The 144,179-nt window shown below is 36.4% G+C and overlaps 1 protein-coding gene and 1 long non-coding RNA gene across 2 annotated transcripts; one reads left to right on the plus strand and one right to left on the minus strand.

Annotated features, from left to right (window-relative positions):
* Positions 1-35,305: 35,305 nt before the first annotated feature.
* Positions 35,306-104,726, minus strand: LOC150020741 (uncharacterized). The gene is made up of 3 exons (XR_016509861.1): positions 104,439-104,726; positions 56,938-57,050; positions 35,306-35,522 (listed from the first exon to the last, which is right to left on the minus strand). It is a non-coding gene; the product is annotated as an uncharacterized LOC150020741 (long non-coding RNA).
* P2RY1 (purinergic receptor P2Y1) lies at positions 63,763-67,822 on the plus strand. Its single transcript, XM_090272970.1, has 2 exons — positions 63,763-65,539; positions 67,699-67,822. The coding sequence occupies exon 1, from the start codon at positions 64,381-64,383 to the stop codon at positions 65,500-65,502; it is 1,122 nt and encodes a 373-aa protein (XP_090129096.1). The 5' UTR covers positions 63,763-64,380; the 3' UTR covers positions 65,503-65,539; positions 67,699-67,822.
* Positions 104,727-144,179: the final 39,453 nt, after the last annotated feature.

Here is a 144,179-nt window from a genome sequence, read left to right on the forward strand (position 1 = left end):
TCTCTTTCTAAGGTAGGAAACTCAGCCTCCCATCAAATATTTGGGACTACTTCAAGACTCTAAGCTTTTGCTTTCACTGAATTCTATACTTCCACTTTATGTTTTATCAGCTTTTCCATGCTTAGTCACCGCACTGAAAAGTACCCCAATTCCTAATACTGCAGGATGCTACCAGGATAAGGCAGCAATATATTACATCACTCCACTTCATTTTGGGGTCAGTTGTTTGATTGTTTTCCTCGTGAGTTGTATTTTCATGCTTCCTTGCATGCCTTCTATTGTTTTGTCGGTGGCCAGACACTGTGAATTTAATCTTGTTGTGTCTGAATATTTTTATATTTCTATAAATATTCTTAGCTTTTGTTCTGCGTGGAGTTATTTGGAAACAGTTTGCTCTTTTAGGCCTTGCTTTTTTAAAGCTTTGTTGGACGGGATGAGGATGAAGGTTAATATTTTCCCCCAAAATGAGGCAAGGCATTTTTACAGCTCCAGCCATTGCCCCCTAATTATGAGTTTTTCTATTTTGGTGCTGAGTAGAGGCACCATTCCTGTGTCTATGTGGTCTGTGCACTGTTCTTTCTACCTCTTCAGTGTAGTTCTTTCCCACAACTACCATTCATGTGCTGATCACCATCTATTTTAGGGCTCACCTTGTTCATTTCCCAACTCTGAAGGATCACTGTCCTTTGTTGTCAAATCTTGTGTGTCATTGCTTCATGCAGTTTTTTTCACCTTTAGTTGCTTTAAGCAAGAAGGTCAATCCAATTTCCTTTATTCTATTTTGACTAGAAGCAAAAGTCCTCTGAGATTAGACTTTGAAATTAATCTTAGGGACCAACTACTAATTCCCCCATTCACACCCAGCTCAGTTGTCCCCTTTTCTAGTTAACTTTCCTAATCCTCCTTTTACCCCACCTCCTTCATGTCTGGTGAAATTTATTGTTCTTGTTCTACTTTGGCATTATTTTATGCTTGTGTCTATTTTAGCACTTTTCACATACCTGTGCATAATTTTTAAAGTATATTGCAAATGTACTCATCTTCAGTTGAATGCATTTTAAGTATATAAAATGCCACAGACCGGGTACCTAGAATTTATTTGTCACAGTTTTGGAGGCTGGAAATCCAGATGCCAGTGTAATAGAGTTCTAGTGAAGGCCCTCTTCTGGGTTGCAGACTGCCTTCTTTTCACTATGTTCCCACATGATGGAAGGGGGGCAGCCTCTTTATAAGGCCATTAGTTGCATTCATCATGATCTAACAACCACCCAAAGGCTCCTCTGCTTAATACCATCGTATTGGGCATTAGGATTTCAACACATACATTTTAGAGGACACAGAAACTCAGACAAGACTATGTTTATTAGGCTTTTGTTCTTATATGACTTTTTATATTAGTAATTATCATTTAATTATTTTTTAAACTGTTTACCTTTTTATATAGTTACCACTGATCTTTTTTTTAAAAAAAATAACATAAACCTGTAACAGATCTGTCAAACACCAGGTAATACTTTTCTAAAGGCTCAGATACTTCAAATCATCTATCAATTTCCTAAGGTTATATTTTTGCTTTGTTTGCTTGTTTTAAAAGATAATCTATTTCTGACAGATATTTACTTCTTGCTGCAACATAAATGAATAGCTTTTCAGGCTTAAGGCACATTAGTCATGCCAGAAGGGCTTTTTCTTTTCTTCTTGGTAAAGAAGACCTTGATTTCTGTCTTTCTTTTCCTGTTTTATTATCTCATTTTTCAAAAATTATAAACTTTGGTAGTTTCCTAAGAAAGGGTGTGTAAGAGATAAGTTTTTAAAATTATTCTCATGTGAAAATGTTTTTATTCAATCTACATACTTGATTGATACCTTGGCTAAGTATAAAATTATAGGCTGAAAGTAATTTTCATCAGACTTTTTAATGTTCTTGTTCTACTGTCTTTTCAGTTCTAATGTTTAGTCTAATTAATATTTATTCTGTGACAGATTTCTAAATCTTCCCTTAACCACAGCTGTTCTGAAACGTTATGATAATATGCCATTGTGTAACTATATTATGTCATTAACTTTATACAAGCCCTTCAATTTGGGAAATATTTTGTGTTTTATTTATTGAACTGTTTCCTCTCATGTTTTTTGCTTTTTTCTCTCTAGAATTTCTGCTAGTTGGATGTTGAGCCATCTACAGGAATTCTATAATTTTTTAATCTATTTATTATTATTTTCCATCTCTTTGGGTATTTTTTTTGTTATTTTATAGATTTTTTTTGACTTTTAATGATTTTTTTCTTTATGTTACTTTAATTTACAACATTATTTTCTGTTTGTGCTGATTCCTTTTAAAAATACTTTCCTGCTTTTATTTTCTAGACATATTACTTAATCTATTTGTTTTAACTGAGTCTCATTTTTATAAACATTTGTTTTGGTTTTTATCATGGAAAAATTTTTCCTCTCATGTATGTTGCTGCTTGGTAAACATTTATATGTGTGAGCAAGGTACAAAAATCTCATTACCAGCTCTGGGTGATAGAGGAGAGGCTCGGAGCAAGCTACGGGACTCAAATAGCTTACTTCACTTAGGATGAACTCCCGCAGGTCATTAGACAACTCCTAAACTTCTAGAGATATTTTATCTGAAGCTTTTCGATTTTTCTCACAGACTATCCTTCAGTTTTTTGCCAAGCAAAGATAAACATGGCAGTAAGTATTCTGGAAGCAGGGAAGAGGAAGGAGAGTTTCTTGGTGTCACTGTACTGAATCAACATCTCCAGAGACTAAACTACTTTTTTTCCTCTTGGTATTTTTTTCTCTCAGTATTTGTAGAGGAGTTAAGAGACTTCAATAAAAACTATGAGTATTCAGTCTTTAGACTGACTTTCACGTTTCTTGTTACCTGCTCCCATACATGGAGAGACTCACAGGGGTTTTGTGAGGTAAACAAGCTCATTTTCCATTAGAACCTCTTTGTGTGGTCAACTAGCTTTTGACATTCACTGCTTTGCTTTGTCAATTATCCCTCTTCTATCTTATTCTACCTTTGAAAATATTACTCTCATGATTTTTCTGATGTTCTAGTTTCTATTTTCCCTTTGTCCTCTTAGTTAAAATCTTTTTTTAACTTTTTAAGCCATTTTTTTTGTGTGGTGTTTGAGGTGAAGAGGAGATAATCACCTCTGGTCATGTCTTCACATTTAACCCAAAGTCAGAAAATGCACTTTTGAATGTTACTAGATGCATATTAACTTCTTATCATTCTGTGTTTTCTTAGCCACAGCTACTAAATGAACATTGGTGTAAACTAAAAGTCATATAGGTGTCTGAGGAAAATGTCTTCATGATGAAAATTTCAGAAATCCTTAGTCATGTGGATATTCTGGGTGAGGGGTTACTAGAAGGTAATACACACATCCTTAGTAGCATCTAGATTACTACGATGTCAATTTGGCCAATGACAGACTCCCACTATTGCAAAACCATTTTCAGTAGTTTTAGCTATAAGCTAGAACTTCACAGTGGGCATTATTCAGCCCCTCACTTGTATATTTATAATGGGTCTCACCTGCTGCACTGATGTCTTACTATAGTCCATCCTTCAAAAAGTACTTTTTTTTTTTTTTTACAATTTTTAAGTGTGTTTTATTGATTATGTTGTTACAGTAGTTCCATTTTTTTCCCCTTTGCTCCCCTCTGCCCAGTACCCCCCTTCCCTCCAGCAATCGCACCCCCGTTAGTTCATGTCCGTGGGTCATGCAAATAAGTTCTTTGACTTCCCCTTTCCTATATTATTCTTAACTTCCCCCTGTCCATTTTGTACCAATCAATTATGCTTCTTAATCCTGCACCATATCCTTATTTCTCACCCTCCCTACTCCCAGCTGATAACCCTTCAAGTGATCCCCATACCTATGATTCTGTTCCTATTCTGGTTTGCTTAGTTGGATTTTATTTTTATTTTTTAGATTCAGTTGTTGATAGTTGCGAGTTTGTTCTCATTTTAATGTTCATAATTTTGATCTTCTTTTTCTTAAGTAAGTCCCTTTGGCATTTCATATAATAATAGCTTGGTAATGATGAACTCTTTTAGCTTTACCTTGTCTGGGAAGCACTTCATCTGCCCTCCCATTCCAAATGATAGCCTTGCTGGATAGAGTAATCCTGGTTGCAGGTCGCCTTTCATCACATTGAATACTGCTTGCCAGTCCCTTCCTGCCTGCAAAGTGTCCTCTGAGAAATCAGCTGGTAGTCCTATAGGCAAACCCCCTGTAAGCAACTCTCTGCCTCTCTCTTGCTGCCCCCAAGACTCTGTCTTTATCTTTCACCTTTGGCATCTCAATCACGATGCATCCTGGTGTGGTACCCTCTGGGTCCAGCTCACCTGGGACCCTCTGTGTTTCCTAGACCTGCATGTCTATCTCCTTCACAAAATTTGGGAAGTTTTCCTCATTTTTTTTCAATTCTTGCTTTCTCATTCTGCACTGGTTGACTGTTTTTTTCTTCCTTATGTTCTAAATCATTGATTTGAACCCCAGTTTCCTTCCCTTCACCATTGGTTTTATGTGGATTTTCCTTCATTTCACTTAGCATAGCCTTTACTTCTTCTCTTATGCATTTGCCATACTCAAGCATATCTATCAAGCCTGTGAGCACATTTATCACCAGTGTTTTGAATTCTGCATCTGTTAGGTTGTCTATCTCCTCATCTGTTAGGTTGGCTATCTCCTTGTCATTTAGTTCTCCCACTGGAACCTTGATCCATTCCCCCTTTTGGGCCATACTTCTTTGGCTCCTCATTTTAACAGGCTCCTGTGTTTGTTTGCCTTCCTGTCCCAGGTAGAGCTGTCACTCCTGTTATGTTGTAAGGGAGGGGTGGAGCCTTAGGGATTTGTCAATACAGGGCGGCCTGTTTCACCACATTGTGGCACTTTATGTGGGGGAAGGGGTCCAAGAGGAAACAATGCTGCCTACCCAGAACTCTCCCCTTTTCCAGGCAGCTCTCCCACTTCTGCACTGGCCTGGCACCCCTCTAGCTGCTGCCCTGGCCATTGTTCCCAGAGTGGGTGGGTCTGAGGATGTTCTAGGGCCATGGGAGCCCTTTAAACAAGTGGACTCTGCCGAGAGTCTGGCAGTTTCTGCTTCCACCCCAACCCCCACTGGTTTGTACAGTCAGATGCAATGAGGCTTGATTTTCCCCGGTGCTGGGACCATGAGCTGCTAGGTCCAGTGAGGAGCTGAGAATGCTCCCCAGGTGTCCCTCCTGACTTTAAAACTCGTGACTTCACTTTCTGCCAGCCTGCCGCTGCCACCGCTGCTGCTGCCACCGCTGCTGCTGCCACCTCACCACATCCTCTCCACCCTGGCTCCACCCCTCCTACCTGTCTGGGTGAGTATTTCTTCTTTATATCTTTGTTTGCTGGACTTCCATGCAGTTTGATTTTCTGCAACTTCTGGTTGTTTCTAGTTTGGAGGTAGTTGTACATATTCCTTCTTAGTTGTGGACAGAGACGCAGTATGTCTGTCTACGCCTCCATCTCAGCTGGAAGTAAAAAAAAATGTACTATCTTAACTGCTATAAATAGTAAATGGACAATGCATTCAATTGTAGGTGGATCATCGTAATAAAAATTTACCACATTTTTTTCTTCCTTAGGCAGAAGAAGCAAACACCAGAATAAACTGCTGTAGTATAATTGAGAAACCTTTCTGATCAGACAGAAATTGATTTAGAGTCCTTAATTTAATGTAACATAAAAGAACAAAGCAAACAAAATGCAGGAAATGATTTTCATCATCAGTGAACTTGGTAGTCTTGTATCTTTACTTGGTTGAATGAGAAATGTAAATTATTAAGTATTTTGCATAGGAAAACAAAAAATATATATTAATCTTTATGTTTTCTAAGTTCTCTTATGAGAGCTATTTTCATTTTTCCTGAAAGAAAAATTAATATATGAGTGATTCTTTACATAATGATCAATAAGGTAGCGTAAATAATATATGTGTCTACATTTGTGACACATGAGAAAAATCTACTAGAAAACTGTATTGTAAACTGCTTAGAAAGAATTCTATTCTGTTAGATTTTATTTACTGGATTTGAATGTATTAGTTTAAAAACCAATAAAAGAATTAAGATAATACTTGTTTCATCCACAAAACCCCCTAGATAAAAAGAGGCCAATAGTAAGGAAAAAAATCAAAGCTATATACAAATGACAGGGAAAAAAAAGTGTTTCAAATGGGAAATATAAAGGAACAAAAAATACATGATGACTGTTAAACTACCATAAGCTGAGGTTTCAGCCAGGGGCCTGTTTTACACAAGAGAAAACCTATTGCTTAACACAAGGAAATTAAAGGCCCTCTATCATTAGCCCCTGCTCTGGCAGACTCTGTACCTGCCACTACAGTAGGTGTATCGCCTCTTCCTCTTCCTTGCTAAGAAAATCTTATTTTCTCAGACAGATCCTTTCATCTTAGGAAAACTGGATTTCTCATGTAAGGAGGGCATAATACACAATTATAAGAAAAAGTTTTCTGGAGAGTTAACTGAGGAAGAAATTTTTTCCATGATAAGAAAGAAGCATTGTAAGAGAAAAAGTTATTTTCTGTACCTTTCAGAGCCTCACTCCCTGCCTATAACATGGGGTAGGGATGACATGACCACAGCTGTAACATCCATGTTGAACCCATGAGGGGAAGACCTCAGACAGATCTTCAGCCCTGATATCATTAAGTTGCTGGATTTAAGTCACTAAGTTCTTACTACAGAAGTTATTGTTAGAAAACTAAATTCCTAACTATTCAAGCCACTGTTGTTTACATTCTCATTATTTGCGGCATTTGCAGCCCCGACATGCCTGCCTCCCCTTCTTTGCCATGTTGCCCTACACTTGGTGCCACTCTGCACTTTGCTGCATCCTGCTGTCTTGGGATTCTCTGCCTGTGCTCAGCATCACCTGTCTGAATGCCCTCTCCCTTCTGTCACCCCCGAACTCCTACTCAACTTTCATTTAATGAGGTTTCACTTCATGACATTTCTCATATGAAAGCTTCCCTGTACTTAGTATCCTCTCACATACCACTCTCATCTTTTGTGTGACCCACTACAATCTGAACAGAATTTATCTTTCTGATTGTTTTCTATGTCCAGCCCACACTGGTCTTCTTTCTGTGGTTCAAATACACTGCGCCAGTTCCTGCCTTGCAGCTACTCTAGAGGGTAACTGGATTCCAACCCTTACTCTTTGTTCCCTTGCTGACAATGTCCTCCCAACATCTTTGCACTGTTAGTCGATTTTTGTCCTTCAGGTCTTAGTATCATCCTCTACAGTGAACTTTAGGTTCATAGAAGGCAGGATGAGGGCCCTCTTCTTTGACATGGCATCTTTAACACATATGACATAGCCTTGAATTGAATAGGTTCACAATAAATACTTTAAAATAAATGAATGAATTGAATTTTATACTTTAAATGAGACTCTCTTCAATGTCATTTATGGCATACTACTTATTTATGTAGACGACATTTACACTCTTTGGGTGAAGAACACAAAGGTTCCACAAATGCTGAATGGATGGGTGACTGCTGTAACTGTTTTGCCAATTTTTTCTCTCTCTAGTGAAAAGCACATGCTTATTTACAGGAAAGAATGTGCTATGATTAGCAGGTGTGGCAATGCTTGTGAGGTCAACTCTTTGTTGATTGAAATCTCTGTAAACGTGGGACTTAACTTTTAACAATCCTAAGAGCTTACTTATTAAATTTAAGCATTCAGAAAGACTTTGTTCCAAGAGTCTACAAATTGAATACCTGAGAGGTCAAGCCATGGATTGTTATGTATTTTGATGGATCTGTGACAATATTGCTATCCCAAATATTTCTCTCCATGATGGATATGCCAATAAAAGGTAGATCATTTGGGATTTTGAGGTGAAAATGGGGAAATAATAAGTAGATGTTGGGTTTTAAGTTAAAACTAAATCCAACTCTTTTTACAAAGTTATCAATATAAATAATATTGAAGATCTCTACATGTTAAACAACAAAGCTTAAAATGAAACACCAAGAGCAAAGAAGGTAAACAAAATCCCTAAACATGTCCAGAGACAGACACTCTGCTTCTGTGAAACAAGCAGTGGTTCTGAGAATTCTTCAGCATTTTCCTCTTCATACAACTTCATCTAAACGCAGTGATACTCCATCCCATTAGTCAGCCAGGATCTATCTGATGGCAGATGCTTATACAGGAATTAGCATAAGAAGTCAATGGTCCTAAAACTTCCTCCAATATCTTCCATTTTAAAAAGTCTGTTTAAAACATTATGTTTTAACCACTAAAACAATCTACTTCAAAATCCATATTTATTTCAAAATACAACGTTGAACCAAAGGCAATTTCCATTTGTTGGCAAGCTAAGATTTATACTGGTGAAATGTTTAGACAAAAACACATCATATTTTAAGCACTGATGTATGTGTTACAGTAAATGTTCTAGAAGATTGAGAAATGGAAAGCTACTTCAGGATAGGGCAATCTTGTGAATAAGGTCAGATTTGTGAGGCTTTAGAATATTAAAAAGATGGAGTAATCAGAGAGGTGAGAGAAACGAGGTGAGTTCTCTGAGCAATATAAATGTTACGAGAGTCAAATGTTTACAGCCTGATAATAAAACCATATTACAAATCCAAATACGTCACTGCACAAGAGAAGGGGATCTTTTTTTACCGCTGGTGTTAGGAAATGGATATACTGTTCAGATTTCAATGTCACCTTTGCTGACAGTGGCGAAGCAAGCCATTAGAGGAGCATGTTCATGGCCTGTTTACTGGGGCTCCTGGGGTCTGGCTAGGGAGGCCAGATTGGAAGATGTAATAGAGTTTACTGGGTCATTTAGTATTTATTGCCCCTCTCTCTCTCACACACTTTAAATACACACATATTAAGCATTTTAAATATACACACATTAAACATCTTTTAGATTGTTTTCTTGGATAAGAGCACCTTTTGAGATTCATCTGATGATTAACTTTATGTGTCATTCTAACAAAAGAAAAGCAGACTGACCTCTTTATGTCCTTCCTATCCACCTGGGACTTCTTTGCTCTTTGAAGAGAAAGTGAAAAGTCTCTCATCTTAAACGTTCAGTGGTGTTACCTACTGTCCAAGCTGCTGGAGCAAAAGTGTGCAACAGGTAAACCCACATTGCTTCACATCAGCCAGGTCAAGAGCGTTATAGAGTAATTAACTCAGATCTGTTACTGTATTTAGGGCATGGATTCTTTCAGTTCGTTACTAAGTGTTACATTGTATTAAAACGGGGAGGGGAAAGTCCCAAATTCAAACAGCAGGAAAATATTAAAAATAAAACAGAAACATATGCAAGCAAATGAAAAGGGATTTGTAGTTGATGAAATTCTGGACTAATTTGCAGGCTTGCATGATGCTGTTTCTAGTTCTAAATATTTGTAACTTAGAAGCTATGACAGATCACTCAAGAAACATGAAACTAAGAAAAATAAGAGATTTATGAACCATATTTTCATTGGCATCCTAGATTAACCTTTCATGTTTTATTTATACTATATATAATACTCATATCTACTGTAATGCATTTAGTATATGAAATGCCGAGCAAAGAACTTCTTTTTCCAAGTACTTATAAATACATGATTATGTTCCATAAAGTTTGATCATTTAAAAAAATAAACAACACATTTTCTTGGAGGTTGTTTTATTAATTGAACATTCTTTATTTTTTCACTGGTCAAGCAAGATGAATTTAAAATGCTATGATGTAAATGTTATGTTAGAAACTTGAATTTATTAACATACATGGTTCATGAGGGTTTAGATTTAGTTTACTTTGATCACAAAAGACAGTGTTTTTTTTTAAACTTACAAGATCTGATGCATAATAATGAAATTTAAATGTTGAGAAGTTGAAAACTGTGCTAAAGTGTAGACTGATTTTTAAAATCCTGTATACACATTAAAATTACGTTAAAAATGAGTTGGTCTTCATTTTGTTGGGGTGCCCCTTTCCTTTCTTCAAATTAAATAAACCCAAAATATTATTTTTTCATGTTTAAGGTAGTCCTTGCTAAGATATTTAAAGTAAAATCATTGCTTATTTCTACAGAAGACATTATGCTTCATGTCAGGAGAGAGGTTGAAATTGGAATGGGAAAGCCAAAATTGTTCTATTTCTTGTCCTTCAGACCTAACCACAGTCCTACCACCTTCCTCTCTCTCTTTTTCCCATCCTTCTTTCCCTTTGATCATTAGAAGGAAGAAGCTAAAATGGAAAAGAAAGTGATAAAATAGAGGTGGATCCAGAGGTGAAAGGCTAGGAAAGAGCTTGAAGAAATTTTCACCATTTTAGAGGTAAAGGTGAAATAATTTAAAGCAACAAACATCTATTTAGTGACTCCCATACATAAAACAATGTAAAAAGGTCCCATGTGCCAAAATAGAACATCCATTCCTATTCTCTTCCCTCTTCTTTCCCACTCCCCCCTCAAGATATTTCACAAATAACATTCTACATTTCTAAATGCAGAAACAGAATTGAGCCTAAATTATATTCTACTGAAAGGCCAGGGACAGCCTCATGGAAAATGAACCAGTGAAGTCTGCTTTTGGCAGGCCCTGTCTCTTCCATGCGTGGTGTGCCCTCTCTTTTCCCTTGTTCTTTTTCAAGTGGCCTGAAAGTTCAAGAAGGGCCTAGATGCTCTTCAGCTGTCCTTTCTCTGCCCCACCCTACCAACAACTCCCCAAATAAAACTTATCGATAGCCATCAGCAAATGACCTCCCCGGTAAGAGTGAATAAATGAACGATTTACTGAGTATTCATCCATTCCTGTGTTTAAGAACAGTCTGTGGGAGTGTGTTAAACCAAAGAAATGGCTAAAATAATGAGACCAAAGGAGAACTTAGAGCACTAAGGTTGAATGAATGTAAAAAAATAAAATTTTGACTCTGAGGAACCTCTTAAATCCCATCATACTAGAAGTCACATGCTCTTCCAGATGCAGAGCTACAGAGTGAGGAGATTTTGTTCTGCACAACAGCAGTCAGAAAACTGTTACTCATGGGCCAGATCCAGCCCACTGCCTATTTTTGTAGATAACGTTGAAGAGAAATACTTTCATGTCCATTCTTTGGTGCACTGGCTGCTTTCATGCTACAGTGGCAGACCTGAGTAGGCGCAGCTAAAATACTTAATATCTGGCCCTTTTTAGAAAACGTTTGCTGATCCTTGATTTTATAGGAAAAAATGACATTAAAGAGTGTGGCAAATCTTGTATTTCTTCTTCTTCTTCTTTTCTCTTTTTTTTCAACTTGTTTTTCAAGTGTAAGACAGAGCAATTCAAGCATTTCTTTTGAATACTTAGCAAGGAAGTCTCAAAAAGCTAAAAGTAATATCATGGTTATATTGAAGAATCTTCAAGGCTTACTGCCTCTACACTATAGATATATTTGAATGAAAGTTTGTAGTGATTATCTCGCTTTGGTTATATAACACCAAATCAATTCTTATTTGGATTTCTTTAATCACTTCTAATGACTGGTGATTTAACATACTGGAAATTGACTACTAATGTAATCTAGAGAAATGCATGTTTTCTTCTTATCTTACACCACTAATGCATCATATGCATAAAGAAGGAGGCATAGATGTTTAGAATTTATAATTATTTTTATGATGATATATGGAACATAACAAAAACCTGGGCTATAACTCTTTTAATTGAACTTTAAAATGACAAAGTGGCCAATATTTTCTAAACATGAAATTTTATAGTGCATTAGTAGCCCATTCCCGAATTATGCATTCCTCAAGCATGCTTTCCAGAAAATGTTCTATGTAAATAGATTAAGAGAGAAAAGGAGAAGGTCAACTAAGGTTGGGAGTGGCAAAGTTAGGTGGGTGTATTTAATGCAGAACTTCTCAGAGCATTTAATGTGAAAATGCTCATTGTTAGTTGCAAAGAGAGGGTAGAGTATGCTTTGCTTTTTTATTCATTTATTCACTGATTTAATAAGCGTTTCTTAAGTGCTTGCTCTCTGGCAACCACTGTTCTAGATGCCGGCAAATAAAGCATTTCAAAAAGCTCAAATGTTATGGAGAATTGGAGGATATCACAGAGGTTTAGAAAGTTTGGGAAAGAGTTCATGAAGAAAAGGAACTCTGATGGTGAGTGGAATTATGATAAGCAGATTAGTCTAGGGGGGAAGCATACTAGTAACCAGAAATACATGACTAGCAGACGCACATATAGAGGAGTGAACCTGTCCTTCCTGAATTTAATGAAGTTACATGGAATGAGACGATCGGCAACAGCATGATGAATTCCTCTGCTTTGAGAATGGCACCTCCTATGGATTGCCAGTTTGTACATATATACATTCACACATGTGTGCAGACCATACAACAAATATTGAAATAGACTTTGTTTTAGTGTGTCGGTTAGTATTATTAATCTGCTAAATATTACTCAAACTATCACCTGAGTTTGCTTCTATTGGCTTTCTCAAATTTTAACTGGATTTAAGGGTTTTTCTTCAGCCTTTGACTGACTTGTCAGTGTCTTTAATATGTTGTTCTGAAGTCACACCCCGAGTGTCTTTTTCACTCATTCTAAAGCCTTCAAGCAAATGAAAACAAAACACGATAGTTTTATTCTCAAATATAGGTTTCATTTAAGACCTAAAATGACGATGCCCAGATGTTTCATGAGTTTTCTCTTGGTAGTCTCATTATTTATCTAAATTGGCTTCTTTTTAATTTACTGTTCTGTTTAAGGAAGTGCTGCTATGCTGTATATTAGTCTGACTGGGTAAGCAATTTGCACAGGATTAAAATGAAATACAGCCAGTATTTAGTTATATTTAACGCATTTATATCTCCATTGAGATTTTTCCTGACACTGATAAGCAACTGCCAAGTTGATATACTTTCTTGGATGTCTCAGTCACCTCAAACATAATGTGTCTGGAACTGAGATTTTGATCTTCTCCCCAAAACCTGCTCCTCCCAGTTTCCTCATCTCATATTTCACATCAGTCCATCAGTAAATTTTGTTGTCTCTGTTTCAAAAATACATCTGCCCTCTGAAGTCCTTTTCACAACCTTCACTGCTACCAAATGAGGATCAACTCCTCCACATCTGTCTTCTGGGTGATGGCAAAATTCTCCTACATATTCTTTCTATTTCTTTAAGACTCATCACAGTACTAGTACAGTTTTGTTAGATTATGTCGCTTCTCTATGCAGTGCCTGCTGTGGACATCCAACCAAAGTTGATTTAAAATCCTGAATCTTTACAATGACATTCAAGTGCTTGCTTCTACTGTTCTATCTTTGTCCTCATCTCCCACTGGTTCCTGTGATTGCTCTGTTCCAGCCCCTCTGGCCTCAGCCCTTTGCACTCTTGTGCCCAGAGGACCTTTCCCCCAGGTACTCACAAGTCTGTGCTTCTTCAACTTCAGGTCTTTGCTCAGATATCAATTTCTCAGTGAGACGTTTCCTAACCACTCTATTTAAAACATGAATAAGCCCAGCTCCTGACACAGCTCCTCTTCCCTGCTGTATTTTTCCAATGTGACTCATCACTGTCTAATATACTGTTTACTATTTCATTTATCTATTTTGTTTACAGGCTCACTTCCTCCTTTAGATTTTAAATTCCATGAGGGCAAGGAATTTTGGTTTATTGTTCAATGTTGTGCCTGGTACACAGTGACACTCAAAGTATGTTGACTACATGAATAAAATATGTATTGATGATACAAAATTTAATTTTAGGTTTTTTAATGCCTGGGAGGTTGCTATTATGAATATCCATGATATCTTGTTATATGCAGAAGATTTATAGTCTGGATTGATTCTAAAACATGTAATGGAATTATTAATTTATTTTTAAAAAACAAATTCCTGATATTAAATGATTAGTATGATTTAAAAGCACCATTATATAAAAAAACAATGAAAATGATAATCATTTATTTATATCATCTTTCAGTAATAACAGTAATTATAATAATGATAGTATCTGTAATTTTTATATATACAAGTCATAGTTTATATGTATATATATATATTTTAACTTCCCCAACCTAGCCTAGGATTTATTATCGCTACACTGGAAAAGAGACAGGCTAAGGAGTTTGTATCTAATTAGGCAACTAATAGTGGCAGAGCTAGCTCCAAATACAGTCCCATTTAACTGCAAAATCTGCCCTCTTTTTCATCGTCTCTCTCACAATGAAAACTCCAGTGCGTAGATTATCTGCAGTCAGCCAAGCACGAGGAGTGAAAGTGCGTGTTCCTCAAAACAATTCTCTACAATATAAGAATCGTTCATATGTCATAGTACCACATGTATCAGTTAGTGAATATTACCAGGTATCATGACTATCTCATTTAATCATCTGAACAATAATGAGTGTTATTAGCCCATTGCTACAGATGAAGAAATCAAGACAAGTAGTGGTTAATAAATTGTCCTAACTCGTCTAGCCTACAAATGGTGAAACCAGTGCCCAAAGCCAAAGAGTCTCATTATGGAGCACACAGTTGTAACCAATGCACAAATCACCATATCCTGTTACATTCTACTATTTTCTGGAAAGATACATTAACATCACAGGTAACCTAGGTCTCCTTATGTATTATATATAAAGATCTCTGTTCTCTGGTCGTCGTCGGCAGCCGTCCGTCTCGAGAGACGATGGTGTAGCTTCTTAAGAGTCTATCTGCACCGCCGAGAATGGCTGTGCAGTCCGACTCGGGAGTGACACGGTATCTGTCTCCTCCCGTGTTGAATCGACATCTTGCGATGACGCTGGAGTGTCCTCTCCAGTGAAGCTGAAGCTACAGAGCCTGGGCAGGGTGATATGGAGGGTCTGCTGTTGCCCATGCATCAGACCCCCCCTCTCTTCGCAGCTGAAGGATCCAAGGGAAAGACGGAGTCAATACAGCTTGGCTTCAGGTGCACCGCAGGAGTTGCCGGTGTTGACTACAACGTCGAACCGCCTTAGGGACTCCAGCTCCGGATTTTCTGTCGGGGTTTACTCCCTTAGCCTTTCCCCTGAAGAGGTATGCCGCAAGGCAGCGGAGGTTTTTTGGAGTCAGAGTTTTCCTTCTCTGATGTGCCCTGACTGGAAGATCGAACCAGCGACACTTAGCTCGCAGGCCGACACTCAATCCACTGTTCTCTGGTACAGTGATCCTATTCAGGTCCTGGAAGACAGTATCAAAAATTCAATTTGTAGTTATTATTTATCTTTAAAAACAAGAAGAAAAAGTGGATTTATTAATGGATACGTATTTCTATTTATTAGTTTTTATTTAATTACTACTATGGATGGACACTGGTATCCTTGCTAGGTGCTTATGTCATAAGGTGATTGTCATGTAACATGACATCCTAGGGGAAAAGAGGAGTGCCGCGATGCTAAGTGTTGGAAAGTGGAATTCTACACACACACACACACACCCTCTGCTTATGTAATGAACTTGTGTTTGTGTGCCTAGTAAATGGACTCGCAGATTGAATTATCTAGTTTAAATTAAACTCACCAAATGGGCTTGTGGTTTAAGAAGCTTCCCACAAGAAAGCTGCAGATAGAAGATAATACTAACACTGAATACAAAGACAAAGTACACAAAAATGACAAAACAAGCATTTCCTCTACTCTTTGTGTAAGTCTTCCTTAGCTATATCATGAAATAACAACAATGACCCAATGACATGTGCCAAGGTGTCAGCCACAAAGTTGAAATCATCAAGAACATTGAAATCAAAATTTTATCCACATTGTTAATAAAAAATCTCATCCTAAGTATATGCAGTGTCTTTTAATATCAATTAGTGATGTTAAGTAGGAGCTTGATTAGCAAACATTTTATTTATTTATTTTTTAAAAGAATTTTTAAGTTTATTTTTAGCGAGAGGGGAAGCGAAGGAGAAAAAGAGGGAGAGAAACACTAATCGGTTGCTTCTTAGACATCCCCAAACTGGGGACCTGGCCTGCAACTCAGGCATGTGCCCTGACTGGGAATCAAACCTGCAACTTTCCAGTACACAGGTCAGCACTCAATCCACTGAGACACTCTAGCCAGTGCTGGCAAACATTTTAAGCCTTAGCATCCAAGGTTAGTTTTAGTGACAAACAAAAGGCTTTTTGCTTTTGCACAATTAAAAGTAAAATATTCATTACAGTTTTATCTCATCCTTATAAGATTTTATATTTTGTATGTTTTATAAAAAAAGTTTCTATATGATTGGACATGTCTATAATTTATAAATAAACATGTAAATTATACATATTCTAAAATATATTTTATTGATTATACTGTTACAGTTGTGCCAATTTTTTTCCCCTTTGACTTCCTCTGCCCAGTACCTCCCTTCCCTCCAGTAATACCCCACGCCCCTTAGTTCATGTCTATGGGTCATGCATATAAGTTCTTTGGCTTCCCCATGTAGTTCACTATTCTTAACATTCCCCCTATCTATTTTGTACCTCTTTTTGATTCCCTGCACTTTACCCCCCACGCTCCTCCTTTTCCCTCCCCACTGATAACCCTCCATATGACCTCCATATCTATGGTTCTGTTCCTGTTCTAGTTGTTTACTTAGTTTCTTTTTTCTTTTAAATTAATTTGTTGATAGTTGCGAGTTTGCTGTCATTTTACTGTTCATAGTTTTGATGTTCTTCTTTTTCTTGAATGTGTCCCTTTAACATTTTATATTATAAGGGCTTGGTGATAATGAACTCCTTTAGCTTTACCTTATCTGAAAAGTATTTTATCTGCCCTTCCATTCTAAATGATAACTTTGCTGGATAGAGTAATCTTGGTTGTAGGTCCTTGCTTTTCATCACTTTGAATACTTGTTGCCAGTCCCTTCTCACCTGCAAAGTTTCTCTTGAGAAATCAGCTGACAGTCCTATGGGGACTCCCTTAAATGTAACTGTCTACTTTTGGCATTTTAATTATGATGTGTCTTGATTTGGTCTTCTTTGGGTCTAGTTTGTTTGAGACTCTCTATGCTTCCTGGGCTTATATGTCTATTTCCTTTGCCAAATTAGGGAAGATACCCTTCATTATTTTTACACATAGATTTTTAATTTCTTGCTCATTCTTTTGTCTTTCTGGTACTCCTATGATTCAGGTGTGGGTACATATAGAGTTGTCCCAGAAGTTCCTAAGCCTCTCCTCATTTTTTCAATTCTTGTTTCTTCATTCTGTACTGTTTGATTGCTTATTTCTTCCTTATGTTCCAAATTGTTGATTTGAACCCTGGTTTCCTTCCCTTCACCATTGTTTTCATGTGAATTTTTCTTCATTTCACTTAGTATAGCCTTCATTGCTTCCCTTAAGTGTTTGCCATGCTCAGTCATGTTTGCGAGCATCATTATCACGAGTGTTTTGAACTCTACATCTGTTAGGTTGCCTATCTCCTCATTGCTTAGTTTTCTCTCTGGAGCCTTGATCTGTTCTCTCTTTTGGGTCATACTTCTCTGTCTCTTCAACTTGACAGGCTCCTGTGCTTGCCTCTGTGTCTTAGATAGAGCTGTTGCACCTGTTACACCGTAAGGGGCAGAGCCTTAGGTATTCATCAGTGCTGGGTGACCTGGTTCACCACCTTGTGGCGCTGTATGTGGGGAAGGAGTCAGAAAGGGAACAATGCCACTTTCTTGGCACTTGATCTTTTTCCAGTCACTTCACCTGCTTTCCATATGCAACGGGTGCTCCTCTAGCTGTTGCCCTGGTGATGGTTCCCAGAGTGGGTGAGTTTGCTAGTGTTCTAGGATTATGGGGGCACTTTAAATGGGCTCTCCTGAGAGAGCAGCAGTTTCATCCGCCACCCCAGCCTCCACTGTTTTTCACAGTCAGAAGCAATGAGGCTTTATTTTTCCAGCGCTGGAACCATGAGCTGCATGGTCTGGCCTGGGATCGCCCTCCCAGGTGCCCTTCCTGACTTTTACAATGTGTGACTGCTCTTTCTGTTGGTTGGCCACAGCCACTGTCTTGTTGCTGCTGCTGCTGTTGTACTGCATCCTCTCTACTCTGGCAATGTCCTTCCTACCTGTCTGGATGAATATTACTCCTTTATATCTTTGTTTCTTGCACTTCCATGCAGTTCGATTTTATGGTAGTTCTGGTTGTTTTTTGTTTTGTGGTAGATGTAATCCTTATGGTTGTGGAAGGAGGCAAAGCGTGTCTACCTACCTTTCCATCTTGGCTGGAAAGTCATAAATTATTCATATTAAAGGGCAATGATAAAAATATGTTTGGAGGTGGGATGAGCAATTAACAAGTTTTAGAAACATTCGTTGGTAGATGGTAATTTTTGGCAAGTAATAGATATATTCTATATACATTTCTTGTTTTTATTGGTCATGAGTTGAACTGGTGAACCGAAGCATTGTTTGGCACATATTCTTTTCTAACTTTCTCCAGATGCTTCAAATAAGTTTTGAATGAGCCCAAGAAAATATAGTTATCTAGTTGGAGAACTATCAAGCATATAATAGTCTTTTTTTTAGAAGTCGGGTTCTTTTTAAAGACCCAAGCTAAAAAAAAGACCATTTTTTTTCTTTAAATGAAAATGAATGTAATTGTAGATTTTGTTAGAAAGAAAGCCATAAAGCACTTTTTTAGGCTGGGTTTTTTATTAGCAACTATCAAGTTCTCTGGGCCTTGCACAGAAATAAAATTTCATTATGTAAAAGGTGATTTACCACTAATCCACAGTCCCAATGCCAATGAAGAAGTGTTATAATGTTCTAAAAGTAGCTTAATTAAACTGCACTCTAAGATTTGCCATATGCTAATAAGGTTATTTTGATACATGTGTTGAACTACCAGGCTTCATTTATTGAAAATTAATTAGAACAATTTATATTATAGGATAAATGATCAGCCATTTACCAAAGCTATTGGAAGAATCTCTTTTTAGCATGGCCATTGCAAAGGTCAAGTTATGGTGAAATATATGAAAAATTTCCATGAAATTAGTAATTACATATCTTAAACTAATTTATCCCCCCTTAAGTGTAGTCTGTGGTCTGATAAAGCAGTGACTAAGCTTATTTTTGGTAAACTTTTTTAATAGATGTGTATCTGTAGCAATCAGAAGTACAATCTAAGCCTAATGGACTAGAGTTTATTGGTTGTGAGACCCTAGGTAACTTGCTTAAATTACCATGCTTCCATTTCCTTAATTTGAGATGGAGACAATAATACTACCTTTCTCAATTGGTAGTTGTGAAGATTATTAAATAAAATAATGCAATTAAAGGTCTTATCAAGTAGAGAGGTAGGCATATGGGCTTATATTCAATAATTATAGACTATTATTATAAATAATTTTTATGGTAAATATAACCTAATAGTTATAAAGTATGACTTTGTACTTAGTATCAGGGCTTAATTATGCATTATCAGAGATGCAGAAGCTTTCAGATGTGGTAACATCATATGAACATATGTCTTTTACCCTCTACCAGAGCTATTAGTTTAAATAAACAATGAATAATTTCAAAATAAAATTTCTTAGCAATCAGTGCACTAGTTCCCCCTGTGGTTGATACCTAGTGTCATGAGCATGGGTAGAAAAGAAAGAAAGAGAGAAAGAGAGAAAGAAAGAAAGAAAGAAAGAAAGAAAGAAAGAAAGAAAGAAAGAAAGAAAGAAAGAAGGGGAAAGAAAAGAAAGAAAAAATCTCTCTAATGGATAAAATTTAACATAATTATTCTAGATTTCCAAAACTGAAACTACCTTTGGAACCAGCTATGAAGTCTCACCTCTTCATTTTTGTGGGGGATGTTTGTGTCTTAAACTAGCATCCTAATTTAAAAAATGAAACTAAAGCAAAGGCCCGCATGTAGATGCTGGGCCACATTCTTGTTTCAATAGCATATGCTTATTCCTCTTGTACTCCTCTCCAGCTAAAATGAACTTCTTTCAATTCCTTCTTAAGTTATGTTTTCTCTGGCCTCTAGGCTTTTGTTTATCTGATCCTTATTTACTTACCTCCTCTGCCTTTATCCAGTTAACTTCCATCCACTGTTTAGGTCTCATTTTGTAGGTTGTTTCTTCTAATTCCAAAGTCTGAACTACATTTCCTCTCTGTTGTGCGGCACAGGTTCTGGTCTATGTGGATGGCGCCCCTGGAGTGGTGCAATGTGGGAGCCATGTCTATGTCTATCACAGTGCTGACCACACTGTAATATGATTGCATCCTGACTTGTCTTGCTCACTCTCTCACTAAGTATGCAAGGGACATCACACACTGAGATGAGAAGTCAGTACATAAAAAACTCCAACTCTTTACCTTTGTCATGAGGCTGTCCATATAAGCACATGCCTCTCCTTATACACCCGGATATCATCTTAGGGAAAGAGTTTCTATTGGGAGTACATTGAATTTATAAAGAAATGTAGGTAAGACTATATTATTATTTTTTCAATTAAAAAACATTTTAAAGAAATATACACTTGAAATTAAGAAGTGTTCTATGTTACTAGACTGTGCTGTCCTGGGGGACAGGACCAGATTCTCATTTACCTTTGACCCAATAGCATAGTAGCCAATAGATTCTGAATAGGTGTCTAAGCAAAGGAATGTAAGTTCCAGGATAGTTGGTTAATTTTTTGTTTGTTTTTTCCTGTTTGGTCCATTGTTGATTCCTCTTCCCCTAGAAGAGTGTTTCATATATAGTAGTCCCTGAAGAAAGGTTTTCTGAGTGAATGGAGTCAAGCTGTTTTCGTCGGCAGCCGTCCGTCTCGAGAGACGATGGTGTAGCTTCTTAAGAGTCTATCTGCACCGCCGAGAATGGCTGTGCAGTCCGACTCGGGAGTGACATGGTATCTGTCTCCTCCCGTGTTGAATCGACATCTTGTGATGACGCTGAAGCTACAGAGCCTGGGCAGGGTAATATGGAGGGTCTGCTGTTGCCCATGCAGCAGACCCCCCCTCTCTTCGCAGCTGAAGGGTCCAAGGGAAAGACGGAGTCAATACAGCTTGGGTTCAGGTGCGCCGCAGGAGTTGCCGGTGTTGACTACAACGTCAAACCGCCTTAGGGACTCCGGCTCCGGATTTTCTGTCGGGGTTTACTCCCTTAGCCTTTCCCCTGAAGAGGTATGCCGCAAGGCAGCGGAGGTTTTTTGGAGTCAGAGAAGGAAAACTCTGACTCCAAGCTGTTTTATGATCAAAGTATTGGACTATACTTAAACTGAACTGAGGGCCCATGACAGACTGGAATGGAGCTAGTGGTGTATCCATGTTGCCACAGTATGTTAAATTAGGGGCTCCTCTATGTGTACCAGGGAAACAAACTGCAATTACTTAGCATCAGGCAGCTTTGTGAGTTTTTAAATTTATTTGGGGACAAGGCAGGGGAAAGCAGAAAAAAAGTTTGGGGGTGAGGTACTAGAATTACACGAATGATAAATACACCCAGCGGATTGCTTGGCTTTTTTAACAAGTAAGATTAATAGTACTTCACAGACCCTCCCTTAGAGCTTTCTTTCCTTCACCTTATCTCCTCTGCTGCTCACAGAGAAGGTGGAGACCAAGCGGCCATTTCCTTCCTGTTAAGATAAGAAAGAATCTCTCTACCCTAAATAGAGTTCCTGTTAAAATTTCTTTTTACATCTTAAGGGTCATAAATTAAAAGTTAATAGTCAGGAGCTGTTTGTTATCTTTCAATTATGTTCATTTTAAGGAAGTTTTCTGTCTGTTAGGGTAGAAGAAAGGAAAATGGAAATAAAAAGAGAAACTTTTGTGAAACAGGGTTGTGAGGTTAAGGTTTCATAAACTTTTTTCCATATAAACCTTGGACCTCATGAAAATATGCTGAAATTCATGGATATATTAACCAAGAAGGTCTGCCTCTAGATATTTAGTTACATTATGATTTCTTTCATATTTTCTATTGAAAATATCACTGAATCCAGTCTTTTCCCATTTCCCATTCTACACTATGAATTTAAGGTCATTCTTCCCAAATGCAACTGGAATGTAAACCAGAGATTATAGAATAATGTAACTGCTTGGTCAAGTTTCTATTTTTAAACATATTTAAACTATGTGACTTTAAACATTGGAAAACTCCTGGGTTAGTTTTTTTTCTTTACTTCCACCCACATTAGTACGTGTCAGCTACTGTTTAAATAGAGTCCTTGTGAATGTGTAGATTTTGAAAAATGGATTTCTTTTAAGTGAATATGCTCTAACAGTTCAGTGATGGATTACGTGTTTGGGGAAATATGATCTTACTTGTTATACCATCATTTAGTTCATATTCGATAATATTTCACTCAGTTGATTTGATCTGGGCATAATTTGAAGACATAAATGAGATAACTATGTTTCAATGCCAGCTTAAACACATTCTATTGATACTTATCTGCTGCCTCTGGTAAAATGTATCTCGTGGCTGGATGATAGAATGACACAGTGTCAGACTAGTTTTTATTGACTTTTAAATTGTGCTTTTCCAGACCAACTGGTACCTTACATAAAAAACTATTTTTCAGAGAACCCATCATAGCACTTCCCTCCTCAGTGAGACTGGATGATGCAGCCATTCACTGTGACGTAGGGAGATCTAGTCTTCACTATTATTCATATCGTGAAAAACAAAAATGTTTATTTTTCCTAACCTTCACTCAAAAATTGTATAATACTGATGTAGACTCCCCTGTCTCCTTAATTCATTTACTTCTATGACATACCTTAATTAAATAATTTGTAAAGCTTTTGGCTAGCTGTAGCTCCAGCTGTTTTCACCTGACAGGGATTTTTATACTGACTCTGGTATCTGATCTTTAATTTCCACATTAGTTCATTTCCCTGAAAGGTTAATCTCTCTATCACTATAACTAAAATGCAGATAAACTGTCTTGCAGCTGAATGTTTTAGTTATTGAAAGCAGAGTGCAACTGCTGATAGTCAGTGGTCATCACAGCATAGCTATTCTTGATGACATTTGGAAGGATGACTAATTTGCTTCTAACTTAAAAGCTATTCTGGCACCAAAAAAAAAAGTTTCCCTCGCAGGTCCCCTCCTGAGTACTAATACCTGCAGAGAAGGGGGAAAGCCCAGGATCCAGCCCTTGGGGTTGTGGCTCAGGAGTTGTGGGAGGCACGGAGATCCCCCACGCCTCCACCTCTGGGAAGCAGCCAGGGAAAAGGAAAGGGAAAGATGAAAGAGAAAGCCTTAGGACTCTTTAACATTTCAACTGCCTTATGTCCCCACACCTATTACACCCCCACAGGCGGCATAATTCTATTATTATTGTTGATTGTTGCTTGTTTTGCACATCGCTCTTATTCTTTGTTGGGGAATAAAGAAAAGATAACTGGATAGATAAGCAATAGAGAAAATAAATTTCTTCAATTACCTACAATTTCAAAGTCAGTTGCATGAAAAAGCAATATTCATTCAACTAATTTCACAATGGACAGAATCAAAAGTGTGCGGATGACTCTTTTATAACTGTTGACAACCACTGGAAACCACTCGTACCATTGAAAAGATGTTGTCAACTATGACTGTGTTGGTATCTAATGTGGAGGAGTCCAGATATTTAAAAAAACTAAACCAGAATCTCATGACACTTTTGTTCAAAGACACAATATTTATGAAAGTTTTAAAATATAGGTATTTGGTGTTTTGATGTTTAAGCTCTTCGAAGAGCTCCTTGACATTTTATGAAACAGTTTTTAGAAACTGAACTCCAAAACAAATCACTTGTTTTTGCTTTTCTGAGTGAAATTGTAACAAAATCAAACGCCTACTTAAGTAGCTAAAAATTAATGTTTTAAGGAGGTTCTACCTGCTTAACTAGCTGCTGTCTAAAACCCCCAATAACTCCAGTAATTCTAAAGCTCCAACAGATAGGGGGAAATATTAGAACATCTAGAGGTTTCTGCAGAATCTCTTGAAATATTTTGGTAATATATTGCCCGGCATGATGAAGGGACATAAAAAGAAAATCCTCCTCTGTCTTAGTCTCTAGCCAGTACCTACTCTTAAAACATCTTGTTCTCTCTTAGGTTATCTTCTGAAAATAAAAACTCAAAATATAAATTATCTTTTCTACAAATCACCACAGTTGTTGATTAGGTTATTATTTAATTTGTAGGTTCAGGTTTGATTTGACTTGGTCACTACAGCATCATTTATTCATTCATTTGTTTATTCAGTAAGCATATTTTGAATTACTTGATGTTTAATTTGTTCCATGAACTTTAAAATGCTGAACGTAGAAAGTGAAACAAGAATGTTCCTTATTCTTTAGGCTGATAGATAAGTCAGGAAAGCAAAATACCTGCCAAAATTATTTTTCCAGATAGACAAAAGGTTGAGCAAATATACTGGACAAAGGAATGTATAAACAAACAGATTTATAAGTGAGCATGCACATTCTAATAATTGCAAGTCTTACCTCATGATTTCATAAAAAGGTTTTGAGGAGAGGTATGTTTTGTATGAGCCAAAGCTAAAAAAGAAAGCCAGGACCAGATGATATTTGGCCTTTAATGCAATGTTATGTACTTACCACTCTACTGTATAAGCCAATGCTTCTCAAAGTGGTGTCCACAAGCCACAAGCAACCAAGTTCTCCAGAAATGAATAAGTTATTGTAGAAAGCGAGGTAATGAATAATTTCATTTCAGAAATTTGTAATGTAAAAGTAATAATGACTTTTAAAGAAATCATATAGTCACTATGATCATTATAGTCTTTAAAAATATGCAGTTGTTATAGGGAATTAAAATAACAACTTCTACAAAGATGAGGCATGTTATGTGTATGAATGAAGCATGTTGTCTATAACTTCTTTTTCAGTGTTAAGGAGAAATAAGGAGGAGAGGGAACGGGAGAGACCTAGACAACACATTTTTGCTAAAGATGGTAGATATTAAGCCATCTGCCAAATGCTGCCATGTAGGAATTTTATACCATGTCACATCATATTATATCATATAATATCAATAATTTTTCATGGAAAAGGTATATTTGTATATATTATATGACATCAACAATTTTCAAAACATGCAATACCTGACTATTTCATCAGGGGCACTGACCTCTTTTTCCTTAGATTGTCAAATTAAAAAAAAAAAAAAAAGACAACAGCCAAAACCACAATAGCCATCTGATATGAATAAATCAAAATTATATCTATTTTTTGTCAGATTGGCAAAAAATATAATGTATTTTTTCAGTGTGCTGCAGAAGTTTAGTAATTAGTTTGATGTGATGAAAAAGTTTGAAAATCTCTGTGTTATATACGCATTTACATTATATATATATATATATATATATATATATATATATATATATATATAAAGAAGCCATAATCTGGATTTATAGACAATGTTTTTAAATATATATGTTGGCAAAATAATACCAGTTTAAAACATCAGGTAGGCCAATACTATGCAGGTCAAAGAGCACATCTTTGTGGACCAGGTTCAGATTCTTTATCTGCTTAGTTAGTAGAAGTTCTCATAATTTCATAACATTACTCATGGTGCTATATACTTAGGCAAAGCAGACTTTAATAGAATTTTTGTTGAATTCTAAACCCATGAAACTTCCATTTTATCTGCTACTTTTCTACTGTGCCAAGAGCATATTGAATTGCACATCAAAATAACATGATTATTTATAGATTGATTTTAAAACCAATCAGCTATCAGCAATACTTTTTGATTTCATCCTTTTCTCCTTTGTTTCTCTTCTCATTACTTTTTAATGAAAACATACTTTAACAAAGAAATCCACTAAACTTAAAGTAACCATAAGCTGTAAAAATATAGCAGACAATATTTTTAAAATTTCAGGCTTAATATTAACTATGTATATCTCTAGTGATACATTTCATAAGTTATTTTTCACTACTATTTCTCATGGAAGTGACTAGTGTACTTAAATTCATTCTGTATAAAATGTCAAATTTTATCAGCATAAGGAAATTTCCTTGGAAATAGAATTTTTTTGTGATGTTCAACTATTAGAAAACCTTTCTCACAATTTCAAAAATACTCATTGAATTTAATTGGGTTCTTCTTTAGAGAATACATTAATAAATTAGATCTTAGATGAATTTCTTATCATGATATGAGAAGCCAACCAAGATAATCTGGACAAACACATTCAAACTCAAGTAAATGGTCCTGGGAGACTGAGAGAAACAAGGGTGAGGTACTGACCTAAAATACACAAAGTATAGAAAAAATAAATGTAGTCATCCAGCATTTTCAGCAAAAGGCAAAAAACAAACAAAACACAAATGGTTTGCTCAATCATTCCATTGTTTTATGGTCATTATAAGAACTCGTACTGAAGGGAAAAAATCAATAGTAATTTTCATCACTATGAGATACAGAGTGATAATTCCTGTCATTTTCATTGTATTATTTCCAAAAGAAACTTTCTATAGCCATGGTAAGTAAAGTAAATTGCACAGTGTTTCACCATGACCTATATAATTAGCAGTTGCATTTTTAAATTAAAATATAAAACACTCAATTTGTCTAACTACAAACTCATCATTTTTCCTCCATGAAAAGAAAACTGAACTCTTTTCTAATTTTGCATTTTAAATAATGGCACCATTGTTAGTTCAAACTTTGTTATACCAGTAGTAGTTTTTATGTTTCTTTCTAGTGTGAGAAATACATTCCCAATTAGATTTTAATGTAATTTAATAATTATAACAACTGAACACTTATCTACTGAATTTAATTGGAAAACAAATTATAATTATTTAAAAAATAATTTTTACAGAAAAGCTCATTTTCTTTTTAGTATTTAAAATATCAAAGGAAGCAACTAACAAGCAGACAAGCATTTCTGAAAATCTATAGGACTACTTAAATATTGTTAACCTGCATAGATAAACATATATAAATATCAATTATAACTTTTGCCTACAAATTCTTTTTTTTTAATTATTTATTTATTTGTTTATTTGTTTGTTTTATTTTTAGAGAGGGGAAAGGAGAAAAAGAGGGAGATAAATATCACTGTGTGGTTACCCCTCACTCGCGCCCCCAGCTGGGGACCTGACGTGCAACATAGTCATGTGCCCTGACTGGGAATCGAACCAGCGACACTTGGCTCACAGGCCAACGCTCAATCCACTGGGCCACAGCAGCCAGGGATTGCCTATAGATTCTTAATAAACTCATTATAACATCTTATTGTTTCAGTGTTAGATTAATAAAAATTGAACAACACAGGGCAAATTTTTTTCAAGTTCCAAAAATATATGAGAAGAAAAAATTGGGTAAAAAATTAACAGTAAAATTCAGAACTCCTCACTTGGCCTCGATATCCATACCATTAAACCACCTAAAAGATGTTCAAGAAAGCAAATCATTGGCCCTACAAAGAAATCTGCAGAGTCTGAAGTCCTTCATTGCTTCTTTGAGATGAAAAATGAGAGCAAAAAAGCCAAATTAAATATGACAAAAAGTTGATAATGCGCTCATTACCATTTTTCTGACAGTAATTTATTCTTGAAACTGTAATGCAAAAGTATTGTGACATTTTTCCAGAATTAAAAGAAAAAGTCTTCTGAGACAGAAATACTTACATTCACTTTCTCTCTAACAAGAAAAAAATAAACATAGACCTGGAAGTGAGAATATTTAAACAACACTACTATCTAAATACTACTATTCAACCCATCTTTAAGTTCCAGGGCAGAATATTTTCAAATATTTTGGTGTTAATGGTCAAGTTGGAAATACGTGATATTGATTTAAAGAGGCACTATTTCTAAATACATTTTAAAGAAATGAAAGAAAAAGAAAGAAAAGAAACCACCTCTGGCTACATGCAAAATCATTTCTTCTAAACTCATTGCCTAAGAAAGTAGTTATTTGACCTTTGTCCCCACATACTTCACAAACAATAGTTAGATGGGGGAAGTTGTATATTATGGTATATTATCTAAGTGATTATATTAACATTTATGGCATAAGCAAAGAACAGTAGAAAAATATTATGTATGAAAAATGATGCAGAGACATTTAACAGTCTTTAAAATCCCAGAGCATTAGAATCTAAACATGCTCTTTATAATTACTTTTTCATAAATTTATACAGATACATGTATAATATTATGTTGTCACCTACTATGTGCATTTATTGAATGTGAAGCCAGTGTGTTACATGTACTATCACTAAGGCTTAAAACAACAATGAATACTAGGTATTTTTAACTCATTCTATAGATGAAGAAGCTAAATCCAGAGAGATAAAGTAATTTTCCAAGGTTATAATGCTGGTAAAAGGCAAAGCTAAGATTTTAAAAATATGTAGCTTTAAAATGTGTTGGGTTTTTTTTTCATGTTACTTTAAAGGCATTGTTAATTGAATTAATATGTACCAATTTTGAGACTTTCCATGTTGATTTCATCTAAGCCTCACAAAAACCCTCAATGATATATCATACTGTAAAACTTGTTTTACAGAAGTAGAAACCAAGGCAGAGAAAACCTAAATAAGTTATCCATATTCATATGCCGTTAAGCAATGGTATCTATAGAACAAAATTATAAGTTCATTTTTTTATATGAAATGTAGAACAGCATCTGCTTCCTGAATTAATTTAATTCAATATCATTATTGTTATCACAATGTGATATTTTAATGCTTTGGGATCTAAGTACAGTTATCATCATGCCCCCAGTAGGCTCTAAGTTTTCAGTGGATGTTTTTCTTTGCCTTTCATGCTTTATCTATTTTGAAAAATCCCTCTTAAGTCTATGGTTCACTCGAATAGACTCTAATGGGAAATAAAGCTTAGTAGAGGTCAATTATTAAACAAGGACAGGATAAATATAGTACAACATTAGTCTACCATTTGCTAATCTGCATGTGGCTTATGATGTCACATATTATAAACATTGATTTTCATTCATTTTAAAATATAAAATTACCTAATCTTCACTGATTGTATTTGAAAGAGATTGAATAAATCTGTCAATGTAAAAATGATTTATTTGGTTCGAAAACCATATAAGCTTAGCAATTACAAAGTTGTTGATTAGTTGTTACTTATAAGTCAGACATGTTGACTATTATCTCTCCCCCCTCCCACTATGTCTCATTGGAAAGGGAGGAAAATATGCTTGGATAAATTCTACTTTGTACTTTTCTTTAAAAAAAAAAACTTTATTGTATATTTTTTCCATTACCTTTTAGTCCCCTTATATCCCTTTCTCCCCAGCAATCACCATAGTGTTGAAATTAGAAGTTGTAAGCTAGATAATGAATTCATGTTTCCTTTATTATCTACATGCCAAGGACTTGCTTAGTTTGAAAAACTTACAGTACAATAGTTGGCTTTGCCAAAGACGGTGGTCAGCCTCGTGCCCAGCACAGCCACAGCAGAACTGCCTTCTGTCTGTGTGACTCCCCATCCAAGACCAGAAGTTTCCCAGAAAGAGAGCGTCTTGTTCCTGCCTGAGGGTGGTTAAGGTGTTGTCTGAGCTTGTCTCTCTCAGGAACAGATGTCTTCCTGGTGGAACCATACAACTTGATATCTTATCTACAAGGTAACCTTTGTTTTAAACAGTCTAAAACTGTTTCTAGACCCCAGGCCTGTTCCTAATTCTTTCCCCTTACATCATATAGAGAACAGATTTTCTTCAGTCCAATTGATGTTGCAATGCATCTTAAACTCTCAGCTGGCCCGTGAGAACCGGCAAAGCTTAGTCTGTGTGTATATAAAGGTAAGTCTTGCTGTGATTTTTACAAGACCGTAAAAGCTAGGCAATCACCCAAGAAATACCATTTTCATAAGTGGGTAATCAGAGAGTCTCAGATATTTAGAACCGTGAGACATCTTATCGCCCATATAGACCGACTCCTTCATTTCTCAGGGAGGGAAACGCAGTCCCAGACAAGGGGTGCGGCTTTGCTCACCCTCCGCAGTAAGTGAGGAGCAGAGTGAGGGTCGGAATTCGTGGTTGCTGACCTAGCATCGTTTTCTCCGCTTTGGCAGCCTCCCACTTTCTGCGTGATGTCACCAGGGAAGAATGCTTAGATCTGGCAGTCACCACTCCCTCCTCCTCCACAACGCGTTGTGACAGTTTTGGAAAAGTGGGGACCACGGAGAGGATGAGACTCATATGCTTCTGACTCCCCATTGTTGAGTCCTGTCAGTATAAGTCTTCTCCATTTGGGGGGCCCCCTCTGGCTCCCTGTTTAAGTCTGCCATTTAAACACAGGTGACATTGCTTTTCTCAGGTCAAGGAATGACTAAACAGCAACACAGGAGAGGGTTGGTATTTCCGCCTGTTTGTCCTTGCTCTAAAGTTTGGGCCACGTAGGGGTCATTCTGAATTTGAGCGGATATTAGAGTGGAATGTCAGAGCCAGAGAACACTTTGCCAGATGAATCTGTATTTAATTAGGCAGTCAAGCCAATCTAATTCTGACATTTGACAGCTTAACTTTCTGATACTAAAAGGCAATTTGTGAGGTAAAACATTGATTAAAAATAAACATAAAGGCCAGACTAAGATGTTAACTTTTAAGGTGATGTACAGTAATATCGTGGTATTTAACCCCAAAAGCATTATAATTATCATACTAATTATACCAAGTTTATCTCTTTAACTTTTCTGAATACATAAAATAATGTTACAATAGAAAATTCTATAGATAATTTTTAAATAAAAAGAAATTATACCCCCAAATACCATTTTAAGCTTGTCTAGAATATTGCATAGGAAAAAACTGTAATATAAAGATGAGTTCAAAACAAACAAAAAAATCTACGTATATATTTTTATAATATTTAGTCACCATATATATGGCTGTTTTAATATGCATTTAGTTTTGTTCAGTGTTTCATCTTTCTACATGAGAATTTTTATACCAATATTGATGATAAATATAAAAGGAAGCCATTACCACACAGTAGGAGATACTATTAGTTTATTTTTGTGTACATTTATCAAATAAATGAAAATTAAAACAATAGAGCATCTTTTTATAGCTATGAAATTTGTGTAAAATATTCTGATTCGTATATGTTGAAATTGTTATTCTTCAAAATAGTTGGTTTAATTGTAGTGTCAATAAGCCCTACAAAACTTTACACTGAGCCCTAACAATCTTTAGCTCTCTTTAATCCACAAATATCATTACATTCGGTTTTGATTCTAATTGCATTGATTGTATATATGAAGATTCTAATATAAGCAAACTAGATACTGCTAACTGGCAACTTTAGAACTAGTTAAATTATGACAAAGCAACTGCTGGCATATTATATAGCCATTAAAATGTAATTTTAAAGATCAGGTAGAAAAATGAAAGAGTATGTAACAATATTAGGTCAAAAATAGAATGCATGCTATTGTTAAAAGTATATCTACACAAGAAATTGAGGAACACTGAAGGGTAAGATGGAAAATAAGAACTATTGAGTTATGCTATGGGTATTCGTTGCTCTCATTATGCTGCTTAGTTCAGTTAAAAATGTGATTCACTTGTATCACAAACAACATGTAAAACATGAAATAAAAGTTAACATTTAAAAAATCAGGAATTTCTCTAAAATAAAACAGACTAAAGAAATTACTTCCAAAATCATGGAAGACAATGAATTCCTATAAAAAGAAATAACATAAGCAAAGTCATAAATTTAAAAAGTAAAAAAAATAGGCCATGGACTGTTTTGATTTTTTAAAATCAGAATTCCACTACCATTTTGTAAGTGGACAATGATATTTTTAAATGGTTTCTACACTGACTCTTACATATTCAGATTGTGTAGGAGATTAATTTCTCATTTCTCCATCCTGAAGTCATTTTAGAAAAATACTTTGAGCTAAACCAACTAATTAATTCTACATTTCTCCCCCCAGCATATAACTTTTTGTTGCCTTTAAACTATAATGAAATCATTGAAGTATTTAGACTGTAGCTTTAGAGAGTCTCTTTAACAAATTAGCAATTCATGTTCACATGGGAACAAATATTTAGTTGTCAAAAAATAAATACTTAAAAAGTGCTTGTTGCAATTAAGATTTAGGTAGAGAAAATTATGTCTATCACATATTACAAATAAGGATTAGTGCAATACATTGCATTTTATATATCAGCTAGGGAGCATTTGAAACTGATGTAAATGTAAAACCACACTCTAAGATAGTTTTTTAGTTAAAATCTCTGGTAATTATATGGAATTTAAGAAAAAGGGAATCTGTGCATTACTTCTGAGGTAGATATCCAAGAAGTAGGGGCAAGACTCCAGAGGAAATGACTATATGGTATGCAGGTATGCTGTCATATGGGACCTCAGAAAAATTCAGAGATTTCCTGGAACTGCAGAATTTCTGTGCCCTCAGGAGTGGCAGTGGAGAAATAAGGAACGCAGAAGTCAGCCATGAGGGAGCCATGATACCAAGAATTAATGACATCTTATTGTTAAAATCTGAGGACTGTGGACTGAGTCCCAAATAAGCCAAAAGGTGGCTCCAAAGATGTCTTTTAGAGCCAAGTGGATATCCATTCCCTAGTCCTCACAATACTCAACACTAAATGAGAACCTAGAAAAAATAAAGAGGATCCCCAAATTGAGTGAGATTAAGTTGCACAAGAAATGTTTTGAGTGAATAAAACCTATAGATGTCCTCTCCTGCTTTGACAAGTTAACTCAAAATTATTGTGATTTAGAGGGAAATTTCTGCCAAAAGTTTGCAGAAAATCTGTAACATGGTAGTTAAAAGAAAGATTGAAGCATCTTTTAAAAGAAAATTGTAAGAATAAATGATCAAATTTTAAAAGCAAAAGTGCAAGGAAAAAATTCTTTTAGCAGGAACAAAAAAGAAAGAAAAGAAAAAACTCAAAATTAAAACAATCTGTTATTTAGAAAAAGGAATGAAAAAATAAGACGTGGAGAAATTCAATAAAGTCCAATTTCTAACTATTCATTATTACAAAGTTACTTTTATATTTCATGGAAAACGCCAAATTCAACACCATTTTTATTTTAAAGAAAAATGTTTTTCTTCCTCCCAGCATCTCCACTCCAAACTCCATAGCTCCAGTTAAAATATTTTATCAAAGAAACAGTAAGAGGACTCTAGGATTCGAAGATCAGAATGACTATTACAGTTCAACTCATTGTTTCCCAAACTTCCAGTGATAAAAATCACCGGGAGGCCCAAACTCGTACAGACATAGCTTCCCCTGCCTGCTTCTGAGAATTCTGATTTAATGGTTTGGAATGAATCTGGGAATTTGTACTTCTGTAAGTGCAACTACCCCAGGTGATCCTTATCATAATGAGCTTTTGGGAAACATGAAACCTTTAGCCCAGCTTGTTTTCTTCAGAGAGGAAGAAAACGAATCAAAAGGTCATCTGGCCAGTAAATCAGCTCACCGTTGGGCCTGTGATTTCTCTCTTTTTTCCTAACTTCTTAGTGGCCTTCAACTGTGATCTGAGTAAGCATTCTGGATGATTTCAGCAAAAAGACCAGAAAAACATGATAAAAATAAGTGGAATAAATAATAAAAGACACATGGATTTTTATTTACAAAAATCTACCTTAAAATTTATGTTGACTACTTACTCATCATCATATAATACTAAAGTTTTCTAGTTAAAAAGTTATATATAGCCATATTTTCCACTACCAGGACATTTAGTTCAAGTCAGACATCTGAGACCTTTTTAGATCTCCAGAGTTTCCTGGGGGTGACTGTGTGAGAGATGGAGTGAGGAGTATGGAAAGGACAAGGTGACAAGTTGCAGAGTGGCGACCCCTGATATCCTTATTTCGACAGAGGGTTCCTACTTTATATTTTATATGCCAGTCTTCAGTACAGAAATTCTACATTAATAAAGAGTTTTATGGCCAAAACTTGTCAGGAACCCTTGTACTGCAGCAAGGTAAACCACACAAAGATAAAGATCTCAATCTTCAATAGCTGAATTCACAGAAATTTACCTTCCTCATAAGTGCAGCTAAGCAATAGACAGCGGAAATATAATTAGATTTTCCCCAAACCAGATTATAGTCATATAGGATTTCTATCTAAGGAGAATCCAAAATCAATTTCAAAAAATGATAAAAGCCAATCTAATAACCTAGGTTGCATACTCATCACTTTATCGTACCCTGTATATAGCCAATGACTATATTTTACTGCTTAGAATTAAGTTTTGTGGATTTGTTGGGTAGAGAAAAATGATGAAGCAAATTAGATTAAAGCTATTTTCTTTAATTTGCGAAGCTAGTAACTATAGTACTAATAGGTGCTATATGATAAAATTTTCTAAAGAAATTTCCTAACACTACTTTCCATCAGCACAGAATAGCTTAATGACCACCATCAGGGTGAAAGCTGATAGTTGGCACGATGAACTTACATAAAGCCATAAATTTGCTCTTTAACCAAATAGTTTTTATAACCAAAAACCAAGTTTCTAAGAGATTGCAGGTTTTGAATCTTAGCTATACCAAATATTTTTAAATGATAGCTTGTATTGGGATCATACTTCTTTTCAGTTTTCTTGTTCTATTATTACTTTTTATCTCCTTCTCCCCTTAAAGTCATCAAGCCTTGCTGTCAGTTACCTTCAAGGAGCATAACAAAAGTTCTATAAAAGAAGATATAAAATGCTAAGTATTAGCAATAGTTTTTGGGTTTCTAATTGTCTTGTGAGATCTAACAGTGCCATCTTAAATGACTATACCTATTTTCAGGTATATATACTGGTTTTGAAAGTCAAACTGGTTACTGTGGACTTGATTCTCTGTGCAAGACAAAGCCAGGTGGCTTTTGAATAGGACCTTGTGCAGAAACCAACCTCAGGCTTTCTAGTTGCAAACAACGGAAAATGACTGGTTAACTGAAGTCAAAAGAATTTATTGAAACTATCACAGGTGCTCATAGAATAGATTGACATTTCTCTATAGATTTTCTGAATGTGAGTGATCAGACGTAAGGTCAACAGCAATCTAGAAAGTATACCAACCTCTTCCAGAGTATTCATTGATTTTATTTTAAATAATCTCAGAAGAAAAAAAAAAAAGGTCTCATCTCTTTTTGCTACCTTGTCCAACAAACCTCAGGTGTAATGAATATTTACTATAAGTTACTTTTTACTTTATAAAATTAAAATTTGATACATTAAACATTATTTCGCAAATAATTCTTTACTCATCATTTTTCTAGAGAAGGATGGAATAATATTCATGGAATGAGTGCGTACTTGTTTCATAACTTTTGAATTGCTCCACCTTAAGTAAGTTGAAATATTACTCTGGAAAAAAAGGTTGACTATAGACTTCAAATCAACTGCAATATTATCAACTCCCATTGACAGGGGTCCAAGATGAAAGCTCTCTTCCATGACACTGTGCTGCCTTCCCATTAGAGAGGGAAAGTGATTCCAAGTTGGAGATGGCTGAATACTCCAGGGACTTGAAGAGTGGAAGAAATTTCAGGATGTAGCTCTGCAGAGGAAGAGAAAACAAACTATTTGTCATAAGAATGTTCTGGGAAGGTGGCAAGCAGTTTGACGGTAGTATGGTTTTTGTGGAGTGGTAAAATTAAAGATAGGCCTAGAAAGACATCTAGAAGCCAAATTCTAGTGGGTCACATTTAAGTCACAAAGGAATTTATTGAGAAAATGTCATGAATTCTCATAGAATAGACAATAATGTTGTAAATATGCTCAGAAATAATCTGGAACCAAGAAGGGCTGGATGAAAGGGATCACCAAGTAAATATCAAAAGCAAAAATGAAAACAATGCAGTGTCATTAGGAAGATGCTGGTACCCAGGATTGCTCCTGCTGGTTACTTGATGTTGGTCATTGGATTCCAATGCCCCCGTGCATAATTTCTAAACAGCCTCTGCTCTTTTATATCACTTGCTCAGATCCAAAGTAGTGAGTAGGAACATCAGTTTAGCAGCCATGGGCTACTCGTTCCATTGCTTCCAGGGGCAGGGAAGAGGGCTTACCTTTCTCTATATTCTCTAGAGGAGACAGCATCCAACCTCCCGTTCAAACTCACATTATGTGAGATCCCTTCAAAATTTGACAGGTTCAACAGCTGGGCAGTCAAAACTAAGTTCCTATGTTTGACACAGGGAGTAAAATTCATCTAACGTATGTTAAAGAAGGGAGAAGGAACTGGTGGCTTAGAACCCGGCCAGGAAACTGTTGCTAAGCTGGGTTACTGTGACTGTGCAAAAGTTCAGTGACACTATGAAGGGGTCGCCTTAGCTTTGTCTGGGCCTGAATCTACTGGCATGGCTACCCGCTCCTTCTCTATAAACCAAAGACAAGGAATGAAAGCTGCATTTCAGTAGAAACTCTTCTACTTTCTGATGGTGGTATTCTGGGGAATTACCACACCAGGTCCATTAGAACTCAAGTACAAGGTAGTCAACCTACATTAAGGAACAAAGTCTAGGAGAGAGGCATATGTTGACCTTTGTTCCATTTTTCTTCTATAGATACGGTATTCAAGGGTCAAGTGTTCCCTCAAACTAGTAAGGAGGCATGGCTCACACTGTATACTTAAACTTCAAAAGCACCAGCTCTCATTTTAAACTACAGAAAGCATGCAGAATATAAAGAAATAGTCATCAAATACGAACACACACAATGTGGAGCAGAAGCATCAGTGACAAGAACAGCCTTACGAAGATACTGCCAGCAGGAACTCCATGTTGGCTAATTGAGCTGCTGCCTCTACCTTTAAAAAGCTCAGGAACCAAGAGGTTGTTGAGGTATGCTGGTTAAATTGGATTGACTTGGACTTTTAAGGGGTTATCATCTTTAGTTTCATAAATGCCATGCTTTGATGATATTTTGAACTTTGAAGTTCATTGTGAATTTCGATCAGTGGGAAGAAGAGTAGGAAAGGGAGAAGTGGCGACATTGGATGGGGCTTTGTAGGACACGGTGAGGAATGTGCCTTTTGGCTCCTGGTTGCATAAACCTGCCTTTCTTGGAAAAATTGTTTCTGAGAGACCACTGTGCTCCTAAAAGAGGTTTCATCATTTTTGTCTACTAAGTCCTGTTTTAAAGTTTGTTCATCTTCTCTCTAAGAGAATTTGTTCATCAATTCTCTAAGAAAATTTAGAAAAACTATATAATCAATCACACATGTTTTTAAGTTGATTTCTAAATTTTTCATAATTGTTTTAAATGGTTGCAAAGGCTATGGCTTCTGGTATGTTATAAATATTTAAAATCAACAATTATATTACTCTTTCAAATGTAATGGATTCCTAATGCCTTAGCAATTTGTGATATAGTCACATTGTCCCTTTAAATGATACATGAACAGCTCTTTAACAGTTGAAAACTTTACATAGTTTCTTTCTCTTTGAATTGCTATTTCATTTCAAATCCTATGTAGAATTTTATTTTCACGTAATATAAACCTGTGCTTTAAAGTAGTTATTAATCATCCTTACATATTTTGCTGCATCAAAAATCTATAAGTTGGCATTTAAGGTTTTATTATTATTATTATTACTATGAATAATAGTAGTAGTATTTCCATGACCATAATACCCTAAGTGTTAAAATATATTTACAGGATTAAACTACACTTACAATAGTAAAAATATATAATTAATCAAAACAGTATAAGTGGGAAATAAGTTTTGATAAGGTAATATTTAACATAACATAATTTTATTGCTCATGTTGAGATAAGTGGATTGCATCTTAAACTGAAAGAGGTTCAACATCAATTTTATTCTTATTTTTCTTTTTCAATTTTGTCTGAGGGAGAAGGCTAGTGTTGAGAAATTTATTCATATAAATTAAGTACATGGGAATAGAAGGATTTCTGTTAGAGCAATATTCCTTGAGTCTTTGAATTCTTTCAGAATTATATGCCAAAATCACACAGGGGGCTTTTGTCAGGGGGTGGTTTATTTGGATCCTCCTTTGTTTGTTGGAAGCAAATAATTGGTAACAACTCACATTGCAAAAGACTTTTAAAAAACCTGAGTCTTTAGAGCAATTCATTTCTCAATACTAACCCGGTGTATTAAAATATTCCTTTGCTTGTGTGTCAGAGACTTTCCTTACTTGAGACAGCACATCACAGTAAGATTCAAGATGGATAAGAAGGACAGCGATAAGGAGGGCAATTTCAGTTAGGAAAGAACAATTGTGAAAGAGAAAAAGATAATGCTCTTACTTCAGGAATGTTCCTAAGGCTTTGTCAACCTCCTTTTCTGTCCTTCCCCCTCTATCTACCAGTTCCTCCTTCTGGAAAAAACACCAGAATTTATTCCCCAGAAATATCCCAGTACTCTTGAATTTTCCTTAAATTCACTATTTCTGAAGTTCGCACAGTAATTTTGACCTGAAGGTCGTTTTAAAAAAGACAAATTTAATCTTGCTGATGTTTTCTTTTGCTGAGCAGAAACTTTTTAGTTTGATGTAGTCCCATTTGTTTATTTTTTCCTTTATTTCTCTTGCCTTAGGAGATGTATCCATGAAGATATTGTTAGGTGTGATATCTGAAATTTTCCTGCCTATGTTTTCCTCTAGGACTTTTATGGTATCACGGCTTACATTTAAGTCTTTGATCCATCTTGAGTTTATTCTTGTGTGTGGTGTAAGTTGGTGGTCTAGTTTCATTTTTTTTGCACGTCCCTGTCCAGTTCTCCCAGCACCATTTGTTAAAGAGGCTCTTCTCATTCCATTTTATGTTCCTTCCTCCTTAATCAAAGATTAGTTGACCATAGAGGCCTGGGTTTATTTCTGGGCTTTCAATTCTGTTCCACTGATCTATATGTCTGTTCTTATGCCAGTACCAGACTGTTTTGATCACAGTGGCTTTGTAGTATTGTTTGATGTCTGGTATCGTGATTCCTCCTGCTGTGTTCTTCTGTCTCAAGATTGCTTTTGCTCTAACATCTGATGTCAGTTATGTATTAAAGTTCAGATTGCAGTACAGTAGTGGGGAGAACTTGACATTGAACTAGGTTTAGCCTTAAGTTTCTTAAGTATATACCTGAGAAGCAACGTAAACACTGTGTTCTTCAATATGTACAAATGATAAATAGGTTTTTAAAACAACACTAAGAAACTACATTTATTGCAACTTTAAAACTGTGAATGGGTTTAAAATGATCATTTTTGAAATAGAACAAGCCTTTTCCCCACTGTATTCCACACTGTACTCTTTAAAATGGAGAAACCTACTCTAAATTTAAAAAATGCATGTACAGTCTATTTAAAACACATATTGTTAAATACTCATTAAACAATATACAACACATTACTTCGCACTCACTTTAAAATTATGTTCCACTGCCAAGTCACATCTTTTTACTTTCTAAATAGCTGACACAATTTCCCACCCATTTCTACCCTATGTATTTTACTGACTGTTATCTTCGTTCGGTATTTTTTTTAAATTCAAGACTATTAGTGCTTAAAGCTTATGACGATAGCTACCATTTCTTAAAACATGCACTTTTCTAAATAGTTTACGCATCTGTTTTACTTACTTCTTACCTTATTTCATTTAATTCTCAAAATAACCCTATAAAATGAGCATTATTGTTATTGTGTTACATTAAAGAAAAGTGATGCACAGAGAAGTTACCTAACCTCACCCATATCTAAGGTGGGACAGCCCATATATGAGCCACAAGCTCAGCCACCCAACCACTTAGCTGAATAGTCTCTTAGGAGCATTTCAAGAAAGAGAGTATTTTGCATGTACCTCCTTCTTTTTTAAATTACAATAGCCTTGTTTGTCTTGCATATTTTTAGATAAAATGCTCTAAAACAGGGATACTTTGCTAAATATATACTGCTCCTTTCCTCCAGCTTCCCTAAGACAAATCATGAAATATATGGACACATTATATGAATTTGCTATCCATTCCTTCAAAATAATATTTGTTCAGTATTAATAATTGAGAAAATTTATAACATGCCTACATACAATATAAATAAACACACACTCACTTAAACATCATTTATTTCACTTCATGGTACAACTTTTAATTTAATCCCAATAACTAACTTCTTTATACACATTGCTTCACCCTGATATGTATAATGTATATAAGGAAGAGTATTTTGAACTTAGAGAATTTATGTATAAAAATATAACACTACTATAGTTATATTTTTAGAAGCTTTGATTGTAGCAGAAGAAATGGGTCTCTTTAAAAATAGTGAAATAAGCCAGGCAAAGAAAGCAAAATACCATATGATATCACCTAATACAGGAAACTAAAGAGCAACACAAACAAATGAACTAAATAGGCAAAGACTAGAATAGTAGTCAGTAGGGGGGTGAGGGGAGGGAGAGAAGGGGGATAAGTAAGGGAAGGGTCTAGTCAAGGAACGTGTATGAATGACTCATGGGCATGGACAATGGGGAGGGATATGATTGTGGGAGAGGGGGTGGGCTGGGAGGGGGGAGCAATGGGGGAAAAATGGGACAACTGTAATTGAATAACCAAAAAATAAAATTAAAAAATAAATAAATAAATAAATAAAAATAAAAAAGACAAATTTAAATCAACTCCATGTTGCAACTACTTAAGGAATTATAATTTTGAAGTTTCTTAGAAAACTAAAATCACTACTTGCTTACTCTAAGCGGAATATTGCCATAACACGTATCAGAGCAACTCCATGATAAACGCTATTGCGATAGAATCCAAACCTCTTCTCTTGGCCCATAACGCTCTTCAGGTTTGAATTCTGAATACCTATGTAGCACTGACTGCCGTCTCCCCTCACCCTCGCCACTCCCCAAATACATTCACCTCTTTGCAGTTTGTCATTGTTGCCAAGATGCTTCCCCTCTTAGAACAGTATCATTCCCTCATCCAAGAAAGCCTGGTCTCCAGTGCTTCACTTAAACCCACCCTGTTGTAAGTCCTTGTACAGATGCTGGAGAGTAAGACCTTGTAGAACTTTTCTGACCATTCCTTTTAAAGGGGTAATTAGTTCTTTTACAGAAATGATGACAAACTGAATTCATTTATTAATTTTATTTGTATATTTATTTTTCCCTAAAGGGCAAGGACCTTATCAGTCTTGTTCACCCCTGTGTGCTCAGGATATGGAATCATACCTGACCCAAGTCAAAATTATCGGCACATGATGGAAAAATAAAATAATTAGACCAAAGTTACAGAAGAATAGTTGGCACAGACAGTAAAAAGTTATCCAATAAACACAGTATGTTTTTAAAGCACTCACAAATGAATTGTATCATTATTTAAATATTTTTTTAATTGGAATATCTGTCTCTTCACCTGCATAGATGTCTATAGTCAGTATATCAGCTGTGTATTGGATGCCATAATGGACATAACCTAAGATATACTCGTATTTCTTGACCTGGTTTAATAGAAGTCAATTTGAGTGGTCCAATATTTCATTAAAATGGTGCACCCTTCCCTTTCCTCATCCCTGGCATCTGTTTTTCTACCTTAATGATCAAAATATTTAACCATAGATGGCTTTATAGGAAGAGCATTGGTATCTTCAGAAAGAACTTTGGGATGGCATATGGTTTATGTTATCATAAATGGGTCAAGAAAATCAATATCTAACTGTGTTGCTTTACTGCTGCTGAGTAGTTTTAAAAAACTCACTAGGCTAAAATTAACCAAACGAGTTTCCTGATTCACCCTCCTAATGTCACGAAGTAGGCAAAATTCAACTGCAGATGGATGGTCTCCCCTCCCCCATGGCCCTTCATAATGAGAAGACCGTTATTATGGAAAATGGATGATTTTGCTTTCCTGTTTTCTCCTCTTTTGGATAACATAAATCTCTCTCACTCCTGCTGATGAAAAAAATTAATCTCTTTGTCAAAGTCACAGCATATTCCGATGCAAGTGGCTCTTTTGCAAAAGCTCATCAAATAATTACTGATCTGAGAAATAACAAATTATTAAGTCAAAAATTATTCTTCTAAAATAAGAGTTACCTATGCTGGCTTCACAATATTTCCTCCAGGTAGTAATCACACTTACTTTGAGCTTTTCTTTCTTTATAAAATTTGGAACATTGTACTCCTTGTGGGGCAATGCCAGCAAATTGTTTTCATTTTTTGTTTAGAATTTGAGATATTAGTTATTTTAGAAAATCACATCTATACTCATTAAACTCTAGGGCACCTTGTGAAGTAATAGAAGAAGCATTATTTGGGGATTATAACAGTTGGATCTCTGAATGCCATATTACTTTATTATAAGTCTGAGGTGCTAAAATTAAAGTAACTTTAGTATATTTTAGAGCTTTTAACCAAAATTGGCCTCCTCACAATCTTTTTGGTAACATCTGAAAAATTAACTACATAGATATTTTTCATCAAGTCCTTAACATTTTATATTGTATATGTTAGTCCCAGAGAAACATAATTCTTTAATATGTATTTGATAGTTAGAATTATTTTGATTATCAGTACTTAGTTTCACTTCATTTTTTACATATAGCATCAAAGTGAGAAGAGAAAGGGAAACATATAAATAGAAATTTATACTTTAAAGACACATTTTAAACATAATAAGTCTAGCTTTAGTTACATAATTAATAATATGACAACACAAAATAAACAGACTCAGGCTATTGTTCATATGACAACAAACCACAGCTTTGTTTGTTTTTAAAACTGCTCTTTGCATAGCTATTTTCAAACAATTTCATCATGCTTGTAGGTATGTTGCGAGGGGCATGCAAACACATGAATCATAGAGCTATCAAAGTCTTCAAATTGTTACCATTTTTAGCACCTGGCCTAGATTGCTGAAGTCTTCTGCCATGCCACTCACTAAAGTAGCCTTTATTATCTAGTATTTCACCTTACACCTAAAATTTTCTTGAATCATGTCCAAAAAGAAGAGATTTTCTTTTAGTCATGAAAAATTATCTAATGCTGTTTTTAATAAATCCATTTAAATATATTCAACTATTTAAAATAGTGCTTAAATTTATGTTATAAGTATTTATGTGTGTTCTGTCAAGTGACATTAAATAGCTTTTAATGGGTGTGTAGTTTCTACTGGAAACTGTGCATTGCCAACCAAAGGCTTCCTAAGGGCAGCGCACAGGGTAACTGTTCGCTAAATGGTTATTAACTGGCATATCAGATTCTTCAAAATATTTGAATAAAATTATATGTTGTGCAATTTCCAAGTGGCAGAATTAATGCAATGATAACTAATAACCATAATTTTGGATGCTAATGCTGTGCTTTACACATTCGATCCAGACAGTAACCGTGGGTTGTAACTATTATCTCTCATTTTATGGATAAGGAATCTGAAGAGCAGAAAGGTGCAGTAATTTCGACATCTCATAGCTAATACTCGTCAAAATCAAGGTATCAATCCAAATCTTCTGATTCTCGTCCACACATAGTCAGCCTTCCTTATAATTTATTTAATTCATCTGCTCAAGCACACCAAAGACTATGAAAGTTTAAGGATAGACAACTTTAATTCCAAGCTGAGCAAACTTGCTCCATCTTCCTCTGAGAGTCTGAAGACTAGGAGAGGATGTTATTATTTGACTACATAGAGGAAAAGCAGTTAATCCATCATATAAAAAGCAACCCCCTTAAAGAGTTTTTCTGCACATGTGAGGGCTTTCAGTTGGTCAATGTAAGGTTTTGTACAAAATATCTCTTATTTAATATTAGACTTCAATTGATGCTCTCTCCTGTATGTTTTGGAATAGAAAATACACTCATTGTCAACTGGCCTACTTTATAGCTATTTTATTGTACTTGACTAAAAATCTTATTTGATTCATTTACTTAAGAGATGAGCAAAGCAGATTTCCATCATAGAGCCACAGAAAGGAACTAGTATTATTATTTTAAGAGACTTCTAATGCCCAAACTAGACTTAGACCAAATAAATTTTTCTATGCAAAGTTCAAGTCACAGATGGATCCTCTAGCTTCCTCCCATTATGCAGTTAGATTTTCTATACACTTCATAGTTCAGCAGTTCACATTAAATTATAATTAGAAGCTCAAGGAGATCCCTTGTTTAGGTAATATAATTACAAAAGACAAAGAATCAAAAACATTTGTTGAGTTTCCATCGTCCCTTTTCTCTGTTTTTATGCTTAGATGGTGTGTAATAGGTTGAATAATGGCCCTCAAAAATATCCATGTCCCGAATCCCAATTCCTGGAATGTGTGAATACTATTTTATATGGCAAAATTGATTTTGCAGATGTGATTAAGGATCTTGAGATGGGGAGATTACCTGCATTATCTGGGTAGGCCCTAAATGTAAATACAAATGTCCTTGTAGGAGGGAGGCAGAGATTTAACTACAGGAGAATAAGGCAATGTAACCACTGAAGCAGGATGTTAGGCTGCTGCCTTTGGAAGTAGAAGAAGGGGCCAAGAGCCAAGGAATGCAGCTCTAGAAGCCGGAAAAAGCATGTAAGTAGATTCTGCTTTAGAGCCCCAACAGGGAGCCTACCCCCAACACAGACCTTGATTTTTGCCCACTAAAATTGATTTTAAACTTTGACCTCCAGAACTGAAAGAAAACATGTTATTTTAATCCATTTATTTAAAGTTTGTGGTAATTTCTTAGAGCAGCCATAGGAAACGAATACAGGTGGGGTTCAGGAGTAGAACAAGTGACCTAGTTCTAAGCTAATCATGATGTCCCATTCTCTTCTCTACAGTTGTGAATAGCTCAGTAACAGTTTGCATTGGGCCATTACAAGTGAAAGGAAGCACTCACCAGGAATGCTGGGAAGAGACAGGAGAACACTCCTTCCTGCTAGACTGAATCTTAGAGGGTGTGAGATCTCAGAAAGCTGAAGCCATCTACTGTTTACAGGGGGTCACATGCATAAGTATGGAGCAAATGGAGCAAGCCCTGGGAGAGATGTAAGAGTGGAGAGAACAAATATATAGAAAGCAGGAAAGAATAGAGGAGAGCAAGGGAGAGCAAGAGAAGGAGGAGGAGGAGGAGGGGAGAGGAAGAGTAGGGAGTGGAAGGAGGAGGAAGAAGAGGAGGAGAAAGAGAAGAAAGGAGAGAGAATGTGTGTGCCTGTGCTCACCTTCCTCTTACTTCTCAGTTAAGTGAGTGAATCAGCTCCCTCTTTTAAGTCAGTTTGAACTGGATTTTCTGCCATTTGCAAGTAAAAGACTTCCTTTGGACACATCTTTTAGGTTTGGGAGTTGTTGTTTTTTAATGACAAAGGTCAGTACAATTGTATAACTGGTAATGTGTACTTCACTATGTAAATATAATTAGAGGTCATATCAACAAGCACACCTTATGTATTTTATTATAAGCAATAAATACTAGAGCTGACTAAATAATCCTTAGGGAAAGAGCTGGGGAGACAGATTCTAAGGGAGACGACTGATTTGGCAGAATTTCAAACCTATTTAGTTAGGAATGCTTTTGCCAAATTCTGCTATGGGTTTCTTATACGTAAAGTATCCAAACACATTATCGGTCCCAAATGTTTTTATCTTATGACTAAAATACTTCTTCAACTAGTCTTGTCTATTTTTCCTGAAATTAAATAGCTATTTCAGAATTTCATTTGGTAACGCTTAGGTATTCAATCTCAGAGTAAACAAAGATCATCTTTTGTTCCCCTTCACTTACCACTAACATCAAGCGTTGTCTTCAATGAAAAATATTACATTAAAAAATTAAAGCCCACTGATGACTGTGCCTTTGGAATCTGCAGAGTTCCTACAGTGAAGTAAATTACTTGATGTGGAAATACGGAATATGTTCCACGTTAGCTCAGAGGCAAGGAAGACAACTCAGACTGTACCTGAAGTTTGGTAGGATACAGTCTTGTTAGGGATTATTGCTTTATTATTTCCAGAATATGATTGTTCTGAACAGGAATGGTGAGAACAGATTTGTAGAAATGTCATAAATATAAATATATTTTTCTTAAAAGTTTGTTTAATAATATTAATACTGTATAAGCTAGTCATTCATCCTATCTCTTAATTTTCCCTGCTAATTTGCTTTTTAGATGTAGTGTCTGCTTTGCAGAATGTACGATGATAGCTAGTATTAGTAAATGGTAACAGCTGTTCTCCTCTGGACAAGTATGGTCAGTTTTTGTTCTGTCTTCCATTTGCTGAAGCTACACTTTATTAGTAAAAAGTTAACAATGTGGTAAACTTTTTTTTTTTTCTGTTAAAATACAACTGCATATTGATCTGATATGCTGCCTAGATGGACAACTAATGACTGATGACTATGTGGAGTTGTCATTTGAAGAAAGGGAGGAGGCTGGGGAGTGCAGGCCCATGGCCAATTAATGATTTCATACTCAGAGGTGGGTGGTACAATTATATTTATTCTATTTCCCTCATATAGGTAGAAAAGTATATTTTTACTACAGCACAATCACTCTGGCAGGAAAGATGGGACACAGTGTATTAGGGATTACTGTACCTATTAACTCAGAACTTTTATGTATTCTTAAAAATAATATATATAGCTATACTCAAGTCACTTGCTCTTTTCATTAGCTGATAGAGGTAGATCTTAATGCTTCCATTAAAAATCAGAGAAGTAATATGCTATTCCCCATATTTACTTAAAAGTGACCACTAGGTTATCAAATACCAGAGATGTAATTCATGAGTTTCATTCCCAGGTGGCTTTTTGAAACATTAACATACAGTTCCTGGAGACATCTTCTAAGTTTTGTGATTAAGAGCTCTTTAACTTGAAATTTTTAAGTGCAAGTTTTATTTTTTTTCTCTAGTGAAAGTTTGTATTATAAATAAAATTTCAAATGATAAGTGAAGTTATCTCTAGGCCAGTGAAAAAATTCGTAAAGACATAGTTTATAAAATTTAATTTTTACTGACTCAAATACAACAGAGTACAAAACTTTTAAAGTCTTAAATAGAAGAGTAAAAACAATATAGCATGTGATTAAAATAGCAGTCAACTATACATCAATAGCACATATTTTACAGTTGCTGACATAATCTTAAAAACACTTTGTACACAACTGACAATCAGCAAAACTATAAGATTCATAACAAAATTGACTCCATCTTCAGAAATATCAATATGAGACTCTTTGAATTTATATTTCCTATAGCTAAATTAACTCAAAATCTTAGTTCACTAATTTTCTTTTCTGCAACTTGAAAAATAAAAATAGATAAATCACTTATCAAAAGAAAAATATCAGGGTTTTGTTTTTTACTTATGTTCTAGATTATATATATACAGTACCATTTCTTACATAGTTTCTATTTGTAGAGCCAAAGTTGACATCCATAATGAATGACCCTGAACCACTGTTGCACACTGAATGATCAGAAATCAAATTACTTGCTCTATACAGTGTACTAATGTTGCTTTAAAAAACAAATCACCAAAGGTTTAAATTTATATAAGGCAGTCTTTACTTTTTCATATCTATCCATCTATCCATCACCTATTTTTTTTAACCAGAGTCATTTATGCAAGAAGATACAAAAAGCATGATGAGAATTAATGTGTGTAGTCAAGTCTATCAAATGTTAAATCCTTCTACCTAGGAAAAGACAGTTTCAACACTCCAAGCTCTTTCTTTTAGGCATTTATCTCAACATTCAGTAATGTCTATAGTGCTGATTTTCAACTGTACTCTTTACATATTGGTTTCTTCTAGGTCCTGAGGATCTATCTCTTTTAGCACACCTGCATTCCATTTTCTTTCCTCTATTTTCACAAATTAGCTAAACCATATTTTAAAATAATTTTTTACTCTATCTTTATTACATAAACACAATTATTGTTCACTGTTTTCAATTTTCTCTCATACATTTTTCCCCATTGGAATTAATAATAGGTTTATTTTTATTGCTTAACTTTCTATATATTTATGGAAAATGACTTTTTCTAACAACTTTTCCAACATTCATACCAAAGAGTTAGTAGTAATTTTTCTAAATATTCACTCATCAAGTAACGTATTGGTACTATTGGTTTTTCACAAGCATCATCTTCTACATGCATCTATCCTTCCTGCTCTGAATTAGACTGATTTTATTCTGAGTCTGGTACACATCTGTAAACCTGGACTTTATTTACCATTCTCCTGTGTTAGATCACCTTCTTCCTGGATCCTGTGTGTCTGCCTCTTTCTTGGATTACTTGTTCATTTTGCTTTAATACATCTGTCAGTAACTTCTAAGAAAAGGTCATGGAATTTTTATTTTCAAGATGTTGCATTTCTGAAAATGTCTTTAATCTGCCCTACTTGAATGCTAGTTTAGCTGGATATAGAGTTTTAAGTTATAACCGTTTTGCTTCTGAATATTAGGATATTTCTTCTTTTCTTCTATTAGTGTTACTGACAATGCCAATATTTCTCTATTGTATGTTGTTTTCTACCTCTAGAAACTCTCAGGAACTCCTCACTGTACCTTGTTTTTTAAATTTTTACGAGAATGTGCCTTGATTTTTCCCCATGTTTTATGCTGATAATTCATTAGCTTCCTTTATTCTGGGAATTCTTGTTCTTTCATTTTCACTTCTTCATTTTCTCCTCTCTTTCTTGAACACTTGCCATATGAATGTTGGACATCCTGATGGAACCAGATGGTCTCCTTTTTCTCCTGTTGCATATTTCTGTGTCTCCCCATCCCCCATTTAAAAGATATTTCTTTGACTCAATATTCCAAACTCCTATTGGAATTGTTATGTAGATTATTATTGTCATATTATTGTCAAGTACTTATGTATACTTTATGGTTATATCATTCTTTTGTGCTATTATATTCTTTTTTAGAGATGGAATATATTCTATTGACTCACTGAAGATGTTATAGTTTTGATGTTTTCTGTAAAAGTTTTGATTTATTCATTATCTTTGTCTTTTTTAAGTTTTGATATTCATTTGCTTTGATCCATTTCCTTCAAACTGAGCTTTTCTCAAATGATTAGAGTCCCTTTGCAATATATGCAGATTTGAAATTGAAGAATGTCAGTATTTAGGAATCTTTCTGTGGGATAAGGAGTATGGCTGAAGGAAGGGCCTTTTGTGCACTACAGAAGAGTCAGTGAATTATCTGCTTAGAATGTGGGTTGGAGCTATGAGGAAAGGATGGAGAATAGAGATGCTGCAAAAAAGGAAAGACCATATCTACAATATTCTAGAGAATCCTGAAAAATAACTTTAAGGTCAACCATTGTAGTTTTTAAAAATACTGTTCTCAATACATTATTACTCTTGATTCTTCTCTACTGTCATTACACAGTTATTTAAATTTAAGATTTTTGTTTTTATTTTAAAATGTACATCAACATTTTAACAAAATACATTATATTGATAATAATCAAAATATATGAGCTATTTAGTTTCTTACACATTATCTATATTCAATAAATCTTTTGAATAAATTAAAGAATTTTTATAATACAAAGTGAAAATGTTACTTACAATAAACATCTCATTTTTAACCCCCCTTTTTTTTGGCCTCAACAGAAAAATAGAGTTTGCCAAACTCCACTAATTACAAGAGGAGAAGCAGGAGGATCCATGCAAAGGCAGAAATTCTATTAGAAACAGATCTTCATTCCCCCTAGGATACTGGGGAAAAAACAATTCGGAAGAGTTGTTGTTTATTAGTAAATAGTAAACCTATCAATTTTTCTCTTTTACCTCATTCTAGAGCTTCCCCAGTGATACCACTTGTAAAGCAGGAAACTTCACATCAGACAGAATGACAAAATGAGAGGGGAGAGAATTTAAACATTTAAGAAAACAATCTCATGAAAATAAAAGATTTAAGTTTTATAAAGAAGTTAAAATGTATACAAATAAGCATTTTGTTATTGGCTTTGACTATAAAACATCACATATAAACATATAAGCATATATACATATATTTATATATGTGTATCATGCATGTGTAGTATTTCACCACACCAGTCCTTCAAGGTTTTTAAAGTATAAAAAATTGAAAAGGCAGCGAGGACAGTGAAAGAAAGAGTCAGTATTGTGAAGAAAGGTGGAGAGGCCAGATTATCCCAAAATGCATTGGAAATAAAACAATATTGCCTTGAGAGAAGGATAGGTTTTGGAAAGAAAAACTTGGGGCTATTATAAAGAGTCTTTAAAAATCTCAACTTAATAAAATTTGAAGAAAATATAGGTCTTTGAGCACAGAAAACATGATGAAAGCCCTATTTTAAGAAAAAAAAAAGAACGAAAAATATTTTTGCTGTGAACATATTCATATTCTCTACTTCCCTTTGTGTGTTTAAAAAGTATCCTGTAATAGAATAATAATCCAGAATCCATGTTATTAAATATTAATAAAGTAAATGGTAAAAACAAATACATAAAGACATTTGTATAATAGATGCTATATAAAGAGTACATAATTGACTGAGTATAGAATCTCAGATATCTAAATAGTTATGTTGCAAAGCACAAGGTCATAAAACAACACTTCTTTAAGTTTTGTAACATTGGTTTTTCCAAATAGCTCAAAGTGCAAGTCCATTATCTAATTTTTGAAATGTCCCAAGAGATGGGTAGATATAGAAATTAATAACCCAATTTACAGACAAAGAAACTGTACACAAGGAAGCAAAGTGCCCATTGTCAGACAATGGCCAAGCTGAGGCCAGACCCCAGTATTGATTCTGCTTTTTGCAACCTAAGTAATATGGGTGTGCCAAAGGTTTTGAATTCTAGGTCATGTTCATTTTTATCATTCCTGCAAACTTACATAGAAAATACTGCATCTTGTTAGTTTTTGCTATTAAACATTTTCATAGGAGAAGAGACATAAAAGATATTAGAAATTCACATTACTGGATTTGGAGAAGCAAAGTGTAAAGATTATTGGGAAAGAATTAAGAATTATTATATGATTATAATCACACTCTCTGCACTGAGGATACAAGGGAAACTAATCATTTTTACATTATCTATAGTAACTATGAGGTCTCAGTGTCTTTACTGCTGCAAAGAACAAAATATGTGTTATTGAGATTCCCTTATTGAGAAAGAACAATCCTCATTGAGAGCACTGAGCTGTTACTCCAGCTCAAATAAAAGGCAGTCATTCCATTTTAGGGGCCTTTGTGCCCCAAAGAGAATAGACTAGAAAGAACCGATTTGCAAGTCTCTGTTCTTCTTAATTTGAGACCTTTACAGAGAGGCCATTGGAATAACTCTCATATCTGTCATACCATTTACTCACATTCCAGAAATTAGCAAATAAAATAGCATTTGCATTTTGATGTTTATTTTCTATATGTAATATTTTATCTTTATAGATTCACTGTTAGAGGTAACATTAAAAGAACTCTTCTGTATGTATGCATTTATTACTTTTCCCCAACCGACAATTTTTCATAGTTTTGAAAAGCAATTTCTTACGTATTCTTTCCCTTCAAGTTTTTCTTCATCCTCTTTTCTATAATGTGGTTTACCCACATTTTTAATAATGTGGTTTCGCCCACTTGGCATGTTCTCCTGTCTACTCACTCATTTTTCTGCATTTCATCTCCCAGAAGGACTTTATCCCCATGATTTTAGGACTCTTGGATCCTTTCTTTTCCTTCTAATAATACCTAATAAATTTTTATCACAACCTCATCTTGTCTGCTTTTCCAGCTCCTTTTCTGTGACTTCCCCAGTTAATCTCAGCCATCTGGCTCCCCAATCTTTTCCTATAATGCATTCCCTTAGTGGGAGGGACCTTATCCTTACATGCTTCTTTTGGAGAACTGCCATGTTTTCTTATATTGGTTTTAATCGGGAGTTTTGGGGTTTTTACAAAACGTCCTGTGTGGTCGCTCTGCTCTTTCCTAGTTTTCTTTTCTGTTGCTACTTGAGTTTTTTTGTAGCCTCTTCATCAAAATCAACAGCTTTAGTTTGTGGGTATTGATTTACTTGGACATTTTCTTGTATTTAACTTGTCTATTTTCCTTCTCAAGTTTAGGTCTTTGCCTTTGTCTCAATGTCGTTATTCACCCTTATCTTTTCTGTTTGTCTCATCCATTTCAAAGATTAAATTAGAAAAAAAATGTAAAATGTTATGAACTTCACAGTGTGCTCACTAAATGTTTACATAATTTTTATAAGTATCTTGGTTATGGCCATGAATAAACACTATTCCCAAAACCATTTGGTTGAACTCACCCTATTTTCAAAACCAGCTATTTATAATTTCTTATTATGTTCACTTTTCTGTTTCTAATTTCCAGTTTATGTTTAGATTTTCCTTATATTTTGCATATAAATAGATATTCTTTGCTCTTCTTTTTGGTTTAATGGTTCTCATTACAACTTCTTTTATAGGTTATTAATATATTTTTAAATAGTTTTTTCTTGTGCTTTTATTGTCCTTATAATTTCTTCTTTGTCCTGTTAATGAATTCAGACTAAAGACCCACTTTACTTTTGTATTGTAAATGTCAGTTCTTTTATGTTGGATATGCATGTCATCTATCATGTCGATTTTTCTTTTTTCTGAAAACTCCAGAGCAAGGGATGTTGCAGTTTTTGCAGTAACTTAAATGGGTAAGAGTTTTGTCTTTGTTTGTTATTGAAAAACAACTTATTTTATATCTGATTCAAGGTCATAATCTAAACTTAATTACTGCACTTGATATCTCTTATGAAAATAGGCCTCCCTTTGTCCTTTTATAGTGTGTCTCTGTATTTTATGTATCAAGTCCCCTGCTATTGTATCAGTCTTTCTTGTCAGTAATACAGGTAAACTTTAGTCTTTCCTTTGACCTTTCAATAATACCAGTGGCATTCTGTCACCACTAAGAAAATGGTAAGGTATGCATATATACTGGCAGGAAGGCAGGAAGCAATCATATAAACCCTAATTTATAATGTACATCTAAATATATATTTATATGAATATAATTGAAGGGAAATATTTCTTGTAGAGCAAACTTTAACATTGGTTGGCCCGGGTAGGGAATTTTTTAAAGATTTTTATTTTTTCATTTTGCAGAGAGAAGAAGTTAGGGAGAAGGAGAGGGAGAGAAACATCGATCACCTGCCTCTCATATGCACCCCAACCAGGAACCAAGCCCACACCCCAGGAATATGGCCTCACAGGGAATCAGACAGGTGACCTTTTGCTTTGTGGGATGATGCCCAACCAACTGAGACATGCCTGCCAGGGCCAGGGTATGGAATTTTGCATCCATTTTTGTGTTCTTGTTTGTGCGTGTGTATGTGAATGTGTGTGTGTAGTATGTATTTTCTTCCCACAATAATCCTGTTTGTAGGTAATCAGTTGCATCATTTTACTGGAAATGAAGTGCATTTAAGAAAAAACGGATGGCGAGTCTCTTTATCTCATACTTGTTACTGTAACAGTCTCCTATAAGCCAACAATATAGGAGAGAAAGTCAGGTCAGGCAGTCTACAGAAGGAATTCAGCTGCGCCAGGAAACCAGACCAAGCTCTTCTCTAAAAATGCCATCTTACCATTCATTTCTGGAATGGTGAAAGCTGGTCTTTTCTCTCTTTCTTCAGTGCTGTCACTGAAAAAAGCCACATCTTTTCTATTCACATTTTAGATTATCCACAATGTGAGAAATGCTCACAATAAAAACCGGGACACAGGACTTGATTAGCAAAGTGAGGCATTTATTCACGAGTCTGCAGAGTTGGGCACACCCTCAGCCAGGAGAATGTGTGTGCCAAGTAGACAAAGAAAACTGGTTTTATAGTAATGCAATTAGCTCCCCCTCCCTTCTCCTTCTCCCCCTTTTCTCCATTACTGGTTACTCTGGAGTTGCAACCTAATGTGATTATCTAAATGCCCCTTTTGTGATTTGTAAATATGCTAATGTTGTCAACTTCCTTCTCAGAGATCCTCTAATTACATTTGCTCTTGAGACCCTCTAATTACATTTGCCCTTTGTTACTAATGATTTTCTACTGGTTTGGAAGTCACTATATTTCCTTGTTTCTTTCAACAGGATAATCAATAATCCTTCAACGAGTTACTCTACTGAAGAGCCACAATCTTTTTGTCCTTAATTTTCAGTCCTGCTTCTTTTTTATAACATACACATGTTTATGTGTTCACACACATATATGCTTTCATTTCAAAGTGCTTCTGAGACCTCATGCTGTTCTTATTATATGTTGTAATTTTGAGTTCTGCTTTATCTAGATTTGTAGCAAGCTTGTCAGTCCTAAAGGTTTCTTTGTCAACTTTTCTTTTACAATTGACTATTTTTTTCGTCTTTTTCTTCTTTGCCTCTCTTCATTGCCTGAAAATCTATACCTCACTTCCTCATATATAACCATATTCCATTACTTTTCATATTCTAAATTCCTCATATAACCTTTTCACACTTAATACATTTACTATTTATGTCTTTGTAATGTTATACTTATTTTCTTCTGCTTTTTCCCTTCACGAGAAAAAGGAAACAGGTTTCCTTACTTTTCTCATATGCTACATCTAAGAATTTCTAACCAGAATGCTTTTCTTTGAAGTAAGCAGAATTTGTCTCCTTCCCTCATTTCTCAGATTATTTACAGACCTGTCTCTCATTCATTTCAACTACTATGCCTGTTTCCTTTTGCCTTTTCCTTCAATAACTAGAGTAGCAACTCATTCATTTCCTATTTTGCCCTTGAAATGCATATTTCATGTCCCTTCCTTCTCTTAGAGCCCCACATCTTTTTCCTGCATTTTTTTCTGAGCAGATGTTCCAAGCTTAGTTCTTTCATTTCCCCTTTTGTTGATTACAACTTAACATATAATATTATATTATCACATATAACATGATTTGGGTGAATAGTGTACGGACAACATTCCTCCTCAGCACAACTGTATACAAATTTTCTTTATTTTTAGAAAGCGGGAAAGGGAGGGAGAAAGAGGGGGAGAGAGACATCAAAGTGCAAGAGAAACAATTAGTTTCCTCTTGCATGTCCCCAACTGGGGACCTGACCTGCAACCCGGTCACGTGCCCTGACTTGGAATTGAACCAGCAGGCTGGCACTCAATCCACTGAGCCACACCAGCCAGGGCGGTGTGTGTGTGTGTGTGTTTATAATAACTATGGACATCAACCTTATCCTCCATTCCTGGATCACTTTTCTGTACTTTCTGAACACTAATATCATGACATTGTAGGCCTATCTTGGATACATCTCTGGGGGGTCTCCTTGCTGTTAGTAATCTTTGTCTATAAATGAAAAGCACTGGCTCACTAATTAAGCTTGACTTCCCCTTGCCATGCTGTCTTTCACATGTACATTTTCCCACTCCAAACCCTTACCAGTCCGCCATTTCCATCTTAGTATCTACCACTTTGGAGATGCTAATCTCTCATGGTATCTTGCTAAAGTAATTTATAATGTATCCTATGGCCAAAATGCTATACCTGAGAAAAATGAACAGAGCTTTGAGCCATGACTGGTTAATGCAATCACTACAAAATTTTTCCAGCCTTGCTTTTCCACTTTCTCCTGAGGCACTAGTAATCTAAACCAAATTCAACTTCTCTGCTGCTCTGATGCTTTTGTCAAGCTCCTCATTTCCAGGGACTTGAATTACTGTAAATATGTCCCATGGGCTCCTCTCAACTGATTTGGTAATTAGGGTCCCAGTGGCAATGACCATACCTTGGGGCCAGTCTCCATAAAGGAAACAGGATCTCATAATTTGTCCTTGATTGAATGGGGACCTCCATTTTCCTCCTACAAATGCAGTCTTTTTTTCCTCTCCCCCCCTCCTTCCCTCCCTCCCTTCCTTTCTTCCTTCCTTCTTTCCTTCCTTCCTTCCTTCCTTCCTTCCTTCCTCTTTCTTTCATGCTTTTCCTCCTTATACCTTTAGCAAAGCCCTGGCTGGTTTGGCTCAGTGGAATGAGCGTCGGCCTGCGAGCTAAGTGTCGCTGGTTCGATCTTCCAGTCAGGGCACATCAGAGAAGGAAAACTCTGACTCCAAAAAAAAAAAAAAAAAAACCTCCGCTGCCTTGCGGCATACCTCTTCAGGGGAAAGGCTAAGGGAGTAAACCCCGACAGAAAATCCGGAGCCGGAGTCCCTAAGGCGGTTTGACATTGTAGTCAACACCGGCAACTCCTGCGGCGCACCTGAAGTCAAGCTGTATTGACTCCGTCTTTCCCTTGGACCCTTCAGCTGCGAAGAGAGGGGGGGTCTGCTGCATGGGCAACAGCAGACCCTCCATATCACCCTGCCCAGGCTCTGTAGCTTCAGCTCCACTGGAGAGGACACTCCAGCGTCATCGCAAGATGTCGATTCAACACGGGAGGAGACAGATACCGTGTCACTCCCGAGTCGGACTGCACAGCCATTCTCGGCGGTGCAGATAGACTCTTAAGAAGCTACACCATCGTCTCTCGAGACGGACGGCTGCCGACGACGACGACGACGACCTTTAGCAAAGACAAAACAGATGAGATGACAGTATTTTTCTGCCTTCTTAGTTCATGCATTCTGCTCAGCTCTTCCCTTTGCTCTGTGGGTCTCCACTTGGGAATTCTCAGTGGCAGTTAACTCTCAGCAGTTTCTCTGCCACCACTGCCAGTCTCCCAGGGCCCGCTCTCGCTAATCTTCCAGCCTTGAAGCACTGTTTCTCCACCAGACTCTGTGTGACCCCAGGCTGGTTCCTCTAGCATGAGACTTAGGAATTTGCCTTTCACAACTGCATTTCCTGAAATCCTTCTCTTCTTCCTCTCCCCTCCCTCCGACCAATCACATCCACAGTCCTATCGCTTTCTACACCAGGAATAACTATTTCATTAGTTGATCACATCCTCCCTGAACCCATATCTCCTCCTAAGAGAAGGAGCCCACCTTTCTCTCTCTTTTTCTTTTTTTAAGAGTCTGTCACTCAGCCATGGAGGAAGATTCTGAGATTGCTCAGCCCTTACCTTTCTCTTCCAGGCCAAAGTGAACTGTACCATGTCAGCCTGGATTCTTTCCCCAGCAATTTATTGTTGGAAATAATGCTAAGCTGTGAGCTGTCATGTTGAGTCATATCCACCTGGAGAGAGGAGAGAAAACTCGTCAGCAGAGAGATGAGCCCTAGGCACTTTACAGCTATCTTGTGATATAGGAGTTATTTGATAAGGACATTGACAGAGAACAGGTTTGGCATGTGTCTAGTTATGCAGCCGTTAAGTAGCCCTAACTGACCTTTGAACTAATTTTTGTCTTCTCTAAAATCATATGCTCTGGGCTAATACATAAAACAATTTCCAAAGAGTGTATGACACATGTATGCCAAAGTTCACAATTCCTAAACCTTTAAGGTATTTTAGTCATTGGCAAGGAACATTTTCGTTGGTTTTAAGTTGGTCTAGCAAAGCAATGTCAAGCAAGATCATATAAAATCTTGCTATTCATAGAGCATACTGGTTGGATGGGGAGCTTGGGAGTCATCAGAGGGAACTTGCTGGGCATGCAAGTCCTGTGCTGCTCCATCCCATACCTACAGCTGCCTTAGTGACATCTCCCAAGTGATCTGTATGCATATTCAATTTTGAGAAACTGTACTAAGAGACTTAAAATAGATGTTGCCAGTAAACTAAGATAGTATTTTACTTATTACTTATAGTGACTATGATGCAGTCTCTAAGATAAATATTTAGTTATAGTAGCAGGTGTCTAGAACTAAACCTGAGAGATGGGAATCAGAACTAATGTTAGATTTTGAGGTTCTGCTGAACCCTATCATTGAAAGCACAAGAATTTATCAAGGAGTAACTAATTAAATCTCCAACCTGAAGCATTATCTGGTCTCTATTTTGCTTCCTTGTCAGCTATAAATAACTGTTTCTATATATTTTTTAACTCCATTTTATTCTTTTCATACATGAGGGATGGGACTATTTCACCCTAGTATGTTAACTAATTAGGTGCTTTCTTTGGTCACCCAGATATTTTTCCAGAAATGTGTCTAAAGTTGTCTTATTGTAAGAAAATTATCTGGGGTTAGCCCACTCTGCCAGGCTTTCTGTGAGAATCTAACGTAAAAAGATTATAAAATGGACCCAATGATCATTTATTTGAAGTCAGTTAACATTTTCAGTGCTTTTAATCAACTTTTCAGAAAGCAAAATTCCCAAATCTAAAACATGAGTGACATATTAAATTAAATACTGAAAATGTGAAACACTTGGGACATAATTAAGGTTGACACTTCAGGAGTGAACTAATGGAAGAGGTAACAACATAAAAAAATAGATATCTCTTATTTTTGCACACAGGTTTTTTTTGTTGTTGTTGTTTTTTTTTTTTTTTTTTTTTTTTGCCTATTTGGAGTTTAGCTTATATAGTCAAAATATGGGTGTACCAAAAATCAACAATTGACTTATGGTGGATATAATAATGGTGACAAATAACAAATAACTTAAAAAATGTCATATTCTTATCCTTTCTGCTACCATGGAAGCTCTCTATGGGTCCATGATTATGGTGTAAGACTTCAGATATGGGCTCTAAAGATATCTGTGCACCCACAGGCATTATTGTTACAATTGAATGAGTACGAGAGGGGAGACAAAGGCAGGGCCCCCACCAGTTCAATCCGACAAAGAACTTAATACAGAATGCTAAAAGCAAAGGAAGACATGTCTCATCCATTAACTCAGCCGTCCTGGGCCTGATCTGATAATATATTGCCAGGTGTTCCAACATCACAAGAAACACTCTTAGCATGGGAGGAGGAAAGTCCTTGAAATTCTATGTATACTTTCACTATCTGGGAAGGAAAGCCTTTGAAACTGTGCTTTCATCCCAAGGCAAGAAAGGTGGGAGAGGGTCCACGGTGCCCAAAGGGAAGAGACCCATAAACCAGCTTTGGTGAATTGCCTACCTCTGGTCACTACCTGTCCTGAGGGAGTCCCTAATGCTTACAGAAAGAGCCATAAGTAACTCTGGGTAACTGCCCCTACTTTAATTACCTGCCTCCCTTCGCTTGGGTGTTTTACAACAAGATAAACAAATGGAGTCTGCAGCAAGATAGATAAGGATTCAGCTAACAGAGTCCCACACATACCTGTGTTTAAGTAGTCATGTCACCGCCTAGAAAAGCTAGCTCCACCTTTATCCGTCAATCAAAATGTAACTTCTTCAGCCCCAATTCCCCCAACCATATATGTGCTCAGAACACAGGACTCGCTCTCTTGGCTCTTGGCCCTCATGGCACTCTTGGGGTCTTGGCCCTCTGACCACAGGGCCTCTGCCACCCTAGGGCGAGCTTGCCATCCCAGCCCTTGGCCACCCTTGCTTTTGCTCTCCTGTTCACTAATAACTTTGCATGCATGTTAATAGGCTCACTGCTCTGTAATTCTTGACTGAATCGGCGAGAAGAACCAGGGTTTCTCCGATAACACTGTGAACATTTATTTCCCTGTCTTTTTAAAAAAAAAACTAAGTGTATAAAGAAACTGTAGAACTGGCATGTAATGCAACATTTCTAATCTGTTATCAGTAAATGTTGGGAGACATGTCTCAGTGAACCCAGAGAGGTCAGAGACAAAGAGAGCAAAGGGAATGTTTTGTGATAAGGATAATTACAGGAAGACTGTGGCTACAACGTCAGGACTGGAGTCTTTTATTCTGGATTTAACAAAATTCTTCTGAAAATATTATAAAGAGCCCAAGGCTAGGGACTCAGGGCTTCATGTGGATGGGGATAAAGGAAGTAAACATTACAGGAAAGCAGTTTCCTTGAGTGCTCTGGGAGCAAGAAACTTTCTGACGATGGAAGATCTAAGTGGCCTGGACTTTTACAGGTGCCTGCAAGTGCTAGGGCACAGATGGAAAACCTAGCTCAGGATCACCTGCCAAGGGGCAAATACTCAATAGGGACATGTGACCTGTGTCATCTCACACACCCCTCCCCGACACCCACCCTGGTTTAAAGCTAAATCATTCTAAAGCAATATTCAGTGAAATTTCCAAAGGTCTCTACCTGTTCCTAAGCAAGGGCCCGGCTATCTCTCCTTCCCTTCTGCACTTTCCTGCTCCTCCTGCCCCTCCCATTTTCTGTCTCCCTCTCTTTCCCAAGGCCTCCCAGGTCTCTTGATCTCTTCTCTCAGTCCAACCTTGGAGCAACCCTGCTGTCTCCTATGCTGTGTCCTCTGCCCCTTCTGTAATTCTTAATGAAATAAATTTCAGGAAGTCTACTGATTGGATCCATGACAAGTGCATAATTTATAGGAGCAGCTGGGCCCCTGACAGCACAGGACAATCCTCATATTCTTTCTCAGTATGCTCCTTGTCCACTTCGGCTCCCCCTCAGCCCTCTTGCCTTCTCTTACTTCATTGGGGGACACTGGCTGTGAATTCCTTAGACCCTTTCTTCTATTTATTTCTCCTATTTTCTTCCTGAGGAATGTATAAGGGTCTCCTCACTCTCCTAAGGTATAGCTCAGAAGTTATGACATCTTACATATTATACTTAGAAGGATCTCTCAAAAGGATGTCCTTAACTCCTAAATCAGGCTCTCAGTGCCTCTTAACTGCAAAATCATAACAGGTGTCCTGCCACACAAAATTAGGTTTAGTATTTGTATATTGTGTTTGTTTAATCTCATAGTCCTTAGTCTCAGCTTTAAAGTTGAGAGACTTTATATTTGATGTTTATCAGAAGGTTTTTTTTTGTTTTTTTTTTTATGCTTGTGGACCTTGATTAGAGTTTTTTCAAATATCTTTCCATACTCAATGACTGTTGGATTTTCTGTGATTTTAGAGGGGAAAGAAGTGATTTCCTAATGACAGTATAAGAATCTCTATAAATATAGGAAGGACAGCCTTTTTTGTTTATGAGTCTGAGGCTAAACAGATCTGACTTTCCCACAGTTGTGGGTCCTTCTCATTTCTTATATGAATTATTGGCTATTTTTAAAAGTGTAAGTAAAGAAGTAGGATGTTTGGGAAGCTTTGTAAATACTTTGACTATCAGCACCTTTCAAGAGCTGGGTCAGAATTTTCTCTCCTGATACAAGGCTCTGCGAATAACCCCTTCTGTGCTAAACTGTAGTGATCACTAAAAGTTAATTTTCCTATCAATGTCCTGTACTTGGGTGTATTACACACAGAGTAGAGTAGTGATTAAATGTGTGGGTTTTCAGGATGGATCACTTATGTTTAAATCCCAGTTTTACTGTGTGACCATGGATAAGTTAGTTAACCTCTCTTACAGAGAGGTTATAACATAACCTTATAAAATAGGCATACAATTGTCAATTATCATCATAATATATTTTTAAGTATTAAAGATGTTAATCCTTGTTGGATGTGCACAGTGCTAAGTATATAAGAAAGGCTTATTGTTGCTCTTGTTATATGTTATTATTATGGTTAACTATGATGTTCTTGGCATTTCCAACTAAATCAGACAACTGGAAGTTAAGCGTTTATATCATCAATGAAATACAAAACAAATTAATACAAAGCATTTTGGGGAAGTCACTTAAATTTATGCATCATGTTCTTTTCATACCTTTAAGGCATTTAGAATTGGTATTCAAACATCAGTAAATACTGATATGTCATTAGGTCTTAGATTTTAATTTTATTCTTTCATTAAACCTAGTTAAATATTTTACAAATAGAAAGTTATCAATAAATGATGATGGAATACATGTAAATTATTTCCATAAGGCACAATTCTGATTTAAAATATAACTTAGACATATTATAAATATAGTTAAATATGCTGAATGTAAAAGCAATGTTTGCAAAATTTACCTTTTTAACATAATTAAAAAGAAGTCTGAAGTACACTCAGAACAACTATCTCCCCCAAATTCCAAGTTTCAAGTTTTCTGAATGTACTTAATGGTATCTGGACTAAGTGTACATTTCAGAACACTCACATTATGAGTTAATGCATTTGCAAAGGACTTCTGAGTGAGGTTATATAGCTCTTATGTTGCAAATGAAAAATGCAAAGTAGTAAGGAGTTAGGACCTATTGAGTACCAATGGAACTCTTAATGGTTTTCCTTGCTTCCTTCTCTCTCTCAATGAATATCATCCCAGTTAGTACCATCCCAATCAAACAATATGAAAATGTTAAGTCTCAGAATTTTAGAGTCACTTTATTTGGGAGACAAATGAAAAATGAAAGATAATCAAATCCAACTTCCTTATTTTATAGATGAGAAAACTGAGGCCTGTAGTTTTTATTTCAATTAAGACATTTCAAAACAACACTCTTCGTGCCTCTTACTTGAACTATTCACTCTAGTTTTATCATTTGTTTTCATGCTGTTCAATTGACCACAATTCAAAATACCATTGTGCTCACAATACCATGCGTTTGGATATGGTCCTTTCTATATATGTTCCTCTAAAGGACCATTTGGGGTCTGTGGGGAATTTTTCTTTGTGTTATCACAGCAGCTTGTAGTTTTCCTGAGCACTTTTTAAGAGAAAATTACCATGTAACATCTAGGACCAGAAAGAAATCTTTATGGTATGTAGTTTACAGATATTCTCTTTTTGGATTCTTTTTCCTCCAAGAGAAAAGCCTTTGTAAATATTTCATATAAAATATTCCACTAATTAGTAAATGTCAAGAAGTGCTAGATTACATTCCTGTGTGGCCCATTGAAATATGTCCCTGAACAGCTAATACTTTATTTATTTTCCAATTAAACTTAAATACAATTTTCAAATGTATTGGCTAAATTTTTGATGCAATCAAGCCATGAAAACAAGTTTTTAAAAAAGCGTAGTATTTAAAGAAGTCACAACCTATATTAAGGTACTTACTAGAGATAGTAAGTACTAATCACTTAGAAGATAGAATTGGTAGTAAACCCCCAAACCACACCTTAACCACTCTGGGTTGTAATTGTCCTTTATATCTATTTTCTATTAAGTGTATTTAATATTCAAGTTATTTCCAGAACAATACTTTTAAATTATTTTTTATTGCTGCCTCTGATCATTAATATAATGTATTGGACAGGATAATTTGGGAAGCATGCGTGGTCGGTGATAGGTATCAAACAAAATTGTGTTGAGGCAATGAGTAGTATAATTATTTTTACAGACCCCTTTTAGAAATTCTCAAGTTGGTGTTACCAATGGCATCTGCTTATTAGCATTTGGTCAACTGAGAAAAACAATATTGAAATTAAAAAGCCAACACTGACTAGAAGGGCAGAAAGAGGGTTGAGAGGGAGATGGGGAGAATCTCTCTCCTTTAAAACCTGGAGTTCTCTTGGTCTAGTATGTTTCCGCATGTGCCAGAAATCTGGTCTCGGTGCAGAGTCACACAGCAAAGCCAGGGCGTTCCCAGCCGAGCACTGCTGGCTCCTTGGAACCTGCAAACACCTGGCGTAGTTCTTGAGGGCCCTAGACTTCTGCCTCGGACGGGTGGGCTCTAGGACTGTAGGCAGGAGGCTCTGATCGGTCAGAAAGGTTTCCTGTGTGTCAGCAACTTCACTTTGCCGAGATAGTGGCGGAAGAGCGCAGGGAGCGCTCCCCGCCAATCGCTCCCTAACAGCCAACCCTGATGGGCGCGCCCCTAGTCCTCGCCACCGACTCTGGTAGCAGCGAGGCAGCAGCTCTGCGCACCCGACCTCGGTGAAAACCGGCTTCCCAGAAAACGCCTGGGGTTAGGGGCGACACTCTGGCAGAGCCGCCGGCTTTTGCCGGGCGGGCTCGGTGGAGACACGCCCCTCGCCTCCCGCGGAGCTCCCGAGCGCCCAAACTCCACCCACCCTCTCCGGGAGCAGGGCTCTTCGCCTGCCCCCTGCACTCCGGACCTTGCAGAGCCTCCAGAAGGGCCCCGGAGCAGTACTAAAGGCGAACGTACTGGATCCCGAACCAGAAGCGCACGGGTCTGCAGCCACGCGGAAGCAGCGCGGACCCCGGAGTCGAGCTGCTCGCTTGCAAGGTGGGGAGAAGGAAGATGCCCAAACGAAGTTGATCTTCGGGGAAAGGAGGCTGGGGAACTCCCTCCCCACGCTGGAGCGCAACATAGTGAGTTTGGCTGGACCTCGGTGAGCCTCCGGCGAGGACTAGCCGCCCCTTGGGAAAGCGCAGTTGAAAAGTTGTCGGCCGCTGGCGGTGCCCTGTTGTGTAATTTAGGCGCTGCCAGCAGGACTGGGAAGTTGCTGGCCCGCGCGCCAGCCTGGTTCGGTCCCGGCCCGGGCGGATTTCATGGCCCGCGGCGAACGCGGGGTCGGAGCCAGTGTGGGTGAACCCCCGCGTGCCCCCTCCCGCGGGGATCCCCCGTGCCCGCTCCCTTCCGCTCGCCTTTTCCGATGCTCGCAGCTCCCCTCGCCGCTGCCGCTGCCCTCACGCTGCTGCTTTCCCCTCGGAGCCGCCGCCTAAGTCCGGGAGGACAGAATGACCGAGGTGCTGTGGTCGGCTGTCCCCAACGGGACGGACGCTGCTTTTCTGGGCGGCCCGGGCTCTCCCTGGGGGAACAGCACGGTCGCCTCCACCCCCTTCGTCACCCCCTCGTTCGCGTGCTCGCTGACCAAGACAGGCTTCCAGTTCTACTACCTGCCGGCTGTCTACATTTTGGTGTTCATCATCGGCTTCCTGGGCAACAGCGTGGCCATCTGGATGTTTGTCTTCCACATGAAGCCGTGGAGCGGCATCTCCGTGTACATGTTTAACTTGGCCTTGGCCGACTTCTTGTACGTACTGACTCTGCCCGCGCTCATCTTCTACTACTTCAATAAGACGGACTGGATCTTTGGGGATGCCATGTGTAAGCTGCAGAGGTTCATCTTCCATGTGAACCTCTATGGCAGCATCTTGTTCCTCACCTGCATCAGCGTGCACCGCTACACCGGCGTGGTGTATCCGCTCAAGTCCCTGGGCAGGCTCAAGAAGAAGAACGCCGTCTACATCAGCGTGGTGGTGTGGCTCATCGTGGTCGCGGGGATCTCCCCCATCCTCTTCTACACGGGCACCCAGGCCCGGAAAAACAAAACCATCACCTGCTATGACACCGCCTCGGACGAGTACCTGCGAAGTTATTTCATCTACAGCATGTGCACGACTGTGGCCATGTTCTGTGTCCCCTTGGTGCTGATTCTGGGCTGTTACGGATTAATTGTGAGAGCTTTGATTTACAACGACCTGGACAACTCGCCTCTGAGGAGGAAATCCATTTACCTGGTGATTATTGTACTGACTGTTTTTGGTGTGTCTTACATCCCTTTCCATGTCATGAAAACGATGAACTTGAGGGCCCGGCTGGATTTTCAGACCCCAGAAATGTGTGCTTTCAATGACAGGGTTTATGCCACTTATCAGGTGACAAGAGGTCTAGCAAGTCTCAACAGCTGTGTGGACCCCATTCTCTATTTCTTGGCAGGAGATACTTTCAGAAGGAGGCTCTCCCGAGCGACCAGGAAAGCTTCCAGAAGAAGTGAGGCAAATTTGCAGTCCAGGAGTGAAGACATGACCCTCAATATTTTATCCGAGTTCAAGCAGAATGGAGATACAAGCATGTGAAGACGCAAGAACCCCAAACACCAGTGTTTATAACATGGTAGGATGCTTAAGAGAGCCATGTGTTTCCCCCTTTAAGTTTCTAGAAGTTTAGGGAAAAGCCAAACCAAGAAATTAGTGAGTTAAAAAAAAAAAAAAAAGAGAGAGAATAGAACTGAAAAGGTCCACACACACACACTTAGCTTATTTGGGTTTGCTCTCCAGGCCTCCCTTCTTTCTCATCAGAAGTATGTAAATAAAATAATTCTGCCCTAGTTAAACATTTTCTTTCTTTTCTGCCTTTACAATTTACAAGCTTTTCTGTGTAAAGTGCACTTGAGTATTTGAGCTATTTTGCTATTAATGATTTCTCCAAGAAAATTGACCACCTGAAACTTAAATTTGTGATTCATCTAATCTTTAATGTTTTAAATAACCTGTGGGGGTACAAATTGAAAATCCACATTCTCCAAGTTAGCATAGTATATAGCAAAGTACTAAGTTCGATTCATTCATTATCAGGTGAACAGAGATCTCAGCTGGTGTCATTTTTGGTCTTGTCAGTGTGGGTGGTAGCTGACTGAGTTTCTTGGAGACTTGAATGGAAAAGTAAAGCCAATGAATTTAAAAGCCTAAAAAGTGATTGTCCAGTTATTTCTAGAAAACTGCTCACTCTATGTTAGGTGCTAAGTGTTTGATGATGGAAGCCTGTGTATATTATCTCACAGGTAAAATGCATTCAAAATCATCAAAGTGCTTGTACTTGCCTTTTAAACAACATGAACTCTGTTAGACTTCCTGTGATAAAGAGCATTTACTTGCATCACTGCTGTGCAATGCCTCTGGAGTTTGTTTGTGTTCCAGTACAAATGCTCACTCACATCTGTGAAAACAATTTTTAAAAATCACAGATAAATTGCAGCCCAAGCTGAATAACTGTTGGCAAGTTGAGCGCTATTAGGCAGGAGGATGGTATTATCAGAGGGAGAGTGGTTGACAGTCAATCACAATGCATAGCCTGGAAGCATATTCTCAAATGTATGAGGCAACAGGGAGTGGGGAGAAGACATTTTTAGATTGAGGACTTTAAATTAAAATAAGGATGTAAAGGTTTTTTTTTTCCCCCTGTTTTGAAATGATGGAAAATATTAAATGCAATGAAAAGGAGGCAGAATTTATGTAGGTTGTGTTGATAAAGTGAGAAGGTACAATTCTTTGCTAGATCTTATATCCTCATATTTAAAGGGAAACAAACTTGAAATATATGACAAAGGGATATGAGGATAATTAAATTTAAGTTCCTGAGGTACCCCAGCAGTGAAAAGTAGTACAAACTACTCAGTCATATTATAAATAGTTTGTAAGAGAAGACCACTGGGCAGTGTTTCTCTTATATTTGTTTCTCTGCCAAGCAGTAATGAGAAATCTGTCAAACACTTCAATAGTTTTAATAACATTTTTAATGAATGCTGAATTACTCCCTTTCTAGCCCTTAAAACCTTAAAATTCTATATAATGTAGAATAATGAGGTGCGATAAAAAAACTTACAGCTCCAAACAAATCACTCCGGTGTCAAAATAATGTTTAATTATGAAAACTAACCTCAATAAAGCCAACATCAGCGTCTGCAACTCATGGTGGAATAACTTGTTTGAAAGTACTTTATAAATAAAATAATTGGGGGCTGCTGTGTCTTAAGGCAAGAACCTGTGGGACATAGTGATGTGTAAGTCAGGGATTGATTTCAGTTTGTGCAATACCTGGATATATGGCAGACTTACGAGACCTTCAGTTTGTTCTTAGAATTACTTCCATTTATCCAGTCTCAGGCCAATAAGACCAATGAAAAAGGGCTACGTTTAGCTTTCTAAAAAGCAGTTCTTTTTTTTTTTCATGTTCAGTATTAATGCACAGAATTATTATAGAAGACATCTTTTAAGTGTCTTTCCTACACTTACTCATTTTGAGGAAAGAAAAGGGTTAGCCACGTTCTCCCTTGGTTAGGGTCCTACAGGATTGTCTGTTGTGGAATCTTCAAAGAAGAAATCTAAGATGTGATCACTGTATTGTCCCTGACCTACATCATGTTCAGTGAGACAAGATTATATAACTAAATTGAACAAAATGGAAATTTCAAAGCCATCCTGAAACTCAGAGGCTAATGGTAAACATTTCTATAGTATTTTCCTAATCATTTACTTTAGTTTTCTTCCTTTTAGGTCTCAGAATGCCCAGCGTGATTTACAGTCTGTGTTAAGTACATTGTTTCAGCTACCAGAGAACTTTCTTATGGAGTGTGGATCCATTGAGGAGGTGGACGGTGACTAGACCTGTTTTTTTTTTTCAGAGTGTTTCTTCTTTAGCTTCATACATCACATAGTAGACAACAGTGACATGTGAATGCATGTCAAAGAGAAACAAGAATGATCTCACTAACTCCTTCCAGGCAAAAGAGGTCTCTGAGATGAGTTTGTGTTAATGGTGAAAACATACAGAGGGTCAAGATGAAGCAGTGATCTTAAAATCTGAATTTTGACATGTGATGATATTATTAAGTATTTTAGTAAAGGCAGAAGTCTGTTGGCATTTTGATGAAAGAACTGCTAAAATTACAGGATTTATCAGTTAACTAAATTTCACAATACAAAGCTTTTAATGCCAAGTTCAAGGTGTTTTATGGCACACAAATTACGTCTTTGACTCTTTCAGCATTAACATGTTTGCATTGAAATGGTAAAAAAGACAAACTAAGAAGAAGTACAGCATGAGTGTAGAATTCAGGGTTTAAAGCACGACATTGCCACTCGGCCAGCTTTGGAACTTGTGACCCTTTCAGGACCATTCTTTGGATTGAAAAGGTTGGATAACATCTGTCTGTTGAGGCCTTGGGAGGGTGTGGAAACATTAGAACTACAGACAGCTAGAGGTGCATGAAATCTGCTACTGCACTTTCCAGGACTCTTCAATTCCAGTCCTTGGCTAAAGATTCTTACAAAGTTCACCAATTGTGATGTGGAGCTCTGACTTGTAAATTTTTTCAGTCTCGTCTGACAGTACCTTAAGCTGCCTTTGGATACAAAAGATGTCAGTGCTTAGAACAGCTGGAATTGGACTGGTGACAACGAAGATGTGTAACTGGCTAGAGATCTATTGAAGCTTTAACTTTGCTGGTCAAATCATAGCTATCATCATAGTATTTATTAATGAAGCTTATAGTTCTTCAATTGTACAGATTGAAAGACTTTCTTGAAAGGTCCAACATACTGATATAAGTTATATTTATTACAGTGTATAATATTAATGTCCCACTGGTATATTTTACATAATATATGATGCATAGATAAAATGAGTTATTGTAAATTATGCTTTTCAAATATTAGAATTTTGAAATGTTTGTCTTCAGATTTTTTAAATCTAAAATATGAAAATCTGTTTGTGATACAAGTGATTAATTTTCTGTAGAAATGCTTATGCACGATTTTCTTTCTATTTAAAGTTCTTTATATACAGACAGAATTTGGTGTCAAACTATCATCAGATCAATAGCAAGTACAAAACATCTGTGTCTGTATAGTCTACATTTTATATAATATAGAAAAGCTTATATTGTCTTTTCAGGATATTTAGAATTGTGCCCGCAAATATGATCAGAGCTCTTTTATTTCCAAATGCAATATGCTTGTCCTAAATTCAAAATAGAGCTCTTATGTGTTAGAAGTCTGTGGGATGGGCATTATCAATGTAACATTAGAATTTAAAGAAAAACTTTAGGGAGATAGTGAAAGAGGCAGCTGGTATAGTCAGTAACTGCTCAGTTCTGCTTTAATTTTTGTGCCACGTTTCTTTGTAAGGTAAAATAGTATAATCTTAATTTTTTTGAGGTGGAGTTTCTAAGTAAAACACTACCAGCAAGTTTAACACTGCTATTAATTTTAAACTGTTTCATTTGTTCAGTTGATAACTTTAATTCCAAGTTCTATAGTGATAACTGTATTGTTATATATTTGGCTGCTGAATTGTTACATTTTTTATTCTGTTGTACATTGTATTATATTCATAATCACAAACTAATATGAAGGGGAATATATGTGACATCAAAATTTGTGAATTTGAATTCTAGTATGTTTTAGTGCTGTTGCGAAAATGTTTATTTTTATATTATCTGTGATTTAATATAGATAATTGACTAGGTTTCTTTGTGATTAATAGTGCCATTAAGTGGAAACAGTGTTACTTGACATTTTGAGCTTTCTCAGGTTGATCTAAATCAATGGTAGCTTAATAAATTCTAAATTAATTGTGCACAATTGTGTTTTAAATAAAAGGAATGTACATTTCCTATACGTTTGCATGCAGAAATGTACAATATCATGTGTGTTTCTGTGTGTGTGTCTAAGGCATGGCAGCCAACTTTGCATCTGCTATTGATAATAACAGCAGAGCCTTGATGTAATCGTGGTCACTAGAATTGTACTTACAATAGGCAATTTAAACTAAAGTCTCAATAAAACTATGAAATGTGGTCCGATGGCTTCTGTTATTATACTATTAATACGCACTAATTTCCCCAAATTTTGACATGTACTATTATAACACCTGACCAATACTGTAGGCTGTAAGGAATATATGCAGGCATTTCTTAAGGTGTAGCCTGCACTGCAAAATAGTGAAGTGTTAAAGACAAATCCTGGCACATGATCACTGATCAAATTGTCATTATTTGACATTATTATTAGGAATGTGACCTAACTGAGGAAAATACTAAATGCAACCTTAACAAATATCTCCCATACTAATGTTCTGTATTTAAAATGTTAGCTCTAATCTTTTGCCTAATTTATAATCTATGTGAGTAATCACAATAACAAGAATCCTATGCAGTTTCTGTTTATTAGTCTGCCCTGTCTGTGTCTCTCAAGTTTATTAAAAAATATATATCAGGTGCTATGCAGTGAAAACGTGTACAATGGAATGAAAGCATACTTTAAGCACTACAGTTTTTTCCTTAGTGTTGGAAGGCAAGTGCACGCACGGTGGCCCTGTGCTGGGTTTTTTGGTTGTCTGCCAACAGGTGCCAGGTCATAGAATGCTGTAAATGAAAACGTGCAAATCTCTTGCAGCCCTCAAAATATTTCTGATTCGGTTTTAACTCCTTACCTAGCTGTACTACCCAGACTTCACCACCTGGGAATCCTCACTTATTAACATCAACTTTGGTAGAGTTTTGTGGGTGTGTATGCACGTATATGTGTGTACATTTATTTAGTACACATGAATAAATTATACAGATAATTATCTTTCTGATTTAAGAGAATTTACCATAAAGCTTTGAGCACCTTTTTATTTTCAAGGTCATCTCGGGACTGGAGTTCAGAGACCCTTCTCTCTCCACAAGTAAGTATATTGCTTTTAAATTCTCTTTCACTTGAATGGACTAAGTCGGAAGTAAGTTTATACTCTCTTTTCAGGAACTTCAGAATTTTGCCCCCAAATATGATCAGAGTTTCCATTTCCCAATGTGAAAAACTTGTCCTAAATTCAAAGTAGATTTGTTATGGTTTAGAAGTCTGATTGGATGAGGCATTAAACACAAAACAGATGTCACTAGAAATCCATGTTAATGTTGATAGTCTGCTTACTTTAAGCTTCCAAGGTTATATTGCTTTAGGGTAGACCCTGGGGGCTGACATTCCCAGCCAGCATTGTTTCTGGGACTGCTGATCTGATGATCCAAACAAGGTTGTGGATGGACACTCGGCATCTGGGCTGAGATCTGGCAATACTGCAGCCCCTTGGGTATAGACGTGGGTGTGGAGGCAGTCAGTACTAACCAGAGGGAAAAAATGCGCTGCCCTTCCTGGTCACCTGACAAGGAATCACCTGCATGAAGGGAGAAAATCCTTGATGGCAGATTTAAACAGAAAGAAGCCTTGCGGATGATCCAATCCCACCACCTCAGTGTGCTGGTGAGAGCCAAGTTTTCATTTACAAGTGGAATTAGCAAAGGACTCAGGGTTTTCACTCCTATGAAAATATTCATTGCACATTCCAGGGCTCTTCATATTGTAGGTTTTGACCCATTAGTGTGTCAGGAAGTCAGTATAGTGGGTTAGGATATAAGAGAGGGCATAACTCAGTGGGTAAGCTTTTTGATTTTAATTTCACACACACACACACACACACACACACACACACACACACACACACATTTATGTACTTGTATCTTGTATCTTGGGTCTTAGTGGACTTTTGATTTCTTACAAAGGGCCTGGTTAAAAAAGTTCAAAAACTACATGAAACCTTTCCCAAAGAAATTATTAAAGCAACATTTAGCCTACATCTAAGGATGGCTATCTGCAGTTAAAGACAGTATAATTGACACTCAGACCTATGTAGATTTTGGTAGCTTAACTTTTCATATTATTCCATCTGGTTTAAACAATTAACAGCAAAACAGTAAATGTCCATTATGTTTAGGAGCATCAACTTTGGAGCCTTGGTTTTGAGCCCACCTCTGCCACTCGTGTACCCTGAGCATGTTACTTAAAGCCTCTTGGCTGTGTGTTCCTCAGCTATAAAATGGACATAATAATTTGCAGCTGACAGGATGTTAGGAGAATTCAATGAAATAAAATATGCACAGCACCTACCATATAATACACATTCAATAGATGGTAGCTATATACCATTCTTGAGACTGCTAAGGATTTTGCCAGTTTATGTGTTATTCTTGTTTCTGTTTTTATTGATATTAATATTTCTATTGTCTTTCACGCCATGGATGCTTTGTGGGTCTCCTGGAAACCCACATTGTGGGATTGAGAGTCTCCTAGAAATTCTGATTGTGGGATTAAAGGCATTTAACATTGTTCTTTTGGACACTCCGTTGAATATCCAAGGTCAGATAATAAACAAGTATTCAATTCTGATGATTTGCATGGTGATGTGTACTGTGTGGGACAAAGATATGTAAGGCAAAGTGTACTGCTAAAAATATATCAACAGGAAGAGTCTGCTGACCTCCTTAGCTGGGCCTCACCTCTCAGGTTCATGGTCTATTTTCAATCACCACAGTCCAGAGGCTGGTCTTCAGTTTTACAGATCCAGAAACTTGATCTCTCAACAGTTCACCAAGAGTTCACTAACTCTGGGGCACTGACTCACACCAAGTGAACTGACAAGAAAATCACTTATAACTAGAATGGCACTTTATGAGTATATAACAGCTATATTCCAGTCACAATAACAGACATTTGCCTTTTTGTTCAATCTAATTATGGATTAGAAAGATGCCTTCAGAGCTTAAAATAAGAACAAGGAAAGGTGATTTTCTTGAAAGGCAATTCCATTAAGGTAGAAGAGCTGAAAGAACTACCTATTCCTAAAGATATTGGTCATAATAATCAGCATCTATCCTGTTCTTGAAAAAAATTCTGCCTACCTGGAAGAGATTGAAATGTTCACATTTGCATATTTTCTTTTAAAATCAGTCCCACTACCATCTACTTCTTTTCTCACATATTATACTTTAGTAATGTCTCCCAAGGGCAGGAGTGGCAGGAGGGTGGTGGCAGAGGAGGCTGCAATGCTTGCTAAGTTGGAAATATGGGTTAAAAGACGTCCAGTTGGAAATGGTACAGTATGGCATTACAGAGTTCAGGACAGAGTTATAGGAAGAGGTAGAGGTTTGGGAATTGTTCATGCATAAATGACGGCTGTGGGGGAGGGACTGGACCACAGGCAACACCAACATTGGGGTGGATAGGAAAGAATACTGAGCAGAAAGACTTGGAGCCATAAAAAATTCCAGATGGCCTTCTGAAGAAATCAGTTTTAGAGAGAGTTTTTAGGGAAGAAAACTGTCCCTTTTTAAATTTTTTTCAGAAAGAGCCAGAAGGAGCCTGTTGCATACAGAAATTAGAAAGTACAGTATTCTCTCACTTATCATGGGTATTACGTTCTAGAACCCCACCCCCCAACCGTGATAGGTGAAAATCCGTGAAGTAGGAACCTTACATTTATTTTAGTATTTATATATATTTTAAGGCTCTATAAACCCTTCCCACACACTTATAAACCGTTCCCAGTCCTTTATTAACCTTTCCCACTCCCTTATTAACCTTTTCCACATCTTTATAAACATTACGTACGTTTTTAAACATATTATACACTTTTAAGCCTACGTAACTTTAACAGCATACATATATAGTACCACAAAATCCCGTGATATAGCAAAAAGTCCACGATAAATAATTAAATATAATATTTTTAAAAATTCTGCGATACAGGGAGGCCGCAATAAGTGAACCACGATATAGAGAGGGACTACTGTATTGGTGTTTAATTGAGATCACTTTTAAACCATAACAATAGTCATGATTACTGGTCACTGAATAAGTGTTTTGGTGATGATAGTGAAGAAAATAGATTAGTAGTGTGAGACAAAGACAGAAATTAGAGAGAGCAAGTTTTAAAGAGAGAGATTTCTTGATAACGTCAGAGGAAACAAGGATAAGAAGTTTGGTCAACAGAGGGTAGAATAATATAGAGGAGGAAGAAGGGAAGGTGTGCCATGCTTCGTTTTCATCTGGGGGTCAGGGTGTAAAAAACTGAAGGGGCAAAGACAGCAGTTCGGAAGAGTTTGGAGTTCGATAAAGGAAAGGGAGAATATAGATTCGTGGTGGCTCCATGGGTGAGAAAAATTAAGGTTAACTAAGCACAAGAACAAGCAAAGAGATTTGCACTCGTTTCGGTACGCAATAGAAAGCCATGGAAAGTTTGAAGTCAGAGAAATAACATATAGAGAATCTGGGAAGAGAGGCAAAGGGAACTGCTAAGAAATTGCTCTGAGCAAGATATTCGAAGAATGGTGGTGGTGGTGAAGTCATGAGCAGAGCATGAAATAATTTGTAGGAAGGAGTAACCAGCTGTGGTGTCTGAATACAATGGAAAAGAGGAGACAGCAGTCAGAGATGACTGAGGTTCTGTCTGGAGAATCTGGAAAAATGATAGTGACATTGAATAATGTTAGTGATATAGAATGTTGGAAAGAGAAGCATGAGAGTACAAAAAAAAAAAAAAGCATGAAAATAGATAAAACTTGCCCTGTGCAATAAATATAATATTACTCCATTTATTTTTCTATACCTCAACTTCATTTTTATGAGCCTCTTTGGATAATTTGGCAGAGATTTAATTTAAATTTGTTCAGTTCCCCTGCCCTTCACCTTGAGGTTTGGCTTCACCCCATAAAGTGGAGTTACTGAAATGAGGGCCTGTGTTCACATTGTCATCTCTCAGCACTGGACACCCATGAGGTGGCCTGTGTCTGTGCTCTCTGAGCAGATGCCATGCCCTTCCTGGGATAACTTTATTTTACTGCTGCACATGGGCAGGCAGGGGCACCTTAGATGTACAACAAAGTTAATTCTATTCAGGAATTTTTTTAGTGTTTCAGGAAAATGTTTAAAAAATATATTGGAACATGGGGGAAAAAAAGGATGCAGTAAACAAGTATGAATAAAGAAAATACACTTTTCTTCTTTTGAGTTTTCTAAAGTATGTTTGATGCTTGAAGCAAAAATTATGATACTGTTTAATTTGGTTTGAAATATATGTAGAAAAAATAAGATGGACTCTTTATAAATGATGGAAGGTAAAGAGACATAAAGGGAGGTAAGGTTTCTATACTTCACTTGAAGTGGGAAAATGATAGCAACATAATGGGAAAAGTTATGCCCATTTAATGTAACAGCTAGAGCTATGGCAAAAAAGTAGTTATACAAAGAAATACACTCAAAAATAATATAGATGAAACAAAATGAAATTCTGAAAAATATTGAAGGAACCCATCCATAGAAAGGAGAGAAAAATAAATTGTAGGGAAAAAAAAAAAAAGAGGGAATAAACAGAACAAAAAACAAAATGATAAATTTAAACATTAAATACAAATACACCAAGTAAAACACAGTTTGTCAGTCTATATTTAAAAACATGACTCAGCTTTATTTTGTCTATAAGAAACTCACTTCAAATTCCAAATAAGAAAAGTCAAAAGAAAAAGAAAAAAGTCAGAAGAAAAGAAATAATGAAGCTAAAACAAAAAATTATTTAGAACACAAAATCAACAGAAAAAAATCAATGAAATAAAGATGTGGGTCTTTGAAAAGATCAATAAATGTGACAAATCTTTAGCAAGACTGACAAAAATAAGTTATGAATATGATTAATGAAATGGGGTAAAACTAAAGATCCTGCAGACATCAAAAAAAGTAGTAGTGGAATATAGCAACAATTTTATAAATAAAAATTTGATATCTTAGATTTTCCAAAAATAAGGATTTATCAGACCTCACCCAATATAAAATAATTTTAATAGCCTTGTAACTATTACTGAAACTGAATTTGTAACTTAACCCTCCCCTTCAAATATAAGAAAGAAAACAAAAGAAAGAAAGAAATCTCCAGGCCTAGTGGGTTTCCCTGGAGATTAAACAAAATGGTTAAAGAAAATTTCACACCAATTCTACACAATTTATTCCAGAAAATAGAAGAGGGAACACTTACCAGCTTATTATATGAAACTAGTATGACTCTGCTACAAAAAAAACCACAAAGTAACAACAACAAAAAAAGGAAAATAAAAATAAAGAAAGAAAGAAAGAAAAAGAAAACTATAGACCAATATCCCTGATGAATATAGTCTCAAAAATCTTTAACAAAATATTAGCAAATAGAATATAAGAATATATAAAAAGAATTATCATCACCAAATAGGACCTGAGATGCAAGGTTGATTTAATATTTAAAAATCCATTTATAGAATTATTATAGTAACAGACTAAAAAAGAAAAGTTACATGATTATACATGTGGGGGGAGCCAAGAACAACAGAACTATTTATAAAAAATTGTGTATTTGTTCTTACATGTTTAAACTTCAGTCACCTTCAAAGTACTCTCCATTTGATGTAATACATCTATCAAGACATTTTTTTTCACTGCACAGAATGGTTTTGAACTCATTAATTTTGATGCCTTTCAGTGCTTCTGCCATTTTTTTGTTTCATGTATTCCATGTCAACAAAATGTTTCCCTTTGAGGGTTTTCTTCATCAGGGAAAACAAACAAAGAAACAAAATGTCACTCAGGGCAGATAGGGTAAATAGGAAGGATGGGGCATGGGGGGTCATGCCATTTTTGGTCAAAAACTGTTGAACACTCAGAGTGGGGGGGCAGGCATGCTTGTAAATTGTGCATCGTGAGATGGGCAAATGCACTGAAAGGATCTTAAAAAAAATTCACTGAAGCTGAACACAGCCTCTTACAACAATGCTAGCTGGTACACTGATATAGATGGATTTCTAGAACACTCACCTGGTGGGGGAAGCCTGTACTAAAAGTGGATCTTCCTCCAGAAGATAGTTCTAGGTGGTTTGGGTTCCCCCTCGAATCATTGATGAAAGAAATGCATTTGACACAATATATTTACTCATGATAAAAATTGTCAGAGAAATAAAAACAGAGGGGAATTTTCTCAACTTGATAAAGATCACCTATTAAAAAAACAAATGCAAACAAACAAAAACTACAGCTAACAATATACTCAATGGTGAAAGACTGAATATTATTCCCCTAAGACTGCGAACAAGGCAAAGATTCTGCTTTTACCACTCTTTTTCATTGAAATGTGGGAAGTTCTAATCAGTGTAAGGTGAGGGAAGCAAATAAAACACACAGAGACTGGAAAGAAGTAATGAAACTATTTCCCTGTTTGTAGGTGATATGCTTGCCCATGTAGAAAAGCCTAAGAAATTTTAAATAGAAGTCCTGGAATTATGAAGTTGAGTTCAGCAAGGTCACAGGATACAGGATATACACACAAATATCAACTGTGTTTCTATATACTAACAGTCAACATGTACATGCTGAAATTAAAAATACAATGCCATATACAGTAGTTCAAAAATGAAATGAAATCCATCAAAACATGTGTAGGACTTGTATGCTTAAAAATACATGAGTTGATTAAAGAAATAAAATTGCTAAACAAATGAAGAGTCAGAACATGTTATTGGATTAGAAGATTCAGCATAGTAAAGATGTTAAATTTCCCCAATCTGATATGTAAGTTTAATATAATTCCTATCAAAATTCCAGCAAGACTTTCTGTATATATACAAAAGAGTATTCTAAAATTTATGTGGAAAGGCAAAGGACTAGACTTAGCTGAGATGATTATGAGAAATAAGAATAAAGTGGAAAGAATCAATACTCCCTGATTTCAAGATTATTACATAAGTGTAATAATCAAGACTGTGCAATTTTGGAGGAGGAATAAACACCTAGATACGTGCAATAGATTAGAGAACCCATAAATAGACCCAGAGAAAAATGTCCCAATGATTTTTGACAAAGGTAAAAAAAAAATTGAGGAAAATAGTATTTCTAATAAATAGTACTAAAGAAATTGAACATCCATGGCTGAAAAAGAAGGAAGGCCAAAATGAAGATAGGAGAAAACTTCTGGGCAATATGGAGGCATAGGTAGGCATGCTTTGCCTCCCTTTGTGACCAAAAGAAAGAATACAGCTACCTCAAAACTAAAAACAACCAGAACTATGAGAAAATCAATCTGCATGGAAGTCCAGCAAACAAAGATATAAAGAAGAAATACTCATTTAGACAAGTAGGAGGGGTGGAGCTGGGGCAGAGAGGATGTGGTGTGGTGGTGGCAGCAATGGCGGCAGCAGTGGTGGTGGTGGCAGCAATGGTGGCAGCAGTGGTGGTGGTGGTGGTGGCAGCAAGGCAGTGGCTGTGGCCAGCTGGCAGGAAGTGCAGTCACACATTATAAAAGTTGGAAGGGACACGTGGGGAGTAATGCCATCCCCAGACCAGGCTGTGTACCTCATGGTTCCAGTGCTGGGGAAAATAAAGCCTCATTGCTTCTGACCGTAAAAGTCAGTGGGAGCTGGGGAGACAGAAGAAACTGCTGGTCTCTCAGCAGAGTCCATTTGTTTAGAGGGTTGCCAGGGCCCTAGAACTTCTGCAAACCCACCCACTCTGTGAACCACAATCAGGAAACAGCTAGAGGGTGCCAGTCTCATATGGAAAGTGGGAGAAGTACCTGGAAAAGGGGCGAGTGCTGAGCAAGTGGCATTGTTCCCTCTCAGAGTCCTCCATCATATACAGCACCACACGTGGTGAAATGGGTCGACTCACACTGACAAATACCTAAGGCTCTGCTCCTTATAATGTAACAGGTGCGACAGCTCTACCTAAGACACAGAGGCAAACACAGGAGCCTGTCAAGATGAGGGTACAGAGAAGTATGGCCCAAAAGAGGGAGCAGATCAAAGTTCCAGAGGGAAAACCAAACGATGAAGAGGCAGCCACCCTAACAGATGAAGAATTCAAAACAATGCTGATAACAATGCTCACAGTCTTGATAGACATGATTGAATATGGCAAATGCATAAGGGAAGAAGTGAAGGTTATACTAAGTGAAATGAGGGAAAATTCATATGAAACCAGTGGTGAAGGGAAGGAATCAACAATTTGGGATGTAAGGAAAAATAATAAACATTCAATCAGTACAGAATGAAGAAACAAGAATTGAAAAAAATGAGAAGCAATTTAGGAACCTCTGGGACAACTTCAAAGGTGCCAACATCTGAATCATAGGGGTGCCAGAAGAAGAAGAGGAAGAGCAAGAAACTGAAAACTTATTTGAAAAAAATAATGAAAAAAAACTCCTTAATTTGGTTAAGAAAATAGACTCACAAGTCCAGTAAGTACAGAGAGTCCCAAACAAGTTGGACCTAAAGAGGACCTCACCAAGACACGTAATCATTTAAATGCCAAAGGTTAAAAATAAAAAGAAAATCTTAAAAGCAGCAAGAGAAAAGCAGAGAGTTACCTATAAAGGGGTGCCTATACAACTATTAGCTGATCTTGCAGAGGAAACTTTGCAGGCAAAAAGGGACTGGCAAGAAATATTCGAAGTGATGAATACAACCAAGATTACGCTATTCAGCAAAGCTATCATTTAGAATGAAAGGACAGATAAAGTGCTTCCCAGACAAGGTAAAGCTAAAGGAGTTCATCATCACCAAGCCCATATTATATGAAATGTTAAAGGGAGTTATTTAAGAAAAAGAAGATTATCAAAACTGAACTTTAAAGTGACAACAAACCCACAACTATCAACAATAGAATCTAAAAAATAAAAACAAAAAAATTAAGTAAACAAGCAGAATGGGAACAGAATCATAGGTATGAGGATCATTTGGAGGGTTATCAGCTGGTAGGGGAAGAGGGAGAAATGGGGAAATGGTGCAGGGACTAAGAAGCATAATCGATTGGTACAAAATAGACAGAGGGTAGTTAGGAATAATATAGGAAAGGGTGAAGCCAAAGAACTTATACACATAACTCATGGGCATGAACTAAGTGGGGTGGGATTGCTGGAGGGAAGGGGGATACTGGGCAGAGAGGTGCAAAGGGAAAATTTTTGAAGAACTGTAACAGTATAATCAATAAAATATACTTTAAAAGTAAAAAAAAAAAAAAGGAAGAAAGGGAGGAAGGGAGAAGGAAGAAAATCATTGTAAACATCATACCTTATAGAAAAATTAACTCAAAATGAAGCATGAGCTTAAATGTAACACATACTACTCTGAAACTTTAGAAAATCACACGAAGAAATCCTCAAGATCTAGGACTAAGAAAAGAGTTCTAAGTAACATCAAAATCATAATACATAAAGGAAAAAACTGATAAATTATATTTCACCAAACTTAAAATGTTTGCTCTGTAAAAGATCCTTTTAAGAGGGTGAAAAGACATACTTGAGAGAAAATATATGTAAACCTCATAACTGAAAAAGATTTAGTATCTAGAATATATTTTTAGAACTCTCTAAATCAGCAGTAAAAACAAAAATAATCCATGCAAAAATTGGGCAAAGGGCGTAAAAACATAGCAATGGAAAATAAGCACAAGAAAAGATTTTCAACATCATTAGCCATTAGGGAAGTGCAAACTAAAACCATAATGAGATGTCACTACAAACTTTTCAAAATAGATAAAGTTTTGAAATATGACAACACCAAATACTAGTGAGAATGTGGTGAAACTGAATTACTCACATATTAATTGTAGGAATGTAAAATGGCATAGCTACTCTGGAAAACAGTTGGGTTGTTTGCTTTTTTAATTCAACTATAATATGATCCAGAAATTATCCTCTGGACATTTATGCCAGAGAAATTAAAACCTAACTTCATACCAAAACCTGTATAAAAATGTTATCTAAGCTTTATTCATAATAGAGTAAAATTGGAAACAGTGCAGATACATTTCAGAGAGTAATTGGTTAAACAAATTATGTTATAATCATCTTATGGAATACTACACAGCAACAAAGGGAACAAATTATGAATGTAGCCAGTGAACTGGATGAATCTCTAAAGCATTATGCTGATTTAAAGTATCTCAGAAAGATACTACTATAGTATTCCATTTGTATAATATTCTTGAGATGAGAATATTATAGAAATAGAGAACAGATTAGCTACTGCCAGGGATTAAGGAAGGAGTACAAGACAGTAGGAAGTGGATGTATCTATATGATGATAACATGAGGGATTCTTGTAGTGAGTGAAATGTTATGTATCTTGACTATATCAATATCAATATAGCCTAGTTGTGATACTCTACTATAGTCATTTTAATTTTATTTTTCAATTACAATTTATATTCAATATTATTTTATATTAGTTTAAAACATACAGCATAGTGGTTTGACAATTATATACTATGAAGTGTTTCTCTGATATTTCTGGTATCTATCTGACACAATCCATAGTTATTATAATATTATTTACTATATTTCCTATGCTATACTAGGAGAAACTGAGTAAAAGGTACATGGAATCTCTCTGTATTAGCTCTTATTACTGCATATGAATCTATAATTATCTAAAAATAAAAAGTTAAGTGGAAAAAATGAGAGAGAAAAAAAAGAAAGGAAGAAGAAGGAAAAGGAAAGGAAGGGAAGGGAGAGAAAGGAAAGGGAAAGGAAACAAGAAAAAGGAAGAAAGATAAGAGGAAGAGAAGAGAAGAGAAGAGCAATAGCCAAACCTGGAAATAACTCAAATATCTATCAACAGATAAATGACAAATTGTGTTAGAGCCTCACAATGGAATGCTATTTAATAACAAAACCAACAATCTACTGAAACATACATCATGAATGAATGTCAAAAATACTAGTGAGATAAAAGAAGCCAGACACAAGAATACATTCTAGATTATTTGTATTAGATTCAGGAACAGACAAAACTAACCTATAGTGACAGAGAAGAGAACAGTGATTGCTTAGGGCCAGGACTGTGTGGAAATGGAGGCTTGACTGCAATGCTGCAGAAGGGAAGTCTTCAGGTGACAGACCTCTTTTATATCTTGACTGAGATGATTGTTATAGGTACACGCATTTGTCAGTACTCATTAAGTTGTACACTTCAAAGGAGTTCATTTTATTGTACACATATTATTCTTCAATTAAGTTCATGTTACAGAGAAAGAATGAGTGCAATTCAGAAATCAGCTGATACTGCAATTTTTTTTTTGTTTGTTTTTTTCAGTCAGAAGCTGTAGCAAACAAGCAGGAAATATACCCAGGCAAAAAGACTCAAAGATTTCAAAAGAGACACTCAAGACCACCCAAGATAGTGGAGGAGTCAGTGGAAGCTACACTAACCTCCTCCCAAGACCAATTTGGAATTACACCTGGATTCTAGAAAAATAATCCAGAGTAACCAACTGAATACTACCTGGAGAGAAGCCTTATAACCTAGAGCAGACAGAAGAGGCCACATCACTACAACAAGACTGGTAAGGAGTGAGAAGGAGAATAAAGGGCTGGCTGGGCTCCCATGGTGGAAGCTGAAGTTCCAGAGAGATATTTCAGTGGTCAGTGAGTTCCCCCTGAGAAGACTGGGGTCTAAACCCCAAGCTGAATTCCTCAGCCTACAGCGCCAGAGCTGGAAAAGGAACTCAGATGATATATAGCTGAAAAGCAGCAGGATAGCTGCCAGGGAGAGACAGCTGGAGATGCAGAGAGCCTCTTAAAGTCCTACTCAACAGCATGAAAAAAGACATAGAAACCATAAAAAATAACCAGTCAAAAATAAAGGTTGCAATATCTGAAATTAAAAAATACACTGGAAGGAATAAACAATAGGTTAGATGAAACAGAGGATCAAATCAGTGATTTGGAAGACAAAGTAGAAAAAAACACCCAAGCAGAGCAGCAAAAAGGAAAAATAATTTTTTAAAAACGAAGAGAGCTTAAGAAAAATTTGGACAATGTGAAGCATGACAACATCTGCATCATGGGAACACCAAAAGGAGAAGAGAGTGAGCAAAACATCAAGAACCTATTTGAAGAAAAAATGACCAAATTTTTTCCTAATCTGATAAAGGAAAAAGATACACAAGTCTGGGAAGCTCAGAGAGTCTCATATAAGTTGGACCCAAAGAGACCTACACTAAGATACATCGCAATTAAAATGATAATGCTTAAAGACAAGGAGAGAATCCTAAAAGCTGCAGGAGAAAAGCAGATAGTTACCTACAAGGGAGCTACAATTAGACTGTTATCTGATTACTCACAGAAATATTTCAGGTCAGAAGGGAGTGGAGTGAAAGATTCAAGGTGATGAAAAGCAAGAACCTACAATTGGGGCTACTTTACCCAGCAAGGCTATCATTTAAAGTCAAAGGAGAAATAAGGAGCATCCCAGACAAGAAAAAGCTAAAGGAGTTTGTTTACATCAGACCAGTACTGCAACAAATGTTAAATGGCTTGTTTTAAGAAGAAGAAAAAGAGAAAAGAAAAAAAAAAAAAAAAACAGAGGAAAATAGTCTAAGAATAAAATGGTACTAAATACATATCTATCAATAATCACCTTAAATGTGAATGGCTTAAAAGCTCCAACCAAAAGACATAGGGTAGCTGAATTAATAAAACAAAATCCATATATATGCTGCCCCCAAGAGACTCACTTCAGATCAAAAGATACAAACAGACTAAAAGTAAAAGGATGAAAAAGTTATTTCATGAAAATGGGAAAGAAAAAAAATATCTGGGCTAGCAATACCCCTTAAAAATAGACTTTAAAACCAAGACTACAGTAAGAAACAAACAAAAAAAAGACACTATGTAATGATAAAGGTAACAATCCAATAAGAGGATATTACCCTAGTAAACGTTTACACAACCAACATAGGAGCACCTAAATATTGATGGACATAAAGGGAGAGATCAACAGAAATACATTCACAGTGGGGGATTTTAACACCTCATTGACTTCAATGGATAGATCTTCCAAACAGAAGATAAAAGGAATCAGTGGCCTTACATGACACACTAGATCAGATGGATTTAATTGATATCTTCAGAGCATTTTACCCCAAATCAGCAGAATATACATACTCTTCAAGAGCATGTGGAACATTTTCTAGGATAGACCACGTGTTAGGACACAAAACAAGTCTCAATAAATTTAAGATGATTGAAATCATATCAAACATCTTCTCTTACTACAAGGCTATGAAACTAGAAATCAATCACAAGAAGAATACTGAAAAATACTCAAGACATAGAAGCTAAATAATATGTTATTAAACAATGAATTGGTCAACAATGAGATCAAGGAAGAAATCAAAAGATACCTTGAAACAAATGAAAATGAGGATGCACAATCCAAAATCTGTGAAACACTGGGAAAGCAATTCTAGGAGGGAAATTCATAACATTACAGTCCTATCTAACAAAAAAAAAAAAAAAGAAAGAAAGAGAGAGAGAGGAAATGCTCAGATAAACAATCTAACTTTACACTTAAAGAAACTTGAAAAAGGACAAAAAGCAAAGCCCAAAGTGAGTAGAAGAAAGGAAATAATAAAGATCAGAGCATAAATAAATGAAATAGAGTCTAAAAAAAGATAGAAAAAAATCAATGAATCCAAGAGTTGGTTCTTTGAAAAGATAAACAAGGTTGACAAGCCTTTAACCAGACTCATAAAGAAAAAAGAGAGAGGACCCAAAGAAATAAAATCAGAAATGAAAGAGGAGAAATAACAACTTACACCAAAGAAATAAAAAGGATTGTAAGAAAGTATTATGAATAACTATATGCCAACAAACTGGACAACCTGGACAAAATGGATAAATTCCTAGAAACATACAATCTTCCAAAACTCAGGAAGAATCAGAGCATCTGAATAGAAAGGTTACACCTAGTGAAACTGAAGCAGTAATCGAAAACTCCCAATAAACAAAAGCCCTGGACCAGATGGCTTCACAGGTGAATTTTACCAAACATTTTGAGAAGAACTAACACCTCTCCTTTTCAAACTATTTCATAAAATTTAAGAGGTGGGAAGACTCTCAAACTCATTTTACAAGGCCAGCATGATCTTAATTCCAACACCAGATAGACACTACAAGAAAAGAAAATTATAGGCCAATGTCCCTGATGAACATAGACACTAAAATCCTCAAAAAAATTAGCAAACCAAATACAGCAATCCATCAAAAAGATAATACACCATGATCAAGTGGTATCTATTTTGGGAATGCAAGGTTGGTATAACATTCTCAAATCAATAAATGTGATTTATCATGTAAACAAAATGAAGACTAGAAACCATATGATCATATCAATAGATGCAGAAAAAGCATTTGATAAACTCTAGCACCCATTTATGATAAAAACTCTCAGCAAAGGGTGAATAGAGGGGATTTACCTAAACATAATGAAGGTCATATATGACGAACCCACTGTCAGCATCATACTCAATGGGTGAAAACTATAAGTGCTCCCCTTAAGATCAGAACAAGACAGGGATGTCCACTTTCACCTCTCTTATCCAGCATGGTACTGGAAGTCCTAGGCACAGCAATCAGACAAGAAGAAGAAGTGAAAGGTATACATATTGGAAAGGAAGAAATAAAACTGTTTTTATTTGAAGATGACATGATACTGTACACAGAGAACCCCAAAGATTCCATTAAGAAATTACTCAAACTGTTAAATGAATTTAGCAAAGTAGCAGCATAAAAAATTAATATCCAGAAATAATTGCATTCTTATATGCCTATAACAAACTAACAGAAAGAAAAATTAAGAAAACAATCCCATTTACAATTGCTTCAAAAAGAATAAAATGCCTAGGAATAAACATAACCAAGGATATAATAGACTTGTACTTGGAAAATTATAACATACTGAAGAAAGAAATTGAAGAAGATCCAAATAAGTGGAAGCACATACCATGTTCATGGATAGGAAGAATTAACATCATTAAAATGTCCATACTACCTAAAGCAATCTATAGATTCAACACAATTCTTATCAAGATTCCAATGATGTATTTCACATTACTAGAATAAATATTTCAAAAATTTATATTGATCCACAAAAGGCCCCAGATAGCAACAGGGATCCTGAAAAAGAAGAACAAAATTGGAGGAAGCATGCTACCTAATATCAAACTATACTATAAGGCCATAGTAATGAAAACAGTATGGTTCTGGCATAAAAATGGACACATGGATTAATGGAACAAACCCACACCTTTATAGTCAATTAATATTCAACAGAAGAAGCAAGCACATAAAATGGGCTAAAAATAGTTTATTCAACAAATGGTGTTGGAAAATTGAACAGATATGGGCAGAAAAATGAAACTAAACCAGCTTCTTACACCATACACAAGAATAAATTCAAAATGAATCAAAGACTTAAATGTTAGAGCTGAACCCATAAAAATTGCAGAAGAAAACAAAGGAAGAAAAATCTCGAACATTGCTCATAACAATATTTTATCAAATATATCTTCCCAGGCAAGGGAAACGAAAGAAAAAGCAAACAAATGTGACTACATCAAACTAAAAAGTTTTTGTACAGTAAAGAAAAAACAACCCATGGAATGGAAGAATGTATTCACTGATACATCTGATAAGGGGTTAATACGCAAATTGTATAAAGAACTTAAAAAACTCAACATCAAAAAACAAACAGTTCAATTTAAAAAATGGCAGAGGACCTCAAGAGACACTTCCAAAAAGGACATACAGATGGCCAATAGACATATGAAATGATGCTCAACATCACCAATCATCAGAGAAATGCAAATTAAAACACAATGAGATATTATTTTACATCTGTCAGAATGGCTATCATCAATAAATCAACAAACTGCTGGAGAGGATGTGGAGAAAGGGGAACACTTTGCCCTGTTGGTGGGAATGGAGACTGGTTCAGCTACTGTGGAAAGCAGTATGGAGATACCTCAAAAATTTAAAAATGGATCAGCCTTTTGACCCAGCAATTCCAACTCTGGGAATATATCCAAAGGAACCCAAAATACTAATTTGGAAGAACGTAAGCAACCCTATATTCGTTGCAGCATTATTTACGATTGTCAAGATATGGAAGCAGCCCAAGTTTCCATCAGTAGATGAATGGATAAAGAACTATGGGACATTTACACAATGGAATATTACTCAGCTATAAAAAAGAAGAAACTCTTACCATTTGTGACAGCATGGATGGGCCTGGAGAATATTATGCTAAGTGGAATAAGCCAGTCATACAAAGACAAGTACCATGTGATTTTACTCATATGGAATCTAATGAACAAACCAAACTAACAATCAAAATAGAAACAGGATTATAGACAGAGAGCAGGATGATAGCTAAGAAGAAAGGAAGTTAGGGGGTGAAGGGATTGAGCCAAAAGAAACGACTCATGGAAAAGGACAACCAAGAGTGTGGTGATTGCATGTGGTAAGGAGGGTATAATGGGACTAAATGGTAAAAGGGAAAAATACAATAAAAGATTAAAGAAAGAAGAAGAGACACTCAATGCTAGAGAGATTGGGAAGTGATGAGAAAGTCATGAAGAAAGTACGAGAAGACATGAGTCCCTAAGAGATTTGTTCAAATGAAAAGATGGAGGTAAGATCGTAGCAAATACACAATTTTCAATGGTTACTGAAGAGAAGCCTGTCTTCTTCTAACAGCTTGGCCTTATTAACCTTAGGGTGGAGGGTAGACTGAGAAGCTAAGAGCTGAAACAGTTGCCCATGGGTGACGAAGATGTGGGTAGGACAGGGCAAGCGAAGGGCCTGCAACATTGATGTTCACCAATGCAGGCAAATTACTTGTTGGGTGGCTAGGTTTGAACTCATGTTTCCTGCGAGGACAGACAGCCAGAGAAGAAAACAGAATGACAAAGCCAGTCATGCAATCAGAGTAACAAATCAAGAGGAAACCAGAGAGATGTAGCTGGCCAGCTGCATGACTGAGGTCCAAACTAAGACCTCATACCAGAATAGAAAGCTGGCTCATGAGACACAAACCAACTAGAACAGGAAGAGAAGGGGTTGTAACAACAACCATGGTGCCATATTCTGTCACAAAGCTCAGTGGTGACATTTGTGCTGAGACTGAAGCTGCTTCCTTTTGAGAGTCCAGCATGAATCTCTCCCCAGCTTGGCCGGTTGATTTGTGAGCCAACATTTATTAGTTCATAACTGAGTCTCCATACCCTAGAATGTCATTATAAGACAGGACTCTGCTTATCAAACACCTGGAATACAAAGAGAAAAAAAAAGTTAGATATTACACGTCCTTTTTTCCCCAGCTTTCCTTGGTGTTTCGGCTAGGCCAAGAGGAAGAGGGGTAATCGGGTTAGTGTGGAAACTTAGGTATAGAGGAATCCAGTCACCAGATACACAGTACAAGATAGAAATCAAGTCTTACGAATGATGTGGAAATGAATAAAATTACAGAATAAGGTTGGGGCAAGTCCTCTTATATCAATGCTTAACCAATTGGGAGCCAATATTCCATAGATTTTAAGAGCGAGACTCAATTGGATTCAAATCCTAGCACAATTATCAATTATGAGACATTGAATAAAAGATACTTAAACTTTATAAGCATTCATTTTTCTTATTTCACCCAAGAAATGTGGTTGATAATAACTACCTCATTGGGTTTCTGTGAGGTATAAATGAGGTCATTTCTATGAAACTCTTTGTGCTACTGCCTGGCACTTAGTAACTGCTCAATAAATGGTGAATGCTGGAGTGTGTGGCTGGGAACCTACAAAAAAGAGCTGGGCAGAGGCTGCCTGAGGATGTCAATGAATGAAGCAGCTCTAAGGAGAGGGAAATTTCAGAGGCTTGGAGTCAAACTAAGAGGACTTAACTCAGGAATCCAGGATACCCAGAGAAGCCAAATGAGAAGGAGGAAATATGTGTCTAAGAAACCCAGAAGGAAGTAGTGATCAGCAGGGATAAATGAGGAAAGAGAAGAGCATGGAAAGAGAGAAGAGTGGTAGACTAGCCATAAGGAGGTGATTAGAGCAGAGGAAAAGAAGTCAGAGGACGGAAGGTCAGGAAGGAGGTATTAAGGAACACTGTGTTCTCAGAGGCACATCAAGGGAACCAGTTGTTCTGAAGAGTTGAATACAAAACGTATTGATTCTGAAATGTGATGTCATTGAGTGTCTTATTTATATTGTTGTTGCTCAAGTCTCAAATTCTAAACAAGCAGACCCTGGTTGCCAGGATGTATTACTCCTGCTGCTTCCAAATCCAATTCTGGCAAGCGCAGCCATTCCCCATGGTATTCCTGTTAGCATTCATACAGTACTCATTAGGACTTGAAATTTTTTCAGCCTTGTCAAATTCCATTATACAGCACAACAAATCTTAACTTGTAAATCGTAGTGTTTCTTTTCACATCAGCTTGGTTTTAAAATCAGCTGTTGAAAATAATATCACTCTTTTTTGTGCTCTTATATTGATATCTTTCTCCATAATAAGAAAACTGTCACTGTATTAGGTGTACAGCCATAAAAAATATAAAACATTTTTGTGCATTTCAAATATAATAATAATTAAAATAATAGTGGGTTTTTCAACTTGGTTGCATGTAAATTCATATAATATTTCAACTAGTCTATTATTTTCTAGATCTTCGCTTCACATCAGAAATATCCAAACGTCCCTTCTTTTCTGCCAAAAGAGCAAGTAATAAAAATATTTAACACCATAAATACCTAGAAGTCTCAAGATTGCTTTCTTTGAGAAAAATAAATAACTTGGCATAAAATTAGTTGATCCTAATTAGATACAAGCAATAGTACTATGAAACTGCCTAATTATACCACTTGAACAATGTAAATTTTCCATAGTGCATTTAGCTCCATATTGCTATTATAATCTTCCAAATTTACTTAAAATTTAGACTGCTTTTCCATGAAAAGCATCCTCAATAAATCAAGCCTGGTTGATAAAGCAGAAACCTATAAAATAGGTTTAGGAATATTTGATAATTCTTTGATTTTTTGGCATGGTGACCCTTTAAAATATCATAAAAAGGTGAACTATTTAACTACTAATACACTTTAAAGAAAACAAAATTATAGCCAAAATAGGAAATATTCCAAATTCGACAAAATATATTGACTGCCTGCTAGAGTTGAGACATGGTGAAATCAGAACTTGAGTGGGTGGCATTCTGAATGGCCAGAACAGAAAAGATATTTAGGAAGCACAATCAATAAAAGTCTTTGAATGTGGAGGGGATATGGGAGATTGAGCAGTGTAGTCCTCAGATGACTTCCAAATTTCTAACTTGAGCAATGAATGGGGCAAATGGAGCCATTTATCAGGCCTGGAAAGGGTGGGGACTTGATGACTGCCATTTTTGATTAATTGGGTCTAAAAGTAGAGTTCTAACAAATATGATGTTATGTTTTCCAGCCTACTGAATTTGTTTTTATTTAAAAGTGTCTTGTCGTAAATAGATCAAGATTTAAACCTTCTGAGAAACTACTGGTTGGAGGGCAGGTGAAATTGTCATATGATTGCTAAATATGATTGCTAGGATCATCTGGTTCAGAATTGGGCTAAGTATCCAATTTTGTCAAGCAAAGAAGCTTTTATGCACTCAACAAATAGATCTTTGAGAGATGCTTACTGTGTATCAGGCACTGTTGTTAAGAGTTGGGGATATAATATACGGGAAAAAAACAGGCATGATTGCTTCTCTCATTGTGTTTACAATCTTCTGTGAAAATATAAATGATGAGTAGACAAGTGTTATGAAGAAAATAAGACCCAGTCAGGAAGAGAGACTATGGTGGAAAAGAGTATGACATTATCCCTTTCTGAAGGGTTGGCATTGGAGCTGAGCCAGTTGTGTGGAGACATCAGAGAGCTTTTAGGCAGTAGACTCCAGGCTTTCTATACAGGGGCAGTGATCTTGTTGAAAGAAGTTTGAGAGGACTTTTTAAAAGTGATGCTGCATAGAAAACACATTCTGTTTACTTACAGTACATATTTATTTGAGCTGGAAGGAGCTGATACCAAAAAAAAAAAAAAAAAAAAAACAAACCAAAACCCAAAACAATGAGTGAGTGAGTGCACCCCTTTCCCACCTACCAAGCCTCTCTTTGAGCTACCAGACACTCCAAGCAGAGAGCAAAAGTAAAGGAACAAGGCAGGAATTGGCTTGGCTCTCCTATGGGCAGGTGGAGACCATTGGATCTGGAACACAGGAAGAAATAGAGGAGTGAGTAGTGAGAGATGAGCTCAGGGAGAGAAGAAGGGGGTCACCTTGTCTTGACCAGGTAGACCACAGTAAGAGTAGAGGGTCTTAAGCAGGAAAGTGATGGGGAAGGGGGGATTTCTCTTTTATATATTAAATCAAGTCATTACGCGGTGCAATTAATGTTCTAGTAGTCACTAATTTAAAAAAATAGTGCATTAAGAAAAAAAGAGCAAAATTTTTGTTATACTTTCAAAGATTTCATGTAAAATACTTTCTTAAGGCTCAAAGATAGATATGTTATATTATTATTTATCATTAGCACCTTCAAGTCTGTGTAAAGAGCTAGTATTCATGAAGAAAACTATAGCAGTGTCTCAAAATGGCATTTGTTGCCACCGAGGGGTGTACTTTAACGCATGTTCTGAAGAGATATTCTGTTTGTCATGTATATAATAATAATATTCTTAACATTTGTTGAACTTCTTGTTAAAAATAACTGGTACAGCTAAGGCAAGTTGGAATAACAGACTAACTCTAAGGTTGATGAAACTATATTTTTGTCTCAAGATATCGGTAATGTTCTCCCATTAACGGTACCAAATATTTGATGATGTTGAAGTATTTTCTTTGGGTCAGGGTAGGAACATGGTATTTGATTTTAAAATTGTTATAAATAAGGGGGATTATCTCTTCTGCTCTAGCAATTTCTGGCTAGTATGTGCAAATAAAGGGATGAACCGCCTCCAAATGGCATAATTATTTTCTTAAGTGATATTGGGAACATATAAGAGAAAATTGCTTTTTTAAGTTACAGGATTCTTAACAAGTGACAACTGATCATTGAAAGCAATAGATCTCTTTATCTCTTGAAAAACCCCAAACTAGTGGCCTTTAGGGTGAAAAAAAGTTTTTTAAAGCATAGTTAATACCAGATACCTGAGTTAATTGATTGATTGATTGGACCACTGACTTATTCATTTTATAGTTATATACCTGCTGCTATTTTGGATGATAGCCCCCCAAAACACAACAAAATAGTTATTAAATAAATTGTTTTTATAATCAAAATTTTTACAGCCTGGTTGACAAAGCAGAAACCTATAAAATATTTACAAGCAGGAGAATTAATATAAGACAGCAGTATAAGAGCTGTTACAAGACAGCACAGATACATTTTCTTTAAGTGTGCAGACAGATTTCTTCAACAGTTTACACCTCACTGAGGTCAGATTAGGGTTAAAGTTTACATTTGAACAGCAAAAAACGTATAGGCCCCTAGTCAGTTTCATCATAACAGCTCTATAACCTTAAAAGGGAAAGTTTTTTTCCTCATAATCAAAAGATCTTTCATATTTTCCATGCTCTATTATTTTCTTTACTGAGCAGACACTTTAAATTACATACTTGTAGAGCTCCTGAACAAAGCTTTTCAGAAATCCATCATTAGTCTTCTCCCAGTGACTAGATCCTCCCTCAGTGCTCCTTGTTGCAGACTCAGGAGGCATCCACAGACAGCATTATGATTTATTTAAAGGAATTTTCAAAGCAATTTCTGGCCAGTATGCTCAAACAGAGGTATGAATTGCCTAAGAGTGACTTGATAATTCCCTTATATGAGCATAATAGATGAGAGAGAAAAAATTATTTTAAGTTGCAGAATTTTAAAGCTACACAATTTATTGAAAAATTATAATTTTGCCTTTTTTCCCTTCCCTGTCTCCCACTCCTCTCCCTTTCTCTTCTTGAACAGTTCAGTCTTAAAGCCATGGAGTGGAGTGGAGAGAGGTAGGCACCCGTGCGAGCTGTGTGAGCAGCAGAGGCCCAGGTCAGAGTGCCCGAGCCTCAGTGGGTGGAGAGGGCCCCTGGGTATGATGGCAGCCAGACATGGGTGTCAGAGCCGAAGGAGAGTGAGGGTGTCATGTCCGTGGGGGTGGTTGTCCCAGCGTGGCCCCATCAGGTACAACACAGACATCAGAATAGCGATAGGGATGAACTGTAACCCATTCAATAATTTGAAAATCAGGTACTGATAAATGAATTAATTGTAAGTTTGATGAAGAATGGGATAGTAACATCGTTTCAAAGTACCAGCCACAAAGCACTCATTGATGACAAAAGGGAAAGCTAACTTTTTTGTGGAGAAATTTTGCAGACTCCACCTTAATATAGTGATCAAAATGAGTTTCTTCAGTAGTGGAACTAATCGAACTTGGGTGCCATTTGATAGGTCACAAGAATACAGCATTACTTCTGTGATATTCCTGCAAAAAGTGCACAACCTGAATCTAATCATGAGGAAACAGATCACCCCAAATTGAGAACATTCTACAAAATGACTGGCCTTTAAATTTTAACTGTCAAGGTCATGATAGTCAAATAAAATTGAGGAGGTTTTTCCAGGAAAAGGAGACTGCAGAGACTAAATGCATCCTGTGATAATAAGCTGGGTCCTTTTGTTAGAAAGGTCATTGTTGGAACAATTAGTGAAACTTTAATGGGGTCTGAGGATTAAATGCTAGTTATGCATTTGGGTTAATGTCTTGATTCAAACGGTTGCAGTTATATAGGGAAATGTCCTTGTTTGTAAGCAATACACACTATAGTATTCTGGGGTGATGGGCTATCAGCTTGGCAACTTGTTCTTAAATAGTTCAGAACAATAAAAAGTTTCTATTTCAACTTTTCTTTAAGCCTGTGATCATTTTAAAAGTTGTAATTTTGAATTTGCTTTTATAATCAACTGTTAATCTTCAATATTGATCATACACATTGTTGCTTCAAATATCATTTTGTGTAATTAGATACTCCAAGTGGCATTGTAAAGCATTTTATCTCATCACCTGACATATAATGACAGTACACACTGTCACTGGGGTTTCATTAGGATTCATATAGTCATGTAGCATATTTTTTCTCCATTTTAAAAAAGGGGAAAATGTCTTGGTGATCAAGTGCATTGTTAAATCCAACAAAAAAAGTTGATTTACTTTTGTATTTTAAATACATTTTCAGTACTGGAGTCCAAAGCATGTGATTTTTAAAAAAAATAACAACAGAACAATAGATGCCGTCTCATGGTTCAAAAGTCTTATTTAGTCATTAAAGATATCAGAGACAGATAAAACATATATATTGAAACCTTCGCTAATCTTCCTGCCCAATCCAATTTTATAAAATAATTTTATAATTTCTTCTATAACCTCAAATTTATTCTTGCTTCTGCTCTTTAAAAATGCATAAAAATTTAACTAAATTTGACCTGTGATAAAAAAAAAACCCTCTCCAAAAAGATTTAAACTGAAAATTTACCCCAAATCAGAAACAATAATAACTTACATTTATTAAGTGATCACATACGAGAGCATCTTGATAGATGATAGACAGGCAGATTAGATATAAATATACCTGCATATATACATATTTATGGTAATATAATGCTCACAAAACTACAAAACTATGAATTTGATACCATTATTAGACTTCTATTACAAATAGGTACACCAAAGTCTATGAGGTTATATAAAGCCACACAAACTGTCAAGTGAAAGGTATAAGTTGTTAGATGGCAAGTGTATGTCAAATGACCATGCTCATAAATCTTTGCATGGCTGCCTTTAGAATTGCACAGTGCCCAGAACAATTACAACCATATGATCACTGTATCCTACCATTCCCAATTATTAGTGTTCCTAAAGATTCTGGTTAAAAGCCATGTCTACAGAGACTCAGAGAGGAAAACAATAATAATAATACAAGGGCAACAAGGCTCTCATGGGTAGGAATATGAAATTTCTTATTTGAGGAATGGTGGGAATTATGAATTGATTATATTCATCTGAACCTTAAGTGTCTTTGACACAATTGCAAAAACATATCCCTTTTTTCCAATTATGAGCCTCTCTTATTCACTAACCTAATCCAACAGAATAGGAAACCTAAAGGATGGGGTGCAAGATAATCCTTGTCCCCCGACTCATCCCAATTACCATAGTAATCTGTACTTACATTGGCTAGGGAAAGAGGCAGCAATTAAATGAAACACTGATTATCCTTACAATTTCATATGTAACCTGCCTTACAAACTATATAATATCAATTTAACATGAATTAAGTTAAAATGCTAATAGAACTCTATATAATGACCAATATTTAGAAATTCACATATCAATAATTGCTGGTTTACTTTTTAAAAAGAACTTTCTTGGGTTATTACTTTTATTTTAGGTATAAAATTGCTTTGAGAAAATTATTCTAAGGATGAAGTTCAGAATAGTTTTATTTTACTAATTTAATCAGAAAAAAGCCCTTTCCTGTCATGGAAAGTGTCTGCCACAAATTCGTATGTTGATTCTAGAACCACTAATGTGACTGTATTTAGAGATGGGCCTTTCAGAAAGTGGCTTAAATAAATTCATCAGGGTGGGTGCTAATGGGATAGGATTGTGGGCTTGATAAGAAGAAGGAGAGAGATGCAGGAACATATGGAGGAAAGACCCTGGGAGCACACAGGGATAAGGCAGCCATCTGTAGGCCAGGAAGAGAGTTCTCTTCGGCACCCAACCAGGCTGGCACCTTGATCTTGAACTTCCATCCTTCAGAACTGTGAGAAAATACATTTCTGTTAGTTAAGCCACCTTGTTTATGCTATTTTGTCCTGAGAGTCTGAGCTAAGATATTTCCCAAATTGACTTTCAACTTCGAGATAAATTCTATGCTATTATATTTAATTCCTAGATTCAAAAGCTACTGAAGCCATTGCTTGTCGTACAAAATCTCTGTATTCCTTATTCTGTTGCATAAGAACAATCTTAGATTGCTTTCCCTTGAAGGAGTTGCCACAAATTGCTATTAGAATCATAGCAGCACAGTTAAAGAGTTATGCAGTATTTCAGAAGGATGATTTTAGAGCTTACAAAACAGGAATTACAGCTGATCAGGTAAGTGAATCAACAAGATGCTAATGAGGTTAGACAGGGGATGTGACTGGATCAGTCACAACTGAAGGCTAAGTTCTATTTTAACACAAAGCATCCTGCATTCTGATTCTCAGATGTTGTGCAGAATTTGGGAAATGAGACATTTCTTTCGGTATATGTTAATTTGCCAGCTAAGTAATTATTACACAACTATAATAAGAATGACACAATAACTCATGAGACTCCAAAATTAAGCAATTGACAAGGTTTGTGTGCTAATGCCATAGACAGTTGTAGGGATAATAATTACGGGTAATGCTGTGAGAAAGATGCCTGAGTTAGACTCAGCTTAGTTAGAATTCCAGCTCCTGTCATTTCCCTGAGGCAACCCCTATGGGCTTCAGTCTCCTTACCTGAAAAACTGGATTGATGATAATACCTACCACTAAGGAGAAAATGAGTAAGTCTAGGTAAAGCTCTTGGAGAAGGCCCTTGCGTGTAGCACTCAATAAGCATTAGCTATGAGAACAGTAGGACCAACTCTGCATGTGAGTGTCTATATACTTAAGACATTCATAAAACAATTTTGTTTTACAAATTCCACACAATTGTCTTTTGTAAATGTATATAAATGCAGAAAACCATGCCCCTAATTTTTACAGCTAAAAATCTCATTTCTGTTCATTGAATGATCTTAAGAGATAAACTATTAGGGTAAGATGCTATGCTGGCTCATCCCCATTTGCCCCGCCAATCTGTTGTCCCCTCTTTCCCGTCTTACTACCCCCGAGAAAGTTTACCTATATTCTCACCAGTCCCTGGTCTCCTACACTCTGGCTCTCAGTGCGTTTGGCCAGTGAGAGGCATTAATGAGAGACTGGGGGTTGGAAGGAGAGGAGGATCAGAGTTTCTTTCTGCCTTTATTCTCTCCCCTAAGCCAAGGTTTTAGTTGTAAATGTACTTCTCCACACAAGAGGCAGCCCCCTTACACGGCCAACACCTAATCTGTAAACTGCCTTCTTTTTGCCCCTTCCATTTTAGGGGTAGTAAGACCATGCCACTTCTTAGATCCTTAGTAAAGGTGCTTTATGGTTCATTGTTGCTTTTCTTGTTTTTCTCATTAAATATTATTCAATGATTTTTTTTTTCCCATCTGCTGTGGGTTCTAACTGATACTTAGTTTACTACTAAGTTTATCTAATTTGATAACAGTCATGGGGTCACAGTTAATTGTCCTGTTTCTACATTACATAATTTAGATCACAATATACCTATTTAGAATCATAAAATAAATTAAAAATTATCATAAAGCCAGATAGTTTAGCCTCTGCTCCAATACAGAAATGTTTTCTATATATTGTAAGTATATTTTTCAAATATTATTGTCGTATAATTTATTAGTACTGCTCACTAATAGGGCTGGATACTGACTGATTGAATGAAGATCAATTCTAAAACAGTATGACAGAAACACAGAAAAAGCCTTCAAATAGGAGCATAGCAAATGGTTTCGCCCTGTCATGAAGATTTAAAAGAAGCCTAATTGGTTCACCCAAATATTTGCACCATCATGGATGACATAATAACCCATATATCTGTAATCTCAATGTAAGTAAATTATTATAGTCAATTGTTGAGTATTCTTTCATCTGAAAATGTAGCTTGAAAAATATCAGTTGCTAAGCTTTTCCTGATTTTTAACTGACACATTAACATTTTCCTTCTGTCCTGAAGCTAAGAGGCTGAACTATTACTAACTTAGAAATGTGAGGTAAATACATTGAATTGAGGAAATAGTACAAAATCCAAGTATAGCCACCATATCACTGTGAGTTACCAAATGAGGTGGTTTGATTTCTCCCATAGGATATTTAACAAAATCTCAGAAGAGAGATGAGAGCCATGTTATTATTGGAAAGGCAGGATATTAGTTCTTAATATAACCCCCACCTTTGCCATTCTATCCATCTACTGAAAATGGATAAAAAACAAAATACAGTATTCCCTCACTTATCGCAGGTATTACATTCTAGACCTCGCCCCCCCACCCCCCGCGAAGTAGGAACCTTACATTTATTCTACACTCTTAAACCTATGTAACTTTTACAACATATGTATACAGTACCGCAAAATCCCTTGATATAGTGAAAAATTCGTGATAAATAATTAAACATTTTAAAAAAATCTCGTGATACAGTGAGGCCGCAATAAGTGAACCACTATATAGAGAGGGACTACTGTATCTTTCAAATAATAAAAGGGCAAAAAAAACTTGATTCAGCTATACTAGAAGAATCACAAGTGTATTCACATTACATCAGAAACAAATGTCTGATTAGGACTGCTCAATTACGAACAATGTGAAAAGGAAATATGCAAGGTGAATATGTAAAAATGTTGCAGCAAGATATAAGAAAATATGCAGATGAGGAAAAAGCAAGCAAGAAAGAAATGTAACTTTCAAAGGAAAAATAAAAAATCCAATGTTAAAGGAAGTATACTTCAAAGCACAAGAAAATTTATCATGATGATTTCACCTTAATAGGAACATGAATTCAAGTATTCAAAGATAAAATGATGGACAATAAAAACAGGAAAAGAGGGAGGTGTAGATTTAGGAAAACAAAAGAAGACTATAAACATAATCACAGAAAGAAGGTAAAGTAAAAATTGACCTCACTAAAACTCAAAATATTGACCTGAAAGAAAGGTTTGAGAGAACTTTGTAAATGCACATGAAAAAGGCAAAAAATGTGAAGTAATCACGGAAGAGCTAACAGATATAGAAGACAAGCAGAATCTAACATAAGAATACACAGCATTCCTGCAATGAGGAATCTGACCAAAGAAAAGGTAGAAGGAACTTTTCCTGAAAGAAAGAATTCACCGAATCTTCATCCCACCATTTATACACATACCGCCCACACTTAATGGGAATGATGTTCATCTAAATGTAACAAAGTTTACTACCAACAGGTTAAGTTTGAATCAATTTTTAAATATTTATGTCATTTTCACTTTTCTAACTTACTTAAATTGTTTATGGTAAATATATTTGATTTTTATAAAAAAGAGTGATTTACCTAAAAATATTAGGTGCTCTATGGACACAGACTCTGTCAGTGCTCTGACCACCTCCTCTCACCTTTCTGTGTGCTCTGACTCCCTGCTGCCAGTATCCATATTTCTGTGCCCCATCTCAACTGTGCCTACCTACACACTGACAGGGATCCAAAGTACGGAGAGTTTAACATCCACCCTCTACAGTCCTATAGCCAGTCCCCTGGACCTTCAGGTGGGATCATTTATACCTGTGTCTTGTACTATTTCCCAGAGATTTTTCAAGGGATTAGATCTAGTTACCCAGTGGAGAAGTAGGCTAAATAATGTAGTTTTTTCCTAGTTGCTTTCCTTTCCTTCTTTGTACCACTGCCTTGCTGGTGTCTCATGTTCATCTCAAACTATTTGCATTCAAATCTTTATCTTAGAATCTCCTTCTGGAAAAATCCAAACTAACATACACACCATGAACTGTTTTCATCCTGTTAATTTCTTGGTATTGTGCTCTCACATTATTGTACTTTCATATGTACTTCTGCGCTTACTCGTGCATTGTAGATGTCAACAGTCTATTAACAAAAAGCAACCTATATAGAATCATGATGTATGATAATAGTAAAAACTCATGAATAATATTTATTCTAATTCAATAATTTTATAAATTATATCCAGAAACATAGTGGGATTCATTCCAATTCAAACAGCTAATAAAACCAGTAAGAACTAGAACCAAACTATGTCTCCTGAATTCTAGCCTAATTATTTTCAAAATACTTCTTAATCACAAATTTCCTTCTAAACTTATTTTCCTACCCAGATGCCTAGGAGACACTGATGTGAGGCAAACAGGCAGAGGGCAAGGAAAAGGTAATAAGAGGCAGAAATCAACAGATAGACCTTAAAAAGGTAAAGATCACAGTGGCCTACTCAGGATTCAACGCGATTCACTGATTTCTACCAGACCGAAATGGGTGGGTCTGACGGATAGAATGGGAATGTTTATTCAGTGAGTAGCAAGTCTCAACAAGGCTAAACAAAGCACATCCATCCCTGACTGGTCAGTTTCTGTTCTAGGTTAAGACTTAGTCTCAGTTCTTGTCACAATTTCTCTTCCTCTTTTGTTCCAGAGGTCCAAGGCTCTGCGGTTAAGAAAAATATATGGTTAAAGCTTTCAGATGTTTTGAAATAAGATTCCAAGAACAAATACTTCTTTAATCCTAAAGTCATTCTGAGGTTGGGCTCTTCAGAAGTAATTGCCTGCTAATTTAGAACGAAGTAACAAAATGATGGTTCTCATTCTTCCTGATGGACAAAGAAAGGCAAAAAGTTGAGATATTGCCCACTAATAAGTGATGATATGTTTTAGACAGTGTACTTTATCTACTTTTTCTTCACAAGAAAAATAGAAACAAAAATAAAATGATTATTTATTATATGACATTTCAGGTCACTCACAAATGTTTACCTATGGGAGGGTTCCTCAAGATAGTGGCATTTTATATGTTGTTACCTGTCACAATTTACTGAAGTCATACTTTGAAATCAAAGTTCTCATGTCATGTATTCATAAATTATGCTCACAAATTGTTAAATTATGTATGTATATAATACATTGCTAGTCAGTATGGGCAATTTAGAGATGAGTAAAATGTTATTCTAGCAGATACAAGTTTATACTGAATTTAGTGAAGAATACAGTTAGCATAACAAAAAATAAATAAATGCTATTTGAAAGATTAACTTTATTAATAAACTCAAACCTTCGTGCTGGAATGAGTCACAACATCTGATTACACACAACACACTTTATTTCTTTCCTGCTTCTCTTGAGTTTGAATGCTTTGTTATAAAGTTCCAATATTCATTTGACTGTGTGGACAGGGGAAGTAAAAAATCCACCTTCAGACCAAAATGTTAAGGGAAGAGGATCCCTTTTGAGGTCCCCGTACTGCTGGCCGTAACCCACACTAAACCCTTCCGAGAGGAAGGTGAAGGACTGCAGACCAGACCTCAGAACTTCGAACCTAAATTCCCACACTACTGCATTGCCCACGTGAAAGATCTGGGTTTGCTTTTAATGAACCAACTTTAGGTATTTCTGTCTAATGGAAAAGCTGCATAGTTTGAATACAGAGGAAGTAGCAATTACCTTTAATTGGAGAATCAGATAAGGAAGGTCTATCAAAGGATTCAACATTTGAGCTCAGGCTTGAAGAGGAATTTCCACAAGTATGTGAGAGAGATAGTCCAGTCTGAGCCAGTGTAGCACAGCTAAGGTGCAGGGGTATGAAAAAGGCAGTTGAGGAATACCACAGATTCCATTAAGGCTGATTCCAATCTTTCTAGCCTTGAGAAACTGGTGAAGGATTGGAGCCAAGATAATGAATTTGGTTTGGGACATTACAAATTACAAACAAGTTATGGACAGTCCTGTGCTATGTCAGAGCCAGGATGTGCTTCTGTCCCAACTCTGCATTGAGTGTTGTTGAGATTGTAGCTTGAAATAGGCCACGGTGAGTATAAGAAGGGGAACCCTCTCATAAAATGGGATTATTTTATGGAGGATGGGCCCCTTGTAGTACAGGCTTCCCTCACTAGGTGAGTGTTCTAGGTGAGTGTTCCAGATGAGTGTTCTAGGAACCCATCTGTATCAGTGTACCAGCTGGCATTGTTGTGAGAGGCTGCATTCAGCTTCAGTGAATTTTTTTTTTTTCGAAGACTCTTTCAGTGTCTGCACATTTCATGATGAATGATTTACGAAGGGACCTGCCCATACAATGCTGAGTATTCAGCAGTTTTTGACCCAAAAAGGCATGATACGCATTCCCCACCCTCTCTATTCACTAAATCTCACTCCAAGCAACTTTTTTTGTTTCCCCAGATGAAAGAAATCCTCAAAGGGAAACATTTTGCTGATGTGGAAGAGGTAAAAGAAAAAAAGGCAGGAGCACTAAAAGGCATCAAAATTGATGAGTTCAAAAACTGTTTTGAGTAGTGGTAAAAATGTCTCAATAGGCGTGTTGCATCAGATGGAGAGTACTTTGAAGGAGACTGAAGTTTAAACGTGTAAGAAAAAATATGCAATTTTTATAAATTCCAGGTTTTGGGGGCCCCCTCACATTTACACTAAAGAAAACTGGAAAATGCTACAAATTGCTTTTATTTGAGGGCAAGTTTATCAGCACATCACTGGCAGCAGGGGTCACAGATATCCCATGAAGTTTGCCAACCAGAACAGGAACTCAAGAAATAAGTCAGGGCCAGAGAAAAGGCCTTGGGACAATTAGTCAGAAGAAATATCTAACGATGTAAAGAATTACAGTTATGTTGGGAGAGATTGCATTATGAGAAATGGAGTGGAAAGTAGTGGATCCTTGAAGAATATGTATTTAAATGGAGTACCTAGACAAAGACTCTTTAAAGGACAAAGGAGACTTATAGAAGCAGAAGAAACATTAGAATAGGTAAACCCACCAGTGATAAAAGACCAAAGTATTAATGGAGCAGAACTATAACCATAAACATCAGCAGCAGCAGCAGCAGGATCACTATCACTATCACTATTGCAGAGTACATTTATTGAACTATTTATGCCAGGAGCATACTATGCATTTTTATGTATTATCTAATTGCAATCTCAAATATCATATATTGTATATACTACTATCTTTATTTGACATAGAAGAGAACTAAGGTTTATAATGTTTAAATAACATAAAATGGCATAGCCGACACTCACCTGAGGTCTGTGTCAGCCCAAACTTTTTGTTTTCAAAAACCAACTAAATCTAGTTCAGAGATCATTCCATTGAAATACACCACTGAAACCTCATATAGTTTTTCTTCCTGATTTTGGTCATTTCTATGTTCACTAATAAAGGATATGGTAAGAAAGTAAAAAACAGAGAAGTAGCTATATCTTTGTTTTTAGTTTGCAGTTCCAACCAAAAATAAATCTAAAACTTGGAAACAGAAAAGACAAATAAGGTTTTAAGAGTTTTCTGTGAATATTAATTACCCAGGGTACATTTTTGCAATTATAATATCTAATGAAAAGTTTGGATATTATCTACTGCTTCATTTACAGTGAGAATGCAAGAATATAAATAAATATTCTTCATCTGACTGGCTTTATAATATCATAGCAACTCCCATGTAAGTCAGCTTAACTTAGTCTTGATAAATTGTGAATGTAAAAATCTTAAAATGTGAATAAAGTTTTTAGTGAATAAGTAGTTACAAGAGAGATTTGTTAGTCTTAAGTTATTTAAATGATTAATCTAATGCTCCTTTTGAAAGAGAACTTTCTTGAAATCTTAACATTTAAAAAAAGGTATATTCCATAGGACTTTTATTTTATTACTAGCAAAGTTTTAACTTGTTATAATCTTTTCTCTTATATTTTTTGTCCATGTATTGGATGCTAGTTATTTGTAGGATAAAAGATAAAACTGTAATAATATATGTGGTAGACACTTATTCTAAGGGCTTTATGTATGTTAACTAACATCCAATTAGTTACATGCTACAACATCCCTATGAGTTAAGTACTTTTATTATGTTCCTTTTGTAGATAGAAAAACACAGGCATAATTAAATAACTTGACTAAGATTCACTGTTAGTAATTAAAAGAACATTTTTATTCTAGATAATGCCCTCTTAATCACTATACAAAAGGGCCTTATAAAAAATCAAGACTATTAAAGTAACAGGCATACAGGTAATTAAATATGATTTTACCATATACAAATTAGCCCCTTCCTAATGAATTTTAATTTGGAAACATAGCTGAAATAATAATTTGGAGGAACTCAAAGTTGATTAATCTGACTGGTTTTTGACAAACAAAACAAAATACTGTGAGCATTTCAAGATGTGTCAGTTGATGCCTAATTTACTCCCTTGTTTATAGCTGGCAAAACACATTATAGAGCAGCCCATCAAGATGGCAGTGTAAGCAAGCATGGCTCCCCTCTTCACACACCCACATCAAAATTACAATTGAAGTACAGAACAACCATCAGCCAGAACAATCAGAAATCGAGTTGAATGGAAGTCTGACAACTACTGAATTAAATAAACCATATCCACTGAGATGGGTAGGAAGCACAAAGATGAGGCACAGGCTGGTCCCACATCCATATGTGGATAAAAATTCAGGAGGGGTATCTCAAGAATGAGGAGTCCCAGCCCCACACTAGGTCCCCCAGCCCAGGGTTTCAGTGCCAAGAAGATAAGTCCCCACAACTTCAGGCTTCAAAAAAATCAGTGGGGATTGAGTCAGTGGAAGAAACTGCTGGAGTCCCAAGCAGTTCATTAAAAAAAAAAAACTATACACAGACTCACCTGCTCATACTCACTCCCTCTGAGCTCCAGCACAGGATAGCAGCTTGAAAGGCACCAGTGGTATACAGGGAGAAACTGAAGTGTCTGTCATCAAGACAAGAAGAGGCCATTATCCCTTTTCTAAACCATTCCCCCTCAGAGCCGGCAAGCTGGTGCTATATCTGAGACTCCATCAACCTGGTTAACACTGTTTGACCCACCTTGAAAATTCCCAGAGACTCTGCCCCACCCAACTTATGGGCCCACCCAAGCTACTCTTCTATGTAAATGGCTAGTCTTGGCTCAAGCTTCACAACTTCCTAAATCCTCTCAAACAAGCAACAGTTGTACTCAGTGAGCTCAACACCCAGCACTACCAGCAGCCAGCCTAAATTTACTCCTTGGCTTCACTTGGGAATCTCCAAGCCCAAAACAAGTAGCAGCCATCTCAGATTTCTTTATAGCTCAGGCAGAGTGCCCCAGGCAAAATACAGGTGGGGATAGACCTTGGCCTGCACCACTTAGAAAACCCCAGGGCCAGCACAACCAGTGGACAGCTACAGGCCATGTCAGAGAACCACCACCCTGCCCCTGCACAGCTGATCTTCCATGGAGGACAGAGGTTGGTGGTCAGTGGGCACAGCCAGTTCCTGCAGCTGAATGGCCTGGGTAAATCCCTCTCATTGATCTGCCAACAGCAACCAATGTTCAGTTACAAAAGGAGAATGTATTCAGCCCACATGAAGGGTGCACCTCAGGTACTTAGCTTGGGTGAAATAGAAGTCTCTGCTGCTGGACCCTACAGAATAGCTACTATATGAGGTCATACTACCAAGACACAGAAACAAACACAGGGAGGCTGCCAAATAGAGGAGGCAAAGAAATATGGCCCAAATGAAAGAACAGAACAAAAGCCCAGAAAAATAACTAAATGAAATGGAGATAGCCAACCTGTCAGATACAGAGTTCAAAACACTGGTGATCAACAGGCTCAGAGAAATTATTGAGTGTGGCCACAAAATGAAGAAAGAAGTAAAGATTATACAAAGTGAAATAAAGGAAAATATACAGGGAACCAACAGTGGTCAGAAGGAACTCAGGATTCAAATAAAATATTTGGAATAACAGGAGAAATAAAAAGACACCAAGAATAGAAAGGGGAAATAAGAATACAAAAAAGAAAAAAATGAGGAGAGGCTTAGAAACCTCTGGGACAACTTTAAACATACCAACATCCAAATCATAGGGTTAAAGAAGAAGAGCAAGGGATTGAAAACTTATTTGAAAAAATAATGAAGGAAAATTTCCCTAATTTGGCAAAGAAAACAGACATAAAAGTCCAGAAAGAACAGAGACTCCCAAACAAGATAGACCCAAAAAGGAGGACCATACCAAGATACATCATAATTAAAATGTCAAAGGCTAAAGACAAAGAGAGAATCTTGAAAACAGCAAGACAAAAGCAGAGAGTTACCTAAAAAGGAGTTCCTATAAGACTATCAGCTGATTTTTCAAAACAAATTTTGCAGCCAAGAAGAGGCTGGCAAGAAGTATGTATTCAAAGTGATGAAAAGCAAGGGCCTGCAACCAAGATTAGTCTGTTTAGCAAAGCTATCATTTAGAATGGAAGGGCAGATAAAGTGCTTCCCATACAAGGTGAAGCTAAAGGAGTTCATCACGACCAAGCCCTTATTATATGAAATGTTAAAGGGACTTATTTAAGAAAAAGAAAAAGATCAAAACTTTGAAATTAAAATGGCAACACATTCACAACTATCAACAACTGAATCTAAAAAATAAAAACAAAAAGAAACTATAAGCAAACAATCATAATAGGAACAGAATCATAGGTATGAGTATCATTGGGAGGTTATCAGCTGGGAGGAGGAAGAGGGAGAAAGGGAAAAATGGTTCAGGGATCAAGGAGCATAATTAGTAGGGAAAAAAAATAGGCAGGGGGATGTTAAAAATAGTACAGGAAAGGGTGAAGCCAAAGAATTTATATGCATGACCCATGGACATGAACTAAGGGGGGGATTGCTGGAGCAAAGTGTGTAAAAAATTGGACAACTGTAACAGCATAATCAATAAAATATACTTTAAAAATAAAAAAATCACGTAAAAATAAAAAATTGTTGCTGAATTTTTCTAGAGGAAGCTTAGGTTATATTCCTTATAATTTGCAACATAAGCATTACACATGAACTCTTGACCCTGAACTAAATTTACCGTGTTACTGTAATTGTTTATCTTTGCTTTTATGACATATTTACTGTTATCTCTCAATACTATAATGCAGAGTTTACAGTCAAGGAAACAACATTTCGATTACATATTGTGCCAATAGAAATATACAGACCAATTTTTATAGCAATTCTGTAAGTTCTAGCTTTCAGTTTTCAGTAACTGCATTGCTAGAATTAAGGAGAGAAGTGAAAAATTCATCTTTAGACCAAAGTATTAAAGATAGAAGAGTTCTTTTTTCTCCATCATTTAAATGAAAAATATTCCTTTCAGGAACATGTATGTTTGACAGAGTGTCGATAACATACTGGGATGAGTGTAAAATGTATTCACTTTTCCTTCGGATGTTTGGCATTGGATAGATGCCGCATTAGATTTGCAATGGGTGTGTATTTTAAACCACAGCTGCTGAAACAGTGACATAACCACTTTCACTTAATCTTAGCTGATCTGTGGCCTGCTTGTCACACAACCATGATCACTGGGAAGAATCATCTTTTACCGAATAATAGTTGCTGTGTAAAACACCATATCCTTTTGTGAGTATTGGCAATTCTCACTATGATCAAGGTATCATATTATTAATTGTCTCCTATTTGCTGGAAAGCCAACCCTGCTTTTTTTCTGTGGAAACTGTCACTGAGATTTGGAAGGTATGAATTTCAATTCTGACTCTCCTACAGGTTGTTTACAAAACCTCTCATGCCCGCCCCCGCACTGGCTCCCTTCCCTTTGAATTCAACCTATCTCATAGGAGGGGATCACGAGTTGACTCATCACAAATTCTCTAACTGAAGGAGTTTCAAGGGCTTTTTAGTAATTACGAACTTGGGAAGTGTATAAGTTACAAGGCTTTAACTTTTTAAAGCAACAAAATCCCTGAAAAAACAAACAAACAGCATTTATGAGTTCAATAACACAGGATGAAGTTTGATAGAAAAAGTGCCTTAAGTTCAGGAATCTACTGTGTGAAACCTCAAAATTCTGAGTTAGTACTAATCTTTTTATCTTACATTCTTTTGTTCGCCAAAATCCTGGTTGTCAAAAGTATGTTGTCTTAGTCTGTGACAAACACTGAAATTTCTCCTCAAAGAGAGAAAGATCTTTATGTCTTCCTATCTTTATTCACTAAGCTGGACAAATACATAAAACTCTATTTTACAATCTTTGTTATTTTTTCTCTTTTAAATTGCATTGTTGGGTTTCTCTCTCCATTGCCAGTTACAGTAAGAAAACCTAAAAGGCAATCAGAAAAACTCCTGTGAAAGAGTCACTCCAGGGATCCTGGGATCTATCAATACCAAGGTGAAGGGAGCCTCAGGATTCTCTGTGATATTTGAAACAATGGGATTGAGAGTTTGGAATACTTACTACAGATAAAACATATGAATAGTTTATATCATGTATAAAGGTGCGTAGTAGAGCTTAAGAGACTCCTACACAAATTTCTCATAACTCTTCATACACAGGCATTGCCCCACTATCATAAACATGTAAACCAGTAGCAAACAATCTGAAATTGGTGCTGTTAGAGACTTCTCTAGCAGCAGCTATTTGAGAAATGATGTTAAACCCACAAGTATGTTAAAAGGTATACAATTTTCCAAAGCCATGGAGATAAATTAGACTGTTTCAGTCTTGTCCCTAACTCTGGACTTCAACTGTTATATCTGACTCTGCAGCTCTTTAATTTGGTACCATTTTGGACTCTATTCTTGCCATTTGGGAAATGAGTCTCTTGCTAGTGATGACTTCTTTGATGTCAATAACCCTTATTTTCACAGACCAGCCATTTATTTTTTATGTGAAGATCAGGAAAATGTTTGGAAAATTGCCCTAGTGTTTCCAGATAGACAGCTCACAAGAACCTTGACTCAACACGTTCAAAATTGAACGTAGTCTCTTTTCTTTCAAACAAACTCATTCTGTCTCCTGGATTCTGTATTTCTGGTTATGCTACTACCATCCCAATTACTTAGACTTCTTTTCCCCTTTTTCCTCATAATGTCAACTCATAGAGGTTCTAACTCAAATCTCTCACATTCTCTCCAGCTTTTCCATTCCAAACTCAGTAGTCTCATAACCAGTTTCCCAAACCATCAACTCACTATTTCAACGAGTTCTATGAGTACTTCCCAAAAAATTATTCTAAAGAACAAATCCAATAATATCACCTCCTTGATGAGAAATTCGCAATGTTTCTAATGAGAAACAAATTCATATAAATGATTCTCTCCAGCACTGAAGACCATCCAACATACATCTGGCACTTACTTATCATGTCCTACACACTGATATGGACCTCCTGGTCTCACCAAGTTCAGCACTCCAATCTTCTCTGAAAATACCTGAACTTTTCTCTGTTCTCACTGACAATAACTATAGTTCCTTTGGTCCAGAATGGCGCTCTCTGACAGCACTTGAGAATGGAAATGTTTTACAATTCTCTGTTGACCAGTATGGTAGCCAGAAGCCACAGGTGGTTTTTGTATCCTTGATATGTGGCTAGACCAACTGAAGAATTCTTAATTTTATTTGATGTTAATTAATTTAATTTTTAAAAATTTAAGTATAGCTGTTATACAATGTTACATTAGTTATATTAGTTTCAGGTATATAATAACATGGGCTGGTAAAATGTGGAGAAAAGGGAACCATTGTGAATTGTTGGTGGGACGTCAAATTGATGCAGCCACTGTGGAAAACAATATTGAGATTTCCCCAAAATATAAAAATAGATCTATCATTTGACCTAGCAATTCTACTTCTGGGTATTTATCCAAAGACAACAAAAACATTAATTTGAAAAGGTATATGCACCCCTATATTTATTGCAGCATTTTTTTTTTTTTTTAACAATGGCCAAGGTATGGTGTTACTTTAATTTAAATTTCTGAATGTGCTTGTAGTTACTGAAGAGGGCAGGTCTGGATCCTGCTCCTGGACCTCAGAGTTGTCTCCATCTTACAGTCCCAGTCAGCCACCTACAGGCACTGTAGGATGGCTCCATTGATTTCCCTAACTGGAGTAATTTTTCCTTTGCCCCATACAACAATCTAGCTATGTCTTTTCACAGCTTGTATCACTGAATGATAATGTGAAAAAAATGATTAACATCTTGAATTCTGGATGCACAGTACCACACACTAGCTGTGTAACTTTGGACAATTTACCTAACTTCTCTAACCCTCAGTTTCCGCATTTGCTAGTTGCTACCTCAGAGAGTTGGTGCAAAGATTAAATAAGAAAGAAAAAGTGAAATGCCTTGGTTTGTTTTATTATAAGTATCTGAACACAGATCATTGACTGAGTTCTTAGAATTATGAATTCAACATATAGTGAGCATCCACTCATCACTTGGCTGCAAAGACAAACAAGATACAGTTCAGCCACTCTTGAACTCACAGACAGGCATGGGGATGTTTCATATCTTATCTTTCCTTCTGGATTTTGAGCCCTGGGGAACAGAAACTGTATTTCTTTATCTTTATGGTCTGCTAAAAACCTTGTACAACATCTGGTACATTGGAGACTATAAATAAATATATTCAATAAATGTTTATTTTTTCAGCTATCTCTCATCTTTTTAATGTAGGTAGAATTGTTTTGTACTCTAATGGCATTTAGATTGCTCAGCCTTGTATTATGGTTACTTCTCTAAATAATCAATATACACTTAAGAACAACATATATTTTATTGTTTTACTTTTCCCATATTCATTTTTGGATATTTCTTCATGAAGTAGACTACCCCCTGAAGAGTTTAGAGTAAAATAAGTTAAAATTTAGTCTTAAAAATAAATGTTCTGAACATCGCTAATACATGGCATATAATTTTAGATTTCTCTGGATTCCAGTTCTCCCACATTATAGTTACAACTTCATGCCCCTAAGATTTAAGACTAGAGCTTATTTCATGTGCACTTTATTGGTTTTCTATATAATAGCTGACAATTCTCTAGAGTTCACTCATTATAGAACATATTTGTTGAAAGAAGAATTTTTGGTGAAATGGAGTTATTTTGTATAAGCATGCTTTCTTTTTCCCCTCTAAATTATATTTTACAACCATAATTTCTGTTATTCAAATACACACATCTCATTTTTATTGCTCATATTGAAGCCATGATTTTATTCTTTAAAATACTAAGTGATTCTGAATCATAAAATTCTGGTAATTATTTTTTCTAATTTATAATTAAAAGTTTTTCCTTATTCTTCATTGCAAAAGAGTAAATAAACTGTGAAACAGAGAAACAACCAAATAGTTTGTAACTGACAAAATCTCTTTAAATATAAAAAGGAAACAAGATTAACTAAAGGTCATAAGAAATAAAAATTATGCTTATAAAAATAAAACTTGAACATCATGGTTCTTAGGCATTAAAGCCAGCAATACAGAAGTATTGAAAAACTATCAATATGAGTGCATTTATGGATAAAATGTAATTGGATGAGTTTAATTTTCTTTCTAATACTTTCTGTTAATTAGAAGCATGTAAAATATACTTAAACACCAAATAAAAATTTTAACTTGAGTTTGGGCAACATTTAAATTCTTTAAATTATTTACCATTGACAAGTAAGTTTTAAGCTGGGTAGAATGTACAGTATTCCCTCACTTATCATGGGTATTATGTTCTAGACCCTCCTGGCCATAGGTGAAAATCCTAGCATTTATGTATTTTTTAAGGCTTTATAAACCCTTCCCACACACTTATAAACCATTCCCAGTCCCTTATTAACCTTTCCCACTCCCTTATTAACCTTTTCCACATTTTTATAAACACCTCTTATGTTCTTAAACATATTCTACACTCTTAAACCTATGTAACTTTAACAACATACAAATACAGTACTGCAAAATCCCATGATATAGTGAAAAATCCATGATAAATAATTAAATATAATATTTTTTAAAAACCCACGATACCATGAGGCCACAGTAAGTGAACTGTGATATAGACAGGGACTACTGTAATTAAATTTGATGTACAGTAAACCATTAGTGCTCTTGTAAAATCTAATTATTGGTTCATAAACCTATCTTACTAAGGTTTTGTGCTTTTCATTCACATTTTGAACAGAAGATAATCACTCTTGGAAAAAGCCCTATTAAATCATCAGGTGGCCTTTTGAAAGCAAATTGCTATAAAAATGCAAGGCAGTTTGTCATATCTGTGGTAATACATATGATTAATATTGTGACATAAATTCTCAAGCTTATGTCTACAGTACTCTTCAATAGATTAGGTGGTTTCAATATTATCAACTAGATGGCCTTCCAAAATCTCTTAGAATCTCTATCACTTCTAAACCCTCAGTTGTATAACAATATAAAATTTGTCACTGAGTAATTATTTGAATAAAAAATTTCTATTTTATCATCTGCTTTTATGATTTTTTAAATAAAAATGTTTTAAAGTATATTTTCACTTAGACTGTTGAAGGATAAATTGTTTCTTTGTCATGGGAAACTAGAAATATATAAAGGATATCTTAAAATATTACTTTGACATTTAGCAAGGAAGTGAGCTAAAAGGAAATGGGTGGAATTTTATCAAATATATATTACTCAAAAAAGTCTTAATCTGTTCAAATGAATTTTTACACTAAGATAGAATCTTATTTATTTATTGCATTGATTTGTTGTTGAATAATATTGTAAGTCTTTTTTTAGTAACTTCAATATAAAATGACTGTAAAATTCAGGGTTATCAAAGGTAATGGAAATTTGGTTTCCTTTTAATCTCCAATACATCTATTTCTGCATATTTTTCTAAGCTTATTTTCCTGAATAGATTTAAAGTGATCTCAAAGGCTTAAACTTCAATGCTGAGAGACCTTAACCAGGCTGTCCCATCCTTTTACAGAAGATGAAACAGATGGCCGTACAAATTAAATGACTTGGTCGAAATATAGACCTTATGTGTCTTACCTTTTGCTTCCCACTTTTGGAGGGTTTTGTTACAAGCTTTTAAGCCCCCAACTGTTAAATAATCCTTTTTTTTAATTTCCTCTAGTTTCCTTCTCTGATTAGCTGAATACATTTGGCTATTACTCTTGAGGGTTTTTTTTTTTCCAGAGTAACAGTTTTCCTGTCTCGTCTCCAAGTCTGTATCAGTTAGCTACTGCCATTACATCTTACCTAAGAAACCACCTCAAAACTCAATTATGTACAGTAATAAGCATTTATTTCCTGTTCACACATCTGCAAGTTGATGTAGTTTGCTTTATCTAGACTTATTTGGATGTCTGTGGTGTCAAATTGTAAAGTAGGTTCAGATTTACTCCATGGTTCTCTAATTCCTTCTGTTCTGGCTACCTAAGCATGCTATTTACATGTCAAAAGGCAAAATACTACACGCAAACTCTCAAGTACATTTCAAATCCCTGCTAGTTTTATTTCACCAGCATTGCATTGGCTATAACAAGTCACACAGCCACAGTCATCACCAATAGGATAAAGGCAATATTCCTCCCAAAGAGACAGGGGCATCGGGCAATAAGTGAACCAACCTCTGAAAATCAATACTTTATCATGACAGTTCTGGAGCTACTCAAAACTTTGCTGATACAACCCTCTCTTCGTCAGACATATTCAAATAATTTTGAATGAATACTTACTAGACACCAACTGTGTGCCAATTCCATTCAATCTGGAACTCTCGCCTTTGTGAAGATTCTGTGATAAGAACTCAATAGCAATCTCTTTGGATTTCCTTCCAGACGGATTGAATGTACACAATTGGGAAGAAACTAAGGAACACGGGAACAATTTAAATTTATTGTTAGGGAAATTTTTACAAGCGGTATTTGCATTTACTATCAATAAAAGCAGGAAAGATTATTGCGTACTCTTTACCAGAGCACCGATTTTAAGCGTGTGTAACAGGTATGGGGCTGTCCCCAAGGAAGCAAGTCAAGGCAGCCTGGCTCAGCAGTTCTGCATATCCAGGAACATCACGCTGTCAGAGTCTTTTGTGATCAGATGCCTGCATACCTCACACCATACTCTGCCTTATACTTTTTTCTCTACCTATTTCAATGTGTAATTGGGTAGCCATTCTACAATTGTTTATTTTTCCAGATTTTTACTATAATAAATAATAATGCGAGGCGCATACTTCTATATTTATTCTTTATATCTTAGATTTTTTTTAGGCTAGCTCAGAAAAAAAATTATTGGATGACAGGATATTATGTCTTATAAGGCATTTGACCTATCCCAGGGAGCTCTTTACATGTTTATTTGGTTTTGCTTTGCTTTGTTGCACTATAGACACGGAATGTGGAGCCTATGATATTTGTTGACCTACTTCTATGTTTAACTAATATCAATGCTTGTCACCAATCTTTTATTCCATAACTTTCACATTCTTAAAGTCTTAAATTGTAGTCATATTCAGTTGACTACACATCTTCCAGTAGGTTACTTTTTTTTTAAGTAGTACAAGTAAGTGTTATATTTTTGGAATCTTTGCATATTTGAAAATGTCTTCTAGTGCCCTACATAAACAAGAACTTTGCTAGGTACAACCCCTTCCTTCATAATGATTTGGATGTTGCTTCATTTCCTGCTGGCATTAATTTTAAAAAAAAGAAAACTGAGGCCAGGCTAGTTTCCTTTTTTTCACATGTAACTTCCATTTTCTGACACTTAATTTATTTCATTTAAGACATATATACAAAGGTCTGTCCAGAAGAAGTCCAGCCATTGTTAATATAATGAGAATCGTTTGCATGACATCAATGTAACCTGGCAGCCAAGGAGAGTGGACTAGAATGTGCATGTATGAACAATGACACCTTCACTGTACTAGTCAGTGGAGGTAGTAGATGCCATTGAATAAGCTGTCACATTTAAATTTGCTGAGCAAATAGAGCAATGAATCTGCATCAAATTTTGCATTAAGCTTGATAATTCCTCCGTGGACACTATTTGGATGATTCAGAAGGCCTCAGCTATGGGCAAATGGTGATTGGCAGCTTCATCACTATGATGCTCCCGCTCATGCATTGCATCTCATGCAGAGTTTTTTTTTTTTTTTTGGAAACATCAAATCACCCAAGTGACTCAGCCTCATTACAGCCCAGATTTGGTGCCCTGTTACTTCTGCCTTTTCCAAAAACTAAAATGCTGAGAGAGCTTACTTAGGCTGCTCCTTCCTTTTACAGAGGATGAAACAGGGCCCTACAAATTGAATGACTTGGTCAACATATATATATATATATATGTATTCAGAGGGTAAGCTAATTCAGAGATTTCAGACCATCGATAAAATTCAGAAAAATATGATGGTGCAGCTGATGGCAATTGGGAAAACAGTGTGAGGTCTCAAGGTACCTACTTTGAAGGGGACTGAGGCCTTGTCCTATGAACAATGTTTCTTTATCTTGTATTTTCTTCAATAGACATCTCTATTTTTCATATTACATGGTTGGATACCTTCTGGACAGACCTCATTTACATATATATCTGTAAGTAATTTTTACAACTTCAGTACTTAGAATTCTAATTTCCTTGAAGGGATTATTTTCCATATATGCCATATTAATTATTAATGTCTCGTTATAAATAGAAAATAATTCTTTTTTCACAAATATTAAGAACCAACTGTGTAATATGCACTTTCCCAGATGTTGAGCCACCAGTAATAAAATACACAAAGTTGTTTTATTCATGCAGTTTCATTCTGATTTAGGAAAGAAGAGATAAATATAGAAGCAAATTTTAAAATTATATATATTTTAAATCCGCTTACATGCAGATATTTTTCAATTGACTAACACAATTCAAAACTGTGTTGTTCTAGGTCAACTCCTGAGTTGGGAATCTGCATATTCAGAGAGCCACTGAAGTTTCATGTGGATTTTGACTCCATGGAAGATCAATGCCTCTAACCTCTGAGTTGTTTTAAGAGTCAAATCTGTGTGTGTGTGTGTGTGCGCGCGTGTATAATTTCATTAGTGAAAAGACAATGAAGAAATAATGTAGATACTTCTCTCTAGGAAAATAAGCTTTTAATCTACCAAGTACTCATAGCAGAGAAAAAAATGTAGCTGTCTTTTAATTTTCAGTCTACTTTGTTGTTAGTGATTTATAGCTCAATTATTTTATGTAAACTTGATTGTTCAGGTTTTTCAGTTAAACATAACTATTTCATAGCTATTCAACTTAGTATTTTGTACTAGAATGCATAGTTTATTGCAATTATGTCTGGATAGCAAAGATAAGTGAACTGACTTTGTATAAAATTAAGTTAGCGTTGTAAATAAAATGAGAGTTGGTTAACTACAAGAAAAATGCCAAGTGGAAAATAAGGAACAGTGAACAATAATTTCCTGACATCTACTATGCACTGAATTGTGTGACCCCCAAATTTATATGTTGGAGCCCTAACACCCAATGTGATCGTGTTTGGAGATGAGGGTCTTTGGGAGGTAAATAGGGCTATGTAAGATTATAAGGGTGGAACCCTCATGATAAGATTAGTAGATTTATATGAAGGGGAAGAGAGATCTGAACAGGAACCAAATTTGCTAGCACCTTGATCTTGGACTTCCAGTTTCCAGAACTATAAGAAATAAATATCTGGCTCTGGTTGGGTAGATCAGTCGGTTGGAGTGTCATCCCATACACCAAAATGTTGTAAGTTTGATCCTCTGTCAGGGCACATACCTAGGTTGTAGGTTCAATCCCTGGTCAGAATGTGCACAAGAGGCAACTGACTAATGTTTCTCTCTCACAGCGATGTCTCTCTCTCTCTCTCTCTCTCTTCCTTCGTCCCTCTCTAAAATATCCTTATGTGAAGATTAAAAAAGCAATTAAGAGAGTTAAACAGTCACAGAAGATTAAATAGATTAAACAGAGAGTCCAACATTTCTGTTATTTATGCTCCCCAGCTTATGGTCTTTGTTATGGAGGCCCAAGCAGACTAATATATCTACTCTGTCCCAGTCACTGGGCTTGGTATTGTAAGGGGCATACAGCTTGATAATATAGATGCCCTGCCCTCATGTTTCTAATCTGGTGGGAAAGCAGACACATGAAAACCAATTATTAAATAACACACTAAGATAATTTACTGTGATATTAATTTCTGTTTTCTTTCTCATTCCTGAAAGATTAAAAATAATCTTTTCCACCTTGCTTGAAGAGTGTAACAATGCAAGACTTTATGTTCTGTTCACAGTGCAGGAAGTCAGAGATGCAATATGGCTCTAGCAGCAAAGGCATCTGGGAAATGTTGGACTCTCTCTTTAAACTTCTGTGACTGTTTAACTATGTAGCCCCAGGTTTGGCTGACTACCTAGAAAGCCAGAATGCTGCCCAAAGACAAATGTCATGTCCCAGGAAAGTTAAAGAACATATAGTGTGGGTAAATGCCTGATGTTATCTGTTAATTAAAGAATGCATAGTTCTTTCTTCCAACTTGATCCTGAATTTGGATTTTGGGGGCTTTCCCCCAACATTGACCTTCACCAGTTTTTGTGTACCAAGGCCCAAGCTTGTAGGCAGTTAAAAAAAATAAAACACCAAGTTTTGTTTTCAAATCAAAGAGAAAAATAGAGAGTTATTACTCACAAACACCAAGAGACACTGATGGTGGTGGGCTCTCAGTGAGGCCATAGAGTCTGAGTACTGAAAGCCTTGACTTTCAGGCCATGCAGATGAGGCAGAGGAAAGCCACTTACTAATGGTACATTAGGCTTGGGTGAAGGACTGAAGTCTACAGGTGCTTCCTCAAATTCTTTCTACTTAATATCAGTCCTCTTATACACTTATCCAACTCTGGAGTCGGGGAGTGAGATCAGCCCCTTAATAATGATGGGTACTGGGTTTCTCACTCTTAGACAAGAACTCGAAGTTGGGTTTAACATGATTTTAAGTAAATAAGAAAACATTTCTGATACCCAGTAAGGTAAAGCAAATTCACACTAGGCCACACACATTACATACAATATATGAAGAGGGTGTTCAGATACTACCCACAGCAGGAATTCCAGCCTCATCCTTAGGAGCGTTGGAATCCTGGAGAAGGCTTCTATAAGGCAATGTTTCTCAGTTCTGCTGTAGCTGCCCAGCAGAATTCTCTTGAGAGCTTTTATACTCCTAATGTCTGGCCATATCCCAGACTAATTAAATAAGAATCTTTGGGCATGGAACCCAAGCATTGGTTTTGTTTAGTTTAGTTTTGTTTCCAAACCTCTGCAGCCACTGGGCAGAGATGAGAACTATTGATCTAGGAAAATATTCTGAGCCATGTGGCAGTTAATAATGGGGACATGAGGCAAAGGGAAGTGTGGGGGGGGCAGTGAGAACTTGACACTTCAGGCAGATGAAACTGTGTGCAAAGCCATGAGGCATGAGATTGAGGAAGATACATTTGAGGAACTACAAATTCAGTGAGTGGACTGCACTATACACTTCTGGAGACGTAGAGGAAATGTTGAAAGATGTATCTAGACAGGCCCAGTTGAATTTTGGTACAGTCTTGTTGCCATGATAAGAAGCTTGGCTTTTATCCATGAGTATCCACTGATGATTGTAATCTGGTTGCTGGGGAGTTTATCAAATTGGATTAGCATGTGAAAAGGAGCATTTGGCAGTAGCTTGGAGAATAAACTGGAGAGAAAGGCAGACAAGACTGGTGGCAGGGAGAACAGTTAGCATTCTGAGGTCATGCTCAGAGGAATGAGTCAGAAAGAAGTGTGATAGATATTTAGGAGATTACATGGATGAGGTTTGGAAATGCATCTCTCGGATCACCTGAAGTGTGGAATATAATTTACTGATGGCCTCAATTTCTATCCCATAAGTTCCAACACTTCATTTCTGAATAATGCAGGTTTCCCATGGGCTGTTCTCAGTCAATAAATAAGCAGGGCTGGGACACTAATGCAAGCCAATACTGTGAAATGTAAGACCTACAATGAGAGAATTTGTCTTCAGAACTCCTCTGTGGCCTGCTTGAAACTTCTGTCTTTCTGCCCAATCTTTCTTCCTTCACCTTCTCCTCACAGATAAGAGAATTGCTTTGCAGTTCAAATGCTCTTAATATTGACTTTTGCTCCCTTCCCTTTATCCTTCCTAGGTCCTACCCCCTCCCCCATAATGTCTTGTACATTTCATTCCATCTTGGTGTCTGCTTCTTGGAGGATTCAAATTAACGTAGTATTAATTAAGTGTGCAGAAGTAGAAAAAGGAAAGTTCCAAGAGGATTCTCAGGTTGGTGGCTAGAAAAAAATGAATAAATTCTGGTGACAATTACAAAGGTTATTATGAGGGGCTAGGAGAGACAAGTTCAATTTTGTACATGTTGTCATTTTAGAATGCTAGGACACTCAGGTAATATTTCCCAAAGGAAACTGCATATTATGAATCAAGAAGTCAGAAGAGGGTACAGAAACACAGTCATCATACATCAGTGGTAGTTTGTGCCGGGGCCCTGAGTGAGAACACCAGGACACTGATTAGTGTGAAGAGTGAGTCAAGTATAAAACTGGGAAAAGTCATGGAGAATTTAATGAAAAAGTCTGAGAAGTGATTAGAAAGATGGGCAAGGCACATGCACACACAGGAAATTCCCTACCTAAGACAATGGAGGGAAAAGTGTGAGTAAAGTTCAGTCAAATACTCCCAAGGGCAATTATGTTAAGAAATGAAATGATTTTTTTAGCATCAAGTATGTTAAATAAGCTAAGTAAGGGTTGTTAATTAGAGTAAAATTAAATGGAAAATACCCAATTGCAAAATGTTTAAGGAGGACTGGGAAGTGAGGACACCAGACAAGGGTATTTGAAGACCTGTGGTGTGAAGGAAGGAGAAGATATAGGGTGCTAGCTGAAGGAGCTAGAGAGGCATTTCTGTTTCTTTTCAAGATGGAAGAGACTCGAATAGATTCACCTGCAAGTAGCAAAGAGCCAGGACTTAGAATGAGAGATGGGAATAATCGATTTGGAATTATCCCGAAGAGTTAGAAGGAAATTACTAGGAAGTTAAAACCACAAGCGGTAGAATTAAGCTTGGTCAAGAGACCCCATGGCTGACTTTCCTCTATGCCTGATAATAATAAAGAAAAATACCTAAGTTTCAAGATGTAAAAGAGAGAAGGTGGGGCTATTTCCATATGGTAGTACTGACTTCATCTATGAAGGATAGTACTGAAAGAAAAGGTGGTATTGAAAAGGAAAATGATGGAAAAGTAACCAAATGCTAGGAGGTAAAAAGGAAAGAACAACAAGGTCATTGATGAAAGGACAGAATGACAGGCAGAGCATTGTGGTGATTAGATTAGTAGTAGTCGATGACGATGATGATGTGTTAAGAATTTGGCTATGAACAGAGTCTCTGAATTTTGTTTTCTCACAGACAACTCTGGTGGATTCCCAAGGAAGATGTATACAGATAATAAGGACCAAGAACATGAATAAAATGATACAGTTTATAACTACATAAGTCCTGAACCTTATCTAGAACCCTTAGGGTTAGTGAGATGCATGGATAAATGAACCATAATGGTTCATTACCTCTGGTTTAGACCCAGACTAAAAGCAAACCAATACCATCTACTTGACTCTTTCCCTCTAGGTACACACTCCCTCTCTCTCTTTTTTAAATTTCTCAGCAAAGTGGGAGTGAGGAAGCATACCTTAACATAATAAAGGCCATATATGAGAAACCTACAGCCAACATCATACTCAATGGGCAAAAACTAAAAGCTTTTCCCCTAAGATCATGCACAAGGTAAGGGTGTTTACTTTCACCATTTCTAGTCAACATAGTATTGAAGTTCTAGCTACAGTGATCAGACAAGAAAAAAAAAAACATTCAAATTGCAAAGCAATAAATAAAGCTATCATAGTTTGCTGATGACATGATAGTTTTAGGCTCCACCAAAAAACTACTTGACCTAATAAGTAAATTTGGCAAAATACCTCTCATCTCTTTGAATATGATCAAAAACTGGAAGGCCCATGAGCCAAATCTATTTTAACCCATAGAATATTTCTCATTTTTAATTAATTCCTAACATTTAAAAATATCAGATTTTACATAATAAAAAAGGAAAATATGGAAAAAAAGTTCAAATAAAGAACAATTGGTTATATACAGTAGAAAATAGGGTGACCAACTCATGTTTTTTGCCCAGGCTTTTTCCAGTGTTAGCACTGAAAATATTCCATCTTGAATACCCCTAAGTTACAGGCAAAATAGGATTATTGGACACCCTAGTAGCAGCCACTCTTTCAAGAATGTCCTCTGGGGTTCACCAGAGTTTCTACCAGACCAATATTACTTATTTGTGTGGTTCTATGGGTCTCTGAGTCTTCTAGATTTTGGCCTATCAAAGGCTTATAAATTACTGAACTAATCCTTCCACTCCCATGCATTACCTCCCAATAGAAAAGTGACTGGCTTACTAAAAGAATCTTAGGAAGGTATAGAAAGAAAAGCAGTTCATGTAGGTGAATGCTGATGAAGAGTGAATGTCTACAAGTCACAATGCAAAGTTTGTCAACTTCTAATCCATATATTGGTTATTCACTAAGGCCCGTGCTCAATAATGGCTTGCCATGGTTCCTTAACTTCTTATGGGTAAACTTAGGTAAGAAATAAGCCCTGGGTTACCTATTGTGGTTGGAATCTACCTCAACACAACTGGACTGGTTGAGTTTGAGGGCAGTAAGAAAGAATGGAACAAGAGACAGTTAATTGAGCCATGTTTTCATTTGGAACTATAAGCCAAGATGCATTCAATTGGGTCAAGTTTTCCTTTAGAACACTGAGCCTAAATAATCAGATGTTAACAGATGACATCGGCAATCAAGGGCCACCTTCATGTGCTGGGGCTGTGATAGACTGAAGTTCAGTGTCTTGTTGAAAACCAGCGGTTGAAGGTCTGTACAGTACTCCAAGACCAGCCAAGACAGATGTCACACTTGGATCATGAGCCAAAACAAAGGAGAACAAACTGAAATAATATGTACGAGTTCCAGAAACATTCAACCCCAGGTATTTCAAGAGACTTGTGGAAGCTACACAAGATCTGTGTCTTGACAGATCAGTGACTTCCCCTCCATTCAGTTCTACTTTTTGAAATGTAAACATTGTATAATAACCTATTATATAGAAAATATAGTATATCTGGTATTATTTAGATATAAAAATCTGGACTGTTATTAGATGCATTAAATGTAAGGGTATTTCAATTGAACAGTCTCCCAATATTAAGGAATTGTGGTATTTTAAAGCTACCCTCAGAGTTTTCTCTTAAGTACAAGGGTGGGTGCTGCCTCTGGAAAATAAAATCTTATCAACTTTATAAATAATAATTCAGACTAAACAATAGTTATTTCAGGTAAAGTTAAATAAGTCAAGGGGTGTGGTAATGAAATAATAGTGTATAAATGTTGGTGTGGCTTGGAAATTGCTATGATACATCCTGCTGCTTCCCTACTTTGTAGATCTGAAGAAGGTAGGTGCAGCTGTGTTTATTGCCCACAGCCCTTCCAGATGGCAGGGAGGGTCCTTGCCACTTTCAGGACCTTTGCTACTTTGCCCCCAAGCTATTGCACTAAACACCAATTTTCTACTGAGATGTCATAGTCTATGTAGGGTCTACCAAGGCTAAATGGTCTGGTTATCCTATCAAGGGAGCAAATGAAGGAGTTATTCAGAAAAACAGACTAAATAGTCAAATTCATTCTATAGAAAAGACTATTTTTCTTAAAGCATATTAGAATTTAGCAAGTGGTAGTTAATCTATCAATATTTGTTGAATTAATATTTACATAAAAATTATTTAACTTTGGTAAAGTTTTAATTTTCTGGAACCAATAATGGCTTTAATAACTAAACTGATTTGAAAGGTGAACAAGATGAAGTAGGCAGAGCTGTCTAATTGAAACCATTTTTTTTTCTTTTTTTGCTTTTTGGCATAACAGCAAACCTAGTCACTTAAATTTATTCTTCTTATAACAATGAAAAGCAAATGCTCTCCTCTTTAATATTAATCTGTCATTTTAATATCTAGCAATATTTATGCTCTTTTTATTCTTTTTCATTTCTTGTAATGTCAACATCGTTAATGGTCAATTAAGACTATGTAAAACAACATCAAAATAACACTGAATAACTAGGACAATCAATATAAAATTGAGTATATTAGACTTAACAGAAATCCTTCTAAAGTGGCTTTATTGAGTTATAATTTATGTTCGAAGAGCTACACATACTTAATGTGTACAATTTAATGAGTTTGAACATACACAGACATCCATCATACCATCACCAGAATCAAGAAAATAGACATATTCAAACCTCCCAGAGTTTCCTTATGTTCCTTTGTGTGTGTATGAAGAACTCTTAACATGAGATGTACCTTCTTAAGAATTTTAAAGTGCACAATACTGTATTGTTAACAGTAGGCACTATGTTGTTTTGCACATTAGAACTTTAGAAGTTATTCATCTAGCCTAACTGAAATTTTATACCCAGTGAATTGAAATCACCATAATAAATACTAGGTCAAGCTAAGAAGAATAGCACTGAAAAAATAAGTCTAGATTTATCAATTATGAAAATATAGTTCAATTAGTGGTATTAAAAGGTTTGTGCACTCAATATCCCATACCCACCGTCAGTTACAGGTCCTTCCACTCACAATAGCAGGCCCAGTGTCTTCCAGCCTTCCATCTAGTGGCGGAAAGCAGCCCAGGGCCAACATCTCTGGATCCACCAGCCAATACACAGAGCCACTCAGATGAAGCAACTCTCAACTTTTCACCCAGCAGCAGCAGACTATCTTTCCTTGCTCTGCACTTACTGGCAAAAGGTAACCAGGTTCAATGTCTCCTTGTACTCCACCTAACAGCAGCAGAAGTTCTAGGACAAACCCTCCACCCAACAGCAGAAGGCGACCTGGAACCCACAATTTCAGGTGGCTGATAGGTCTCCAGCTAGCGGCAGTGGAATATCCGGTAGGTACTTCTCTCTTCCAGTGACACTACAGAGAGAATAGAAAGTACAGAATGACTGGAGAACACACCACGAGGAATGCTCTTTGTCTCTGAGTCCAGTACTAAAAGGAATCAGATACTGTTCCTATCTGAAAAATGTTTTAGAACAGCTAACATAAAATATCTTCAATAAGAAATTACAAACTTCTGGATACAAATGATAAAATAGAAGATTTTAATGAATAAATAAAATTTATTTAGAAAACAAATGAAAATTATAAAACTAAAAATGATAGTAACCAAAATTTAAAAAACTCACTGGATAAGCTCAAAAATAGAGTGAAGATAGTAAAAAGAATCAGTGAACTCCAAGACAAATAAATAGAATTTATTCAATCTAAAAAACAGAGAGTGAGATATATATGTCATGAGAGGGACAATAACAAAAGATCTAACATTTGTGTCACAGTCCCAGGGGGAGAGGAGAAAGACCATGAGGCCAAAAAGTAACTACAAAAATAATAACGGGAAACTTTTTAAATTTGACAAAAGACATGAACATACAGATTCAAGAACCTGAGCAAACCCTAAATAGAATAAAACCAAAGAATTCCATGCCAATATATCATAATTAAACTTCTAAAGTTAAAGACAAAGAAAAAAGCCTTAAAACCAATCATAGACAAACAATGCTTTATATTTAAGAGTAAAAAATTTCAAATTAAAGTGAATTTCTCATGAGAAACATGGAGTCCAGAAGAAAGTGGCTTAACAAATTTGGGCTGAAAGAAAATATTAGGCAACCCTGAATTCTATAATTAGTGAAACTATTTTTGAGAAAGAAATAATAACATTTTCAAACAAAGGAGAACAGAGATTTTTTTTTTAAATACACCTACCCTTAAATAAAGGAAGTTTGCCAACAATAAAAGAAATGATAACAGAAGCAGGATTAGAACATTACACAAGAAAGAGGAACAATGAAAAGGGTAAAATTAAGGCAAGTATTTTTGACAGTCCTTCTCCTCATGAATTTCTTAAATCATCTTTGCTACCTGAAAGAAAAATTTATGACTCAATTTGTTGTGGTGTTCAATGTATGTAGAAATACATAAAACAATATATTTAAAAAGTGGACATGGTGAACAGTATAAATGAAATTGATCTTTTAGTGCTTCAGTGGAAGTGGTGAAATTTTGATACCAGTACATTGTAAAAAGTTATGTATAAGTAGTATTAGCTAGATGAACCACTAATAAAACTATACAAAATGAAATTCACAAAAAACATGAATAAAACAAGAAAGAATTATAAAATATGTTTAAGTAATCCCCAGAAAATCATGACTGAAACAGCAAGACAAACAAAGGAAACAGAAAACAAATTTTAAATGGCATACTTAAGCCCTTTTATATCAAAAATTACTTTAAATATAAATGGACTAAATAAACTAATTGAAAAATGGAGATTGGAAGACTGAATTAAAAACTATGATTCAGTTATATACTATCTACATTTAACAACGTAAGTAGGTTGAAAGTAAAAGACTGGAAAACATATATCATGCCAATATTAATTTTTAAAAAATAAGGGACTGCATTAACATCAGATAACAGATGTCAGAGGAAGAAAATTGCTAGGGAAAAAAGAGGGATATTACATGATGATAAAAGAACCTAGCTATTAAGAAAACATAGCACTAAACAACAGAACTTCAAAAGACATGAAAATAAGCTATTTGAATTGAAAATAAAAAATAGACAAATTCACAATTACAGTTGGGAACTTAAACAGCCCACTCTTGGCAATTGATGGAACTAAACAGAAAATTAGCAGAGATAAGAAAGAATTAAACAATACCAACAACCAATAGAATATAACTGACATTTACAAGACGTTTTATTCATAAACAGCAGAATACATATTCTCTTCAACTGTCCCTGGAACATACCTCAAATTAAATCATAGAGATTATGTTCTCTGACAATAATGGAACCAAACTGGAAATCATTAACAACAACAACAACAAAACCCTAGAAATATTTGAAAATCAAAAATGCTTCGAAACACTCCATGGATCACTAAGGAGATCTCAAAGAAATTTTAAAAATACATAGCATTGAAGTTCTCAAAGACATTATAAAAATACATAGAATTCATGCAAATGACTACACAGCATATTACTACTATATTTGTGTGATGCAGTTAAATCAGTCCTGAAAGGGATATTTGTACCATTAAGTGCTTTTATTAGAAAAGAGGAAAATTACCTCAGCATCTCAAGTATCTAGCTCCCTTGATAATTATACTTTTAATGATAGGTTAATAGATTTATTGGTCTTTTTTTCATGTCTCATGATTTCACTGATATTTATTTAGTTAGCTTCCTATTGTGGTCATTTCAGTTCTTTATAGTTTTTCTCTACAATTATTATACTATTCTGAAAATCATTATGGATAAAACTTAAATCAGGTACAAGATATGTTTTCTGGATAAATTCCTAGATATGAAAAGTTGTTTATTACTTCAATAAATGCTCTGAAATTCCATAGTTCAAAACCTTATTATTTTATTCATCTATTTTTTGAGTTTAATGATCCATAGTTATCATTATGGTAATAAAGTTTCATTCCATTTTAAAGTATAGTACCAAATAACTAAATGTGTCTTTTTGAGTATAATCTGAGGTTTAAAAAAAAAAAGTGATAATTTTCAAAAGCATAAAACTTATGAATTTTTACAGCAATAAGTCTATTATCTACAATGGTCTCTGGGGATTTTAAGAGATTTAAGGGATAGTCAAAATAAGTTTGCTTTCCAAAAACACAAAACAATAGAGTCCAGACGAGTCAATAATAACATATTGAGACTTATCCTGTAGGAATAGTTGAAGAAAACAAAGGTAATGAGAACCTATCATTTAAATGTGCTAACATTTGCAAAATCTGCTCAACACCAAGAAATTTTTAAAAATTATGTCTGTAAGTAAAATGGATAGTATGAGCCATTAGATGAAGGATATTTAAAATTGGAGTCTTCATGCAATTTAATAAACAGTAGAATTTTTTTCCCTTAAGTGATTAAGAAAATTGCCTTGTCCCCTTAGTATGAAAGTTTTCTTAGAATGGTTTGTCTTCTTTTTAAAAAATGCATTTTCCATGTGTAAGTTCTAATATTCATTCAGATAATAGAAAAAAAGTTTTCATTATTGAAACTAGTACCATTTCGTGGAATTTAATTTCTAAAAAGAAGTTAATACCTCCTGACTAAGAATCAGAGGCTTGAGAAACCTTGACTGCATATTAGTGGAACTAAAAACATTAAGAGGATCAGTCAGTAATAAATAGCAACTAAATTTAAATAGGTGTGAGTCAAAATACATTAAAGCAAATTGAATATAAAAAATAATTTTCAGAATAATCAAGAGACTTTAGACTCATTTGGAAAACAATTTAAGAAATATTCAATGAGATATATTTCAGTATGAGTAAATAAATTGAACAAACACTTACAGACTTTATTCCAGTTCAAATACAAACATTTATTACGTATCAAGCATCATGCTAAAAACATTGTTTTATATCATTTTATTATCACAATAACCCTATAGTGTAGGTACTATTATTATTATCTCCCCTGGCTGGTTTGGCTCAGTGGATTGAGCGTCAGCCTGCGAGCTAAGTGTCGCTGGTTCGATCTTCCAGTCAGGGCACATCAGAGAAGGAAAACTCTGACTCCAAAAAACCTCCGCTGCCTTGCGGCATACCTCTTCAGGGGAAAGGCTAAGGGAGTAAACCCCGACAGAAAATCCGGAGCCGGAGTCCCTAAGGCGGTTCGACGTTGTAGTCAACACCGGCAACTCCTGCGGCGCACCTGAAGCCAAGCTGTATTGACTCCGTCTTTCCCTTGGACCCTTCAGCTGCGAAGAGAGGGGGGGTCTGCTGCATGGGCAACAGCAGACCCTCCATATCACCCTGCCCAGGCTCTGTAGCTTCAGCTTCACTGGAGAGGACACTCCAGCGTCATCGCAAGATGTCGATTCAACATGGGAGGAGACAGATACCGTGTCACTCCCGAGTCAGACTGCACAGCCATTCTCGGCGGTGCAGATAGACTCTTAAGAAGCTACACCATCGTCTCTCGAGACGGACGGCTGCCGACGACGACATTATTATTATCTCATTAGGCAGAAAATAAACTAATGCTCAGAGAGTTTGCATATTGTGCACAGTATCACATTGTTAGTATTCAACCAAATTTATTCACATTTTGCACAAATCCTCCAGAGCTTAAGCGGGTTTCTTTCTCAAGTAGAGCTAATGTTACCATAAAAGAGTTAGTTGGAATGCCAGGGTCTCCCCTCATTGGTTACGATGGCAGTAGGTCCTGACACGGAGAGTGCAAAAATGTAGCAAGATAATTGAATAGAAAAAAAGCCCCCGCCGCTCTGGTACCAGATTGGGGGTGGGACCAGGAGAAGGCAAGTTTGGGTGCCATGGAAGTCAAAATGGCAAAGGAGAGGTGCTAGACCAAAGAGGCCTATGAGTCTAGCCTAGGGAAAGAAGGAGTTGGTTTGGGGGTGGACCCACCCAAAGATGCAAAAGTTTGGGAAATTGATTGGTCATTTTAAGAAAGCACCTGGTTCGTCCCAAGCCCAAGCTAATATAATCCAGGGTGAACAAAAAAGCTTTCTTTCTCTCTCACTCATGACCTGCACTTGCGACCTGCACTCGCATAATGCACTCACCTGTTCTCTCCATGGTCACATGGCCTTAGCAGCCACATTGTCCATGCCTCCAGGAGGGAGCCTCTCGCTCTCTTTTGCCCACTTAGTAACGCACTGGTCCATGAGTTTGCATGCTCGCTCGCCCAGAATCATATGACCATGTGGCTCCAGCAGCTGTATGACCCATGACCTTGCAGGCTCCACACATAGTCTCCAAGAGGGAGCCTGACATGGACAGCAGCCAGGGACAAGCTAAGCTACCTGGATGGGGACTAAGACCACTTAGCAGCTGCCCGCATGCTCCAAAGGACTGTACTTTAAAAAGGAGCAGGAACTCTGGGCACTGGCTTTTGTCTTGGTCTTGCTGAGGACGGTTGGACTTCTTCCATGGCAGAAAGAAGGGATGGTCTTTGAGACAGGAGTCTGTCTGCCAGTCTCCCAGGTCATGGCACCAGAATGAAACCTCTTTCCTTTTGCATCAGCATCTCCCTCACAAGTTTGGCTTTTTTGGTGACGGGCAGCCAAACCTCCATTTTTGTTTAGTTACTCCAATACTTTTGATTGGTAAAGTAATCTGCAGTTTTATTGAGTGTTCATCAGTCCTTTACTATGTTTTTAGGAATAGTTCTAATGGCTAATAATTAAAGGGTTGTAACAGGCTTTTTCAAGGATGGATTAAAAAGAGTTTTTTTTCTCACCTGAGAAAGAGAAAGATGGTGCTAAATAATAGCACTGGAAACCAACAAAATGTTATTGGTCTAAAAAAATTTAGGATTAATCTCCTTTGTGGTTTATTTAAAGTGTGAGAAAAGTCTCAGTTATCAAAATTTTCTTCATTCTGGTCTTGGAAAGTGACTTACAGTACAGCTCAGCAGCTGGCACTCAACTCTCTTGACTTACGGCCAGGGCTATCTACATTTCATCCTGCTACAATTTAGGGTGGGTCATACTACATGGTTTCTTTAGATTCCCACATTATGCATAAATTATACAATCTGTGATTTGCATAAACATACAGAGATATGGAGTCTCTACCAGCTTTAATGAGAAAGAAGGAAATAATAACCTCACTCTCTCTCAAACACACCACACACACAGAGCTGTTTAGAGTGTGGCATCCGGCTGCTCTTCGTTTCCTGTTATCTAGAAATAGCAGAGAGACCTTGGCAGTTCTCAAAGAGGCATGCCCAGTAGAGTTGAACTTGGCTGCCACACACAGTGATTCAGCAATTTATCAGGAGAGGATATGAGAGGGAGAAGAAGGAGGTTTTTTCATCCTGGATTTAGGTAAAAAACATTTCTCATTGTATACAAATAAAGAGATTTCTAGGGCTGTTAATTTTATTCTTTATTCTAAAGCTACTAATGTGTGTAACTGGCTGATTTCAAACCAAAAATCCTATTTGCTTTAATTGAGCATTTAGAATGTGAAGACTGATTTTATAAGCTCAAACCAGAAAGAAAATAAAATTTAAATTAAGTTAAATTAAATGGTGATTACAGAAATGTATCTATCTTACATGGCTAAAGACCTGGGAGGATTTTGTTTTTTTGGTTATAAGACATGTGTTTCATTTAAATCTAATAGACATCTGGGAGACAAATTGATAATTTTGTTAATCCTATTTTACAGAAGAAGAAGAAGAGGCAACAGCATATTAAATGAATGTTCCCCAAGCCATGTGGCAGGATACAACATATGAACAACATTGCTCCCTGAAATCAGACTGTACCTCTCCAGACAATACCCATTTTATTAAAATGAAATCAACTCTTCCTCAAATTGGCAGGTTAAGGAAGGCAAACCTTAATGTGAACTCAGTCCATCTTTCTCAGTCCATGTGGGTATGAAATGGTTCCATTAACAAATGACAGCAAATAGTCTTTCAAAAACAACTTTTTCCAAGAAAACTTTGTCCTTCTAGAAGATGACTTTGTGACTGCCTGGGTATGTGACTTGATTAAAAGAGAGAAAAAAAAAAAACTTGCCAAGAGGAAAATGTAAATCGGTAGTGGAGTGAGAAGGAGAAAAACTTTCAAAGCCTAATTCTAAATTCCTTTCTGAGATTCACATGAGCACTTTAGCTCTAGAACAATGTTTCCAGAAACACAATCTATCAATAATGACATTTATAGGTCAATTACTATTACCTAGGGAATTTGTTCTACTCTTATTTTACAGTCTATCTGCCAAAAGAAAATCATATATGGCATGTTGTTACTTGGCTCTGAGTTTTCTAAAAGCTTTTCTTTCTCTTTCAGCTGAAACTCTGAAACTTACCTGCTACTCTTTTGGCCCAGAATCAGTTCACAACTAAATCTACACTGCTGTGTTTCTCTGTATTCCAGCCAGCCTTCTATTTCAGAGTTTGGCACAAATAACTGTGTGCTGATAGTGAAGCCACAAAATGTTAAGATGAGGTCATTTGAGAAGGGGCAGGAGGAGGAAAGCATGGAACTTCTTGGTTAAAGCCTGAACACCAGACAGTTAGATTCCTTATAGCCATGTGATGTGAAGCCACTCCCTTGAAAGTTGCTAAGACAACTTCTTCATCAATGGATTATAAGGCCCATAGTCTACCTCCTGGGAGATAGGCCATTGGACAATCCCCTTCATTATTCTTTCATTATTAATTTATCTATCCATTCCTTCACTAAGTACTTCAACCAGACCTTTAACAATTTTATTTTGAATAGATACAACAGTGTTTCTAAAAATTTAGCAAACATTCAAAATACTTGGGAATCATGTTAAAACGCAGTGTCTGTTTCAGAGTGTGGGGTGAGCTCAAGATTCTGCATTCCTCCTAAGCTCCCAGGTGATGCCTACTCTGCTTCTCCAAGGGTAGGAAGATATACATCTAGTTTATTTCCCTTCCCTCTACATCAGTGGTTTTCAAACTTGTTAGAAGAATGTAAATTATTGGGCCCACCCCAGACCTACTGAATCTTGGGGATGGATTCAGCAGCCCTTGTCTTAACAAGGACCCTGGTGATTTTGATATCTGCTCAAGTTTCAGAACCAAAGTCTTGAGCCATAGTTTCTAAAATCTGGCTAGATATCAGAATCACCTGGGGAGCTTGCAGGTTGACTTGCATCCTGCAAAAGCAAATGCTGACCTCCTAACTAGAGATAATTAGTGAATGCAACCTTATTTGGAAATAGTCTTTGGGGATGTGATCAGGTTAAGATGAAGCCATACTTGATGAGGCCATACCTGAGAAGGATGGGCGCTAAATCCTCTGACTGGTATCTTTATAAGAAGAATGAGATTTGGGGACACAGACACAGGGGAAAAGGCTATGCATTGAAGGAGGAAAAAATTGGGAGTGAGGCAGCTGTAAGCTAGGACTGCTGGCCAGCACTGGAAGGCAGAAGAGAAGCATGCAACAGATTCTTCCCTAGAGCCTTCAGAGGGAGCCTGGCCCAGCCAACATGTTGGTTTCAGACTTCTAGCCTCCAGAACCATGAACAAGTAAATTTTTTGTTGTCTTCACTCATCAAATTTGTGGCACTCTGTTACCACAGCCTCAGGAAACTAATAGAGAGCTTTGAAAATAAATGCCTGTCCTTTTTAGCACTTAAATCGAAATCTCTGGGGATGGGGCCTCTGCGTAAGGATTTTAACATCTTACTCAAGGGTTTCCAGCATGTAATCAGGGTTGAAACCCACCAGACAATTTTAGGCACACATAGAGTGTTTATACTTAATTGTGCAATATGTCAAAAATACTACCAAGAGCTGGATATCAATATAAGTTTTTTTAAGTCTCAAAATCAGTAATTTAGATAAGAAGTATACTGAGACAACATTTCTCAGAGTTTGGTTAAAGAAACATTGATATTAGAATCACCTACACCCTATTAACCAAGTATGTCTTAGGTCCCTTCTCAAACCTAATGACTAGCATCTCCAGAGGTAGGATCTGAGTAGTGCAAGTTATCAAGCTCCCTTGAGGAGATGCATGTGCACACTGAGGTCGAAAGTCCATTTACAAAGAGGTGATTGAGTCATCTTGAGCTGCCAGGGAGGGGTTCCCAAGGATACAGAAATTGATTGAACATGGAACAAGAGCCTGAATGAATATTGTCATCAGTAGGAGCTTCTGAAAAACATAGCTGCTGGAACAGAGGAGGGTCCTTTCTGGAAGGTGATGAACACAGGTAGGGCTGATCACAGAACAGAGAACTTGGAAATGCAGGGTGACAACATACAGTTGAAGGAACACCATGGCATCGCCCAGGAGGTAAGTAGAAATATTGAATCTCGGGTTCACCTCAGTCCTATTAAATAAGACACTTCATTTTAACAAGATCTCCAGATAATATAAATGTACATGAAATATTGAGGAGTACTGCCCTGGTCCCCCCTGGCTGGTTTGGCTCAGTGGATTGAGCGTCGGCCTGCGAGCTAAGTGTCGCTGGTTCGATCTTCCAGTCAGGGCACATCAGAGAAGGAAAACTCTGACTCCAAAAAACCTCCGCTGCCTTGCGGCATACCTCTTCAGGGGAAAGGCTAAGGGAGTAAACCCCGACAGAAAATCCGGAGCCGGAGTCCCTAAGGCGGTTTGACGTTGTAGTCAACACCGGCAACTCCTGCGGCGCACCTGAAGCCAAGCTGTATTGACTCCGTCTTTCCCTTGGACCCTTCAGCTGTGAAGAGAGGGGGGGTCTGCTGCATGGGCAACAGCAGACCCTCCATATCACCCTGCCCAGGCTCTGTAGCTTCAGCTTCACTGGAGAGGACACTCCAGCGTCATCGCAAGATGTTGATTCAACACGGGAGGAGACAGATACCGTGTCACTCCCGAGTCGGACTGCACAACCATTCTCGGCGGTGCAGATGGACTTGGGAAGCTACACCATCGTCTCTCGAGACGGACGGCTGCCGACAACGACTGCCCTGGTGATAGTAAGAAACCTGTCAGAAGTTTCTGAGCAAGGATGTGCTGTGTTAAAATTATGCATGAGCAAGCCTGGCTTAGTGGCATTATCTAGTAAAAATTGGAAGGGTTATTCCAATGATAACAACATTACACATTTGTGCTGTTCCATGCAGTAGCCACGTGTGGTCACTGAGCATTTGAAATGTGACTAATGTGACAGAGAAACTGAATTTTTAATAACTTTAATCATATTAAATTTATACATAAGTTACCACACGTGGCTAGCAGTGGCTGTATTAGACAGCGTGAGCTTAGAGGCCATAGCTATGAAGACTAACTAGGAGGTGTCAGTGGTCAGAGGGTGCTCTGACTACAGCTATGGGTGTGATGTTGTCATATGGTGTTGTGCTTGTTCTCATACCATTTTAAATATGTTCTCAGAAGAGGGTAGGCAATTTGATTTTCTGTTGAAGAAATGAATTAATAATTGTTTAATTGTGTCCACAACCAACTTTCAATTATAAAGGATATAATTATTCTGTCTAAGCTTTTCTAGTGCTTATGTTCATTGCTTGCTTCTCTTTCCTGTCCATTTTGCCATTTATATTCCTTGGCTTGTCAATATCACTTGCCAGAGGATCAACAGAGACAAGAAAACTTATGTTGCAAAGGATCTAACTGCTGAAGAAAAAAGACACTATTATTTACCTGAAATTTTATTTGGGTTTGTTTGCTCAATTTCAAATGTCTGTTTCTCTCCAAACTCATTCTCTTTTTCCTTCACAAATCATTTTTTCAGTGACAGGAGTGACAGGGGAGATGTGAGTGACATACCATCATTGATTATTATTATTGGGGTTTGTGTGCCATCCGAATACTGGATTGAGAAATGGAAGGACAATAGCTATGAGCCACAGCAGGTTATAATTTTTGCTCTGTTTTTGTTTGTTTGTTTGCTTTTTTAGCTCATGCTATTTAACCCCTCTTCTTAATCCAGGACCTTCCTTCACTTACTCCAGACTATGGAAATAAAACCAATCTCTGAGTCTTTTTAAAGCTGTTAGTGGTAAACAGAGCACTGGAGAGTCTCGCACATTGTCCAGGATGGTGGCAGTGGGAGGTTCTCAGACAAAGCACATGAAAAGCTAGGAAGATAATTGGATAGGAAAAAAGCCTCTTCCCCCCTTCTTGTATATGATTGGGGGTGTGACCAGGGGAAGACAGGCAGGGTGCCATAGAAGTCAAAATGGCACAGAGGGAGCTGCTAGATCAAAGAGGCCTGTGTGTCTAGCCTGAGGAAAGAAGAGATTGGTTGGGAGGTGGACCCACCTGAAGCACAGGAAAGTTTGGGAAGTTGATTTGTCCTTTTCAGAAAGTACCTGGTCCATCCCCAGCCCAAGTCCCTATAATTCAAGGGGACCTTTTGCTCTGGCTCTTGACTTTCTCTTGTTCATGTCTGGCTTGCTCATGATCTGGACATGCACGGTACACTCACCTATTCTCTCCACGGGCCACGTGGCCTTATAAGCCACGTGGTCCATGACCTACAGGAGGGAGCCTCTCTGGCTCTCTCTCACCCAAGTGGTGGTGCACGGGCATGTGCCCTCGCGCACTCTCCTGGGAGTACATGACCTTACAGCTCTAGCAGCCACATGGCCTATGGTCATGAGGGCCCCACACGCAGGCTCCAGAAGGCAGCCTGAAATGAACAGTAGCCAGTAACAAGCTAAACTGCCTGGAAGGGGACTTTGGCCACTTGCAGACACCTGCAGATTCCAAAGGATTGTACTTTAAATTGAAGTAGGAACTCTGGACCTGGCTTTTGTCTTGGTCTTGCTGAGGAGACAAGCTTTGGGGCAAGAGTCCAGCATTCTGCCAGCTCGCGCAGCACCTGAATAAAGTCTCTTTCTTTTTGCAGCGGCATCTGCCTCACAAGTTAGGCTTTTGTGGCTACAGGCGGCCGAACCTCCATGTTTGTGTCCAGTTACAAAGCTATATAGATGTACTTCTTACTCACCTTTTACTTCTTTCAATTTGGTGACACCTGAGCTTATTCTTTGGGTGCTGCTTTTACTTTTTGCTCTCTGCTTCTTATGCTTCTCTTCTTAATTTTAAGTTTGGGGATCTAATTTGGGGCTCTGATTTAAAATTAGATCCTCAAAGTTGCTATTTTTAAAGATATTTGCTTGAAAATAAGGACATAAAAATACCATATGATATCACCTAATACAGGAAACTAAAGAACAACACAAACAAAGGAACTAAACAGAACAAAGAGCAGAATAGCAGTCAATAGGGGGGAGGGGGGAGGGAGAGAAGGGGGATAAGTAAGGGAAGGGTTTAGTCAAATAACCCGTATAAATGACTCATGGACACAGACAACGGGGAGGGATATGATTGCGGGAGAGGGGGTGGGTTGGGTGGGGGAGAGAAATTGGGGGAAAAGGGGACAACTGTAATTGAAAAACCAAAATAAAAATAAAAATAAAAATAAAAATAAAAATAAAATAAAATAAAAAGAAAATAAGGACAGAACTCTAAAGGTTTTAATAGCTTTATTCATTTACAAATAATCACTGAATACCTAAAAACAGTCCCTGCTTGCAAAGAGCTCAAAATCTGTTAGGAGGAGACAAATGCAAAGAAATAAGTTTAGTACAGTATTATTCTTAAAAATAGAAATAATAATTTGGGTTTAAAATTATTCTAAAAGGACAGAAAAGACTTAATTGAAAGGATAATTTTTGATCAGGGTCTTAAAAGATAAATATTCTCCAGATAACATGGTTGTGAGTGTTGAGAAAAACATATACAACCTGGGAGGCATGGAAAAGTGCAGTGGATTTAGGGAAATTCCATAAACCTGGAACAAAGGGTACAAGAAGTTACCTTGATTACTGACTATTTAGGCAGGATATAGAGAGTGTAATGCCTTAAAGATGTTACTGAGTGATTCTGACTATATCTCATTGGTAATTATTAGTTAGGAAGAGTTTCAATAGGGATTCAAATATTTGTGTTTAAAACATTAATGTGGATGATATATTGGAGTGGACAGAACAAGATTCAGGAGGGCAAGTTAAATGGTATTGCAACAATCCAGGCAAGAGATGATGAGGTCTTAAATTGAGAACAGAGCAAAGGGATGGGGAGAGGAAAGCTTTGAGATCAGTTAGAAGCTGAGAAAATTTTCTAAAATTGAAAGCACAATAAGCTTTTCATGATTTTTTAAAAGCCATTCTTTAATAAATTTCTGCACAGACAATACAGAACTGGTGTGATTGGATTGGGGTGGAAAGAACATGGACTTGGAAACCAGAGAAGCCTATGGCTGAACCCCAAATCTATGATTTCTAAGATGAGGGATTCATGGTCAGATAGGTAACCTGTCTGAATTCAGTGAACTAAAAGTAATTTCTGCCTTGAAAGATTTGTTGAGAGGTTTAAAAATATATAAAAAATAGATACATATGGACATACAATTAACATTAGCTTTCTTTTCCAATTCTAAAATCCAAGACAGTGAATCCTTTAATGTAAAAAACACAACTTTTCTTTTTGAACTGGCAGTGTGAAAACCTAAAATATTTTTTAATATAAGTAATTTATTTCTTTCCTGGTAGGATCAAGCCCAGTGCACCACTCTGTAACAAAATCTCCAAGTGACAGTTACATTAAATGTAACAAAATCAGAATGTGTCTAGAGCTGACATATTCTGATCAATATACTTGTACAAAAATGTCAGATTCAATAAAGCATGCCAATGCCACTTCCATTGCCAATTGGATTATAAGTGGTTTCTGATAATACCTGAAAATCCGCAAGGTGGAACAGTTGTTTTAAGCCAAGTGTACAGAAAGGTTGTTCTCCATTTTCTGAGGAGCTTTCAGAGACAGCTTTGAATGATCTCTGTCCCTTTGTATAAGGTAAGCAATAATCTAATACACCAATAGAAAAGGGCTGTCAAAAAGGGAGACTTGGGCGCTATGGCAGTTGGTTGGAGCATCATTCCATAGACTGAAAGGCGGTTCAATTCCTGGCAGAGCACGTGCCTGGGTTTCAGGTTCAGTCCTGGACAGGGCACATGCAGGAGGCAACCAATTGATGTTTCTCTCTCACACATCAATGTTTCTCTCTCTCTCTCTCATCAATGTTTCTCTCTCTCTCTCATCAATGTTTCTCTCTCTCTCTCTCTAGTTCTCCCTCTCTCTCTCTCTCAAATCAATAAGTCCTCAGGTGAGGATTTAAAAGAAAGGAGATTTAGTATTGATGATTGCTTTAATCATTAATAAAATCCATTTGATGAAAATTTTCTGCACTAGGCCAATATGCTAAAATCTTTTTAAATTAGAAGGCAAATTGGAAGGTTTTGTTTTAATGTTTGTCTAATTTTATTGCTGTGAAATATAAAGGAGAGGTATATCTTGCACACTTAAGCACAATTCTATAGTTAAATTTGCAAAAAAAAAAAATTAACTAAGACTAAAACAACAAAGGAAAGCCTACAGGAGCCTTATTTGACAATAGTGTATACAAAGATGCACTTACAAAACAATAAAAATGAGAAGGTTTAGCCTTCAAAGAGGCCACTGATATTAAGTCAGAAATTGCTGAATGAGATACAAAATTTTACCAAAGACTATGACTTACAGGGACTTTTTGGTACATAAAACTAGCATTCTTTATCAACCACTGTACCTGGCACATGACAATTAGTTCAAATGTATTATCACTTATAATGTTCACAAAAATGTGTTGGAGCTATTTTGCAGAAGGCATCACTGAACCGTTGAGAGTTTAAATAACTTGTCCAAACTCACACAGCTACAAATGTGTTTATATAACTCATACAGATAGAAAGGAGTTTGATTTGTTCCAACTTGAACAAGATCTGAATCCATGGCTATCTATATATCTTGAAATTCTTACTGTTTTATTATCCTAGGTACAGTCTCTCAAAGCCTTAAGTGTTTTCATCTGCAAATAGGAGTAATACCTATTATATTAGTCAGGATTCCAACAGGAAATAAATGTACATGCAATAGTGGTAAATGAAGATATTAATAGACTTTCTATAGGAAAACACAGCCAATGTCAACCTGATACCAGGCAAGGGGGATGCTGGGGATATTTACATCCTACCATCATTCTTCTTTCCCCCATGATGTCTTGTGATTGCCTCCCAACTGGGCACCAACCTGACACAGTCCAAATAGGTCTGAAAATAGGGTAGAGAAAGAAGCTGGCTGTCATAAACAGAAGATATTTTTCATTATAGTCTTCTTCTTCATTATCAATGCCATATATTTGGCACTTACTATTTGAATTATTGAACTAAGAATCTTATTTAATTCTTCCCCAAACATTGGAAGACAGCTATTGTTATCTTCATTTTACAGGTTGGAAACTCTAAGGCTTCAAGAGGTTAAGTAATTTAACTAATGTCACACATAAAAGGTGACAAAACTGGGATTTAAGCATATGGCTGTCTAACATGGATCAAATTGCTTTGATACCTTCAGTTCAGATAAAAATTTTGTCTTGTAACTTTAAACCCATCTACTAGACTCTAATTTACATTTAATTAGAAAATTCAAAGGCCTTTTTCATCTGTTATGTGGCTAGACCTCTCCATGACATTGAACACTGTTGACTAATCCTTGACCTGCAACCATTATTGATGTATCAATCACTACCAATGATATTTATAAGCAAGAACTCTCTGCTCTTCACTATAGGCATATTTTCAACATGTTTTAATTTCATTACATACTAGTGGCCCAAATTCTAAACTTTCAGAAAAAATTCCTACTCATTCTCCTTGAAGTCAACACATTTAGAAACTTCCATGTCCTTTGATCTCTTCTTTTCCCCTGTGTGCAATCCCACATCCAGATGGTCATGAAGATGGCCTGGCATACCTTGGCTAATGGCAACTACTCAATAAATGTTTGATGAATAAATATAGCTAGTGATCATAAGCAGTAATTTTTGGTCCATTTTTCAAATGGAAAGTGTTCATTAATACCAGTATCTAAATATTAATCTTTATATATATATCTCCAGATATATATCCTTTATATGAACATATTTGATTATGTAAAAATATTTTAGGTGAAGTAGAAAGTTTTTAATACAATTTCAATGAGCTTTTTTAACCTTCTGCCTCTCTTGTCCATCATTTTACAGTTATCCTCTCTGTATTTGTAGCTGTTTAAATAAACAGGTATTTAAATTTTGTTTCCAATTTAAGTTTTTATATCTATAAAGAGGAAAAAATTATGCCTTTAAGAGTAGAGACAGTCTTATTCATTTTTATGTCATTCTACTTAGAAGTTATATTGAACATTAAGTGTGGGTTGAAGAATAGAAAGTAAAAATAAAAGCAATCCAAAATTTAAATAGACTGAAACAACCCTGCTTAGATAAATTCCTGAAATATATAGGGTTGTGTGTTTAAGTAATAAAAATTTAACACGAAATGATCCAAATATGAAATAATTTGAAACAAACCTGTTTACTAATTATATCCCCATGTACTAAACAAGGGATTCAGCCCCTATTTTCTTCAATTCCAGGCTTTAAGTTTATTTATTGTCAGTTATTTAGGCATTGATCTACTAGGCAGATAGTTTTTGAGCCTACAGGTCTTAACCAGCTACAGTGCATATGATGATAAGAAAAACTAGCATGCTTCCTGCCCTTCTTCAGCTTACAAGTGGGGAGAGAACACAGACAAATATAAAATTTCACAGTGCAAATTGTTACAAAGGAGAGTTTGATTGCCCTCAGAAAGCATATAATAGTGAGATTTGAACCAGTAGAGGCAGGGTTCCCAGGGGAAGTGAAGAATAAAATGTAATCTAAAAAAGGAGTAGGAGGAAGCCCATGAGAGCTGATTGTCCCAGAAGCCAGGCACACACAGTGGGCCATGAAGAGTGGAGTGGCCAACAGGGCCGAATGATGCTAAGGGGACAAGAAAGGTGAGGACTGAAAACATTCAATGGATTCAGTGGCATGGTGACCTTAACAAGAGAGAGTCTGGTAGGGGTTTGAAACAGAAACTATATCAGATAGTCTAAGGAGTGAGGGGAGCAAAGGAACTGGAGACAGGGTGTGTATACAATTCTTTCAAGAAGTTTGATTGTAAAAGGGAAAAAAGAGAGAGTAAGGTGGAGTAACTTGTGAGGCTGGGAGTGGTTATTTTGTTTTTTATTCTTCTTCAGGGAAGAGGCTCGAAGCTTCCTAGGGGGAGGTTCAGATGGAGTGTCTGAATATATTATGAAGAGAGGACACTGAGAAGCTGGAGAGAGGAGAAGAGGATAGAGCCACAGAAGATAGGATCATATGCCTAGTAACAGGAATTTGAGAAATTCTTATTTAATAGTTTCCGTTTTCTATATAAAACATGAGATGGGATCACAAGCTGAAAGAAGTGGTTGGGGTTAGTGGTGAGGGTCAGAGTTTAATACAATAAAGATTTGAAATGATGACAGGGATTGATGAGAGTGAGTAGTAAAATTGTACACAATGGAGGACTTATTTCAAATTAGTACTCATGGATTTTTAGTGAGACACATTTTTATGTTGCAAAATAAAATGCTATTATTATCTTCCCACCAGTAAAATTAAGTGGGTTATGCTGTGCAGTACCTGGTTCAAGGCTCTCTCTTCAGCCTCAAGTCTTTATGAGTTTCATTCTGAGGCTCTTCTTCTCTCACTTTAGACTACTTTTCTTAGAAATTTCACTCAAGTTTATAATTTGCATTACTATCTATGACAGTGGTGTCCATCAACTTGATGTGGTTTTTGGCTCAAAAAGTATTTTTTAAAAATTTTAAACTAGTTAGAGATTGGAAGAGTTCATATTAAAATCCAGGTTTCTCTTAAAATAAAAGAACAACTGGCAGAATTGGGCCAACAGTCCCTCATCAATAATGGATTGGAGCTAAGTGGCAGCTGCCCCCTCAGATGGGGCATGCTCTCTTCAGCTTATGACAGTCCCCACCATTCCTTATTAAGTTCTTCACTCATTTCTTTGTCTACCCAGCAACTCTTCTGTGTAGACATTTGAGTTCATAATTCTCAATCTATGAATCAATGACTCCCAAAGATTTAATTTCAGCTCAGATATCTCTCTTGTACTCTAGATGTTCATAATCAACAGTTTATTGGCCAGTCTTTAGGTGACTGAAACTAATTATCTACAGAGTCACATGATCTCCCAAACTTGCTGTGCCTCCTATAACTTATATCCTGGTTTTAGTACTACCATCTACTCAGTTTAATGAACAAAAAAATCCCTGAGAATCTGAATACTTCTTTTTTTCATTTACTTCCCTTCTCTATCCCTATTGCTTATGACTTCAGTTCAGGCACTAACCATATTTCATTTGGATTACTAAAATAACTCTCAACCCATAAGCTCCAGTTCCTTCTGTCTTCTAATGCTTCTTCTGTACAGCCCAAAGTTTGGTCTTTCCAAGCATAATAGCTTGTCTGGAATATTTATTTGAATTATAGCATACTTCTCATAATTGTCTAAGGCACTGGCATACTTCACCATGTGCATCTTGCCAATTGCTGCTCTTTGCCTGGAATGTCTTCTGCCTCTGTTTTCCTGGTGAATGAATCCCTAATCATCTTCCAAGACATAGTTCAAATATCCCCTTCTCTGGGAACCATCACTGGTAAGAAGATAGCTTAGTCAGAGCCTAATGGCATAGTCTTTCCCATAATGCTCTCAGGTGTCTGTTTGCATTCAGAGCCACCTCCCTTCCAACTAGACTGTAACATTGAGGGTAGGTCTAGTCATCATCAGTACTTAATACCTGGTCATAAAGGACATGCAATAAGAATTTTAATAAATAACTTCTTAAATTCAGGAAAAGAATGATATTGTATTAGAGAAAGTTTTTCTAACTTTAAAATAAAGATTATTGCTTTATTACAACTTTTTAATCTCCTGATTCTTTCCACAATAATTAATCTTAAGACTCCAACCAAGAAGATGTAACATGCTCTAAAATCATTTGTTTGTGTTTGTGGATGTTTGTGTCTGTGGATGTGTGTCTTCTTAATATATGGAAAATGTGCAATTTTTATATCACACTATGGACTGGTACATGCAAAAAAAAAAAAATGAAACTAGACCACCAACTTACACCATACACCAAAATAAACTCAAAATGAATGAAAGATTTATATATGTCATGATACTGTAAAAGTCCTAGAGGAAAACCTAGGCAGTAAATTTCAGATATCCTATACAGCAGTATTTTTGCTGATACGTCTCCTAGGGCAAGGGAAATAAAGGAAAAAATGAACAAATGGGCCTGCATCAAATTAAAAAGCTTCTGCACAGCTAAAGAAACCATCATCAGAATAAAAAGAGACCCAACTGTATGGGAGAAGTTATTTTCCAATGATACATTGAACAAGGGTTTAATCACTAGAATATATAAAGAATTCATATGACTCAAAACCAGGAAGACAAAGAATCCAATTAAAAAATGGGCAAAGTACCTGAATAGACACTTCTCCAAGGCGGACCTATAGAAGGATCATAGACATGAAAAGATGGTCACAATCACTAGCCATCAGAGAGATTCGAATTAAAACCACAATGAGGTATCACTGCATAGTTGTCAGAATGGTCATCATTAATAAAACAACAGACAACAAGTGCTGGCAAGGATGTGGAGAAAAGGGAACCCTACTGCACTGTTGGTGGGAATGCAGACTGGTGCAGCCACTGTGGAACACAGCATGGAATTTCCTCAAAAAACTAAAAATGGAACTGCCTTTGACCCAGCAATGCCACCACTGGGATATACTCCAAGAATCCTGAATCACCAATTTGAAAAAAACATATGCACCCCTATGTTCATAGCAGTGTATTTACAATAGCTAAGTGCTGGAAACAGGCTAAGTGCCCATCTGTAGATGAGTGGATCAAAAAACTGTGGTACATTTACACAATGGAATACTATGCAGCAGAGAGAAAGAAGGAACTCCTACCTTTCATGACATCATGGATGGAACTGGAGAATATTACGCTAAGTGAAATAAGCCAGTCAGTGAAAGACAAACACTGTATGATCTCACTTATAAGGTAAATCTAATGAACAAAGTTAACTAACAAGCAAAATAGAACTAGAGACATGGAAACATGGATCAGAATGACAGTGGCCAGAGGGGGCTGAGAAGTTGGGTATAATGGTGGAAAGAAAGGGAAGGGACTAGTCGAAGAACATGTTTGAATGACCCACGGACATAGACAACAGGGTGGGGATTGACTGTGGGAGTGGGGGATGGGATGGGCAGAGGAGGGTAAAGAGGGAAAAAGTGGGACGACCATAATAGAATAACAATAAAATTTTTTAAAAGTTACAAATAAATTGAAATGCTAAATGTAAAAAAAAAAAAAACCATAAAGAAAATAGATGAATATATCTAGAAGAATAGTTATATAATATAGATGAGAGACTGACCATTCTGAGCATCACACCAAAGCCATAAACATAAAGTAAAACACTGAATAGTTTTGACAATAAAAAAACATAAAACTTCTGAAATTAAAAAAATACTTCCAAACAAATTAATAGCAAACAAGAAAAATATCTGAAAAAGTTTTACTTATGATAGGAAAAGTTATTATTTATATCCATAACATAAGAAATAGCCAAGAAAAACAAATGAAACAGAGATCTCTCCTAATTCAAATGCTAAAAGAGACTCCTCGGAAGGCTTTTATATGTATGTTTCCCTTCCACCTTCTCAACTAGTGCTTTGCCACATAGCTGACATTATAGATAGTGAAGTATGCAGGTACTGTTATGTCTTTGCTTTTGGTTTTTATTTTTATGCTTTAAGCAATTTTATCTAAGGCAAAGTGACTATTGCATGCATTTTGGAAACCATAAAATTAACGATGCG

This window comes from Furipterus horrens, unplaced genomic scaffold (assembly GCF_987537825.1).
Source record: "Furipterus horrens unplaced genomic scaffold, mFurHor1.1.pri manual_scaffold_1, whole genome shotgun sequence".
NCBI classification, from domain to species: Eukaryota; Metazoa; Chordata; class Mammalia; order Chiroptera; family Furipteridae; genus Furipterus; species Furipterus horrens.

Coding starts and splice junctions, on each gene's coding strand:
- P2RY1 (XM_090272970.1), top strand. CDS start 64,381: ATGACCGAGGTGCTGTGGTCGGCTGTCCCCAACGGGACGGACGCTGCT.